This window comes from Myotis daubentonii, chromosome 13, assembly GCF_963259705.1.
Source record: "Myotis daubentonii chromosome 13, mMyoDau2.1, whole genome shotgun sequence".
NCBI lineage: Eukaryota > Metazoa > Chordata > Mammalia > Chiroptera > Vespertilionidae > Myotis > Myotis daubentonii.
In genome coordinates this window covers 22,130,285-22,270,126 of record NC_081852.1, presented here as the reverse complement: position 1 = coordinate 22,270,126, position 139,842 = coordinate 22,130,285, and the positions used below count along the sequence as shown (strand labels likewise).

The 139,842-nt window shown below is 52.5% G+C and overlaps 3 protein-coding genes across 6 annotated transcripts in view; 2 read left to right on the top strand and 1 right to left on the bottom strand.

Annotated features, from left to right (window-relative positions):
- The window catches only part of EIF4EBP2 (eukaryotic translation initiation factor 4E binding protein 2), a 24,844-nt gene extending 763 nt beyond the window's left edge, over positions 1-24,081 (top strand). The window contains exons 2-3 of the mRNA XM_059662489.1: positions 16,469-16,654; positions 17,633-24,081. Of these exons, the coding sequence (XP_059518472.1) occupies positions 16,469-16,654; positions 17,633-17,664 (218 nt within the window). The 3' untranslated portion in view covers positions 17,665-24,081. The remainder of the gene's footprint in view (positions 1-16,468; positions 16,655-17,632) is intronic.
- Positions 24,082-28,183: 4,102 nt separating this feature from the next.
- NODAL (nodal growth differentiation factor) lies at positions 28,184-35,928 on the bottom strand. Its single transcript, XM_059662480.1, has 3 exons — positions 35,736-35,928; positions 30,649-31,346; positions 28,184-28,336 (listed from the first exon to the last, which is right to left on the bottom strand). Exons 1-3 carry the CDS (start codon positions 35,926-35,928, stop codon positions 28,184-28,186), a joined length of 1,044 nt encoding a protein of 347 aa, XP_059518463.1.
- Positions 35,929-62,597: 26,669 nt separating this feature from the next.
- PALD1 (phosphatase domain containing paladin 1) lies at positions 62,598-131,299 on the top strand. Of its 4 annotated transcripts, none has more exons than XM_059662477.1 (20): positions 62,598-63,037; positions 99,742-99,954; positions 102,642-102,744; positions 103,964-104,143; positions 105,558-105,722; positions 106,488-106,648; positions 106,821-106,896; positions 108,130-108,281; positions 108,576-108,675; positions 108,878-108,982; positions 110,919-111,014; positions 111,430-111,558; positions 111,953-112,069; positions 112,156-112,311; positions 112,642-112,824; positions 113,944-114,084; positions 114,317-114,388; positions 118,235-118,375; positions 127,415-127,570; positions 129,512-131,299. In XM_059662477.1, exons 2-20 carry the CDS (start codon positions 99,770-99,772, stop codon positions 129,662-129,664), a joined length of 2,571 nt encoding a protein of 856 aa, XP_059518460.1. In that variant the 5' UTR covers positions 62,598-63,037; positions 99,742-99,769; the 3' UTR covers positions 129,665-131,299. The 4 variants fall into 4 exon arrangements, with proteins under 4 accessions (XP_059518460.1, XP_059518459.1, XP_059518461.1 ...); XM_059662476.1 differs by lacking the exon at positions 62,598-63,037 and adding an exon at positions 63,150-63,435; XM_059662478.1 differs by lacking the exon at positions 62,598-63,037 and adding an exon at positions 82,244-82,307.
- Positions 131,300-139,842: the final 8,543 nt, after the last annotated feature.

Sequence of the window (139,842 nt, the reverse complement as noted above, 5' to 3'; positions counted from 1 at the left end):
AGGCCCCACGGGCGGGGGGAGTCCCGGGCTGGAGGACAGAGTGATGATAAAGTAGTGCTCGAGTGATAGAGGGAAAGGAGGTGGGGGTGGTGGGGCGCTGGCAGCCGTCAGCGGGTAGGGTTTTGGCAGCGACGGGCTTGGAGATAGAATGAAGAGGCCGTGATGAAGGGGGCGCCCAGGTCCGTTTAGAATGAAGAGGCCGTGATTAAGGGGGCGCCCAGGTCCGTGGGATGGCTTGATTTTGAGGAAGGTGTTAGTGCAGAGGGAGGTTCCCGGGCATTGCTTTTCAAAGAGACGACCGGGAACTGTTTACAAGGAAGAACACTGGGGTAGAGGTGAAGCCCTGAATTGGTCAGGGGAAAAGGGAGCTCAAAGGTTGTGCGTCCCCTGAGTGGGCTGCTCTCCAAAGGGAGGAGACTGGAAAGAGATCTTGAGGGACCTCACTGAAGGGGACGGTGCTTCATTTTTATTCATTTTTAACTAAGGAACGTTGCCTTCTTTTGGTGATTGGGTGCCTTGCCGCTAGAGGGTTGGGACAGTGCTGGCAGCCCCCGCGGCCTCCAGGATTGCTGGATGGCCCCCGGAGGCTGGGCTCACCAGTGGTGCTGCACCCAAACCCGCTCAGTTAGGCCTTGGCGATCCTTGAATTCGTTGCACAATGGAAGGGACCTTATAAGAAGACATCCTTGCCAACAAGGGATAAAAATCTGGGAGAGAGTTCTGCAGAGGAATCTAGCCAGGCTCTAGCTAGGGGGAGGGGTGGCTGGCTCGGAAGACTTTAAAATGACCTGGGCCAGAGAAGTTCATGCGTGGAGAGCTGAGTTTAAGGAAGTTTTAACTGCAAAGCAGTGGAGTTTCTTAGCGAGGTGGCCTTAGCTCATTGGAGAAACCTCCCTCCTGGCCTGATCAGTTTAAGGCCAGCCCCTGAACATGTTGAGACCTCGCTTTTTAATTGTGAAAGATTTTGGTGGAGCAGAATCTGCTCCAAACAGTGTCGTCTGAAACTTGAACTGACAGCTTTTAAGGAATAGGATATTGTTTTCTGAGGTGATGGAAAGGAATTTATAACGTAGAGAATTCTGTGGGGTCAGTAAATGCCTCTGCTTCATCTCATGGCACACATAACCTAATTACTAAAATCTGCAGCATACCAAAAAATATTTTTTGTGGATCTGACCAAAAATAGATGTAATTTTGATTCATGCACACCGGATGGCTGTTGTCATTTTTATTTGACAATCTAAGGGAAAAGAGGTGAGCACCCCTGACTAGTCAGGTATTGCATGTTTTTAAAATTCTTGTGGCACACCGGTTGAAAAATCACTGATATATAGTAATCATTATTCCCCTGAGGGAAAGGCACAGAGGGTCGCCCTTTTGGCATATTTCAAAGAGCCAAGCTACCATGCTTTTAAAATAAGGCATGGTCTTTAGGCTTTGCTTTAAAGATAGAATCCAGTCTATTAGTTTGGATTAGTTCCTAAAATGCTTGGGAAGATTCTGCCAAGAATACTGATTCATTTACCCAACATACTTTCTCAAATATCATTGAACCTGTCTCCAGATAGTCTCTACACACACAGTTGTTGTTGTTTGTTTTCCAGATTTAAATACTTGTCATGTTAGCTCATCTATTATATTAAGCCTGTATTCATTGGTAGACACATCCTGATCTTTGGATTTTTAATACAAAGACTTACATAATGTGTTTAGAGGATATGGCACTGTTGTGATTGGATTTAGTCACTATTTTATAGCAGTTAACGCAGTGCAGTTGAGATGTTTAATGCTTATTGATTTAATTTTCCCTTGGGAATTTTTCTGCCCTCATGGTTGTTCATTTCTCTTGTTACGTTCCTCTGGCTCCCCCCCCCCACCCCGCCCCCCATGTAATTTTATTTCTCAGAACCAGGGTAAGACTGTTTGTTGTTTTTTGGTCTCCTCCAGACACCTGAATTAATGTGGTTAGGTATCTTGGAGGTGAATTTTGTGGGCCCAGTGCAGTGCTTTGCACAAAGGAGGACTACAGACAAAAGTAGGAAAGGCAATCCTTGTTCTGAATGGTGTTAAAATATATTTTTTTTAAATCCTCATCCAAGGATATGTTTTTGTTGATTTTAGAGAGGGGAAGGGCAAGAGAGAGAGAGAGACAGACACATCAATGTTTTACATCGATCAGCTGCCTCCCTTATGCCATCCTGGGTATGTGCCCTGACCTGAATGGAACCCGTGACCTTTCAGTGCACAAGACACTGCTCCCACCAACGGAGCCACACTGGCCAGGGCTGAATGGTCTTAAAATCTTGGGGAGTATTGAGGATGGAAATGGTTTTTAGTTCTAGAACTAAATACTTGTACAGAGTTAAGTGCTAACATATATTTCAGACTTGAAAACATTTAGAAAAATTAGCGTCAGTAGGCTTGTCCTGGAAGTCTGTTTCCTGGGAAGGAAGGGGATTAGCATTTCCTGTCTCAGACTTGGAGACAGATACATGTCAGAGCATTCCAGGATAACGGTGTTGATGCCCTAAATGATCAGACTGGGCAGGCACTTTCACCACATAGTGACCTTAAGTATCGTCATCTCTCCCCACTTGAGTTCTTTATGCATTGGTTTCTCAAAATTGCCTTCCTGCGGTTTGAGAAATGAGAGGTGGGTGAAAACGCACTTGCTGTAATCGCTTAGATTTCTCATGTTGCTTTTTCATTATTAGGGAAGAGAACAATTTTTGTTGAATAAATTATAAGAAAAAATGCCCTTGGATTTTATTTTATTGTGGTTCTTTGAGAAGCTACTTCTAGCCTCAGTGGAAGGTAAAGTTATTATTTGGCTTCACTCTCACAACACTGGTTAGCTGAGAGAAACTGAGGCCCTGAGAAATTAAGTAACTTGTTAGTGAGTGCCATACTGCTAATTAATGGCAGTGGGTAGCCTCAAATTTAGTGTCCTATCCCTATCCCAGTTTTCTCCTCCTCCTATCATAAGATGCTTATTTTGCTGAAAAAGGAAGTTTTCAGACATTTAAAGAAACTTTTCTACCTCTGGAATGCTAGCTAATGCGATTTTTTCTGCTACCTTATTCCTTTTATAAATTCTGAACTGTCTCCTTCAGGGAGGCTTGTGCTCTGGGGAATGAGCAGAAATATAGACACTTCTTTTAGCCTTTCTTTCTGCCTTTTTTCCCTGCATAACAGCCTCATCAGCTGTGGAAAAATACGCTGTTGCCATAACAAGAGCACCAGAGGGGAACTAACTATGATGGCCTGAAATCTTGTTCATGCCTTTACTCTTTCTCTCTGCCAGAGTTGTTATTGGTTCACTGCGCCAGAATTACCTGAAGGCCATTGGAAGGGTCAGTAAACCAAGGAGAAGGCGGAAAGAAGGGGAAAGAATCTGTTCAGATTGTTAATAAAATAAGAGTACTTTGGGGGAGTCCTGAGTTTTAATCTGGTTTCTTAGGAGAGAGGAATAGAGCTGTGTGTGTAGATATGGGGAAGGAAGGGCAGTTTCTGCCTGTTGTAAAACTTCTAATTCAGTGACCTTGGGCTGAGTTTATTCTAGGCCAAAAACTTCTGAACAAACAAATGAACTCTGGTTCTCTAGCTTTCGTTAATTTACGAAAGGGCTTTCATTATTACATGTGAGAAGTGCTTGAAAAATATAATGAAAGTTGTCAGTCATTTTGCCTTGTATTCAAGGAAGATGGCATTTACTTATCACAGAGTAACACAATTTGACATGTGTTGCCACTCCATGGGAGAGTCAGCTTTAGTCTCATATTCATGAGCAGTCAAAGGATTTATTAAAGAAGATGTACTTTATTTTTTTATGTTGGGTGCATTTTTGCTGATGAGAAACTGAATTCTGAGCCTGGAGAAAGGAGTAAGCAAGTCCTCATCCTGGAGGTACTCAGCAGTGCTTTAAGCCAGGTGCATTCTGGCAAGAGAAGACAGGGCTCTTACAAGTTGGGGTTGCAGCGTGCAGGACAGACCTGTGCAACGTGGAAGTGTCTAATAGGAAGGATGAAAAGGGACGAATCTGAAAACTAGCTCTCCCATGGGTTATTCAGCAAAGACTTTGAGGACCGGAGTCTTAGGGACAATTTTATAGTAGGGGGTATTGCATGGCTTACAGACACAAGTTAGCTCAGCTGGTTGGAGAAGAAGGGAGCCCAAGCAGGAGAATAGTTGCTTGGTAAAAATGGCAGAATTTTTTCAGGACTTCAGAAGAACAAATTAATATTTAAAAGATTTTTGTTGCTCCATTTATACTAGGACAAAAGTCAGTTGAGACTTTCAGTCATTCACCTGATTGAATAGATGAAGCCTAGGTTATCATTTTCAATTTTTAAAAAAATATGGTTTTGTTGATTTCACAGAGAGAAAGGGAGAGGTAGAGAGAGAATCATCGTTTGGCTGCCTCCAGCATGCCCCCTACTGGGGATTGAGCTTGCATGTGCCAGGCATGTGCCCTGACAGGAATCGAACCCATGACTTCCTGGTTCATAGATTGAGCCACACTGAGCCACACTGGCCGGGCTGGGTTTTTTTATTTTTAATAAGATGTGCCTAAGAGGAGTGAACTAGGGAGGAAAGCACATTGTTGGAGTGAAAGCCAGACTTGAATCTGAGTACTCTCCCCATACCAATAGCAGTGATCCTTCATTAGTTATTAGCATTACAGACAGGCTGAGCCACAACATCTGTGAAATCTAGTCCAAAGAATGGATCCAGATTGCAGTTGGATCCCAACCAGCATTTCCTGCAGTTAGGGTCTGGCATTTTTTGTAGAGAAAATTTATTTCAAGATGAATGTTCAAGCCTAAACAGAAGTGGACATACTTTGATATACTTTATTTTGACCCAGATTTTCTGATGGTCAGGGCTAGATAGACTTAAAATGAGATGACATTTAAGATTAATTTGTGGTTCATACACCGTTTTGGACCTGGTTCTAGCTGAAAAGATCATTTGTTTCTATTCATTTTTTGCAGCCAAGACTCAAGAGAACCAAGCCATACTTGCTTAGAGGACCTCACTTATTTATGTTGATTTCCAAACTCCTCTGTCACTGTGATCTCCACAAGTTCTTTTACCTTCTCTGGATATTAGTTTCTTCACCTGTAAAATAACAGGCTTCCTGCATGCAGATGCTCTCTAAGGCCTCTCCTTAACACTGGGCCTTCTGAATAGGAGCATAGTCACTGTCAACTTCCTTTTCGGCCGAGGTGTGTGTTCTGATATGGCAGTGTCCTCAGTGATTGGGCAGGGAGCCATCCTTCGACCTTAATATCTTCGAAATCTTTTGTCCGGGAAGTTATTGAGACTTGGAGTTAGTCAAAAGACAGTAGGATTGGCTTTACAGAAACCATGGATGTTTTCCATTTGCCACAATAATTTTGATTGTACACTAAGTTAGTAGATCCTGAGTCTCCCATTGTTCTTTTGTTGATGTAAAAATTGTCCCTTTCTTGGTTTTATTAGCACGTTAGGAATTTCATGGTTGCACACACTGAAGTGGGCTGGCCACCATCAGCCTCCCTGGAGGATACTGAATTAGGCAGCTTTTAGTTTCCTCTGCGTTATCTGGCGTAGAGCTTTTAAGAGTCTTTTTCCTCCAGAGCCTCCATGAAGAACAGATGTTTAAAACTGAAGTTTGTTCAGAAATGTGCTTTAATCAGTCAAACACAGGCTTTTATCACCCTCCCAAGTTGAAGGAATGAAAAGCAGAGAAAACAACTTTCTTTGTAAGTCCTTTCTGTATTTTCACTTCTGATTTTCCCATATTGGGGGTTAGGGGAGGCCGAATTCCTTTCGTTAGAAGCACTTTGCTGCTTGTTCATCTTTATTTCTGATCTCTTGGTGGGCCCTCACATGAGGCACACACAGATGGAGAATTGTTGAGAATTCCTAATGGAATACTAGGGTTACTTGACAAGTGCTTTGTTTCTTTTTAATTCAATTTCTAGTTTTGAAGGATACCGTCCTTCCTCATGGCCTTGGCTGCCTTAGCAGTGCCAGTCTGTTGTGTGTATGTTTATATTTACAAGTACTTTGGAGTCACCTTGGTTTGTTTATGTTTTGTTTTTTTTTCAATTCCTTGTAGGGTTTTTGTTGTTGCTGTTTTTTACGCTATCTCTTGATCTTAAAATTTTTTGTGGGGCAGAGGGGTAGGCTTTAAACAGCGGAAATTTATTCTCTCATATTTGGAAACTAGATGTCTGAAATCAAGTTTATTTTTTATAGTCTTGGAATATACATAACATAAAGTTTACCGTTTTAACCATTTTTAAGTGTACAATTCCATGGCATTGAGTATATTCACATTGTTTTGCAATAATCTCCACCATACATCTCCAGGACTTTTTCAGCTTTCCAAACAGAAACTTCATGCCCATTAAATAGTAACTTCCCATTATCCACCCACTCTCAGCCCCTGGCAACCACAATTCTGTTACCTGTTTCTGTGAATTTGACTACTCTTTGTAACTTATATAAATAGTCATTTAATAATTGTCCATTTGTGACTGACTTGTTTGAGTTACCATGTCTTCAAAATTCATGCTTTCCCCCTTTTATTTTCCTTTTACGTTTATTTTTTATACCTATGAAAGTAAGGTTTGTATTATTAGGCTAATAACATAAAGCAGCATCATGCCCCATCCCCTCTAATCTCCGTTCATTTCCACTCCCCAGAGAAACCATTTAAAACTGTTAGCTGTTTCTTCTAGTGTTTACTCTGGATTTCTGAATAACAGGATTTAATGCTATTTCTCAGGATTTTTTTAAATTTTATATTAACAGTTAGTTCCCTACTTTGGGAGAGGAGGATACACCCATCTATATATATATATATATATATATATGTATATATATATATATATATATATATATATATATATATATCCTCCTATCTAATAAAAGAGAAAAATGGTAATTGGCGTACGACCGCTACCCTTCCCATTGGCTAATCAGGGTGATATGCAAATCAACTGCCAGCCAAGATGGCGGCCGGCAGCCAGGCAGCTTGAAACTAACATGAGGCTTGCTTGCTTCAGTGACGGAGGACTCCAACGTTCCCCGCCTGCCTTGCCGGCCTCTGAGCCTGCAGTTTAAGAAACATTGTAACAAATATAGAAGCTAAACAAAACCCCAGAAACCTGCTTTCAGCAAGCCGGGATCTCAGAGCTGGAGTTATACATTGTTTCGATTATAGAACCTAAACAAACCAGATACCTTCTTTCAGCAGCAGAGGCCTCAGAGCTGGAGCCAGAGCTAAAGCTGGCCCAGAATAAAAAAAAAAAGAAAAAAAGGAGCAGTTGGGAGCTACAGTCGGCCTGAAAACAGCCCTCAGCCCCTCACCCAGACTGGCCAGGCACCCCAGTGGGAACCCCCACCCTGAAGGGTGTGTGACCAGCTGCAAACAGCCATCATCCCCTCACCCAGGCTGGCCAGACACCGCAGTGGGGACCCCACCCTGATCCAGGACACCCTTCAGGGCAAACCAGCCAGCCCCACCCATGCACCAGGCCTCTATCCTATATAGTAAAAGGGTAATATGCCTCCCAGCACCGGGATCAGCGGAGCTGAGAGGTCTCCCAGCACCGGGATCAGCGTGACGGGGGGAGCTTCCCAACCCCCTGATCGCCCTGCGGCTCTGTGTGTGACAGGGCGCAGGGCCACAACCTCCCTATCCGCCCTGCTCTGTTCCTGACAGGGGAAGGCGCCCCAACCTCCTGATCAGCCCTGCTCTGTGCCTGATACGGGGGGGGGGCTCCCCAACCCCCTGATTGCCCTGCTCCTCTGTGTGTGACAGGGTGCGGCGCCCCAACCCCCTGATCGGCCCTGCTCTGTGTGTGACAGGGTAGAGCCATAACCTCCCCATCGGCCCTGCCCTGAGTGTGAGAGTGGCGGCGCCCCAACCCCCTGATCGGCCCTGCTCTGTGGGTGATAGAGGGCGGCACCCCAACCCCCCCTCCCCCCACGGGCCCTGCTCTGTGTGTGATGGGGTAGAGCCATAACCTCCCCATCGGCCCTGCCCTGAGTGTGACAGTGGCGGCACCCCAACCCCCTGATCGGCCCTGCTCTGTGGGTGATAGAGGGCACCGCCCCAGCCCCCTGATCCGCCCTGCTCTGTGTGTGACGGGGGGGGGGTGCCCCAACTCCCCTATCAGCCCTACTCTGTGAGTGACAGGGGGGGGCTCCCCAACCCCCTAATGGGCTCTACTCTGTGCGTGACAGGGGTGAGCTCCCCAACCCCCTGTTGGGCCCTGCTCTGTGCCTGACAGGGGGGAGCTCCCCAACCCCCTGATCGACCCTGCTCTGTGCGTGACAGGGTACGGAGCCCCAACCCCCCTGATGGGCCCTGCTCTGTGCGTGACAGGGGGCAGCACCCCAATCCCCTGATTGGCCCTGCTCTGTGCGTGACGGGGTGGCGCTGCAACCTCCCCATCGACCCTGCCTTCAATGTGATAGGGGGAGGTGCCCCAACCCCCCAATCGGCCCTACCCTGAGTGTGACTGAGGTTGGCATCGCAACCTCCCAAGCCACCCTGCTCTGTGCATGACAGGGGGCGGCGCCCCAACTCCCCAATCAGCCCTGCTCTGAGACCGACCAGGGGCTACACCTAGGGATTGGGCCTGCCCTCTGCCACCCGGGAGCAGGCCTAAGCCAGCAGGTCGTTATCTCCCGAGGGGTCCCAGACTGCGAGAGGGCACAGGCCAGGCTGAGGGACCCCTCCCTTCCCCCCGAGTGCACAAATTTTTGTGCACCGGGCCTCCAGTGTGTGTGTGTGAGTGTGTGTGTGTATGTATATGTATATGTGTGTGTGTGTGTGTGTGTGTGTGTGTGTGTGTGTATATATATATATATATATATATATATATATATATATATATATATATATATATATTTCTACCGCCCAGCCTCCTAATTTAAATTTTAACCCATTTTGGTTAAATTAATAGTTATTTAATTTAAGTAAATAGTAAACACAGTTGGTTTCTAGTCTAATAGTATTCCATCTTTTATGCTGTCCCAGGTGTCCTCATTTTTTTAATGGCAGTGTGCAGGCCCCAGGATGTACACCATGACAAATCTATAGCTTCCCCAGTTGTCATTCTAGTGGGCATCCGACCCAGTTCTGGCCAAATGAGATGTAGGGGAAGTTGGCTAGGGCTTTCTGGGGAAGATTTTCCTCTTCAATGGAGACAGTCCCCTGAGGAAGGCCCCGTTTGACTCTACACTCTCCCTTCTGGCCTGGGGCGTTTTGTTTAAGGGGTAGGTCCATCTCAGTCTTCTTGGAGGGTTTTGTCACCATCTTATTTAAGCTATGCAATTTGGGCAACTTATATTTCTGTTCTGAGCTCTCTATTTGCATGAGTGTGTGCTTAATTCTGATTCTGGAAGCAGCCTTAGTTAAACAGAATTTATGATGGGGACACGGTGAAAGTAGAGTTAACTGCTGCCTTGTCAGTTAGCCATGTTACAGTGGACAGTCCCTAGGTGGTTTTATTTCAAGTTACACGATTTCTCAGGTACATAGCTTAATGCTTAGATTATCACTTAAACTAAGCCACTTGGCTTTGGAAGAGGCCCTTAGTCTGGAATGACCTTGTTTCTGTATTAATCATCTTGGCAAGCATAATTTTAGGCCTCACTTATTGGCCTTTTTTTTCTCTGCCACTTGAAAAATCACTAGTGTTTAGATCAACAGGTAGAGAAACTCTTTTTCTACTCTCCATCAAAGGGACTTGGTTTTACTATTGTGTTTGCTTGTAATGTCAGCATCAAGAACATGCTGGCCCAAGATACTAGATTTATCCTCATATTTGGTCACTAAAGGATAAAGAAATTTTATAAATATCTAATGCTAACCCTAGATCTAAAAGTTTCTGTTTGTTCTGAAATCCAGACATGAAAACTAAAGTAATACATGCACATTTTATTTTATTTTAAACACTAGAGGCCCAGTGCACGGATTCATGCACCAACGGGGTCCCTCGGCCTGTCCTGCACCCTCTTGTAATCCAGGACCCCTTGGAGGATGTGGGACTGCTGGTTTCTGCCTGGTCCCTGCCGGCCAGGCTGAGGGACCCTGGCCTCTAGTATGCATTTAAGATCTTTGGTTAATCTCTTTCCACCCTCCCTCTTCCCCACTTCCCTCTGAGATTCATCAGTCTATTCCATGTTTCCATGCCTATGTGTTGAGCATTGGTCCCCTGGTGGTCAGTGCGCATCATAGCTACCAGTCGAACAGTTGCTTAGGCTTTTATATAGATAGATAGATAGATAGATAGATAGATAGATAGATAGATAGATATTTTTAATGATTTCAGAGAGGAGGGGACAGAGAGAGGTAGAAACATCAGTGATGAGAGAGAATCATTGATCCCCTACCCAGGGGATCGAGCCTGCAACCCAGGCATGTGCCTTGACCAGGAATGGAACCATGACCTCCTGGTTCATAAGTCAATGGTCAACCACTGAGCCATGCCAGCGGGCAGCCAGGCAATACATGCACATTTTAAAAACATAATAGAAAAAAGAAAAATCGAACTGAAGAGAAGTACATAAAATGCAAAGTAAAATGTCAGTAGACAACTGCTTTTAATAGTTTCTGTTTATAGTGCTTTTATTGGTTACCACTGTTGCTGTATACCACAATTTCTTGAGTTCTTAACATTAGATAATACCAATGACTTCCAATGAAAGATAAGGAATCTAGGATACTTTCAACCTCATTTCACCTCCCCTCTCAGTTTACCACATTCTGTGTCCACACAAAACTTGTACATGAATGTTTGTAGGAGCATTATTCAAAATGAAAGCAACCCAGATATCCATCAACTGGTTAAATGATAAAATGATGTATACCTACAATAGAATGTTATTTGGCAATAAAAAATAAAGTACTGATAAATGCTAAGCATGGATGAACCCTGATAATATTATACAAGTAAAAGAAGCAGTCATAAAAGACCACATATGATTCCATTGATATGAAATGTCCAGAACAGGCAAATCTATAGAGGCAGAAAACAGTTCCTAGGACTGGGAGAGGTTGGAAGAAAATGGGAAGGGACTGCTAAATGTGTGGGGGTTATCTTCTGAGGATGATGCCAATGTTCGAAAATTGATTGTGGAGATGGCTGCACAATTCTGTGGATGTACTAAAACTTTGAATGAATGAATTATATATATTATATATATTGACAAAGTTGTAAAAAATGTATCTTATCACTGATGCAGTCATAGAAGTTCTTCGAAGTTTCTCTTATACCTCACACATATAGGTAGTATCTCTATTACTTATTTCCTAGTTGATTCAATCATAATTTTTAATGCATATGTTATTGCTATATGTAATTTAGAAATAGAAAGCTTACTTTTATCCCGTGCTTTTTTCTAACACCTCATCTCCAGTTTCTATGCTTGGTGTATTGCAGAAGTGAGAGTAATCTTGTTCTGACTTGCAAATTTAATGTTGGTAAGAACATTTCAAAGTGAAACCTCACTTCTCTGAAACTTAGTAGTGACAACAAAAGTGGGGGTGATGCAACAGATATGCAAAGGCCAACCACTAAATTTCCTTCCCTTTGTTCATTGGAAAGCTTTCAGGCCCCCTCTCTGCCTATTTGCTCTTATTTTACATAACATTCTCTTAAGCACATCACCAATGTTCAAACCCAACAACTTAGAAGCTTCAAGTTTGAATGGGTGAAGGGTGCATTATAGGTAGAATCTTGCCACACATACCCCTTCAGATGTTCAGATGTTGAAGCCCTAACCCAAAATGTGATGATATTTGGAGATGGGGCTTTTGAGAGGTTATTAGAATAGGTCATGAGGGCCCTCACGGTGGGATTCGTGTCTCTGTCATGCTGGCACCTAGATCTTGGATTGCCCAAGAACTGTAAGAGAGAAGTTGCTGTTTAAGCTATGCCTTCTATGGTATTTTGTTATGGCAGCCCACGCTGACTAAGACATGGGGAAAAAGCAAAGTTCTTAGCCTAAGAGTTGGGGAGGAGACAAACTATAGAGGGAGGGACCTAAGTACAACCTTGGCAATCGAAGTGTAAGGAAAATAAAGAGCTTCAATTGAATAAACTCCGAGACTTCCTAGGATGCAACCTAATATAAAAAATGATTTTCATAATAATGACCCTGATTCATCAAGGAAGGGTTGAATTTTCTGTTTAAGGTAGTAAAATGTTTTAAATCCATATGAGAAAAATTTTCATCTAAAATAACTAAAATTATTCACTTTTTGAAAGTTGAACTGTTTTCTGCTATCCAAAATGACTCATAATATCCAGATGCCTTTTTGAGTTGTTACTATAATTTTTATTTTTAATGTCTTTATTGATTTTTAGAGAGAGAAGAAAAGAGAGGGAGAGAGAGAGAAACATCAATTGGCTGCCTCTGGTATGGTCTGGGACCGAACCCTAAACCTGGGCATGTGCCCTGACCAGGAATTGAGCCATGACCTCCAGGTTCATAGGTCAACATTCAAACACTGAGCCACATTGGCCAGGCCCTATTCACATAATTTTAAAAATGGTACATTTCTCTGTCATGTTAGAAGAAGTACAAATATTAGATAATTTATAAAATGTATAAGTAATCAGGCCTTGCCGAACTAGAAAACAAAACAAAAAACTGCCTCCACCACTTCCCCTTATCCTGTCGTGAAAAGCAGTGCTTCAGGGCAAATGATTGGTATAAACTGCTTGCCATACCATGTGCTGTTTACCTGTTATTTATATTAAGTAATATATCCTTCCATCCCTTTCACTTTAGGCAGCTCACTCCCGCTGTTGGAGATCATAGTGACTGTGAGGTATACTGGAAAGAGGGTTGGACTGGGAGTCAGGAGACTACAGGGTCAGTTCAGATTGTGCCTCTGGTTAGCTCTATGGCTTTAAGCAATTTTTCTGAGTCTCAGCATCATCCGTTAGAAATGATCCCTCTTGTCCCTTCCCTCCCTCTCTCACTAATTATTTGATATTTCATTTATTCTTAAAGCACTGTTAGTAGGGTTGTGGAAGAAGGATGATGTTGGGTTCTTAACTTTAATGAATTCATGAATGATTGGGGAACTTGGAAAAAATACTGATTTCCAGGTTCTAATCCCAAGGATTCGAATTCAGTTGGAATGTTTTTTTAACAAGCATCCCAGAAGATTCTGATACAGATATCTTCAAAAATGCTGTCTTAGTAGGTTCCAAGTATGGCACAGTATTTTCCTTAGTAGTTTATTAAGGAGAGGCTGAGAGCCAGATATTTTATTTTCACTTTTTATAAACTATAAATATGATTGTGTGTGCAGTATAGTTGCAACAGAACTAGACAGTAAAAAAGAAAGTTGATATCCTTTGGCGTTGGTTTGAAAGCCATAAAGGTGATTGATTTGTAGTGTTATTGAGAAGATTGTATGTTTAGTACTTAATTTTGATTGTTAAAGCAAGGATGGATGCCCTGACTGTTTGGCTCAGTGGATAGAGCATCGGCCTGCAGACTGAAGGGTCCCAGGTTCGATTCTGGTCAAGGGCATGTACCTTGGTTGCGGGCACATCCCCAGTGGGGAGTGTGCAAGAGGCAGCTGATCGATGTTTCTAACTCGCTATCTCCCTTCCTCTCTGTAAAAAATCACTAAAATATATTTTTAAAAAAAGCAAGGATGGAGGGGGTGGAGGGTAAAGTCTCTATTGGCCACACACTTCCTCACATAGTTTGACTCTTTCTAGTCAAAAGGAAATTATTTACTAGCATTGGCATAACAGTGTCATGGTACTACCGCAGCTATTAATCCCAAGGAAATTATTGAGTTTATAATTCATTTCCCAACTATTTAATGTTGGTATTACTTATTTAGATTAAATATTTATTTCTTTCCTTTTCTGGGAAAACTCCAGAGTTTTTATTCCTCTTGCAGTAAATACCTTACTTTTCCCCCCATCTGCTTCCTTATGTTTCAAGTAGATTGGTTAGCTGTATATTTGTTCTTCCGTTTCCCAGGATATAGCTTGTCATATGTTATTTGAGGAAATCTGCTTGAATCAAACTCTCCTTATTATAATATATTTTATTGATTTTTTTACAGAGAGGAAGAGAGAGGGATAGAGGGATAGAGAGTTAGAGACATCGATGAGAGAGAAACATCGATCAGCTGCCCCCTGCACACTCCCCACTGGGGATGTGCCCACAACCAAGGTACATGCCCTTGACCGGAATCGAACCTGGGACCCTTGAGTCCGCTCTATCCGCTCTATCCGAAGCTCTATCCGCTGAGCCAAACCGGTCAGGGTAAACTCTCCTTATTATAATACTAGAGACCCAGTGCACGGGATTCGTGCACTGGTGGGGGGCGTGGCCTGCGGGGATCGGCCCACTGTGGGAGCACCGCTCATCCTGGTCAGCTGAGTGGCACTCCCACTCTGGGAGCACACTGACCACCAGGGGGAAGCTCCTGTATTGAATGTCTTCCCCCTGCTGGTCAGTGCACATCATAGCAACTGGTCAACCGGTCGTTCTGATCGTTCTGCCGGTTAGTCGCTGGGCTTTTATTATATAGGATAGGATGACAGTATTCTTTCTTTTCACATGGGAATCTAAAAGCATTTGCATTCTGCTTTTTGTAGTATTTACATTCTACCTCTTTAAACTGAGTGACTTTGCACAGTTTTACTTTATATAATATTAGAGGCCTGCACGAAATTCGTGCATGGGTAGGGTCCCTATGCCTGGCCAGCGATCAAGACTGATCTGTGGAGTGACCAGCAGGGTGATTGGGGAGCCCATGCTGGCACCTGCCTTGGCCGGCCTGGCGCCGCCTGCTCGCCGGCCCTGACCCCCACCACTGCAGGTCACCTCCCTCTGTGGGCAACTGGTGGGGCGATTGGGGGCCCCCGCTGGCACCCACCTTGGCTGTCCTGAGGCCTGTGGGCTGGGGGCTGCTCCTGCGTTGAGCGTCTGCCCCCTGGTGATCAGTGCATGTCATAGCGACCTGTCATTCCACCAGTCGTTCCGTGGTTTGGTCAACTTGCATATTAGGCTTTTATTATATAGGATTGCCTTCAACTGGATACCTAAACCTCCAAAGCAGGTTTTTCTTTCCTGGGTTTAAGCCTAGTATGAGCAAGAAACCTCCACATGACTACACCCTTTGTTATTTGGGCAGGGATGGCTGATACGCTGGGCTGCCTCTCCCCTTTCCACCTTATCCATTCAATAGACTTCACTCAAGGTCACCACATCTTTCCTCCTGAGCTTACTGTAGTTTTAGAATCAGCAGCAGAGCTCAGGCATCCACTTCATTAGGTCAACATTAGGCACTTGTAAATGGACAGCAGCAGGTTTTATTTAACTGTTTATCAGGTAAAGTGCACTCTTCAGAACTATCTATATATATAAAAGCCTAAGTGACCATTAGGACCGGAACGACCAGTTGCTATGATGTGCACTGACCACCTGGAAGCGCACATCGGAAGCGCTGCTCAGCCAGAAGCTGGGCTCATGGCTGGAGAGCACAGCTGCAGCGGTGCAAGCCTCTCCTGCCTCCATGGCAGCGCTACCAAGCGGCGCGGTGGCAGCGGGACCGGGATGAACGGGAGTGGCGCCCGGCCCCTGGCTCTGACTCCTTCCTGGCCGCCTGCTGCTTCCTGCACTGCTACATCCCCTGAGGGGTCCCGGATTGTGAGAGGGCGCAGGCCAGGCTGAGGGACCCCACCGGTACACACATCCATGCACCAGGCCTCTAATAATAAAATATTCTGGTAGCACTTAACTGGTAAGCAGACTGGTTTGTCAGTTTCAGCTTCTGTACTATAGTTCTGTCTGGAAAACATGTCTCTCTCAGTGCCTTTAACTTAAAGGTGGCCATCTATCTATTGGTTATTTTTTCACATACTTGTTTATAACTTTATTTAAAACTTTTTTTTGAAGATCTATGTAATGATTAGGTCCGATATAAATAAGTCATGGCCCTGGCATAAGGAATTCACAGTCTTTAGAGGTGCAAATAGATTAAACAAGAGTCCTATAATAGTTCATGTATATTGAGTAAGATGGGGGGGAAGAACATCTTTAAAAAAAGAAAAAGGCCCCGGCTGGGTAGCTCAGTTGGTTAGAGCGCCAATCTGAGTTCAATCTGCAGTGAGGGCACATACAAGAATACAAGAAGCAACCAATGAAATGAATGCATAAATAAATGGACCAGTAAAATTGATGTAAGCTTTGTAAAGGAAGTGATGTTGAAACTGAAGCTTGAAGGGTAAATAGGGAATTTCCCCAGCTGGAGAGAAAGAAAAGGCATTCCTGATAGCAGAGAGACCTGGGAAGTTCAAGCTAACCCCTGTAAAATCCTTAAGGGTTAGAATTAGTTGGGATTTAAAATAAATTCCTGGGTAGTATTATATGTTGATAACCCCTTAATTTGTTTCAAACTCTGTCCAACGATGTTTTCCAGGAACCCGAATCATTTATGATCGAAAGTTTCTGTTGGATCGTCGAAATTCTCCCATGGCTCAGACCCCACCCTGCCATCTGCCCAATATCCCAGGAGTCACCAGCCCCGGCACCTTAATCGAAGACTCCAAAGTAGAAGTAAACAATTTGAACAACCTGAACAATCATGACAGAAAGCATGCAGTTGGTAAGAGAATGCTGGTATTGGGGTCCAAGAGGGTGACCCTAGAAATCTGTATGTCAGCTGTGGGTTGGAAAATGTTGATGCTTCAATTATAACTAATGGTCAATTAATTATATGTCTCTAAGTTCTCCCTCCCCACTACCCTCACCAAAGTTAATTGAAATGTTATGGAAACCCTAAGTTCCAAATAAGCATCAAATTTCATCTAGTGGGTGCGGAGGGAAAAAAAAATCAGGGAACTTGGGCTCTATGCGACTAGGGAAAACACAAAACAAAACTGTTTAACCGTTTGTAGACCATAAGCAGGTATAGACGCAAGCGGCAGATCTTTTTTAATTAAATTCAAAATATTGTGGCAGTTAACTGGTTAAAAGTCCCCATTTCTAGCTTGTGGGGGAAAGCAATAGGTTTTTCCTCCTGTTTTCTAGGACTGCCTATAATATTTAAATAAACAGCCCCTACACACACACAATTAGTAATGAGTCCTTGCTGTCTTTGGAAGCAGAAGAGGGAGGTTGAAACAGCCAGCTCCTGAAATCCACCTCAGGTTGCACTCCGTGACCCCTGTACATGAGCCAGCATTCCGCCTCCTCAAATTCCAAATGAGTTTTTAATGGACAAAGTGTCGATTCAAAGCGGGGCCAAAGTTCAAAACTTCCAGAAGAGTGTGCTGATGTGATAGATGGCAAGAAGCACCCCAGGATTCCTGTGTGGTCAACCTGTAGATAAAGGGACACTGGGAAGGTTTTCATTTCCATCCTTTTCTCAAATGCTCCTTCCCATTGGTGATGTGATTGCCATTCTTTTTTTCTCCCCCAAGATTAAAAAGACCAGCCAAAGCAAAGCCAAATAATTGTTTTAAGGCAGCAGAAAATTGGACAGTTTGAATTAATTTTTTACCCTCGTGCAGAGGGAATGACAATGAAAGCTGTTTTGCTTTTCCTTTTTGTGTAAGACTTTTCATCTTTTCATTCCATCTAGGGGATGATGCTCAGTTTGAGATGGACATCTAACTGTCCTGCAGGGATCAGAAGAATAGCAGCAACGCTGATACCTGTGTGTGTACCTGATTTGGCCAATAGGATCAACAATGAAAACACAGAAGAGGCAGTACCAGCAGTCCCCATTGCAGTGCCCCCTCCTCTTCCTCTGGGTGCCAAATGATGCGAAGATGAGCTTCATCTGACTATTTCCTCTTCCTGCTTCTGTTCCCTTTCCCACTTAGATTAGATTGAAGGCCCATGGCGTATTTCTGTAGAACTAAGCAGCCCACAAAGGAAAACAGTTGAATTCTGGCTTCCTTAGTCATTTTTGTATTGAGACCTCCCCCTCCCCCCCAATTAAAAAAAAAAAATCCAAAATCAGATATCAACCTACCAACAATTGCTGGCTTCCAGGAAAGTCTGGGCAAGTGTTACAGAGGTTTGCTGGGTTCAGCATTGTTCATGCTCTTATCCTGTGTCTCCTGCCTGTCTTCCACCCATGGTTCAGTGCTACAACAGTCTGGTTTGGGGTCTTCAAAACCGGAGGGAAATAAACAAGAAAAGAGCTGCTCTCTCTTGTCCCTTAAGGTGTTTGTCCCTGGGGCCAGCACAGGTTGTACAACTCTGGTAGTACGACCTGTGACACTGTTCTGAGGTCTGCTTCCCCTCCGTCCTCTGGGAGGAATGCCTTCTGTCTTTGGTATAATAGTTTATCTTTCCATTCCTTTACTTAGCACAAGTGTGCAAGCATTTTTAAACTCTACATGAGGGGGTCGTCAGTAACCAGCTGTTCTTTCCTCCTCTCCTATTCCTCCCTTCTTGCATCATGTTGCTTGCAGTCCTATTGTACTCTGAGCATCCACATGATTTCAGAGATAGAGCACTTTGGATAAGGCCTGATCATAGTACTTAGGCATGATTTTGGAAGAACCTTGGCCCATTTGAGTCACTAGTCTTAGTTGTCATTGTTTTTTTTAATCCAATGAGCATTGTAATATTATCGCAGGCTGCAGTTTTTTTATATTTTTAAAGATGACTTCCAGAATGCTCTTAGAAAAACTAAGTGTTTTTCCTTTGTGGACCTGCTTTATTTGGCTGCCGAGATAGATAAGCATGGGCTTCACAATGTGTTCCTCCCCATTTTCTTGCTTTCCCTTTGTACTCTGAATTTCCCCTTTCTTTCCCTTCCTCTCTCTCTTTCCTTTTTCTCTGCCAGGCCATGTTTCAAATATACATCAAAGATACCTCAGGTGTTGGTATCTGATAATATCTGTCACTCTTATTTGAGAAGTGACCTTTTATTTTTTAAGATGACTACAGACCTATTTTTAGATATGTTTTCAGTAAATTCTGAACAGCAACTTTTTAATCACATCTTCCAGTGTTAGGAAGGTGAGAAATGTCTGTAGGCAAGTCTGCTGTTCCATGTCACCATCCTTTGTCTCCTGCAGTCCCTTTCTTTCTCCTCCTAGTTTTGGGTGTGCATGCTTGGCGTTTGTAGTGGGTGGGTGGTAAAGCTGGACCGTTCTGCCTTGTGGGTTGTTCATGAAAGCCTCCTTCTTCTCCCTTACCCTTTGCTCTGTCATTCCCTCTGCTCCCTAGCCACCCCCCTGACTACTGACTGGCACAGTAATCCCAGGAGAGTGACTCAGTCCCTCTTAGAAAGACTAATGCCTCTGTCCCCTCATAGAAAGACAAGTAGCCTCTGATATCCTGGGAATTTCTGGTTGGATTTGGTGCCCTGAATCATCTATTGAGATCACAGCCCAGGGTGAGAGTAACGGGCCAGTTGGCTAAGAAAGAAAGCTGTTTGTTTTTCTTTTGAACTATGAAAAGACCCTGTGTGCAAATACATCTTAGACAAAAGAGGGAGGATGTCCAAGGAACTTTGTTCTGCTTTCTGCTATAAAATGTGAATAGTTCACAAAGTGAAACCTTTTGTGATGGTTGATATCTCAGGAATAAGCTGGACCTCCAAAGTTTTGGAGATGCTTTCAGTCTCAGAAGCTGATGATCAGAGAAGTATTGTTTGTTTGTTTACTGTATCCCTGTTCTGATTTTAATTAAACTCCAGATTTCGCTTTACATTCTCTTGGAAATCTCAAGTTACACTGCCATTTGCTTAAGAAGCTGGCTTAGGACATCTTTGTCCCTGGAGCATGATTCTTTAGGAGTCAAGATTTCGTTCTTCATACCCTGGCCTTGGCGCCTGAGGAATCCGACTCCAACTACAGCTGGCCGGGCTGTCAGTGAGCAGAAGAGTATCCCCTCCCTGACCTTTATTGTTGCTCAGAAACCTCAGCTGCCTCTCCGAGCAGTGGGGAATGGAGCTAAAACATGCCAGCTTGAGTAGTATAAGATACAGTTTTCCCCTTTGTTTGACAACTTGGGGGAGCTCTGCACGGGCCCCCTAATTAGAAGCCGTGTTTCTAGTATTCCTGGGAGTGTCGGCTGTATAGTGCAACCGCAGCCCAGTCCCTTAGCCTCCTCTGCAAGGACTTCCTTACTGCTGGGGGAACTTCTTTCCTGGAGTCCACTGCCACTAGAAATACTTTGACTTCATTCATGGTATCTTAAAGATGATTTCACAAGGCAACATCAAATCCAACAGGGGACACCTTTGTGGCAAGCCTCCGAATCGTTTTCAGGGCAGGCAGAATCCAGCAGGTGGTTTACTTCTGGGTGTTTGAAAGGAAACCCAGAGATAAATCCCTGAATGAACTATCTATCCGGACTTTTCCTTGGGGAGGGAACATCCTTAGGGTACCATTTGAGTGAAACAGTTCTTAAAATCTTAGTGATCATTTGTATTTTTCTTTTTAAGAGGAAACCGTGTTTCTGTACTTCTGGAGACAGTCCATCTTAATGACGATGACCTCTTTCTCCAAATTCCTGCAGGAGATTGGCATCGTCGTGGTTCTCCGTTCTTTTATGGTGTGGTTTCTTTAGCTCACCACTTCCTCATTCTGTGTAAATACTTACCGAATTCTCAGGAGCACAGAGCAGAGAAGCTGGCTTCTGGGCATTAGGCTTCCAAGCCAAGCGTCTGTCCTTCCACTTCTGTTATCTGTTGCTGCGTAACCCCCAAACTCAGACTCTTAAAAAGGCAAACATCATCTGCCAGTTTCTATAGGTTTGGAACTTGGAACAGCTTAGCATCGTGGGTCTGGCACGGGGGTCTTGGGAAGCTGCAGCCCAAGATGTTGGCAGGGTCTGCAGTTGTCTGGGGCTGGAGAACCTACTTCTGAGCTCTCTCTTTGTGCTTGTTAGCAGGATGCCTCAGTTTCTCCACATGTGAGTCTCCGTGTAGAATATACTGAGTGTCCACACACCATGGCCGCTGGCTTCCCCCTGAGAGAGTGATCTGGGGGACGACGGGGCAGGGAGGAATTTGCAGTGCCTTTTATGACAGTCTTTGAAAGCACACACCTTCACTTCTTATTCTGTTCCTTAGGAACAAGCCACTAAGCCCAGCCTGCACTCAAGGGGAGAAATAGACCCCTACCTACTGTATAGGGGAGTATCAAAGGATTTGTGGATATATCTTCAAACCTCACCCCTAACAGGATGAAACCAGGCCAAAAGGAGTGGGGGTTAGGTTTAAACTAGATGATATATTGAGAGAGATGTTGCTACTGAGAACAGTTTTCTGAGATGTGTTATCACCAAACCGGGATAGAAGACAGATTATTTCCTGAAAGCTACCTGCTAGTTTTGAGGGGTGGCAGGAAATGGCAGCTCCCAGGAGAGCATAATGCGTATACACTTGCTGGCTAACAGCAGCCCAAAGATGCTACTTTGCAAGTCCCTAAAAATTCAATACCACTTACTTGCTATCCCCTCTAGCCCGGAATTGACCAAGGGAATTGGGTCTGTGTAGCTGATCCACTAAAGCTGACAATCGGAGTTAGGGTTTCTAGCAAAGAGAGCAAATGTGAAGTAGATGTTGGATTACTGAGCTGAAGGAAAGTAATACAAGAACTCACCGTGTATGGATTTACACTCTGCCTCTTACCAGCATTTTCTTATCTGTAGCCCGGCTTGCTCTAGAGTTCAGATTCAGGGTGAAATAGATGATGGCATCTGAACCAGGCCCACCAGAGTCGATGCTTGACACCTGGTCTTCAGCTGTTCACCCAAGGGGCTACTTGTCAAAGTAGGGAACATCTGGGAATTAGAAATGTTGCTTGATTGTCCTTTCAGTTCAGTATTACAGGTTAACTCGTGTGCCCACTTAGCCCAGGGCCTCTTGATGGAAATGGTTTTTTAAAGAGAACCAGTCTTGCCTTCACTCTTGCGAGAAACTTGGGTGAGGTTTGTCAGTTTGACGCATTCTTAGGGAATGTCTGCTGTGTGTGTGTGGCACCCATGCCCGACCACGTTTATAGAGGTTTCAGACATCGCGAAGATGCAAATTCTCATATGGATTTACACTCTGCCTCTTACCAACGTTTTCTTACCTGTAGCCCTGCTTGCTTTAGTGTAGGCTTGAAGAAAAGCATTGCTACTGAGGCAGCTATAAGAAACGGCTATTTCTTCTTAAAGAAAGGAACTCATCTTTAAGGCACCTTCAAATTAATTATGCTTTTCCTTCTGATTTTAAGGTGGAGTCAACCTAGACGGTATTTTATTTATCAGCTCTTAGGGACTCTCAGAACTTACCTTCCCAGTTCAAACATTTCCGTTAGGATGTACCCGCTGGATTTGTGTGGGTTTCATCCCAGAGCCCATCATTTGCCAGTATGTATTGAGCATATGCTTTGAATCAAGGCCACTGGTGCAAGGGGCTCATCTTGGCAGTAATATCCCAGAAACTGAACCTTTTTCTATTCTCCCATCTTGGCTCCTCAGTGGGGTATCGAGCACCTCGGCTGCTGAGCCAGGGCCCTCAGCCCCTTGTATATCTCTTTAAAGAGGAGGCCCAGTGCCTTTATTTGGGTCAGAACTTTCCCTTCTTGGCATGTTTCTGGTCTACATGCATACCGGCAGCTATTGATAAATCTGCGAAATTCAATCACTCACCTGTGACCTCTGGGAGGGGAGTAGTACTTGTTTTAAAAAGGCATTCTTTGGGAGGGCAGTTTCTGTCTGGACTAGAAGGGGGTGCAGTTATCACACATACTTCCTTCGCCCCAAAGTTCTTTACCTTTCAGCTTCCAATAAAAGTTGAAAACAGATTTGGAGGCAATTCTTTAGAATGCTTGTCACCCAGGGGGATTTCCTGTTCTAGTAATCATTTTCCAGTTGAGTATTGGAGTTTTCTTGAGGCAAGCTCCCAGAAATTTTTTACTGAAGACTAAGGATGATTGATACATACCTATTTTTTTTTTCAAACAATCATTCATGTCACCTTTCTCAGCTTCTGGAATGCACATTTCTTTGTGCTGGTCCTGGAAGTTGATACGTTTTGGGAAAGCTTAGATTTAGGAGGTCTTTCAAGGTCTTGTTCACATGGTCTGTGGTTTCTCTTTGCCTAATCTCTGCCTGAAGCCCTGGCAGACCATACTGTAGATGCTGATGGAAAATATTATGAAGATGAAAATACATTTTCGGGAGTATTTAAACTCTTAACTCTGCCACCTTTCTATGAGTGGGAGGCGGGCTGAGAGATGCTGCAATGCTTGATAATCATTTAGCCATGCTGAAATTTGCAACGGGAACTCTTGTCGGTGCTTAAAACCAGAATTCCTGGACACTTCAAACTTGGAGAATTCCATGAATCTAGCACAGAATAGCCATACTTGCCCATTGCCATCCCTGTCTCTCCATCTTAATCTTTGAAAAGAAAAAAGAAAAAGGCAAAGCCCCAGCCAAGGGTAGTTTTTACTTGAAACCAGGAGAGTGCGGGAGGAACACTGTGGAGATAAGGGGCAAGCTGTCCGCGGCAGCCATCCTGCTCCTGCTGCGTGTCCAGATCACTGACTACTGTGAGCCAGTGCCTTTCCTTCACCTGAAGATGGAGCCCGTCTCCCTCCCTCGGTGAGGAGACCCTGTGCTACCCAGGGTAAACCTTCTAGAAGGTGGCTTAGAGAGCCCGGTGGACACTCACATATTCCGTGTCCATTTTAAGCATCTTTAAAATATTTTAGACATTCAAAAATGCCCTTCCCTGTCTTAGCGACACCAGTGGCCCAATTCCATCCATTCTGAATGGAAAGCAGAGACTGCCAGTTCTTCCTTTCATCTTCCCTTCATCCCCCTTGATGTGGCTGACCCTGTCCCCTCATCCATTTCACTGTCATGGATGGATGGCAGAGGGCACCATGTGGTCCTGAGGCAGTCCCGGGTGACTCTGATCAGTTGTTTTGGGTTTGGGTTTTTTTTTTTTTTTTTTTTTTTTGGTCTAATTGTCCTTTCAAACCAGCAGGTGTTTGGAAATTAGTGAAAAAATAAATTCTCACCAATGGTTGCTGTTACAGTCAAATCAATAAAGATCTTGGATATCAACTTGGTGTTCTATTTAATTTTTTAACTTTTCAGGTGAAATCCTGTTGGTTTCACATTCTGGGAGTCTTGGCTGATGAGGGAGATGGGCAAAGGCAGTTGGCCACTTCATGTGTCTGTTCTCGCACTTAGGGAACGCCGACTTTGTCATCTGGCCCTGTATGTGCAGGGAGTGCCGACTTTGTCCATCTGGCCCTGTATGTGCAAGGCGGTGATGGGTCCCTTCCTGCAGCAGCTTGGAGGCGAAGGGGTACATGCTGGGGCTGGATGTACAAGCAAACTAGGTGCCAACCATGAGGAAGCCCAAACAGCTCTTGCTGAAGCGGGCTGCCTCTGCTTCTCAGCACTTGTTAGGAATCCATCATATCTGATGTCTTAAAATAGACCAGGCTGTGCTGCATAGCAGCAGATTCCTTGCTATTATTAATCCAGTGAGGCTCACACATTAGTATTGAGAACAAGTATTCTTCCATGCTTCAGATGCAGGGAAGTCCACTGAATAAAACTGGACTTGAGATTTGTTCCTGTCAGAACAGCCTAGAGCAGCGGTCGCCAACCAGTGGTCTGCGGACTACTACTGGTGGCCGTGAGGTCCGAAAGGTTGGCGACTGCTGGCCTAGAGAGTTAGCTCAGGCTGTGGAGTAAGAGGCCAGATTCCAGCTGCATTCCTGCCAATAGGAGTCTCAGCCCTGGTTTCCTTCTCTAAAGTAGGGTTAAGATCATCTTTCCTAGGTGCTTTGAGGCTCAGGTAAGATTGGAGTTCAGTAAAGGACTCGCGCACAGCTCAGTTGACTCCCGAGTGAGCAAGTTTGGGAATGATCAGGGCTGAAGACTTTAAGGCAGTGGTTCTCAACCTTCCTAATGCCACGACCCTTTAATACAGTTCTTCATGTTGTGGTGACCCCCAACCATTAAATTATTTTCGTTGCTACTTCATAACTGTAATTTCGCTACTGTTATGAATCATAATGTAAATATCTGCTATGCAGGATGTATTTTCAATGTTACAAATTGAACATAATCAAAGCATAGTGATTAATCACAAAAACAATATGTAATTATATATGTGTTTTCCGATGGTCGTAGGCGACCCCTGTGAAAGGGTCATTCGACCCCCAAAGGGGTCGCGACCCACAGGTTGAGAACCACTGCTTTAAGGGAAGATGGGGACGAATCATTTTGAAGGCACTTTCATACACACTTTACTCTGCCACAAAGGCAAGTAAGATATTAACCTCAAAGGCAACTTAGGGTATAGGAGTAAGGGTTTTGCTGCTAATAAAAGGCTTTACTAGATGGAGATAAACTTGACTCTGGTGCTATGTGAATCACATCCGTGTTTCTGCTTCTCCTCTTACTCTGTCTTTTCTCCACCCCTACCTACTGCCGGGCCCGCCCACTTCCCCAGCCAAGGAGAATAGTGCATCCGATTTTCCCCCCTCACCTGCTGACTTGCACTGCTCTAGAAACAATGGAAGTAGGCCTTTGCCTTCAGAGCAAGTTAAAGCACCCCTGACTGTTGTACAGAAGCCCCTTCCTGCCCCCCAGGTTAGGACAGGACTCGGTTCTCAGGAGGTAGTATGTCCTCCAACTTAGAAAGCATTCACTAGCACACAGGCTCAACCATGGAGCTGTGCTGCTAGGCTCGGCCCTAAACACCTCTGGCCAGACAGCAGGATGTCCCTGGGGCTGACACCGAACCGAGCTTTCGGCAGGGCGTCAGCAACAGGTAGCTTCACTCATTTGTGCCTGCGTCTTCTGCTTGATAGGAGGTAATGCCTTGTCCTCAGTGAGGTTTGTTCTCTGAGTCAGAGCTGCTAAGGAGACACTCCCACAAGCTGTGGCTGCAAATAGCTTGACCTTCTGCTTTCCTGGCCCCAGCCATAGAACTACTGGGCCCCTACTTAGTCAAGATGCTCTGAAGTCCTGGGATGGGATTTTCTCTCCCAAGAAATTCAGTTCTGTAGTGGAAGTAGAATTCTGGTTCCAAAGCGAGGGGAGCAAAGACCTCTGAGTACTATTAAGCATGGTGCCCCTGGGGCTGCAGACCAAAGCGCAGGTCTGGGTCCTGCCACTCCTAAGTGTGTGGTCAGGCCACTAGGCCTCTCTGGGGTCTCATTTAGGAAAGAGAATGGGACAACAGCTGACCTGACGAAGCCCTCCCAGCCAAGTGGAATCAGATGCAGAATCCCATTGTGAGCCTGCAGCGTGGGTAGGGCGGGTCTGTTCCCACTCCAGGAAATGAGCAGCTGGGTCAGCTTTGTGCTGAGTCAGGGCATTGAGGCGTCTCAGGCCCAGGCCTGGCTCTAGCCTCGCCAACCCTGCCTGGGCCAGGATTACTACTTTGACCCAACCAAGGCTGCATGTCTAAACTCAGCAAGGGTCCTCGCATGCTTGGGGTCACTTCCCAAAGGCTGGGCTTCTTGGTGAGGCAGGAACAGACTGACGGTGGACTCATTCCCAACAAAATGGCCCCTTGCCCTGACAAACAAAAAAATATATAGCCCATCCTAGCCAGTTTGGCTCAGTGGATAGAACATCCGCTCTTGGTCTGAAGGGTCGCGGGTTCAATTCCCAGTCAAGTGCACGTACCTCAGTTGCAGGCTGGATCCCGCCCCGGGGTGCGTGCCGGAGGGAACCAATAGATGTGTCTCTCACATTGATGTTTCCCTCTCTGTCTCTCCCCCTCCTTCTCTAAAAAAAAATCAAAGGAAAAATGTCCCAGGTTGAAGATTAACAAATATATATATATATTTCCCCCATTTTGGCAGTGCTGATAAGGAAATGCAGAATTGCTGCCTTTGGGGTCTTTTCATCCAGAAGGCAAAGACTTGCGTTTGGTGGGAGAGCTCCCTATGAGAAAGCTATGTTCCTTTTGCTATGCTGCTGTGAGAAACGTGAAGTTAAGCAGCCATGGGCAAACTACGGCCCGCGGGCTGGATCCGGCCCGTTTGAAATGAATAAAACTAAAGAAAAAAAAAGACCGTACCCTTTTATGTAATGATGTTTACTTTGAATTTATATTAGTTCATACAAACACTCCATCCATGCTTTGGTTCCGGCCCTCCGGTCCAGTTTAAGAACCCGTTGTGGCCCTCGAGTCAAAAAGTTTGCCCACCCCTGAGTTACGGCAATCTTAGAACCCTGGGCAGCAAAAGCTGATAAAGGATAGATAACAGGATGGCAGGGCCTGGCTTAGCAGGCTTTGTAGGGAGATGGGATAAAGCCTTACAGCTCGTGAGCCTTCCAACAGACATTTCACAGGAATGCGTTAGGATCCACCTGCTTTCGTGTCACAGGATGAGGCTGAGTAGTGAATTATTCACTTGAGGGACAAGGGTCACACAGCTGCTCAGTGGCTGAGCTGTGACCACAGCCCAAATCTGCCACCCTGGGCAGGGCCTTCACCCCATGGATAGGAAGCTCAGGGCCACATTAATAGCACACATTAAGAGACGGAAGTGAACTGTCACCAACTTTAATAGACTCGGGGGGGTGGGGGGGAGTGTCTGAGGGCCCCAGCTGCTGTAGTCCAAAGTGGCCAGTTCTCTGGGATGAGTTCCTGCCTCTCCCTCCAGAGGCACCAGCAGGCCCAGAAGGACTGTACAGTGGCTTTATGGCTGTACAACTCATTAGCAGAGATCCACTTCAGGAAGCCTGGACAAAGCCAACAGATTGCTCCTGGCCGGCCGGAAAGACCTGGGCCCCTCGCCCAGCCTGAGGCAACCGGAGCCATTGACTCCGTGATGCTTGATCTTGGGGGTGGGGTGGCAAAGACCACTTTCGAGAATACATAAAAGTTAGAGACAACCTTGTCCCACCTCAAAAACGCGTATGTGCCCCAACTTTCGCATACGATTTCCGGGAGTGCACAGGTTTAAAAAGGCAGGTAAGGTCTCTTCATTAGTGCTTTCACTCGCCACTGTCTGTCCAGTGAAGAGAAAACCCAGCCAGGCTGCTTCACAAGCTCCCCCTCCCTCTCCTGGCCTCTGTTTAGCCAGCCTCGAGGGCCTGTGATTGTAGTGCAGCCTCCCATTTATTTCTTTGCATTGGGTCTGACGGTCATCATGTCTTCCAGGAGCCTCCCAGCCGCCCCTCCAGGACCTCATAGGCACCCGCACTCTTCCACAATCATGTCCTTATGATGGTCTAGAAGGACTCTGCCATTGTCCACATACAGCATGCTCAAGGGCCTGGTCTTCACGGGGGCACAGCAGGTGGAAGGGACGCGGTGGGGCTGGTACCGTTTCAGCAGACTCTGAAAGGGAGGAGAGGGGTCAGTTCAACATCCGGGTCAGAATAGGTCATTTCTGGGTAAAGGGTGAAAAAGATACTGAGAGTCTAGATCGGTGACTGGGTGCAAAAATAGAAGGAAACTGTTTTCATAAAGGAATCAGCATGCCAATACATCACCGACTCTAACTTCTAAAATCACTTCTGCTTTCTTAAAGCATCTTTTAAACAGAAGATTCTAAAAGCTGTATCTGGGTAGAACAGTAGCCAACTTATATGGTCTCCTATTGTTATAGTCTAGAGCAGTGGTTCTCAACCTTCCTAATTCCGAGACCCTCTAATACAGTTCCTCATGTTGTGGTGACCCCCAATTTCATTGTTACAAATTGAACATAATTAAAGCATAGTGATTAATCACAAAACAATATGTAATTATAGATGTGTTTTCCGATGGTCTTAGGCGACCCCTGTGAAAGGGTCATTCGACCCCCAAAGGGGTCGCGACCCACAGGTTGAGAACCACTGGTCTAGAGTGAATACCAGTTTATAAAATATTCCAAGAAACTCCTGGTTTAGTTCCAAAACTATGAGGCAGAAGACAGTCATGTGGAAATTCTTGTGGGATTTGCTTTGTTGCCCAGAGAAGGGCAAACAGAGTCAACGGGAGAAAAGGTAACAACCCCCTGGCATTCTGGAACCGGACCCTGGCCCTGTGGTCCAGGACACCTTCTCAGGTCAGAGCTGGCAACTGGGACTCTCTGGGTCTCTGTGGTTGCCTCTGGTCACGCTGCAGGTGGGTTGGTGGAGTGAAGTGGGGCCTGGGAGAGGCTCGTGAGGGCCTTTGCCAGGGACAGGTCCTCTGGGGCTGGCCCCCACCTGCCTCCCTTGCAGGAGCTCAGCTCACATGCTCCCCAGAGCCTCTGAACCCTGCCTGAGGCTTGGCATGGAGGATGCACTCGAGGGCAGACGTCACCAACCGGTGGTCCATGGACCACTGGTGGTCTGTGAGGCCCGAAAGGTTGGCGACCACTGCTCAGTCTAGGCTTCTTGGAGTAAATAGAAACACATTGTTCCCAGGTGACGGTTGAGAGCAGGGCAGGGCTACCTAAATATCAGGGTCACTATATTAGCCTCTATTTTCTTTTTTTCTTTTTTTTAAATCCTCACCTAATTTATAGAGAGAGGTGAAGCGGCCCTGATGGAGGATGGAACCCGAAACCTGGGTATGTGCCTTGACCGGAAATTGAACCCACAACCTTTTGGTGTAGGGACCCTGCTCTCACCATTGAGCCACCCAGCCAAGAATAGCCTCTATTCTCTGCTTTCTCCATCTCGTTCTCCTGCCATTCGTCTACCTCTACCGCCTTCTAGAACTTGGGCTGATCAATGACACTGGTGGTAGGTAGCCTATGGCCTTATCTAACTTCTGCAGAATGGGTATCCAGCTCCTATTTTAGGCAGCAAAACTACAGTGGCTGGGACATGATTATCTCAACCATGGCCCCGTAAATGTGGCCCCCATTTCATCAGTGAATCACAGACTTCTCGTAATGATGACACAACATCAAACATGCCTATTATCGGCCAACTACTCTACATGCAGTATACATATCACCTCATTTAACACTATAACATCCCTATAAAATATCCCCATTTTTACAGGTGGTGAAACGAGGCTCAGAGAGAGGAAGCCACTTGATCAATATTACACAGCTAATAAGTAGGAATCAAACCCAGGCCTCTCTATCCCAAAACGCCAGATTCTGAACTTCCTTTCCTAGAATGTCAGGGTTGGGGAGGAGTTGAAACCCTCTAGTGCAGGGGGTGGGGCAAACTTTTTGACTCGGGGGCCACAATGGGTTCTTAAACTGGACCGGAGGGCCGGAACAAAAGCATGGATGGAGTGTTTGTGTGAACTAATACATGTTAACACTGCTGCTGGTGAAGGAGCGGAGGGGAGAGCAAGAGAACCCTCCGCTCTTTCGGCTCCGCGGGCCGGATAGAACAGCCGAACGGGCCGCATCCGGCCCGTGGGCCGTAGTTTGCCCACGGCTGCTCTAGTGTGTACCCTCCAACCCTAATTTTATGAAAGACAAGGGAAAAGTCCTAGGGAAAGCAATGACTCCATCCACGTAGGCTTTCTGAGGATGTTGAGGGTGGTCATCTCCATATCCTTAGGACCTGGCACAGGGTAGGTGCTTGAATAACTGTGCAGGGATGAATAAACACAGCGCTATGAAATAATAGCAGCGCTGGAGTCTGGTGCCCCGGATCTGGCAGTGCGGCCACTTCCCCACAGACTGCCTGCCCTCCACCCGCCATGCCCTGGCATCACACCTGGATGTATGCGTGGTTGGTGGGATGGAACTCCTCCCCCACAGGGTTGGGACACTCGCCCTCACAGCGATAGGCATTGTACTGCTTGGGGTAGATGATCCAGGCGCCCCATCCAATCAGGTTGAAGTCCACCTGGAACTTGACCTTCCGACACAGTTGGCTTCTGTCCGGCAAGTGATGTCTCGGGTGCCTCCTGCCCTTTTCCTGGAAGAGCTGTCCCTCCTGGGCCCGCCAGGAGCTCTCAGCTTCCCACAGCAAGGTGGAGCCACCCAGCCTCCTCTGCTCAGGAGGGAGGTTGGAGTAGAGCAGGAGGAGCACATTGGCGGCAGGCGGTGTGGGAGGCCGCGGCCAGCATTCTCTGGCCAAACTGGACATCTGCTCCCCCAGCTTCCCAGGGTGCTTCAGCCACTTGGAGAGTGGCCTGGTCACCTCCAGGACCATGCTGCCAGGAGAAAAGGTAACCTGGGACAGAGAAACAGTCAACAGTTCCAGCCGAAGACGTTCTGGGCAGCGGGCTGGGTCCCGATCGGCCTCCAGCTTTGGCTGGTGAAAAATCTCGATGGAGAGTGGGACGCCAGGGGGAAGGTCCACTGGGCTGGCCAGCTGCAGCCGGAGCTCGGCCCACTCCAGGTCCTCCTTTTGGCTCAGGAAGGAGAAGTCAAAAGCAAAGGTCCAGTTCTGCCCATCCACCTCCACATCTGAGTGGGGAAAAACAGGAAGGAGGCAGCGTCAGTGGGGACCTCCGCAGTGTAACAACCATAGCTCAAGTCTGAGCTCTCACCTCATATGCATCACTTCTCTTAATCCTCACCTTGACCCTGTGAGATGGACATGTTGTTGAACCCATTTTATTTTATTTATTTATTTATTTATTTATTTTAAATATATTTTTTATTGATTTTTTACAGAGAGGAAGGAAGAGAGATAGAGAGTTAGAAACATCGATCAGCTGCCTCCTGCACATCTCCCACTGGGGATGTGCCCGAAACCCAGGTACATGCCCTTGACCGGAATTGAACCTGGGACCTTTCAGTCCGCAGGCCGACGCTCTATCCACTGAGCCAAACCTGTTTCCGCTTGAACCCATTTTAGAGATGAGGAAAATTGAGACTCAGAGAAGTTAAATTATCTGCCCAAGGTGTCATTCGTGGAAAGTGGCAGAGCCAAGAATAAACCTGGGTTTGCCTAACTGAAAAGCCCAAACTCCAAATCACTGTTTTGCCACTCCCCCTGAAGACACTCCAAAGTCAGAGAACAACCGGTAACAATGGGATGTTACCAATGGGTTTCCACCCCCTCTAGAGAGAGAGAGAGAGAGAGAGAGAGAGAGAGAGAGAGAGAGAGAGAGAGAGAGAGAATCTAAGGCTGAGCTTTAGATCTAAACCCTGAGCTTTCTGACCGAAACCCTGTGCTTCCATCTTGCCCAGTGACCCTGGGGCAATTCACTTCCCAGGCCCCGTTTTCTCGCTGGGAGGGGCGGTCTGTCGCACAGGCACCGTGAAGTTGGTAAGCATATCACGGAAAGGCTCGGAGCTCTCAGGGAGGCACAGGCAGCAGAAACCAAAGGCTGGCTGCCCTCTTCCTGGCCAGTTCCTCCAGATGGAGGCAGAGATTTCAGGAGGTTTTGGCAACCTTACAAATAGGCTTCTCAAGGCATTCTAAGCCTGACTTTGCGCTGACCTTGCACTTTCCACCCAGCGGCTTCTCCTCTCTACCTGCAGGGCACTCTCTCTCCTGCCCCAGTTCATCCACAGGCCCAGGGCAGACACGGCAGCACACACAGCCCTGTCCTACCCCCCCAAGACAACTAAGCCCAAAGCGGATGAGAAGGAATGGGAAGCACATTCCATTTATTTTGGTCCTGAACTAATTTGGTCTGATGTCTCGGAATGCATGGGTTTATAAATTTCCAGCCCAGTTGCTTCTTTGTAATAGGAATGCCTTACCCACCTCTGCATCCTCAGACCCAGGAAAATTAAGACATTTGAGGGTTTATTGCTAAATAAGAGTCAAAAGTTATTCATTAGAAGTAAAAACTCTTTTGTGCATAGATCCGGGAGGTAGTGATGATCCCATTTATGTCCTTCTGGGCAGACCACATAACAGTTTATTTATTAATATATTTTTATTGATTTCAGAGAGGAAGGGAGAGGGAGAGAGAGCTAGAAACATCAAGGCTGAGAGAGAATCATTGATCGGCTGCCCCCTGCACACCCCCAACTGGGGATCGGCCCACAACCTAGGCAAGTGCCCTTGACCAGAACTGAACCAGTGACCCTTTAGTCCACAGGCCAACACTCTATCCACTGAGCCAAACCAGCTAGGGCAACAGTTTGTTTTTTTATTGTCTCACAGCGTATGCTGGGCCAGACAGTAAGTGAATTTCTCTGGGAAATCCAGCCTGCATGAGAAGGGACAGTTCCGAGGCTCACCCTCAGGCAGCTCTCCCAGCCCACCCCTAGTCGCTCCGTTTCACTTTATTCCCACTTCCCTCCTCATTAGCACCCGCAGGGGGCAATAACCAGCCCTGGACTAGCAACTCTCCTCAGAGCTGTGGGGAGGAGGCTGACCTTACCCGCTGCCCATTGGAGCACCTCCTGGCCACCTGGGGACTAGGTGGGGCATGTAGCAACTCCAGGCCACAAGCTCCACTATGATCTCAAGTATCTACAAATGGCCTTTTAAGGGAAGGCATTCCAGCTCAGTGGTTAAGAGCAGGGGCCCTGTTTTCTCCAGTGATGGTTCCAATTCTGCCATTTGCTGTTTAACGTTGGGCAGGTTACTATTGGAGGCCTTCTGGGGCCTCAGTTCCCCTCTTCGTAAAAGGGAAGTGGTGACAGTACCCACCGGGATGTGGCGATGACTGAGATCATGTAAAGTCTTTATCTAGCTCAACCACCCAAGTGCAACATAGACACTGGCTGTCATCAGCCGCCTTTGCCCAGGTCCACAGTCACAATGAAGGTAGAGAGGGACCTGGACCGGGGACGAAGTTGTCTGTCACCGGGATGGCCGGTGTGTACGGAGGGAAGGCAGGAAATTACTCCTTCCTGCTGGAGGAGCCTGGGACTCCACAACCCCACAGCCAGCCAAGGGCTCCCTTAGATCTGGCTCTGGTTCATCTTAGAATAGGGGTGTCTAATCCTTTGGGGGTCATGGATGCCTGATGAAAGCTCAGTGGGTAGAGTGCCGGGCTGTGGACTGAAGGGTTTGATGGCAGTCAAGGGCATGTGCCTCGGTTGCAGGCTCAATCCTGGCCTTGATCGGGGCGCATGTGGAGGTAACCAATGGATGTGTCTCTCTCACATTGATTTCCTATCTCTAAAAATCGGGAGGGAAATATCCTGGGGTGACGATTAACAATAAATAAACAAACAAACAAATAAATAAAATGTAAAGAAAAAAAAGTTAAGAATGCTTTTCTCAGAAAAAAAACCTGTATCTCCCACTTATGTAATAAGTGCGATTTGGGCTGCCCGCATGCCAAGTGTTTTCTAAACACTGTCTCCTTTAAATCAGTGACACACAGATGCAAAGCCTATTTGGTAAGACTGCACCGGACACCCATTTCAGCCATCCCGGTGTAGCTGACAAAGAAACCCAGGGAGGAAAAAGGCGGGTTTAGGACAACCTTGTCCTCAGTCTCCCTCCAGACCCGCTGTCCTCACAGCTTTAAAAAATGAAGCGATTCACAGCAATGTGCATGTACTTAACGCCACTGTACACTTAAAAGCGGGTAAGACGGTCCGTTTTTGTTATGTATATTTACCATACACACACAAATGAGGCGGAAAGAAAGCCAGCTCCCCGCTTTACAAAAAAGGAAACTGGAGAAATCAACTAAAGCGCCAGGGACACCTTGGGAATCGGGAAACAGGGTTTGGGGGGCAAAAACTCAGTTCTCCAGACGCCCAGACTAACAAATTTCCAAAATTCGGGGGAAAGGGGACTGGAAAAGTGCAGCCCGCCCCACCCCAAACCCCCCAGTTTCCTGGCGCAGGAGCCGAGCACTCCAGTAACTTTCAAATTGTCCTGCTCCCCGGGTGTCCCTCGTCTGGCTGGTCCCCAGATGACCCCTCCGGAGAGGGTCACCAGCTGTCTGACCCGAGACTGGGCAGGCCAGGGACCGCAAGGGGCCAGCGGGTGGCCAGTCAGATCAGATTGTCGGATGTGGATTTCGCGGCGGCCCCGGGAGGGCCGTCTAGCCCCGGCCGGCGGCGGGAGGGCCAGCGGCGGGAGGCGCGGGCGGCGAGAGTCCCGCACACTCCAGGCGCCAAGATGTGGATTGCGCGGGGTGAGGGGACCCGCGGGAAGGGCTCCCTCTGCTCAACACCCACCTGCCCCCCTCCGCCCCCGCCCCCCCGCGCCCAGTCCCAGTACACGCTGTTCGGTCCTGGAGGGAGAAACTCCCAGGTCACCATGGTCACCGACTCCCCCCAGCCCCCTCCCCCCTCCCAGTCTACGCTCTGAACCCGTGTTACCCGGGATGCTGACACCTCCCCAGCCTGGCCTCGAGTACCCAAACGTGTCTCCCTCCTCGACTTGGGGTGTCCCATCTCTAACCCCAAATCTCTGGGTCCTGACGCCTGTTGCTACATGTTGGAGACCCGCGTCGAAGCCTGCTCCCATCCGGAGACTCTCAGCGCCGGGCCGGTACCTACTCACCCTCGCTCTCGAAAAGAAAAAGTTCGACAAAACGACCACTTACTGCTTTCCCTGGTTCTGTGCTAAGGGTTTCTGCGCGCTGTCAGCCAGCCCTCCCCACGCACTAGGCGGGCAAGTGCTCCAAGCCCCCTCAACAGGTGCGCAAACCGGGGCGCCAGAGACTGTATTTCACAAAACAGATGAGACGTGCACAGTCGGGCTCCCCCTTACGGTGCCGCGCTTGACCCACATAGACCAAGACCCGGAACCCAGAGGTGTCTGTGGGGGACCCACCCGGAGCGCCACAATCCCGTCACCCACCAGCCCTGCGCCCTGGGCAGTGCAGACGTCCAGACACCCCCAGGCCCAGACCCACGCCTCGGGTCGGTCCCCAACCGCGGCAGCCCCACCCTAATCCCCTCCCCGGAGGTGGGGCCGCCTACCTTGCGCCTGCAGGCTGCGGATGATGTCCGCCTGCGGCGGGTCGCGGTAGAGGCTCAGCATATACGCCAGAGGGGACGGCGACGAGGGCTGCCCGCGCGAATGCAGGGGCACCGAGGCTACCGTGGCGGCGCCGGCCAGGAGCAGGGCCCTCCAGACGTGCAGGAGGAGGGAGGGGAGCCGGGGGGCGTGCATGGTGGGCTGGCCGGGCGGGAAGCGGAGCCTGGCCCTTATATCCTGGGTCTTCCTAGCCGCCCAGCCCCGCCCTACCTCCCTGGGCGAAGCTTTAAGATCTTATACACGCCCCCCACACACACCCTGGGGGGTGTCCCCCAGAGAGATCCCCTACTCGGGAGGGCGGGGCCTGAGCCTGGTAGGGAGGAGGCCCACCAAGCCCCCCCCCCTCCCTAGGAACCTAAAGGTCCATGGACCATCTAGTTTGCCAGGTCTGGGCACCCTGGCATTCTAAGTGTTACTTCCTAGACAGAGCAGGCTTGTCGCCTGCAAACTCCCAGGCCAGAATTGTGGTTTCCCTGCTCTACTCACCTGGGATCCCTGCCCTTTCCTGTCGCTCCAGCCTCCAGATGTTATGTCTGGCTCAACAAGGAGCAGGTAGGGAATGGCGGTGGACCCACAGCGGTCTGTGATGTTCAGCCCAGCCTGGCCCACGCAGCCTTCCCGGACGCTGTCCAGATGGCCTCTGGGAGCACCCCTAGCCTTATCTAGCAGCGCCCATCCGGAGGGTCAGCCTGGGATAAACTACTGGGTCCTCAGAGTTGCTGGAACAAAGAAGGTGAGCTCCAGACCAAGACCCACGGGGTCCTGCTTCGAATTTGTAAGTGCTCTCCTGGGAAAGGCAGAGGGCAGGAGCCACCAGCATGAAGACCGACTTCTCCATCGGAAAAAGGGATGTGTTCAGCTGAAGCTGGACCTGAGCCCAGCTGACGGGTGAGCCTGGCCCCTCCGTGCCTGTGGTGGCATCCGGCTCTCCCCTTCACAGGCACGCATCGCCGGGTGACCTCAGGGAACGGTGATGGCCAGGCCTGCCGTCGCTGTCTGCCCTGGCAGATCCCTCAGGAGACCTGGGTTTTAGCTCGGCACCTCTCACTTCTGGCTCTCGAGGGCCCTGCTTTCCTCATCAGCTCAAGCGAGATCCTTGCCTGGCTCCCCTCCAGGTGCTAAATCAGATCCCGGCTGGAACTGCCTTTAAAGAAATGTAAATCCCTACCCCAGGTCAGGTTTGAACTGCCTTCCTCCACCCAGGAGGGGCCCCCTCCCCCAACAAGCACATTAGCAGTTGGTTAGCATTTACTGAAACACTGTGTGCCACACACACCTTGGTGTCTCTCACAGGTTGCCTCCAGCTCCCTAGAACCACAGGCTCAGCCCCGCGCAAGTGTTAGACAGTGGAAGGAGGCCCAGCAGGCTCCAGCCCTGTGTGGGGCGGAAGCCAGTCCCACCCAGCAGGAAGGGACCTGGCCTAGGGCAGACCTGGGTGGCAGACCTGCGCAGACCTGGACCCGGACAATCTGCTCAGCCAGCCGACAGCTAGCTCCTTAAGGCTGGGGACTGGCATGTTCATGTGCTCTCCCCACAGTGCGGACCACAGCTGGTACCCAATAAACCTTTGCTAAGTAAACAAGCCAATGAACCGCACTGTGTCTGGACTTGCCTGAAGACAAGTATCACCGGGAGTGTTTGTCAAACTATCAATTCCTGAGGCTCAGTCCAGAGCTTGAGAATTATAATTGGAAGAGAGGGCTTTTTCTACATTTTAGCAAGCACTCCCGTAATAATTTTATTAAAAAATACATTTTATTGATTTTAGAGAGGAAGAGGGAGGGATAGAGAGATAGAAACATCCATGATGAGAGAGAATCATGGATCGGCTGCCTCCTGCACACCCCCCAAGGCATGTGCCCTCATGGGGAATCAAACCTCCTGTTTCAAAGGTCAACCCTCAACCACTGAGCCACACTGGCCAGGCACCCCTTTGATTCCTATCAGACAACTCTGAGAACCTGGGTGAGCTGGGGTTCTAGTTGTGGTTTGGAAACCACCTCTCCCTGTCCAGTCTCCTCGCGTGTAAAGCACGACTGGGGATACCTCCTTTCATGGAAAAGAAATGAAGCAAGTCCTAAAGTGCTTTGCAGGCTCCAAAACCTGGTGTATTTGTAAAGCTTTATGCATTTGGATATGAGTGTGGTTGTCACCCAACTTCTCCAGCCTGGAGGCTTGCTGGCTGGGTGCTGTCAGCCCCAGTCCTCTACATCAGACCCCTCCTCAGAGGCAGAAGGCAACCTAACCCCGGTTATGAATATACCAATAAAAAAGAATGATGGATTGTGGTTAGTGCTGTGGGAGCCCCGGACAAGGACATGGGAACCAAGAATGACAACACAGGGGAGGGGCGCATAGCAAGACAGAGGTATGCCTCCCCAAAACCCAGATCTCCCAAATCCCCTCATGTCCTAGAATCCAGGTGGTCCCTGTTTAAATAGGGACATCAGCACAGAGCAGTTTACCCACCAAGATTGGGGAAGGAAGGAAAAGGATGATATATCTACTTCCCATGCTCGACCAGAAGATTCTTGAAATTAAGGCTAAAGCTGTATTCATCCTGTGTCCTTTGCACTATGTAGCACATAGTAGATGCTCAATAAATGTTTTGGTTAAAATAAATGCTAATCACAAAAGTTACTACCTTATTGAGAGAAAATATTTTAATATACAAATAAATAAAGCAAACCTATTAGAATATATATAGACTCCCTAAACACACATTGGACTTCCATTTTCAACTCTGTAAGAGCCTGTAAGTTATCACTCTTATCCTCACAAGAAAAAGCTGGACAATCTGAAAATCAACAATTTTTTTTGACCCATCAGAGAACAAGAGTTAATATTTATTGAGCCCCTAATGCAATAGACACTTTACTAATCGTTGCATTGATTTTATCATTGTCCCCACTTCAGAGATGAGTAAACAGAGGTTCAGAGGGAACCAGGGTACCTTGTTCAAGGTCACAAACTTACAACAGGAAACAGAAGGGAAGGACCACTTGTTAACCAAACCTGTGCTTTTAGCCCTATCCCTTCCCCACAGATGGAAGGAAGACATGTGCCTTGTACTAGGGCTTAAAGAAACAACTCTCAAATAACAGTCCCGCCTTCCCCAGGGTCCAGGAGCCTCAGACAGAGCTCACTCTGATGTGTATTGGCCCAGAGCCACGCTGAGGCCTGGAATTACTCTTTGACCAGCAAGAGTAACTCTGTCGAAGCTCATCCGCTTCTGAACTTTCTCCTGGAAGAACCGGAGTCTCTGTCGCCTCCTCAGGACAGAGGCGAACAGTCATCCTTCTAATTTTTTTTAACGCGTTTACTCATCCAGAATGTGTTTCCTACTAGCAGGTCCAGAAGTGCCTTCTTCCCAGGAAGGGAGTGATGCCTTCTCACTTCCCTGCCCCAGACAGACTGACCCACGGACTCCCTGACCTGGGAGATAACCCTGAGGGCCATCCCAGCTGGCTGGAGGGAGGGGGGCAAAGTCCCTCAGACTTCTCAAATGCTTTCTTTCCATCAGGCCATCTTGACAAGAGCAACAATATGTGACCCGTTTAAGTGCTGGGGCTCTGAGGTCAGGCCGCCAGGAGGCAGAACCTGGAGCCTCCTCTATTGCTACCTGGGCATATGAGACCAGTCTCTTAGCATCTTGCAGCCTCTGCTTCCCCCACTGTGAAACGGAGATAAAGAATAGTATCTAGTTGACGGGCATGCTGTAAGTAAAAAGTGTGTGTATTCCTTCATTGAATGAACCTGCTTGTCTATTGCGTCTATGACAGGTTAACTCCAAGAGCTAAATTAACAGAGTCAAGGCAAGAAGCCATTTCAGTCCTGCAAATATTTAATGAGCATTTCCTATTTACCAGTGTGACCCCAGCTGTTTTCACAAATATGTTAGCCACGTGATCCTCTTCACCCTCAATAAAGTTCTGTGAGGCACGTAAAGCATTTCAGAGATGGTGAAACTGAGGTGCGGAGAAATTAAATAGCATAAGCTTTGTGAGGGCAGAGAGTATCTGCTTTATTGCGCCCTCCAGTGCCTAGCACAGCCCCTGGCACACAGAAGCTCAAGTGTTTGTCGAGTGATTGAATGAACTCCATATTCCTGAAGCAGGTTCCCAACACACCTGTGCATTTCACAGGCTTATTCCTCTGCACACAGCCTCCTGCCGGTTCCACTTTATCCCTCTGGGAAACTCCTACTCACCTATCAAGACACAGCTTAACAGTCATCTCTTCCACAAACCTGTCACTAGCTCCCCAGCAATTTGGTAGAGCCCTCTTTTAAATAAAGCCTGGTAGAGTATTTGCCCAAACTGTCTTCAGTGGCCACCATCAGACTGTAGCTCCCCAGAGGCAGGGAGTACTCCTGACTTGTTCCTCTCCAATGTCCAAGCCCCTGGTTCATACCTGACCATCGCTTGCTGTGAGTCACGGAGGCCGACACCCAGAGCTGAGAGGTACTGGCTAGGCTGGGCACACACTCTCTGTGATCTACAACACCCCCTCACAATCCCGTTGTACCCCAAGTGCACTCTAGCCCCATGGGAACACCTACCCTTCCCCAAAGTTCAAAGCTGTTCTTCCTTTGCCCAGAATGATTTTGCCCCCTCTTCATTCACACGATCCAGCTCAAGGTCTCCTCTTCCATGAAGCTTCCTCACGTGGTCTCCCTCCTCCTTCTCCCCTCCCCATTCAGGCTCTGGTCCCAGCCATTCTTTGTTAATCGGTGGAGATCCTTGAGCCCCTAGGAGTTTTCCACCAGCAGGCCTGCTGCTGGGCTCCAGTGCTGGCCTTGGTGAATGGAGGTTGCAAAACCGTGCCCCCAGCAGTAGTTTGAAAAGTTTTTATGTAAGTTGCCAATACTGAAAATGCTTAAGATTTTGCATAAAATCATCCCCCCCCTTATCATTTGAGAAACGGAGAGGTCTAGGCCCTCATTTCAACATGGCCAACGGTCCCTATGGCTGAGCAGTAGCTGCTTCCTTTAGGCAGGGTCTGTTCTCTAAAGTGCGCCTCAGTCCCCACCACTCCTTAACTTGTTGTGCTCCTTTGCCTGGCCCTAAAGACACATGAGTGTGAGACCCTGCTACATGTGAGAGAAAGATACTCTGGACTGTTTGGAATCCCAGACTGGGGAGTGTTTGGGTTGGGTCCCCCCTGTTGTCCTTCCCCACAGGGACTAACCCCATGGCTTGTGGGTACCTGGCCCAGGCTGGATGAGATAGAAATAATCTATTACTTAATAAGTGCTTACCATAATGTGCTTGCTTTAGCTAATGTACCCATCCTACCGATCCTCTGCAGCAGATTGTATATTTACTCCCATTTTACAGGTGAGGAAACTGAGGCTCAGAGGGGTTAACCAGCTTGCCAAGATGGAACACCTAGCAAGTGGCAAAACTGTGCTGGACCCTAAGTCATTCCACCTTTGGAACCCAGACTGATACTCCCATGTCCCAACACAGTCATCTATCACCTCCCTGCACAGAGGTGCCTTTCCCCACGTCCCCAGCTACACTGATCCCTGCACTCGGTCACATCGCCTGCTCGTTTCTCCCACGGCACTTCCACAGTCGGATGTTAACTTGTTTTGTTTAGTATATTTGGGTGTTTTTTTTTTGCCTGTCCCCCTTCCCCAGCACTGGGCTATAAGCCAGATTCTCTGTCTGTTTTTTCACCACTGAACCCCGGGTACTTGGCACGGTTTTTGATACACGTGCGCAGTACATATTTGTTGAATGAATGAATACATTTAACCCTGTTCCTGAACTAGGGGGTCCTGGGGCAGGGGGGCGGGGCCACAGAGGTAAGAAGGCAAGGACAGAGGAAGTGCTTCTTGTTTCAGTGGCCACCAAAGGGATGTAGACCCTGCAAGTCACCAGCTTCCTGCATTTTCAAGTTCTCCACTTCACTCTTCTGAGCCCATGGGTACATAGTAGGCGCTTCATAAATGCTCAGTACACCTGGTTTGGCATGCTGATGGCGTGACATCAACAGAGAATGTTTTTCAAGTGCTCCTGGCTACATACAAACACGATTCATGTTATTGAGTCTCCTATGCACTTTGCTTATGCCACCCTGTCACCTCCCTTCTCTCTCCTGATCCTTGCAGGGGCTGTGTGACCTGCGCAGGGCCGGTACCACCTTGGAGAGAGTGACTGGCCGGAGATGGTACAGCTGGGAGGGCCCCGTCTGACCGAATCTCATGCTCTCTCCCGCTCCTGTGGTCAGACTGCCCTGCTCGGCCCCTCCCGGGTGGAGCTCAGGCCCGACGTACGCTTCCCACAGGGTCAGGAGGTGAAAGCCCAGCCTGGCCTGGGAAACAAACAAAGAGACCACCGGGAGGATGCCCTCTCCTCCCACCCAGAAGCTTCGCAGAGATTCCCACAGCCCAGCCAGCCACCCTGTCCCCCACCTCTTGCCTCCCATGGTTCTCCACCGAGAGTCACCGATGCTGAAATTGAGCTGGAGTTTGATGACCCAACTGAGCCTGGCACAGTTGTTATGTGTCAAGTTGTAAAAACGCATGTAAACAGAATAAACTTATCAAGATGTAAAAATCATTCAAAATTCATAAAACTAATAAGCATTCAAGAAATTTAGATAATTAAACTTTGATGTTCTTTGTAAGTTCTTAGCATTTATTCTTGTGAAATATAAGCAAACTCGATAGAATATACCTCTACTTAAAACGCACTAAGGCCCTGACTGGTTTGGCTCAGTGGATGGAGTGTCGGCCTGCGGACTGAAGGGTCCTGGGTTCGATTCCGGTCAAGGGCATGTACCTTAGTTGCGGGCATGTCCCCAGTAGCGGGTGTGCAGGAGGCAGCTGATCGATGTTTCTCTCTCATCGATGTTTCTAACTCTCTATCCCTCTCCCTTCCTCTCTGTAAAAAATCAATAAAATATATTTTTTAAAAAAGCGCACTAAGACCTTTGGGACACGAAAGTCTTAGAGTCTATAGATTCGGGGGGCTGGGGGGGGACCCAAAAGTCCCTGCCCTTCCAGGGCGTCTTTTCTCTTTTATTCTCCCCCCCCCCCCCTCTCTCTCTCTCTCTGTCTCTCTCCACAAGCCCGTGAGGTAGGTGCTTCTGTTGGCTTCTAGGATGAGATGTATGAGACTCCAAGAGGCTGGTGACTTGCTGAGGGTCATGCAGTCAGTTAACAGCAATGCTGAGATTTGGGCCCAGGGAGTCTGACTCCAAAGCCTGCCCTTGGGGTGACTCAGGCAGGGTGGGTGGGGCTTATACCTCCAAACTCCTCAAGCCCTGTGCCCTGTTAGCCACTGACTGGTAGGGTTGGCAGGAGCCCAGACTGGTTCACCCCCCCCCCCCCACTCACATCAAAGGGCCCCAGGCTTCAAAGGCAGCTTGGGGGGTGGGTGGGGCGGGGATGCACAGACCTGGTGGGCATGCGGGAAGCCCTGCAGAGTTAATATGATTAACCAGAGACCTAGTGGGGCCGGAGGAGTCTTCAGGGAGCAGCTCATTCAATGGGAGCTGCTTGAATACATTCCCACCCAACACCTACCCTCAGAGCCTTTCATTCTATGGCTACTAAGAAAACCTATGGGCACATGGGAAGTAGGGGTGAGGTGGGGGCTGTGCCAAATGTGTGTCCATTTCATAGATGGAGAAACATGCTGGAGGCCAGCTGATACCAATTTTACGCCAGGCATAATGCCGAGTGCTTCAGACACCTGCCTCATGCACAATTCCAAGGAGCTCCTTTCACATCGTGTTCTATACGTATAATTGTTCCCATTTTACTGACGAGAAAACTGAGGCTTGAACTGCATAAATACTTGCCCAGGGTCAAGTCGGCATTAAGCAGCTGAGCTAGAATTGGAGCCCAGGTCTCTTGGGACTCTAACCCTCATTCTCCACCCCATCATTCAGGAAGGGACAAACAGCGAAGAAGACCCCAGGTAATGTGGTCTTCTCTTCAGACTCTGGTATGAGGGCAACCTCCAGGTTCAGGAAGTAGCACTGTACCTGCTTCCCACTTACCATGCTCACATCTTTGGGGAACAGGGACTGGGGAATCCAATGCTGAGATAATGTCCTCATGATTCGAGACGCTATAAAATCACAAGTCGTTCCCCCCCCCCCCCGCCCCCTTATCCTATGGCTTTCACATCCATCCCCCATATACCAATCAATCTTTTTTAAAGTATTTTATTTTGGAAAAGATGTTTTTATTGATTGGGCGGTGGCGGGGGCGGGGGGGGGGAGAGTTAATCCTCACCCAAGGATATTTTTCCCATTGATTTTTTAGGGCGAGTAGAAGAGACAGGAAAAGACAGAGAAACATCGATGTGAGAGAAATACATCAATTGGTTGCCTCCTGCAGGAGCCCTGACCAGGCCTGGGCCGAAAGGAGCCTGCAACCAAGGTACATGCCCTTGACTGGAATCGAACCCAGCGCCCTTTGGTTTGCAGGCTGACTCTCTATCCACTGAGCAAAATTGGCTAGAGCTGTTTTTATTGATTTGAGAGAGAGCGAGAAAAAAACGGCAGATGAAGAAAGAGAGAGAGAGAGAGAGAGAGAGAGAGAGAGAGAGAGAGAGAGAGAAAGAAACATGGATGAGAGAGATATACGGATTGGCTGTCCACATGCTCCCCACTGGGGATGAAGCCAGCAAGTCAAGCCCACAGCCAGCAGGGATATGAGCCCTGACCAAGAATTAAGCCCGAGACCTCTCCATGCAGAGGATTACGCTCAACCAACTGAGCCACACTGGCCAGGGCACACATCAATCATCCTTCCCCCGTCTCTTGCCCCAGTCACTTCCCTGACAACTGACACCCCTCTGACAACCCCGTCTGCTATTTTGGAGCCAGGGGACAAGGGCTATGAGGTCTGAAGGAGGCTCTGCACCTCCAGCTTCAGTCTTTTTTTAAAAAAACATATATTTTATTGATTTTTTACAGAGAGGAAGGGAGAGGGATAGAGTGTTAGAAACATCGATGAGAGAGGAACATCTATCAGCTGCCTCCTGCACACCCCCTAATGGGTATAGGCCCGCAACCAAGGTACATGCCCTTGACTGGAATCGAACCTGGTACCCCTCAGTCCAAAGGCCGACGCTCTATCCACCGAGCCAAACCGGCCAGGCCTCCAGCTTCAGTCTTGACCACATTAACTTCCCTCTCAGGCGAGACCCCAGCCCAGCTCCCTTCCCAGCCTACTTCTGGCTGCCAGCACCCTTGCCTTCCCCACTCCCACCCCCGCCCTCAGCTCCCCTTTTCTGTCCTCCCTGTGGACTGCATCCCTCAGAACCCTGTTCCTATCCCACGGGTAAGATCTGAGATCACATGACCCTTTTCTGCCTGGACCTGCCCTGGGAAGGCCTGGAAGGGACAGATTTAGAGGGGGAGCTCCGTTGGGGAGCCCAGTGGAGGAAACTCCCCCAGGGCAGAGAGGGCAGGGCGTTGGTTTAAGGTAGTACCAGTTAGGCCTGTGGGTGCGGGGTGGGCAGGAAGCCAGCCTGGATTTCTCCAGCCCAATCGGCCGCTCTCACAAGGCTCTTGCATCTTGCCCCGATCACCCACCTCCTCCAGGACCATGAACTTCGGGGGCAGACGTCTCCTCTGGACCTGCGCGCAGGCCCGGGTACAACAGGTGCTAACAATGGGGCCGAAAGGGTGCTTTTCTGATCACAGAGCTGGCTTGCCGCGGGAAGGCTGGCGGTCACCTCGCAGGGGGTCACCTCGCAGGGGGCCGAGGCAAAGGAAGGGAGCACTGGACCCGGAGTCAACGTCGTGCCCTTCAGCCTGCCCCTGGCTTTGCTTTCTCGTCTGCGGAGAAGGATCTTAACTGGATGTGGGGGGAGAGGGGGCCGGGGCCCAGTCCCGCCTGCCACCGGGCGCTTCGCGGCACAGCGTGGGGAGGCTTGCAGAATGGCAGGAGGACGCCGGCTGGGAGGTGAGCTCGCCTGGCAGTTGCGCAGGGCCCTGGCCAGGCCCAGGCTCCCGCCCCCGTGGGAAAGCGCGGCCCGCGACCAGGCGACTCCGCCAGCCGCAGAGCAGAGGCGGCGGGAGGACCGGGGCGGAGCGGACCGGGGCGGAGAGGACGGGCGGCGAGAGGCGGTGAGTGTCTCCGGCGGCCCGCGGGGCGTGGTCCCAGACCCCAGCGCGGCGGGTCGCCCCCTCCCAGGCCCGCTGAGCGCCCCGTGGGGGTGTCCACGTGTCTGCCGCGCACACCCCTGGGCGCAGCCTCGCGGGCAGCTCCCTGGCCCAGCGGTCCAGTCACTGGTCCCGGACGTGAACCCCGGCACAACAAGGGGTGAGCCCCCGACTGGGTCGGGTGGTCAGGGCTCTGGGCTCAGCTGGATGTGCTCCCTCCTTCCTATCCCGGCTCCTCTGGGCCTCTCTCTGTCCAAGAGCCTAATTCTCCTGCTGTCGGTGGGGAGGGGTGGACTGTGTGGACTATGGGGAATGGAGGATGAAGTTCAGGGCCATCTACCCCCCCCCCCCGCCCCCCCGCCCGCGCCCCCCTCCCCTTGGAGCTCGGCTGGCTCTGGGGTGGGCCACACCCCCCACTGCAGCCTTTTTGTCCTCAAAGGTGCTTTGCATACCCAGGGCCCTGGGCTCAGGGAGAGCAGAGTTCCTTTCCCTCCACCCCAGGGGAGCGGGGCCAGTGTGTCAGAGCTCACCCGGGACAGAGGGCCACACACACTTTGCACAGTTATCTCACATACTGAGCGCAACTCTACAGGTGGGTACGGGGGTGATGCCATGACAACCACAGCCGGAGTTACCTGCGGCTAATGAAACATCGGTTCTGTTCAGACACTTCCAAGGCCCCAGCCAAATTCCTATTTATATTTTTGTATTCTTTCCTTTAAAAGCCCTGTCCCGCGCTGGCCAGTTTGGTTCAGTGGATAGAGCGTTGGCCTGCTGACCGACGGGTCCTAGGTTGGATTCCGGTCAAGGGCACACAGCCAAGCTTCAGGCTCACCCCCAGTGGGGAGCGTGCAGGAGGCAGCAGATCAATGATTCTCTCTCATCATTGATGTTTCTCTCTCTCTCTCTCTCTCTCTCTCTCTCTCTCCCTCCCTCCCTCTTCCTTCCTCTCTGAAATCAATGAGATCAATGAAAATACATTTTAAAAAATAAAAGCCCTGTCCCCCACTGAGGCTCCGGTCCCATAATAAGCTATCTCCTGAGGACCTGGCCTGCCTGCGGGGCCCCACCACAGCCTGGGTGGGTGCAGGTGGGGGAACGCAGGGGGCCTGGCCGGGTAGGCCTGGCAGGGAGAGAAGGGCATCCAGACCAGGTCAAGGGGCCCAGTGACCTCAGCAGGATTCTTGGCTTCCGGAGGCTCCAATCAGCCTGGCACACATCCCCGCCCTTCGCCTGCCATGGAAGGAGACAGCTTGGGCAGAGCTCTTGTGTGACCTCCGCTCCGCTCTGGGGCTCAGTTTCCCTCCTGAGGGTGTTGTTACAGGGCTGACGGCAGAAACCAGGGTGAAAGTGGAAGGAACAGAAGAAAGAAGCTCTGGAAAGCTGACAGGTCCTGGAGCCCTGCCTGTGTTTCCCATCCCTCCCCATGTCCCTGTCCCCATCAAGGCTCACCACTGTGCCCTGATACCTGTCCATACAGCCACCCCCACCCCTTCTAGTGCAGCATCTTCTCACAGCCCCATTGCCACGGCGATGCCTCCCCACACTCCCTGACTCCCAGCCACTCTTCCCGCCGTGGACCGGCCCCAGCTTGGGCTGTGGGACACTGCGAGTTGCCAAATTGATTCTGGCCCTAATTGACCTCCCAGCAGCCTTTGACACAGTTTAAACGCTCTCCTACCTCTTGGCTTCTGAGCTACCAAGCTTTCCTCCCACCTCCCTGGCAGCTCCTGCTCTGAGCTCCGTTCTCTCAGCCTCCTCCCCACTCCCCTGTGCCCCACTCCTGCTCCGTCATCTCTCCTTCCCTCCCCGCTCCCTCTGAGAGCTTCTCCTGGAAGGTCTCACCCCGCTGAAGCTTCAAAATGGTGCCTACCTTTCTCTACCCAAGTCCATTCCTCTGAGCCAGGGCCCCCTAATCAACCGCCCCCTGTGCATCTCCCCTGTGCTCCCTCTGGGGCATCTTGAGCTCCTCCCACCCCAGACTGAGCTCTGGATGTGTTCCTTGCCCAGCGCTCCCACTTCACGCAGGCTGCTCCCTCTGCCCAGTTACGCCAACCTGACATCCCGATTTCTTCTTCCCCACAACACCCCAACATCCAGTCCAGTACTCGCCCTGTGGATTCTGCTTCCAAAGTCGTTCTCTGGAACGCAACTGCTCCTCTCCATCTCCTGGGCTCCCAGCCACATTGTTTCACCTGGACAACTTCGTGGCCTCCCTGCTGGTCTTCCTGCCTCCACCCTGCTCCCCTCCCATGTCCGCTCCCACCCATAGGAGCTGCTGCCCTCGATGGGCCTGCAGCACGTCCCCCGGTAAAGCCCTCAGAGCCGCCATTGCCTTTAGGGTTGAGTACAGGCTCCAGGAGCCTGGCCTGGCCTCGGGGCCGCCCAGGTACAGCAGCCTTCTTTCTGTTCCTGAGACGTGGTGAGCTTGTTTCCACTCATGGCCTTTGTCCCCACCATCCCCTCTGTCTGGAATGCCCTTTCTCCCACTCTGCCTGGCACACTCCTGTTCAGCCTTTAATCTTCACTTAAGTCTGACCTCCTTGGAGAGGAGTCTCCCGCACCGCCCCGTCTAAAGATGACTTGTTTTCACACACCCTCAGAGCACCCTGAATTTTCCTTCAGAGCATTTATCCTCAGCCAGTTACATCTTTACCTGTGAGCTATTGGTTCATGCCTGCCTCCTCCACCAGACTGTCAGTGCAACGGGCGTGCCGGGTTTAGCATTTACCTCCCGTGTTGCTCTGCATCCCTGCCCTTAGCACAGAGCGGGCACCCGAGAAATACCTGCTGTGGGACGAGGCTGTCCTCCTACATCTGTCCAGCAGGTGGACCCCGAGGGCAGAACTTCATCAATCCTCAGATACCAGGACAGCTCCCACCTCCATCCCAGAGCCCCAGCTGGAGGTCCAAAGGGCAGGGCGGGGCCAGGCTGGCCTCTTTGCCTCCCTGTCCCACAGGGCCGACGTACTTCTCTCCGTTGAAACATGTGGTTCCGCATCATGGTCATTTTTACCAGCATTGCCTGCAGGGGCTTGTGGCCACTTGAAACCATTCCTGTGTGAAATGGGATCTAATCCATTTCTTTTTCCTTGGTGCCCGTTCAGAGTTCAGAACCAAATCACTCGTGGGAAGATGAAGTGACTCCCTTCTGGTGGTTGGTGTTGAGGCTCTGGAGCCCGATCGCTCAGGTTCTAATCCTGGCTCTATTGCTTACTAGTTGTGAGGCTTTGGGCAAGTGACTTAACCACCTGTGCCTCCTTTATCTCCTCTGTAAAGGCGAGAGCAGGGCCTGCCTACTAGGGTTATGAGACTGGAATGAGGAAATACATGAAAAGTATTTAGAATGGTACCTGGCATGTAGTAAAGGGTCAGTGAATGACAGCTTTTATTATTGAACAATTCTTAACCCTCTGGAACCCTGAGCCCCAGATGTGGGAGAGACACCCACTGTTGCCCTGGCTTGAGCCTGGTGTGCACATGCACACCCAGAGAAAAACGGCAGGAACAACACACAACTCACTCAGCTGCAGCTCAGGCAGGCAAGGTGCCTCCCTCACCAGGACAGGAGAGTCTGGCACAGACCCTGTCACCTTCCTGGCGCTGCGTTTCCTGCACTCGGTGCCACTGGCTTGGCAGGACAGGTTTCCATGGCAGCAGGTGTCCAGGCCTGCAGGCAGGAACAGTGGTTGCTCTTGGCTGAGCTCTCTGGCTTTTTAGAAGGGGTGGCTTCCTGCCCAGGCCCAGGGCCTTCTGCTGCCCAGACATTCAGCTGGCTTGGGGTTATGGCCACACCCAGAGCCAAATGCAGTCTCCCTGCCCTAGGAACTGGGAGGCTGAGCCAGCCGCTCACTTCTGGGTGTTCCCCTGGCTCTGGGCACATGCCCTTTTGCCTATTCCTCACATTCTACTAGAAAAATCTGGCGTGAGCCTTTCTCCTCTGCCCACAGTGAACCTCTCAAGGTTGTGCTTAGCACATAGTAGGCCTTGCATGTTTATAAGGTGAATGAATAAATAAAAGGGATTTCCCTCTCACCACCTTTAAGAGAGTAAAGTTTCCTGACATAATCTCATCTGCTCTGCTCTAGAGATGGCTTATTCATCCACAAACATTTTATTTGCTACCTACTGTATGTCAGCCATAGCTCTACGTGCAGCCAAGATTTCAACCCAGATAGACACATTCCTGCTTTCACGAGCTGACATCCAAGTAGGGGAGGAAGACAAGAAACAGACAAGCAAACAGAGCAAGGACAACATCAGATAATGATGAGTACTGTGCTGAGAATTATAACAGGGTGATGCAATAGCGAGAGAAGGGCTGGCTGTGTCATATGGGGGTGGCCAGGAAGGCCTCTCTAAAGAGGTGACATTTGAGCAAAAACCTCAAAGGAAGGAAGATGTGGAGGAAGAGCATTTTAGGAAGAGGGACCAGCAAGAGCAAGGACACTGAGGAGGGACCCCAGTTGGCCAGTTTGAAGAACTGAAAGGAGTTAGGCTGGAACATAGTGGGTGAAGGGGATGCTGATACATAAAGTGCACTAATCTTAAGGTCACAACTTGATGAATTCTCACAGGTATCTATGTCCGAGTAACTCTACCCAGATCGAGATAGACCATCCCCAGCACCCCAGAAGGTTCCCTCACCCAGGGGTGACCACTCCTGTGACCTTGATCATCACAGGCCTAGGACTTCATCCAAATGATGGAATCTTATCCTATGTTCTGACTTGTATCTGGCTTTTCCCACTGATCAGTCTGTGATATTTATCCATGGCCTTGCCTATATGGGTAGTTCACTCATTTTAGTTGCTGGGATATGTTCCGTTGTGGCACCAAACCACAGTTTCTTTGTCCACTCTTCTCTTGGTGGACATTTGAGTTATCTCCAAGTTTTTGGCTGTTCTGAATCATGCAGCTAAGAACATCCTTGCCCATGGCCTCTATCCTGCCTCACGAAGTACATATGCACTTCTATGTTATATGTGCTGGTGGAGGGTCAGCTAGCTCTATCCTTTCATCTATCCGGTGGGGAAACAGGCCCAGAGAAGGGAATGGACTTACCCCCCGGTTACCCAGGCCATCAGGGACTGAGGGGGCACACTGTGTGAGGCAGAAGGAAAAGAAGAGAGAATACTTTTTGAGCACCTACTGCATTTCAGGCCCTCCATGGATACTATGTCATTTGCTATAATCCTCAAAAGAATCCCACAAATTAGCTATTATTATGGCCCTTTTACAGGTGAGAGGCCTCGTCTAAGAAACATATTTATGGAGGTGGAGTCAGGACTCAGACAGGCCTGTCTGATTCTAAAGCCCGACCCCACCATGCCATGCTGCCCCGGGGACGGGTGAAGCCTCCACGTGCCAGGGCTGCAAAGGGCAGAACCTGTGGGGAATGAGACATTTGAGGGGCCCCCGGCAGGATAGGAGGCAGCAGGGAGGAACAGTAGTTTTGAACCCCTGCCACCACCCCCCCCCCTCAACTGGCCTATTTCTCCTCTGGGGCAGTTCAGGGTTGGGCCAGTTCTCTGTGCCTGAAGCCCCAGCTTCGTGTTTAACTGGCTCTGTGACCTTGGGCCAGACGCTGCCTCTCTGTGCCTCTGGTACCTTCTAGCTCTGAAGGGGTTGGAACTGGGGGTCTCCTGGCCTCTTTTGGGGTCTCTGCCTCCCACACACTGGTCTTGTACTCAGAACTGGACCTTGGCCCACCTGGGGCTTCTTGGGGCGGCTTGTCGTGTGTGTGTGTGTGTGTGTGTGTGTGTGTGTGTGTGTGTGCGCGCGCGGGGGGGGGGGCAATTATTTTCTCCATTCTGTGGGTTGTCTTATTTTTTTAATTGTGGTAAAATACACATAACATAAAACTGACCATTTTAACCACTTTTCAATTTACAGTCAGCGGCATTGAGCACATTCACATTGTTGTGCAACCCTTACCACCATCCATCTCCAATTCTTCATCTTTCCCAGACGAAACTCAGAAAACACTCACTGTGGAGGCTTTTTGAATAGTGGTGTGGGGAGGGGCATGTGGGGCAGCCTCCCTGAGGGACCTGGGGGAGCTGTGGGAGGAGGCGAGAGCATGTGGAACAGCGTGAGAAAAGGAGAAGCTGCTCCCGGTGAGGGGACCTGGCCCTGGGCCGGCCGGCTGTGTGTGGGTTCTTGACTTGGTGCAGGAGAACTTCCACAACACGAGTCCAGGTGACTACGAGGGATCGGGAACGTTGATTAAAGCTGGGGACAGTGGGACAAGAGGGCTTAGCGTAGAAGAAGCCACAGGAGAGCCTAGGCTGGGCTGCCCTAGCTCTCGGGGAAGACAGACAAAAGGGGGCCTTGGGGACGCTGCCCATTGCTCCCCTGGTTGCAAGTCTCCTGAGGTCCTTTAGGGTTTAGGAGACGCAGGCCTGTGGGGGAAGAAGAGAGGAAAGGGAATGGCAGGGGCTGCTCCCCAGAGAGAAGGCACTGGCTGGCCGCTTGTCTCGAGGCTTTATCTCTTTCTCACAGGCAGGCATCTTAGGGGAGGCCCAGGGGAGGGTTTCAGCAGAACATTCATCCGTGTCCAGGTGTGCTCCTCCGGGGCTGTGGTCTCCCCGATTGGCTGGTGCCTGGGCCGGGCTTCCTTAGTCGCTGCAGCTGGTCCTGGCGTCGCCCACCTGGTTTGGCGGCTGTTCTGGGCCTGGAGCTGAAATGCCACTGAGGCCTAGATGTTATCTAGGAAGGCGACCTTCTGTGTCTGCTGTAAATTGCTCTGTCAGTTTGGTCAGCTGCCTGCCTCGGTTTCCCTGTTCCACTTGTCCTGGCCTGTCTCAAAACCAGGGCCCCTGAGCAGGAGAATTAGCATGCTCACCTCCAAGACCCTTCGGGCCTTTCTGATCCCCTGCACAGGGGTATGCTTCCTTCCTGACACCCCCACCCTGGCCTCTCCCTGTCTCCCTGCAAAACAGTGGGCATCTTCAACGCTTCACTGTCTCCTGTCAGCACCAGCTTGCTGCACCCCCTTCAGAGATTTGAAGTAGAGGAGGTGACAGGTTTGGAGGTGAGTGGGGGGGGGGGGCGGTGGGCAGTGGGAGGCCAGGTCCTAGGAGACTTGTCTACAGCTTTCTAACTGTCAAATGTCAGCTAGGTGTGAAGTCAGAGCCAAGGGACCAGCTTCCTGCGGGGTAGGCGGGGTGCTGAGTGAGGAGAGAAAAAAGGCCTTCATTCTCTTCTTGACCCCCTTGGGAAAAGGACCCCCGGGGTGTCTGCTGGCAGAATAATAGTGAAGGCCTCTGTTGGTCCTGGAGGTTCCCACAGGCCTTTGAAAGCCCTGGGGATATTGAGTTGGAGAGGCCTGGGGGTGGGGTATGAGATGGCACTTCCCAAATATTTGAAAGGGAGCGCACATGCATACATGTGCCCTGGTGGTCCCATGGCTGGGGGAGCAGGGCCAGCTGGGGACTGAGGAGAGTGACTGGGAAGTGGGTGTCAGGGCCACGTCAGGAGGAGCAGGGACATCCTAACACCCAGCAGTTCTGCAGGGAAGTCTCCCTGGGCGGATTGGAATATGCCATCAATGCCAGGGTAACAAATCCCACTGTGCAGAGGATAGTGAGTGGGGAGCAAGCCGGCTTCCCTCCCCCCCATCCCCTTCCCAGTGTCTTCCGTGGCCTTCTAGAGATTGGCCATGTGCACACAAGTTAATTACTAAAAAAAATAGATAACACATCCACCGGGAACAAATTCCATGCCCAAGCAGGGACACAGTGAAAAGTTTCCCTCTGCCTGAGCCCAGCCACCCGCTCCCTGGAGACAACTAAGGTTCCTGGTTTCTTACCTGTCCTTTAGAGACAGTCACTGTGCTGTGTGTGTAAAATACATAGATACTCCCTTCTCACAGCTCCTAAAGCGCTAGAAGTTTAGAGACTCTGTCCTGCCATCTCCTCTCCTGGCTCCTCCCTGCTTTCCTCAGCTGCAGAGCTGAGTAAATAATGTTCCTTAGTCCATAGCACATCCTCCTCCTCATTATCATCGATACATGAGAGGCCTTTCTCTAGGGTTTTTCTCTTTGTTTTATTTTGCTTCATCTCATTTTTTTTCTTATAGACACCATGGCGTGTGTTTGATAAATGCTTGTACATATTGTACATATCCTCATTTTAAAAAGCGATGCCACTTTTTTGTGTATAGTGTTGCTGCTGGACACCGGTGCTATTATATGGCTAATCTACCTCTATGGGTGACTTTTATCCCAGGACACTGTGTCTCCATGCTCCCTCCGTTTCTCTGTGCACCTCTCGATTGTTGGGTGTCACTGGACAAGGGTCCATCACTAATCCATTTCCCTAGAGACCAGTGGATGGCGCTGCCCTGACAGTCCTTGTCCCTGCCCAGCTCTCCAGTTCATTTTCCATCAGCCCACTCACCTCTGCCTGGTGTTGTAAGATAGCCGCATGGTATTTCCAGTGTCTGGGTGTTTCATAGCTTATCTGGCCAACCATCTCTCCACTGACAGATCTTCCAGTTGTTTCCAATTGAAAATGGTTCCCGCCCTCATGCACTGCTGGTGGGAATGCAGATTGGTGCAGCTACTAAGGAAAACAGTATGGAGGTTCCTCAAAAAACTAAAAATGGAACTGCCTTATGACCCAGCGATGCCACTTCTGGATATTTACCCAAAGAAACCCTAAACACTAATTCAAAAGGATATATTCACCCCTATGTCCATTGCAGCATTATTTACAACAGCCGAAATATGGAAGCAACCCAACTGCCCATCAGTAGACAAATGGATAAAAAGAGCTGCCATATATATAAAATGGAACATTATTTGGCCATAAAAAGAATGAAACCTTACCATTTGTGACAGCATGGATGGGCCAAGGGGGTATTAAGCTCATTGAAATAAGTCAGTCAGAGAAAGACAAATACCGTATGATTTCACTTATATGTGGAATCTAAAGAACAAAATAAACGAACAAACAAAATTGAAACAGACTCATAGACCCACAGATCCGACTGGTGATTGCCAGAGGGAAGGGAGATTGGAGATTGGGTAAAAGAGGGGAAGGGATTAGAAGTACAAATTGGAGGCTACACAATAGTCATGGGGACGTAAAGTACAGTGTAGGGAACAGAGCCAGTAATATTGTAGTAACCACGTGTGGCAGCAGGTGGTACTGGGAATATCCGGGAACACTTTTTAAAGTATATGATTGTCTAGCCACTATTCTGTACACCTGAAACCAGTACAAAATAATATTGAATATAAACTGTAATTGAAAAAAAAAAAAGGAAAAAGAAAACAAGTTCCCAGCCCCAGTTCCAGCCTGTGTGTGGAGACTTCCTCACACCAATGAACAAGTCTCAATACCAGGAGGGTGTCCGAAAACTCAACTCCATGTAGACGCACCACTACCACCTCCCAGAGACAGTCAGATTCCACAGGCACAGGGCTCAGTCCCTCAAGACCACCCCCCACTTTCCATGCCAGTCGCAAGCCCGGCTTGTTGCCTGTGCTTCTGACTGGCCGGCCAGCTACAAATCAGAGGTTCGGTGAATTTGCTAGAACAGAAGTCAGGAAAACACATTTGCTCTGGATTACAGAGATTTATCCAGGAACCCACAGCCAGACGGAGAGACCCGCAGGGCGAGGTCCAGCCTGCAGGAGCTCATCTTCTTGGAGCTTGGGGCCGGCTTGGTGGAAGCTTTCTGCTTCCCCGACACAGAAGCTCTGAAATCTGCTGTTGTTTTTGGGCTTATGGAAGCTTCATTACCTACTCATGATTAAGTCAATCATTGGCTATTGATTCAACCTCCAGCCCCGCCCCCCTCCCTGGAAATCAGGGGGTGGGACTGAACATTCCAATCCTCTAACCACTGGGCGGGCTCCTCTCAGCAAGGATCCCCACTCAAAAGTCACTTCATTAACATAGCAAAAGGCACCACTTGAAATTCTTGTTGCTCTCAGCACCTTGAAATTCCTAGGGGTTTGGGAGCCCTGAGCCTGGAACTGTGGATCTGATCAATCGCACTATCGAGCCAATCTCTCGCCATTGGAAACCAGGAATAAGCTGGTGCATTTGTCCATTTGTGCCTGGGCAAGTATGTGTCTAGGCTTCTTTCCTAGAGACGGGATTGCTGAGGCCAACAGTCTGTGCGTGTGTCACTTGGGTGGAAACTGTCAGAGTGCCCGGGTGTCCCTCTCCTCACCGAGGCTATCTGCTAGCACCGACGTTCTTTGAAGTTCAGGGAGGGTGGGTGACTTGGCTGGGACAGAACGACCCCTGGGCCAGTGAGTCTGGCTGAGCCTGGGCCAGCAATCTTTCCAAGTCACTTGGCTGGCTCCTGTGTGTTCCAAGCTTCATGAAGTCTGGGACTTCTCTGTAAGCCTAGCTCCGCCCCCACCTCTCTTGGAATGTTTCTGGCAATAAAGCACCGACCCCTGCCCACCGGTCCGGTGCAGGGTCGGCCTCGAGCGCTGTTCCCGGGGACCAGGAGCTTGCCACAGGAAGGCCTCTGCAGCTCCCCCGACCCCTGCCCCGCCCCCACCTCCCCTGCAGCATCTGCATAAAAGGCTCTGTCACAGTGAGACATCCTTGGGAGCCTGAGTGGTGTTGCTTGGAGACAACTGGGCAACAGATCTAGGTTATTTAAAGGAGACAGGGTGGGAGGGAGAGGGGTGACAGCCTGTTTATTCAGCGATGGATGGTCTCCCTGCTGCAGGGTTTGGCAGACCCCCTCTCACCTCCCCCCTCCCTCCGCCTCATTATTCCCAATGTCCAGGCCTGGGATTCTGCAGTGAGACCCAGCGGAAGGCCACTTGAGCTCCTTTCTGATAGCAGTGGGGGCAGGGGATTCTCTGCTGTTCTCAGGAGGCGCCGTGCAAGTGCTGGCCAGGGGCGGGAGGGGCGAGAGGAGGGGAAGGCCAGGGACAAAGCCTCAGAGGGCTCTTCCCATGAGGACAGTAGCCACACTACTATTATGTATTGAGCTAACTGTCCAACAGCTATTGGTTAAGGGTTCATTTAATCTCAAAAGTCTGTCAAGGTAGGTATGACTATCCCCACTTTATAGACAGTGGAAACAGGCTCAGAGACTTGCCCGAGGTCACACAGATACAAGTGGCAGAACTGAATTAAAACTCAGGTCTGTCTGGTGCCAAAGCTGGAACGTGTCACTGTGATTGCTAGAGTCGGCGGGTCCCCCACAGGACATCCACTTGCCCCCTGAGCCCACCTGGAAGGTCAGGCTGAGTGCGCCCCTGCCCCCCCCCCCCAACCCCAGCGAACTCCCCTAGTACCCTGGTCTCACTTCCTACCGCCCTCCTCCCCCAGGAAACACATCACTCTAAAACAGTTCACTTATCTGCCTCTCCCACAGGACTGTGAGCACCTAGGGCAGGTGGGTTCTTGCTCATCTTGGCCCTGAGCCCAGGGTCAGGCACATAGTCGGTGCTTAAAGAATGTCCCTCAGAGCTCGGACACTTAAGCAGCTCTCCCTGAAACCGGGGTACTCACTCTCTCCCCGACAGCCCTGTGGGACCGGAAGACAGTGTCCTGCCCTGGAGACTTCTGGGGGACGTCTCAGCCTTTCCCTGGGGCTGGGCTCCAGAGCTCTAGCCTCTTGCTGTCTGGCCGGAATTCAGCACCCGTGTTCCTGGGAGGCACGGCCTCATCAACTGGGGGGTGGGGGGTGTTCACCATGGCCTGGCTGGGGTGCTGAAGGCTGCTGGGTGTGGAGGCATCTGTCTCTGGGTGGTCTAGGACACCCCACTAGAAGGAGGACAGCCCTTCAGTGCCCTGGCTTTTAAAGAAAGGACAGCTCAAATGGCTGGGCGAATTGTAGGGTGGAGTGGGAGTAGGGAGTTGGGGCCGGACTGGGAGGGACAAGCCAGGAGAATGGGCACGGGGACAAGTCATACGTGTGTGGGTCCTGGGTTCGTCATGTCGGCAGCGTTGTCCCCTCACCCTCTTCCGAGCCCCAATGCAATCTTATGCTTTGTGGGACTTATCTCGGCCTATCTCCAAAGGTACTTATTTATCTAATAACGATGACAATAAAGGGTGGTGCCGCGTTTTGAACCCATTGCCCCATGTAAGCCCCATAGCCACATGCTCCAGTCAATGTCATTGTTGCCCTTTTATAGATGGGGTAGCTGCGGCTCAGCGACCTCCATCATTTCTAAAGTAGCCCCACCAGTACAGGATTCTAGATCATCCTGTTGTATTACTTTCTTCATAGCATGAATCGCTCAGAAATTACGTTTTTGTTTACCTGTTTATTATATCCCTCACCCACACCCAATTAAATGGCAGCTCTAAGAAAGCCGGACCTCATCTGCCGGCTCACCACGCAGGGCCTAGAACAGGGCTTGAAATATGTAAGGGGCTCTGTTAATGTTTGTTGACTGACTGACTGATGAATGAATGAACTATCTGTTGAATGAAGAATGAGTCAGGATTCCTTCTCCCTTTAAAAAAAATATTTTTTATTTTTATTGATTCCAGAGAGGAAGGGAGAGGGAGAGAGAGGTAGACACATCAATGATGAGAGAGCATCATTGATTTGCTGCCTCCTGCACGCCTCACACTGTTGTGCCAGCGAGCTCACACTGGGGATCGAGTCTGAAACCCAGGTATGTGTCCCGACCGGCAATTGAACTGTGATCTCCTGGTTCATAGGTCGATGCTCAACCACTGAGCCATGCCAGCCAGGCCCTTCTCCCTTTTTTCTCTTCTTCTGATGAAGCGTTCTCCTGGGCACTCTTGAGTCAGGGACCGAGTGGTGCTGGGGATGGGAGGGCGGTCCCCCTGCTCTCGGGCACCTCATCATTCGTGGAGCATTTTCAAACTGCAGGTCACAGGTGAAATCAGTTTTGTGCAACGCAATCAGCAAGAACAAAAAGAAATAGGATAGGACAGGATCAGGACGCATCACACAGTAAGGCTAAGCGTGCGTGTGTGTGTGTGTGTGTGTGTGTGTGTGTGTGTGTGTGTAAGACACACACACATTTTTTTCTCTGTGGACCTGGTGGTCCAATGTAAAATGTATTGTTTACTTTGACTCTTGGTCAAAAATATTTGAAAGCAATGTGTGACTTTGGGAGGTGGCAGATGTCATCCTTGGGCCTGAGGGCACAACCGATGATAAAAGGAATAATCTTGCTTTTAATTATAATACCAATTACTGAACAGACACTGTGCCTGGCAGGGGTGCTCAGGTCCAAGACCCCTGCTCAGAGGTATGGGGGAAGGAGTACGAGCACAGACAGACCCTGTGAGCCAGGAAAACTACCCGGAGGAGGTGGAACCTGAACTCAGCCTCAAAGAAGCCCTCTGCCCTGGCAGGTTCAGGGCTGGGTCAGAGTGTGAGTTCAGGTGGCAACAACAGTACCAATGACAAGAGCTTTGTGCCAGTGAGCTCTGGCTGAGTGCCAGGCCCCTTTAGTCCCCCAGACATTCCCAGGAGGTAGGATCTGCTCGTCACACAATTTTACAAATGAAAATAACGAGACTTGGAGAAATGTAATGTTTTTAGGGGTGGGGGTCACATAGTGGTTAAGTTGCTGAGGCGAGATCACGGGCAGCCCTGCCCTCCTCCAAGCCCGTGTCTTCAAGCAGCTGGACTGCACACAGAAGGGGCCTGAATAAACGAGGGGTGCTGGGTCCCGGGGACTGGGCAGCGGGCCTGGGAGGACCCCTGGAAGGACAGCCACAGCAGGACCCGAGGCAGCCAGGGCAGGTGGAGGTGGGTCTCGGTGGGGACTTGGGCAGCAGGCTTGCACACCTGAGGCTCAGAGATCATCTGCCTCAGGGGAAGCCTGCAGGCTCCAAGACACCCACCTGGAGGGCCTATGTGGGCCCCAGTTCTTGGCAATACCGTGGCTGTGGGCAGCAAGGCTAGGTTGGCTCCCTGCCCTGACACTGTCCATTCCTCGGACCCAGTGTCCCCAGCTGGGGCGGGCTTGGTGGGGAACAAGGAGCGGAAGAGAGCAGTAGGGTCCGTTTCTCGTCTTTTGTCAAGTCTCATCTTTGCTGGTTTGAACCCAGCTCCTCTGCCTTCCAGCGAGTCATTTGTGCCTGTCAGGAAACACTTCTTGGCGTGAGCATTGCCACGAGGGAACCGGGGTTCCCTACAGCTTATTTTTCTGTGCAGGGACCAAACTTGGGAGCTCTCCCCCAGGAGCACCAGCACCTTGCTTGCTGGGGCAGAGGGGGCTGTGGATGGCCACAGCAGTTCTTCTGGAAGATTGAGTAATGGGGTTATTCACTCTTCCTTGCAGCAGCAGTCTGGCTTTGGACTGTAGTAGGTTGGTTTGTGTGTGTGAGGCACATCATCACATATACACACATGCTCATTTGTACATCCACTTTCACACCTATTGGACACTTGCACAAACATGCACTCCCTTATTCACATCTTTGCAAACGTGAGTTCACACATGAGCAACGCAAGCACATATGTGTGCACACAGAAGCACGCTTTTATACACAGGACCCTGGCATTCATTGGACAATAAGGTGGTCTCTTAGGTGCTTGTGCATGTGGGGTGTGGGGTGGTGGTTAAGCTGGTAGGGTGCTGGCTGAGTGGATGGAGGTCCTGTTCTGGGACCATGGCTCCTCTCTCAGGGACTTTGGGCTTCTGCTCTGAGCGTCCGGGCCTCAGGGAGCTTCTGTGACAGTTTGGGTGAGAGAATTGGCCCAGCTGTTCTTCCCTCTGCCTGGGGCTGGGGAGAAGGCCTTCTCTTGGGTGTACCTAGGGCTGCTCTGTGACCCTCTTTCTTCTCTCCCTCAATATGCAGCTCCCTCTCCCTCCCAGGACGTGGTGGGGCAAATCTGGTCCTGAAGGCTTTCTTATTGTTGGGGGCACCCCCAGCTCCATGGCCAGCCGGCAGCCAGGGACACAGGACTTGGCAGAGCCTCAGGACTGGGGGTGAGCTGATGAGGCTGGACACTGTGGTCTGGATGCAGTCGGTGGTTTGTCTCTGAGACATCTCAAAGACCCCAGGCCTCTACTTTTCCCTTCCCTCCCTCCCTCCCTCCCTCCCTCCCTCCCTCCCTCCCTCCCTCCCTCCCTTCTTCCCTTCCTTAATCCTCCCTCCTCCGCCTCCATCTCCCCCCTCCTCCTCCTGATTCAGAAGAAGAGTTTTACTAAAAACAAGGTGGAGGGAACAGAGAGAGGGAGGGAGCTTGATACGTCACGGAGCACACGCTAATGAAGAGTATGGCTCCCTGAACTGCTGCTGAGGTGCTGCTTATTACAGAGTTCTGCACACAGGCACAGAGCTGATTGCTTTCCAGGTTCCACCGTGGCCCAGCCCTCTACTTCTGAGGCCTACCAGCTGAGCCCAAAGGTTGTCTGTTGGAGCCAGAAGGGCTGTGATTGTTGGCTCTCCTGGGGACATCTCTGCCCTGGGCTTTTCTGCCTGATTCAACAAGAACGCCTGCTGTTGCATGGTGGATACAAATGAGTGAGTGATGATGTGCTAGGCACTGTTTTGGGGACCAGAGATGGAGTTTTGTCCTCCAGGAGCTCAGTCTAGAGAGATAGCCAGCCGTGTACTCCAGCATCTGCTAGACAGTGGGCTGGGGGGAGCTGTGAGTGTGTGTATGTATATGTGTGCATGTGCATGCATGTATGTGCATGCACATGCTAGTGCGTATGTGCAGCCCTATCTCAGTCCTGGCTGAGTTATGCAGAACACAGCATCCTCGTGATGGCGGGTCATCAGCTGGGGAGTCGGATGGCGGGAGGGGTGGGTTATGGGTTGTGGCCTGAGGAAGAAGGGAGGGGACCGTGTCCAAGGATGGAGCCTACAGTGTGACACACACTGGGCCAGGGCATCCCCCCCTGCTTCCTGGCTCGTCAACCTCTCTTTGAGGGAGGACAGGCCATCTTTTGGATGAGGAACTTGGAGATCAAAGAGCTTATGCCACTTTTTCCAGACCACACGGCCGGTAAACCATGAGCCAGTTTGAGCCTAGATCTGAAGGTCAGATCTCCTTCCCAAGAGCGCTCCTGGGCGCTCTCTGCTCTTCTCCTCCTGGCACACCTTAGGTAGGGAAGTAGGCCTGGAGCCAGGGTAAGTCTTCCCGGCCGTGTCCTCATCCACTAAAACAGGGGTAGTAAAAGCACTTCACTCCTAAAATCACCCGGGTGGAGCACGTGAGACCGAGCTGCTGGGGACCGGGTACTCACCTCAAATGACAGCCACTTCTCTCGTCTATGTATTCCCAGGGCTCAGGGGGACTGCGGGCCTGAGGGCCCCTCTCCCAGCCCGGCGCTTTCTGGCCCGCCTTGGACAGAGGTGAGGCCCGAGCTGCCTTCATTATGGGGAACCTGGGCTCCATCCGCTCCTGCTCTAGTCCAGACTGGGAGCGAGGCAGGTAGTGACAGGTGAGGAATAAGGATTTCCCCGAGCACGGAGCGGAAAGAGGAAGTGACTCACCAACCACAACAAAGCCGACTCTGGAGAGGAAGCCGCGGTGGAGAGTGAACGCACGTGGATGCCCACGGGAGCGCGTGCGAGGGGAGGGCGAGCGTGGCTGCTGGGCCCGGGTGGGCCTGGCGCGCAGTGACAACCCCGCTCCCCTGGGGGCGGGGATTGCGCGTGCCACGCACGGGAGCCCAGGGGTGGGGACAGGGGGACCCCCTTCCCTTCCAAGTTTCTTGCCAGATCTCCCCTTTTCGCCTCCGGGGGCTGAGGGGCGTTTCGCTGGGTTTCCTGGGCTAGGAGGGCTCGCCCCTAGATGCACGGAGTGGCCGAGGCCCAGAGAAGGCAACCGCCTCGATCGGGCTGCACAGCGCAGTAAGCCCTCCTGGCTTTACAGGGCTGAGAGGGGCGAGGGAAGCCAGGCCGGGGGGCTGGGTCCGGGAGGGAGTGTGGCGCCCACCGCACTGGCCTCTTTCTCCAGCCCGGAGGCGGAGGTCGGGTTTGGGTATCTTCCAGAACGAACCGAATTCACGACCAGGGAAGAGGAACTGGCTTCCCAGGCAGTCTCCCCCGCCCCAAACTTTTCCTCCCGAGCTGGGTGGGAGGGCGGAAGGAGGAAGCGGGGCCGGGAAGGTGGGGCCAGCCGTCCCCTCCCGGCCTGGAGCCGCGCTCTGGGCGCCGATCCGGACGCGGCTCGGGTGAGTGTGTCTTTAAATCCGCGCCCCCCGCCCCCTGTCGGCCGGGGCCGGGGCTCGGGCTGGTCGGGGGTGGGGAGGTGGGGTGGCGGGAGCGGTGATTGGCGGCCTAGTCAGGCCGCCCCTCTGCGTTGTGGCGCGGGGCGCGGGGACCCCAGCGAAGCGCAGGGTTGGGTCGCGCTGCTGCCACCGCGGCGAGCGCGGGCTCCAGCTCTGGTGACCGCCCCGGGTCGCGCCCGGCCCGCCCGCCTCCGGAGCCGCCGCTGCCCGCGGATGGGCTGGGGAGGAGCGAGTCGGAGCCGGAGCCGGAGCCGGAGCCGGAGTCCGCGCCGGGCTCGCCCCGCCGCTGCCCGACTCGGCGCCCGCAGTCCCGGCGCAGCGCGCCCACCGCAGGCTGGCAGGTACCCACGCGGGCGAGGGTAGGGCAGATCCGGGGTCCCCTTCCCCCTCCGTGCCCCCAGGCTGCTCCGACCACCCACTCGGCATCCCCGGGAGCTCGGCCTCTCTGGGCTCCCGGGAAGGAGGGGAGAGGAGATGGGCCCCCACCCAGACTCGCACGGGATTGGTGCCCGGGAGGGAGCGGACGGCACGCACTAAACTGTGAGCGGGTCCCGGGTCGTTTTGTTTGTCGCGCTCTGGGCTAACCTCTTTCCCGGGGTTTTCCTTGCTCCCGGTTAGACGTGGGCTGGCAGCACCTCCACCTTCACCGCCAGAGCTGGGGGTGGCCTCTGCGCTGGGCTTCCCGCGTCGTCGCGGGGAGGGAGGGAAGCTGCCTCCCGATCCACACTTGGGGTTCCCCGGGCTCATACGTTGGGGGCTTGAGGCCTGTGGAAGGGGGAGAGCCCAGAGGTACCAGTGGGCACAAGCTTTGATTCGGAGCCACTCTGGCCCTCGCCCTCTGCCCCGGGCTCCCAGGAGAGCCAGCCCCACCTGCCAGGAAGCAGAGGATGGTGTGGGGCCGACCTGCTGCCTCACGGAAAGTGGCCGGGGTGGCTGGAACGTGGTCTCTCTCACGGGGAGTCAGAGGTGGAAGAAGGAAGACATCTCCCTGCTTTCATCAAGCTTCTGGGGTTCTTTACCTTCCCAACCAGCGGCCCAGCGACGAACCCCCTGGCTTTTCTGCAGAGCAACCTGACCCAGCGACCAAGTGCCTCTTACATGCCAGGCACGGGGCTCTGCCTGGGAGGATGGCAGTGTGGGAGGAGGTGGAGGGTTGTGTCCTCTGGTGGCTCAGCCCCATTGGGGAAGATAGGGCAGAAACCAGTTTGCTGCCGAAACAGGTTTGGCTCAGTGGATAGAGCATCGGCCTGCGGACTGAGGGGTCCCAGGTTCGATTCCGGTCAGGGGCATGTGCCTGGGTTGCGGGCACGGCCCCAGTGGGAGATGTGCAGGAGGCGGCTGATCGATGTTTCTCTCCCATCGATGTTTCTAACTCTCTATCTCTCTCTCCCTTCCTCTCTGTAAAAAATCAATAAAATATATTAAAAAAAAGAAAAAAAAGAAAAGAAACCAGTTTGCTGATATGGGGCTTCCATACCAGCCCCGGACTAGTAATGATAGTGTAAATGCCAAGAGGCCACACACGATTCATTGCTAAATGAGTGACAGGCTGCTTTAGGGGGAGATGGGGGCTGGGATCCAGTTCTCTTGCAATCATGCAAGTTATGCTTAAAACATTCTGGCCCCATTCCCATCCTTCCTACTTACCTGCTAGTAATGAGGCCCTCCCGGCCCCTCAGGGACAGGGGCAGCAGGAGGGCTCAGGCGTCCCCTTCATATGCGTATGTTCCAACATCCCCCTCCCACGTGTTTTTTTCCTGCTGGTAGATTTCTGAAGAAACTCTTCGGACTTCTGGGGTCAGGCTGAGCACCGGACTCTCCCAGCTGCCCTGGGACCTTTGAGGTTTGGGGTCTAGATCCAGCCTTATTGGAGGTTCAGAGGCCAGCCGGGAGGAAGTCCTCACTTCCTTTCTTAAGAGCCTCTATTGCTGGGGGCTGGGGATGAGGTTGGAGGAGGCCCTGAACCAGACACTGTTTCCTGTGAGTGCAGACAGGCACTGTCCACTCACTGGCCATGGGTGTTGGGGTTGGGGTGTTGGAGGTGGGTGGGCTGGGCAGGGCTGGCTTGAGGTGGGAAGTACCCGGGGCAGCGCTGACCTCACGTCTGAGGTTCTGTTGTGTCTGGGGCTCTGCCCTCCCCCAACATCCCTGGCACGTTTCTGCTTTTCTGGAAGACTTTGCGGAGGTGGCAGTGTTTGTGCCCGCAGCCTTGGGTGCTGTTGTAGGAGTGGGAGTTGCTGAGCTCACCCCGCAGCCTTGGCCAGCACTGTGAGCACTGGGGTGGACATGCCCACCCACTCTGAACAGGTGGCACATGCAGGGTCACCCGGGCACAGGTGGGGAATGCTGTGTGAGCAGAGACGTATGTGTACGCAGGTTTGTAGTGCGTGGGCAGACAGACACTGGATAGAGACATGACGACAGACAGGAAGACGATGGAGGTGGGCAAGACTGTGTATAGGGGCAGACAGTGTGAACACAGAAACATGGGCCACAGATACTACGTAGACAGATCTGCTCCTTCACTGGGATTTGCCCTCCCCCCCCCCCCCCCGCCCCATACACACACATGGGAGGCACATGTGTAAGTGTGCAGACATTTGGGCTGCCAACATGGGTGTGAGCTGACATTCATGGCCACAAGACATGGCTGAAGCCACATAGAAGTGTCTTGAGTACCTGGGCAGACATGGAGGTGGCTATGGGCTCCCCGGGGAGACAGACACCTGTACCCGCTGAGTCACCTGACAGCAGAGGCCAGGACCCCACAGAGGTGGGTACTGAGATGCAGTCTGAGGTGATTACCGCTCAGTTGTCCCATGACCCCATGTGGTAGCAATGCCCGGAACTGGTCCTGCTTGGGGTGATGGTGCAGGTGCTTTGTGGGGTGGCTTCATCTCTAGATCCCCACTCGGGTTTGAAGACCCCAGAGGGCTCAGTATTCCCTCTGGCTCTGAGAATCATTTGACCTCCTCACTCCCTAGTAACAGGGCTGGGTGCATACCTTAAGCATGAGCAGGGCTCCCTGAACCTTTGAGTCTCATCTTTCCTGAGTCTCCAGAAGAGAGGCTGTGTCCGGGGTGGGGTGGGAGGAGAATCTGGCTGGGGACTCTCCTTCTGAGCCCAAGCTGAGGGTGCCTGGCATGGAAGGGACCATCCTGGTAGGGAGAGAGTGTAGCCATGCTGTGGGGTCCTTGATGAAACCGTTGTTCTCCCGTGTGGACTGCACCTCCCTGGGCTTGGGCAGGGAAGGGGGCCTCCTACCTCTGGCTACGACCTGCCCACCCTGGAGACTGGGAGCCAGCCCAGAGTCTAGATACAGCTTGACATGAACTCGCTGTATGACCCTGGGCAAATTATTTAATGTCTTAAATAACTCACCTAAAATGAAATTCCTCATTTAAAAAGTGGGTCCAGTGACCCAGCCCTTGGGGGTGCTGTGAGGGTTAAATGGCAGACAACCTGGGGAACGCATGTGGTCCAGGGTCTGGCACCGAGTCTCGGTCAGTGGAGCTTTGATGGTGAGCCTGGGCCAGGACTGCAGAGCTGCCCCAGCAGCCAGGTGCCCGGCCCTGGGAAGGCTGGGCATGCAGGCACTGCTTGTTGGAAAGCTGGAGGGCTTTGTCCTCACCCCGGCCCACCAGCCACTCCTGAGCTCTGCGGGACCTCCACGCAGGGTCGGGAAATGGCAGACAGGGCCTGCTGCCTTCTGGGCCTCTGGGAGGGGAGCCAGTGGTTTGCTAAGAATATCCCCAAATCATGGCTCTGCCTCCCAGTGGGCAGCCGCGCACCTCCCTGGTCCCGGGCCGAGGAACTTGCAGATGGGCCTTTTACGTTTCCTGTAACTGGCACTCAGAATGGGGATGGGCCTGGAAGCGGCAGGCTCGGTTCGGAGGGAGGCGGGTGGCACTGCTGCTCTTCCCAGGGCTTTGGCTGGAACCGAGGAGAGAAGGTTCCTCCTCCACTCCGAACTTGTCCTGACAGCGGCCCCCCGCCCCCTGAGCATCTTGCTGTCTCCCCAATGGGTCTGGAACAACACCAAATGTCTCCTCTTTCCCTCACTAGCTGTGTGCCCCTGGGCAGCTCACGTAACCTCTCTGTGCCTGATTCTCTTGTGTAACAGGATTAATGATAATAACGGTTATAAAGGTCTCAAGGATGAAAGGAGGTGGTGCATGGAGAACACAGGTGCTAGCATGTGACTCGGAGTAAACTTTAGGTGTTTCTGTTGTCACTCAGCGGAGGGAGAGAACTGTGAGGCCAGAGAGGCCAGGGTGCTTGCATGTGCCTCCTGGTGGGAAGGCACCAGGATGCCTCTTGGTTTGGGTTTCTGGCTCGGGGTTCAGTATGAGGTGAGGGGAGCAGAGGTGAGCGAGAGCCGGCCCCTGCCCGGTAAGAGAGGCACGTGTGTACATTATACTGTACCCGCCGGGTACCGTCACAGGGTCTGTGCTGGCTGTGCGTGGAGCTGGAGGCAGGGAATGGCTTGCGTGGGGCCAGGGTGACGCTTCAGGTGGGCTTTGAAGGATGGCCAAAAGCTTGCAAGTGTGAGGGAAGGCTTCCCAAGCAGAGAGAGCAGCCCCTGCAAAGGTGTGACAAGCTTGGTGTGTATGGGGGACCTGGACAGATCCAGGGAGGGTTCCACCCCCAGCACTCCTGGCCTGGGAGGAAAGACCCTGCATGTTGGGCCTTCTGTCCCTCCCACTCTGGGCTCCGAAGCAGCCCTGGTTTCCCTGTTAGGACAAGGGCTGGAGGTCCATCAGAATTCTTCTCCCTTCCCTTTTAGGAATCGCATTCTCGGTCTCCCCTTCTCCAGAGACTCCCCTAACTCCTTATAAATGCTGCCAGCCCTCCCGGGGGCCCCTCATTTTTGAGCTGGGGCCTCAGACTGCTCCTGCCCCAATGTCAACATGCCTATTTTTGCTCTTAGTCCAGACACCCGTGGGTTAATAAGTCCTCCTCCCCTACCTTTCAATAAACTGAAGCCTTTGAAAACTCCTTAGCCTTTCCTAAGGAGCTTCTGGACTTCAGAAATGGCTTTTATGTATTTCCCGTAGCCAGTGTAGCCACGAGGGGCTACCCCTGTTTGGTCTGGGGTACTCGATGAGAGAGACATGGGTCATCTGGGGTTACCTACATGCGCATGGCAGGCAGTGGGGAGCATCTGGGAATTGGGTGTGTCGCTGATGACCCTGCGGGTTCCCAGGGAGCTAGGGCTTTCCGAATTCCGGGAGGAGGGAGGGTGTGGTGCTGGGAGGGCTGTGGACCCACTGCTGGGCTTCCTGCCCTCGCCCACGAGAAGCCCATGAGGCTGGGCCAGCGTGAGGGGAGAGAGGTGGGTGCCCTCAGATGACCTTGGACCGTGCCAGCCTCTGCGGCCGCTGAGCCCAGGGCCTGCCTATCTGCAGGTGGTTTTGAAGATTCCGTTTAGAAAGCACAGAGGGAATTTCTCCTCCCCTTTTCCTCTTCCTGGAATTGTAGACCCCATGAAAGAGTTAACCCCTCTCCTGCTGGTCACAGAGGGGCCGGTGGCTGTGCCCCCTTCCACTGCTGCCCGGTGGTTACTGGGGCCTTCCTCCTGGGTCCTGGGGTTGTACTGACCTCTTCACTCTCCGGGAGCAGCTCCGTTAGCACCCAGGGCCCTGTTGGCAGGGCCTCGAAGACCGCGCTCCGCCTAGATCTGATGGGGCCCCCTCCACACACGCGTCCTTGCCCTGTGGTGCTTTAGCCTTAGTTTGACCACCTTCTTAGGGATGTTCTCTCCCTGCCCTCCCTGCAGCCTGTCTGTTGATGGAGCTCATGAACGTGGGAGCCTCCTGCAGGTGCTGCTCTGCTGGTGCCCTCCAGGACCTGTGGGGAATGCCCCTGAGAGAGGGGCCCTCCCTGGAGATGGGCCCTGGGGTTGAGAGCCCTTGGGGAGGTGCCCGGCAGGACTCTACTGAGCTCTAAAGCCCTGGGCTGGCAGTGGACTGCTTCCTCTGAGCCCAATGTTCTCATCTGCAAAATGGGTGTAGTAAGTTTTTACTTGTTTACCTTTAAAAATATCTCAAATTGAAGTGACATTCACATGTTATAAAAATAACCATTTTCCAGTGTGCAATTCATTGGCATCGAGTACCTTTTACAATGCCATGTGACTGCTGCTCTATCAATTTCTGAAACAGCTTCCTTACTCGAAGGAAAACCCATACCTGTTAAGCAGTTAGTCCCCACTCCCTCCTCTACCTTACTTAACATTTTTTATTGATGTAAATATACCATAACGTTTTCCCATTCTAAGCACCCAGCCGGGTGAGTGTTGGTGAATGTCATGGGCGTGTAGCCACCACCTCAGTCAGGTCTGAGGACACTTCCATCACCCAGAAGGTTCCTCGTCGTCCGTTGCAGTCAGTCACCACCCCCACCCCTGATCTCAGGCCCAATTACCTCCGTTCTGTCACTGTGGCTTTGTTTTTCCCGGGATTTTCACACCAGTGGACTCATATAATAGGTAGTCTTTTATGTCTGGCTTCTTTTTAAAAATTTTTTTTATTGATTTCAGAGAGGAAGGGAGAGGGAGAGAGAGAGAAACATCAACGATGAGAGAGAATCATTGATCAGCTGCCTCCTGCAAGTGTGAGGGGACCGAGGTCACAACCCTGGCATGTGCCCTTGACCGGAATCGAACCTGGGACCCTTCAGTCCGCAGGCTGATGCTCTATCCACTGAGCCAAACCGGCCAGGGCATGTCTGGCCTCTTTACTCAACGTGATTTCTTGAGATGTGTTCACTGTGCTGCATGTTTTGGGAGTGAGTTCCTTTTTCACGGCTGAGCAGTGTTCCTGAGGATGGAGGCAGCTTGCTGATCAAGTTTCCAGTTGATGGACGCCCACCCTGCTCTTGAATATGTTTTCAATTAAAAAAAAAATAATATAAAGCAATGATCTTTATGAAAGATTCAAGGAGCAGCTTCATGGAGAGTACAATGTAAAAAGCCCCCTCCCCCTTCCCTTCTCTCTTCACCAGAGGTTAACACTGTCAGCACTCGCTGACTGTCCCGCAGTCTGTTTCCTGTGCCTCTATGTGACTGTATAGTTTTTGATGGGGGCATATGAACGGGATCACACTTGGTCCATGGCCCTGGGACCCACCTATTTGCGTAGCCGTCAGTCCCCGGAACCTGAGCACATTTCCTGGGAACCTTCCCCCTGAGCTGAGGGCTGGGAGATGGGGGTGTCCACCTCCCCCCGGGCTCTGAGCTGGGGCTCAGTGAGACAGAATGAAAGCTTCCTGGGGTGGTCATTCAGAGCAGGTTTCTGGAGGAGGGAGGTGTTGGAATAAAAGGGGCCATTCTGTCGTGGGTGCAGACAAGTTGGTGTCTGGGGGGACGTGCCTTCCACCCCTGCCTCCCACCCAGCAGCCGCAGCAGGGGCCTCTGCCAAGTGTCTCTGGAAGGAGTAGGCTCAAGGAGAGAGCGATCTGTTGAGTCGCCAGAGGACAGACCCTGAGGCCTCCCTCCTTGCTGCAGTGGGGCTGCCCCTTGGGGAGGCAGACTCTTCTAGGAAACTGCTTGGGGTCCCACTGATGCGATGCTCTCTTGAGTGGCAGGCTTTGCCCCGTGTGTGTGCGTGTGTGGAGGGTGGGGATGTCTCCAGCCTCTTGAGGAAGGGGGTGCCTGTGCTCAGATTTGAAGGCTCCTGGTTCAGCCCTGGCCCCAGCCGGCTGGGTCACGGAGGCTCTGCATCTGTATTGTCCTGCTCCTTTCCTTGACACTGCCATCGTGTGACGACGACCCACATTCCTGCATACTTCCTAACACCGGTGGTTTTCATCATTTTAAGATTTTCCTAGTTTAATAATTCAAAGTCGTGTCTTCTACTGTTGTGTGAAGTGAGTTCCAGGAGGCAGGCATCCTGTGTGGTGTGCAGGGCAGCCCGCTGCTCACCCAGGATGGCCTTGGCTGGTGACTCAGGGTTTCACCTTCACCTCCTTCTCCGGGCCCTGGAGGATGGTCCATGGGGAGGGAGAGACAGGTGGGCCTGGGAGAGAAGCTATCAGTAGGTGGGCTGGTTTTCGGTGATTTCTCCAGCTTAGTGCTGCTCATTCCTGGGTAGTAGGTCGACCTTCTCCCTTTCAAAAATAGCTTTATTGAGATCTAATTCGCATGCCATACAATCCACCCATTTAAAGCATACAATTCAGTGGCTTTTAGTATATTTGGAGTTGTGCACCTGACACTGTGGCCTAATTTTACAGCGTTGTCACCAGCCCAGAAGACACCCTGTACCTTTAGCTGTCACTCCCCACCCCCAGCCCAGAATCTACTTTCTGTCTCCATAGATTTGCTTCTTCTGGACATTTCACATAAATGGAATCATACAGTATGTTGTGTGTGTGTGTGTGTGTGTGTGTGTGTGTGTGTGTGTATTCCCTTTTAAAGGAAAAAAGCGCCTTACTTATTTAACTTTTCTTCTTGGAATACTAGAGGCCCCATGCACGCAATTCGTGCACTTGTGGTGGGGGTGGAGGGTGGGGGGAGGTCCCTCAGCCCATCCTGCACCCTCTCACAGTCCAGGAGCCCTTGGGGGATGTCCGACTGCTGGAAGTCGGACACCCTTAGTGCTGCCAGGGAGGTGGGAGCACACTGACCACCAGGGGGCGGCTCCTGCATTGAGCATCTGCCCCCTGGTGGTCAGTGTGCATCATAGCGACCGGTCGTTCTGCCATTTGGTTGATTTGCATATTAGCCTTTTATTATATAGGATAAGTTAAATGTGTACAAATATAAAACCAGATAAAGTGCCTTATATTTACATAGTTTTTACATAACTATAAAGTAAACATGAAATACTAATAAAACCAGAAAGCCAACCCATTTCAAATGAAAAGATGTAAATAGCAACTCCATTTCCAGTGTTGGGTTGATAGTAGGGAGCTGTGCTCCAGACTTCTTCTGTCTCCCTGTCCCTGTCACCTGAGCCTGCTAGACAGAGCGACATTAATAGTGTTGGGCTGGTTGTATAGTTTGGGGTAATTCTGGTTATCTACATTTGAGCCCGAGTGTTTCTTTCCATAGTGCATTGCTTGGTACCGGGAAAGCTGGCTTGTGTGATTGAAGATGCGGGCGGAATAGAGGCGTTATTGAATCTGTACATAGTCGACCTTAAACCCACTTCTTGTGGGAATCAGGAATTTGGCACAGGCAGAGATGGGCTTTCCCAGTTCACACAGATGGTCTCAACGTGAACATGGTCCCGACTGCTAAGAGGCTGGGCCTTTGAATTGGGGACATCCAGGCTGCAGGGGCTATAGGTGGCTCAGTTCCCCACCCCACCCCCTCTTCTGCTGAACCACAACCTTTGTTTGTGCTGTGCGCGACGATGTCATTTGGCCTTCACGGAGAGGAACTGGATTGTAAACGGACTGGAGCCCAAGTTGCATGGCAGGGCGGTATGCAGATGCCCAGGGGTGGCTCTCGTTACCGTTTTCTTAAAATTGAGGTGAGATCCCATAGTGTAAACGTTAACTATTTTAAAATGTGCAATTCATAGGTACTTAGTACATTCACAATACTGGGCAACCAACCATCACCTCTATCTAATTCCCAAACATTTAACATTTTTTATTTTATTGAGATCTACCTCCCTAACACATTTTTGAAGTGTGTAATCCGGGACTGTTGCCTGCATGGACATTGTTGCTCAGCGGATCTCTAGAACTTACTCTTCTTGTTTAACTGGAACTTTATGTCTGGTGATTAGTAACTCCTCATAGCCCAGCCCCTGGCAACCACCACTCCATTCTTGGAGTCTATATGGATTTGACTACTTTAGATTCCTCATCTACGTGGAATCTTGCAGCCTTTGTCGTTCTGTGACTGGTGGCTTATTTCACTTAGTATAATGTGCTTAAGGTTCATCCATGTTGTATCATATTGCAGAATCTCCTTTCTTAAGACTGAATAATATTCCAGTGTGTGTGTGTGTGTGTGTGTAAAGAAAATGTTGTGTGTATATATACATGGGATGGTCAAAAGTAGGCTTACAGTTGTAATACAAATAATACAACTGTGAACCTATATTTGCATATATATACACATATGTGTGTGTATATATAAACACACACACCTATATATAAACATATGTATATATACACACAGACACACATACATTAGGGTTGCCTCCATCTCTTGGCCATTGTGAGCAGTGCTGCCTGGGTGACCAGTATCTCTTTGAGATCCTGATTTCAAAGTGGGGTGAATACCCAGAAGTGGAATGATTGCTGGATCATAGGGTAGCTCTACTATAAATTTTTGAGGACCCCTCATACTACTTCCCATGTGGCTGCACCATTTTACATTCTTGCCAACAGTGCATAACTGTTCCAGTTGCTCTACATCCTTGCCAACACTTATCTTTTTTTAAATAATAGCCGTGACAGGCATGAGGTAATGTCACTTTGTAGTTTTGATGTGCATTTCCTTGTTAGTGGTGTTGAACATCCAAAACATTCTCATCACCTCAAAAGGAAACTATGTCGATTAAGCGGTCACTCCAGATCCCCCACCCCCACCCCCACCCCCACCCCGCTTCCCAGCTCTGGTAACCACTAATCTCTATTCTGGTCTCCATGGATTTAACTGTTCTGGACATTTCATATGAATGAAGTTACACAATATGTGACCTTTTGTATCTGGCTTCTTTCACTTAGAATAATGTTATCAAGGTTCATCCACACTGTAGCATGTAGCTGTGCTTCCTTTCTTTTTATAGCTGAAGAGTGAATATGTGTGTGTGTGTGTGTGTGTGTGTGTGTATTCACACACCAAATTTTGTTTATCCGTTTATCAGTTGGTGGACATTTGGATTGTTTCTGTCTGTGGCTATTGGGACTGGTACTGCTGTGAACTTGGTTTGTTTGGGTACCTGGTTTTCATTCTCTTGGAATTGTTGGGCCATATGGTAATTCTGTGCTTAACTTTTTGGGTTTGATATTCTGGAATTAGAGGTGATGGTCGCACAGCATTGTGGATGTACAAAATACCACTGAGTTGTGTACTTTAAAAGTGTAATTTTATGATATTTGAATTAAATCCCAACTTAAAAAAAGTTCTCACCGATACCAAAGCCGACATCCATGGAGTCTAGACTGAGTCATGTTCTTGGCTCCGGAAAACCCAGGGCCCTGCATCGCCTCTTGGGGTCCTGCAGACGTCCTGGGTGTTGGGGACACTGGGCCCCAGCTTCATGGTCCTTGTTTGGAGTGGTAGGTGGGAGCTGTAGGAACTAAATGGGCTGGCTGGGTGCCTTGCCACCCACCCCCTTAGCTCATCCTGGCCCTTTCTGGCTTCTAAACGGTACTCACTGTAGGACTCAGTTTCCCCACCTGTGATGCAGGCCGTGAGCAGCAGCCTTGACCATGACCTGGGCCCTGTGGACAGCAAAGCTTGTAGCAAGACAAGTGTCCCACGCTGACTTCCCTCTGATCCACTCTTCCCTTCCTGTGTTTCGTATTGTCTTCCCCAGTGGCCCCCGCGGGCCCAGGAGCAGTTCCTCGTTTGTGGTAGGTCTCGAGGGCCTGCTGCTTCCTTCCGAGATTGCAGCCAGGGTGAGGCCGTGGCTGTCTGTCTGTCTGTCTGTCTGTTCAGCCCTCTCCTCACACTTCCCCCTCAGTCTGTCCTATCTCCGTTAGCGGCAACCTCATTCCTCCAGTTAGTTGCTCGGGCCCAATACCTAAGACGCCCCTGGTTCCTCTGTGCCTCCCAATCTTCAGAAATGACGGGACAGCACGTCCCGTTGGCTTCGGCTTCACGGCGGATGGATCCAGATGAGCCCGTCTTCCTTGTCTTCCCCGCTTTGCCGGCCCAGGCCCGCCGCACTTGCAGGTCTGTCAGCGTCCCCCCTGTTCCCACCCGGCCTCTTCGCAGCAGCAGCCTAGGGCGACCTTGTTAGAATGTAAAAGTCTGATCCAGGCACTTCTCTGCCTCCCCATTAACTCACGGTGACACCCCTGTGGCCTCCAGGACACCCCCATCTAATACCAACCCCCACGAGTTCCTTGCTCCACCCAAACTGGCTACCTCATGGTTCCAGTTGGCTGGGTGCCTTCTCTGCCCCACCCCCTTAGGACACACTGGGAACATCCCACCCCAGGGCCTTTGCACAGGCTGTTCCCTCAACCTGGATGCTTTCCCTCCAGAGGCCACGTAGCTCACATCCTTGTCACATCCTTCAGGCCTTTACTCAAATGTGAAGCCTCCCTGGGAATCCTAGCATTTCATGCCTCATCTCCATAACTCTCTTCTTTCTTATCATGTATCATGTCCTGACATCCTTGACTAATTTATATAGTTTATTTCTGTTTCTCCAGCTAGCATGTACGAGGCAGGAATTTTTGTTCTCTTTGTCAGCTCCTAAAATGAGACCTCGCACATAGTAGGTGCCCCAGAATTGTCTGTAGAACGGCTGCTTGAGGAGGGAATGAATTAGCCCATGTTATAGACGAGGAAACCGAATCTCAGAAAGTTTGACTCGAATCTGATCTCTTGACTCCCAGCAACTGTGCTCTCATGCTGAGCCAGTTCCCCACCCTCCTCCCCGTTATCCGGTCCATGGACAGCCACGCTGCTCCTGTGAGGGTGAGCCTTTAGCGCTCCCCTTGGGGAGTTCCCCTGGTTAGCCTAGTAATGATGGAACTCGTTACCTAGCAATGAGGGAACTAGTTAACCTCCTGGCACCCGTTCAAAAATGGCGGTAAAGCCTGCTCCCATTTGCTGAGCCTTCACCGTGTGCTGGGCGCAGGGCTCAGCACGTTGGGTGGACTTAGTCCTTACGCGAGCCTCACAGCGTCCCGAGGAGGAGGGCCTGCGGTTTACTCCACTCTACAGACAGGCGGTGGGGAGACTGCACACGGGCGAGATGAAAAAGATTGATAACTTCTCGGTCCCACGAGGCTGTTGGGAAACGGGCCTCTGAAGCAATTCTGGTTTCTGTGTGAAATGCTAAAACCTTTGGAAGAGTAATGTGGCCGTATCTACCAGAGTGTCTAAAAGGCGCATGCCTTCTTATCCACGCAGCCCACATGTTGGTGGCCCATCCTACAAACCTAGGCTGTCGGGCTGTGCGCGCAAGGATTGCAGGGTTGTGCAACGGCGACCGCACGTCTCCTCTCGGTTCCGCGTTCCTCCCCACCTCGGCATGTGCACGTGTCCCCCTCTGCCCGGCCTGCTGTTTCACGCGGCCGAAACCTTCCTGTCCTTTGATGTCAGCACAGGGCTTCTGTGATTGTCATACCTAAAATATGCCCTTTCAACTGCCTTGCTCACTTTTTATCTCAGCATCGCAGCCTCTTGCAGCCCACATCACAATGCAGAAAATGTGTCTCTGTTGTATTTCTTATTGACCCCACCCCCCCTCCGCCTTCTCTGCCTTGTTGGAATGTCTTTTCCTTCCATGAAAGGCTAGGGCTGTGCCTGTCTGGTGTACACAATGGATCCTTGGTATTTATTTGTTGAACGAGTAGCGATACAATGAAATGGCATGCCTCCATTAAACAGACAGGGCTGGAGTTATATGTATCAATTGGGAGGGGGCTTGGAGGGTAGGGCATAAACTTTTTCTTTATTCATCTTTGACTTGTGAAGGTCAGTACAAATTACTTTTGTAATAAAAAAATCTTAATCAGCAACCACAAAAAGTCAAAACTGAAAAAAATGTGTCCAGTCAGAGGGAGAGCATCAGGATTTGAACCCTGGTCCTTCTGACTCCCAGCCCACGTACCAGACCCTTTTTGTGGCGTTTCTGCACACTCCTGTCGGTATCACCTCACTGCATTCCTCAGAGGAAGGCAGAGTTATTAGCTGTTAGTATTTTGTTTTGTAAATTGAGAAATAATTTACACAGTAAATCAGAACAGAGTTTGATGAACTGTTACAGATGAATTACCTGTGTGACCCCGACCCAGATAGAGATATAGGACATCCCAGTGGCCTGGAGTGCTCCCTGGGGCCCCTTCCCTGCCAGTCACCTGATCTTCCCACACTTTGAAGTGGCTGCGGAGTGACTTCCCGAGGATGAGTCTTGCTTATTCCTGAACTCTATGTGAATGGAACCACACAGTATAAGCTGTCTTTAATCGGGCTTCCTCTGGCTTCTATCTCCCAACCTAAACTCTGTAAGATTCACCAGCAGGTTCCCCCTTTTCATTGCTGCGTAGTATTCCATTGTGTGGGAGTACCACAATGTGCCCCCCCCCCCCGCCCCGTAGGTGGGCTTTTGCCTCATTACGGGTCTTGATGATTATGAAAGAGCTGCTGAACGCTTTGAACACTTGCTTGCCCTTTGTTGAGCGCACTTACTTCTCCAGGCTGTATACCCAGGAGTGCTTGGTGGGCGAGGGGAGAGAACCCTCGTTTTACCAAGAAGGAAACTAAGGAGGCTTCAGAAGATCCAGAAAGGGAGGGGACTTGCCCAAGGTCAGACCGTGAGGCCTGGTGGAATCTACGCCATCCCCCAGGCATTCTCACCTCTGATTTCACCCACCTCCCACCCCCAAGCTTCGGCCCGCTGCCCCCGACCCCAGCCTGTAGGGAGGTGGTCGGGCTGGGCTCAGGGGGCCTCTGGGTTCTTTCTTTCTGTCTCCTCTTGGCCGCCCCCTTCTTCCCCATCCCTGGCCCCAGAGAAGTGGGCCCGTCAGTTTCCTTCGTTGGCTGTGGGGATGAGGAGAGATGAGGAGGCGTTGTTATTTATTGGACGTTGGCTTCTGGGCTGGCCAGGCAGGGGCCAGGGTTGGCACGTGGGGGCTGCACCGGCGTCTTTGGCCTGGGACAGTGTGTGGGGTGTGCGAGGTGTGAGCGGGGCCCTGCACACCGCACACTCTGTGCTGGTGGGGTTGTCTGACTCAGCCCCGCCTGGTGCTGGCAGGAGCCTGCGGAACGGCTCCGGCTGGGGCTGGGGCAGCCTGGCTCGGGGCCACCTCCTCGCGCAGCCCCGCCAGGCCCCAGACGCAGCAGGTGTCTCTTTCCCCAGCTCCCACCGCTGGGTTCTCTGATGGGACCAGCTCCCTGGGAGGTGCAGCCTTGAGCTCTTCCCGTGCCAGCCTCGCCTCTCCACTCGGACCTCTCCACGCGGAGGAAGAGAAACGAAGTCGGGCATCTAAAGACTCTTTTGTGAATCGGCCCTTAATTTTGTTTATTGAGGTAAATATACCTACCATTGAATTTACCATTTTAACCATTTTTAATTGCACAGTCAGTGGCATTAAGTACATTCCCATGGCTGTGCGACTGCCACCCCCTCCCGAGCTTTTTAATCTCCTGAAACTGAAGCTCTGTGCCCATTAAACACTTACTCCCCATCTCCCTCCCCCACCCCACCCCACCCCCTGCCCCTGGCAGCCCCCCTGCTACGTTGGGTCTCTGAAGTTGGTAACGCACCTCCTAGAAGTGGAATCGTACAGTGTTTGACCTTTTGTGTCTGGCTTATTTAAACACTTAGCATGACGTCTTCAAGGCTCATCCATGTTGTGGCATGTGTCAGATTTCATTCCTCTTTAAGGCTGTAATTGTTCTTTGGAGCACATTTTAAAGGCACCTCAGACCTTCAGGACTTAGTAAGGGGGTCGGTCAGCTTGATGGTGGGAGTGGGAATAAATGATGTTTATTTACACGTACTAGGTGCCAGCCCGTCCGTCCCCTCTGTGGTCTGTTGTGAGCCTCACCCCATCCTTATGGGTAAGTTCCACTGTTATCCTCCTTTTACAGATAAGGGAACTAGGCTCAGAGAATTTCAGTCACTTGGCCAAGGTCACACAGCAAGTCATCAGTCAGCCGGGATTGGATGCCACGTCTGCCTCACGGCACAGCCCATGCTCTGCGTTCCCACGCCCGGCACAGTGCCCTGGCCAGGCTCAGAGTCATTTCCTCAAGTCCTTCTGGTTACCTCTGCAGCTGATCAGCCCTGAGAGCGGAGCTGACCGGTGCCACCTGGCACTGAGGCGACGCTGGCAGCAGCGCCACCTCCCTGGCTCGGGTCCTCCTTCCTGGGCCCCGGCTTCTGCTGAAAGCTCCTTTATGAAGCAGCTTTCCCGGGCCAGGCAGGGGTCTGTGGGGGCGGTGGGCCCCGTGCCCCTGGCACGAGGCTGGTAGGGGCTTCCTGGCCCATGGCAGGATGTCACTCTTGGCAGAACTCTCCCTGAACAAACAGGAGCTTGGGATCGAGAGCATAGATAAACAGGAAGAGGGGAAAACATGAAAATATTTTCCTTCCCCTCCTGGGCCCTGGTGTTTTCTTGCTGCCCGTCCCTCTGCCCCTGGAGGTTTGAGGTGGCGGAGCTCTGCCCCCGCCAGAAACCACCGGAGGCCTGAGAGCTCCCCGGCCGGGTTTTAGGCGTTAGGTTTTAGGTTTTGTTTTGCCTGATGGGCTGGGATAAGCCTGGACATTGGGGCCAGGTAGGCCCGAGTTTGAATCTTGGTTCTTCGCTTTCTTTGCCAGAATGCCTTTCTTGTCGGTCCAAGGTTGCTCATCCTCAGGCACAGAGAGTTGGCCTCCTCTTCCAGGAAGCCTTTCCTGAGTTCCCCTGAGTTCCCGAGTCTTCCTCTGTGCACCTTGGCGTAGTGGGAAAGTCCTGGGTCCCTTCCCCGTGGCCAGCCTCTCCGAGCCTCCGTTTCCTTATCTGTGGGTCAGGAAGGAGTGGGGAGAGGAGCGAGCCTGATTCTCGAGCTCTGGCCTGGTGGCCTTCTCAGGGTTAACTCCCTCCCATGCCAGGGACGGAAGCCAGGAGGACAGAGTGTGAAATGAAGTCACTTCCCCGCCCGGGGGTCTGCCATGTGCCTGGCCTTCCTCAGTAAATCCGGTTTCCTGCTTGGCCTCTGCATGCCTACCTACTCCTGGCTCCCATGACCCCGAAGGTCACCAGCAGGTGGGGCTCCTGATGGAATGCTGGCCTGTCACTCATCCTGTGAGGTCACTTCCTGTCAGGACCAGCCGTCCACCTTTCCTGCCACAGCCTTCACAGGGCGGTTTCATGGGAATGATGGGCGTGGGGCTTGAGGGAGGCTACCAGAGGTCAAGTTCAGTGCCTCGCCTGCTCTTTACCCTGGGGCACTGAGGCCAGGGAGGGCAGGGCACTTCCTGAGGTCAGGACCAGCAGGCAGGCCTCTGGACCACACTCAGTTGTGGGGGCCCTGTGGGTGTCCCCCGGAGTCGCAGGCTGGTGGTTGGGGGATGTTGCCCATCCTCCCTGGGCCCCCATTTCTTCTGTGGAACCTGGGGGAGCCTGGGTGCGAGAACTCCCTGAGCAGTCAGACTTGGGCTTCCATGTTCTGGGTTGACCCTCTGTCCACTTAGGGAACAGACGGAGAGAGCTCAGGACCAGCCTGGGCCCCTGACGGGGGACAGCGCTGTGGGTGCCCAGGTCCTTCTGGCTCCAGTATCCTGGCTCCTTCCTGGGAAGGTGTTCGCTCCCCATCAGCGGCCCCCGGGGAGCATCCTGGGCCCTCTGACCGTTCCCTGTGGGCCAGCGGCGCTTTGGGCTGGAAGGCTGACACAGAGCCTTACAGGTATCAGAGGCCACACTGTGTAGGCCTTTCTTCTGCTTTTCTGTACGTACTATCGCTTCATTTTAGAAAATCAGAGAAAATGCAGGAAGATTAGAAAAGTCATATGTTCCCACTTCCCAGCAATAACCAAAGTTCACCATCAATGTTTAGAGATTTAGCCTTCCAGACATTTTCCCCGTGTGTGTGTGTGTGTGTGTGTGTGTGTGTGTGTGTGTGTGACAAAGAGAGAGAGAGAGAGAGAGAGAGAGAGAGAGAGAGAGAGAGAGAGATCCCTCTCTCCTTCTTAATTGGTCAAAACTCTGAAGTAGTGTTTGGTGTCTTTTTTAAAAAACTACATACAGGCCCTGGCTGGCGTGGCTCAGTTGATTCAGCATTGTCCCATGCACGGAGAGGTCATGGGTTCGATTCCCAGTCAGGGCACATTTGGGAGCAACTAATCAATGTTTCTCTCATATCAGTCTTTCTCTCTCTCTTTCTCTGTTCCTCTATCTAAAAGAAATAATAATAAAGAAAACTGCACACAGTTCGTATTTTTCTGTCAGTAAATACACTGCTACTTCTTTCTTTTGAAACTTTTGAATTGAGGTTCCACATGCACAAAAGGGATCCACCTTACAAGTACCCCGCTTACTGACTTCACAGAGTGAGCACAGCCTCTACAGCCTCCCGGCCAAGGAACAGCCTTCCCCCAGAACCTGGCTCCTGTACCCTCCCCATCCCCCCCCCCCCCCCCCCGCCCTCCTGCTCCAGACATGACTTCTTGTCTGACTTTTAACACCATAAACTATTTGGCCTGTTTTTCAGTTTTAGGCCAATGAACTCACAGCGTTTGTTTATGTTGACTTCTTTCCCTGCACATTCTATTAGTGATGCTCATGTGACGTCCCATGCGCTTCAATGACCACATGGTGACACCGATGGCACATTCGGCTAGACCACTGTTGAGTGAAAGATGTTTCCAGTCTTTCACAATATAAACAAAGCTGAAACGAACACCTTTTTGGCCAGATCTTTGATTATTTCCTTTGAAATCAATTGATAGAAGAATTTAAAGGTATTTTATAATTATTGCCCGATTGGTCTCCAGGGAGCTGTGCCGGTTCACATGGCAACAGGTGCATGGGAAGGAGCCGACCCTTGGCGCCCACATCAACACGGCTTTTTGTCCTGCTGTTCGTGTGACACCACGATAGGCAATACTCGACATCCCATCATGCCCAGTGTTTAACTTACAAATCAGGGGGACCATTTTTCTCATGTTTATTGGCCATTTGTATTTCTTCTCTGCTTTTTTTTTTTTTTTTTGGTCCGTTTTACTCCCAAGATGTGCTTATTTTCTCATTTGTTTGAACAAAAGACTATTTTGAATATGATAAATAAAAACAGGCTGACTCTATTTTTACCCAGTTTGCCTTTGTGGTTCTTCTGTGTTGGTTAGAAGCCGACCATTTTGTGTAGTCTGATCTATTGATAGCTAACTGTATATCTTTAGTATTTTGCATAGAAGTTTCTTTTATGCCCCAAGATTATGCCAATATTTCCTTGCATTCTCTTCTTCCACTTGCATGGTTTCCTTTGTAACGTTATCGTCCCTCTTTCTGTACTTCCTTTAGGACCCTAATAGGATGGATTGCTTGTAGGATCTGAGCATGTGCTCAGAAGCTCCCAGCCGCCTGGGTAAGCTACCCAGACGCTCTGTGCTGACTCAGTGTTGGTGCCTGTAAAATGGGAATAGTGCTGGCACACAAAACCAAGGGGCTACTGTGGAGATTAAATCACAGCTATGTGCAAACTTTTAGTCTCAGGGTTCCTTCCTTTACACTCTTAAATATTGGAGGCCCTGAAGAGCTTTTGTTTATGTGGGTTATATCCATAAACTGATATTTACCATATTAAAAATGAAAACTGAGTATATTTAAAAACATATAATTTATACTTTCCTTTAAAAAATGACAATAGCAAACTCATTATATGTTAATATAAATAAAATATTTTTCTGAAAAAATAACTATTTTTCCAAAACACAAAACATTGTTTTGCAGTTTTGCCAATCTTTTTTATATCTTGTTTAATAGAAGACATATACTCACATCTGGTCCAGCTTTCAATCTGCTCTGATATGTTGTTTTTGATTAAAGTATATGAAGAGCCCTAGCTGGTTTAGCTTAATGGATAGAGCGTCAGCCTGTGGACTGAAGGGTCCCAGGTTTGATTCTGGTCAAGGGCACATGCCCGGGTTGCGGGCTTGATCCCCAGTAGGGGGCGTGCAGAAGGCAGCCAATCAGTGGTTCTCTCTCATCATTGATGTTTCTCTCTCTCTCTCTCCCTCTCCTTTCCTCTCTGAAATCAATAAAAATATACTAAAAAAAAAAAAATCTATGAAGAAAATCCAGCTTCACACAGATAAGTGTTTGAAAAAGGGAGAAGTTGCTCTGCAGGCATGGCTCAGTGGTTGAGCGTCGACCTATGAATCAGGAGGTCACGGTTCAATTCCTGGTCAGGGCACATGCCTGGGTTGCAGGTTCAATCCCCTGTGTGGGGCGTGCGGGAGGCAGCCAATCAATGACTCTCATCATTGATGTTCCTATCTCTCCCTCTCCCTTCCTTTCTGAAATCAACAAAAATATAGTTTAAAAAAAAAAGCAAAAGAGAGAAGTAGTTTATTAGCCTATAGATATTTCCTGTGATACTACATACACACTTGGCAGGTGATAATTTCTTAAAGTTTAGTTGAAATATAGAATCTGAAAAACACATTGATGAACTTTGCATATTTTGTTACATTGAAATCCATTGGACTGTCTTGCGCTATGAATGGATCTTTGACCCAGGCATGATTTTGAAACATCAAATATTTGGTCATTGGGGAAATATTGCCTCACTGAGTTATACAGATGTTCCAAATGTGGGCACATTTCATTTCATCATCTCCGAAATTACGCACAAGGAGGGGCAAAAGTAGGTTTACAGTTGTTCTTATGGAAAATAATACAACAATCTATGTATATAAAAGCCCAGTGACTGGAATGGCGGAACGACCAGAATGACCGGAACAACCGGTGGCTATGATGCGCACTGTAGCAGCCAACCGGCCTGATCCGGGCCCCAATCGGCCCGCCCCCAGCTGGCCCGGCCCCCGATTAGCCCCCAACATCCCGAGCGGGGGGAAGGCTGGCTGGCCAACTGCCTGTGGCCCCTCCCCCCTGCCAGCCCGGCCATATGGGCCCCCATCAGGTGGGCCGGCTGGGCCCCACCCGTGCACGAATTCGTGCACCGGGCCTCTAGTTAATCCTATATAATAAAAGAAACATGTAAATTGACCATCCCTTTGCTATGCTCACCAGCCAATCAGGGTGAATATGCAAATCAACCTGACAACAATGGTGGGTTAATTTGCATACACAGGTGCCGGGCAGAGATCAGAGTAGGAGAGCTGGAGGCTTGGGGGCGGTGGCTCCCTTGGTCGCTCCCAGCACGGGGAGCACCAGGAATTCTGGGAATCGTAGTTCTGGAGGCAGACGGATCTCCTAGACCAGGGGTGGGCAAACTTTTTGACTCGAGGGCCACAATGGGTTCTTAAACTGGACTGGAGGGCCGGAACAAAAGCATGGATGGAGTGTTTGTGTGAACTAATATAAATTCAAAGTAAACATCATTACATAAAAGGGTACGGTCTTTTTTTTTAAGTTTTATTCATTTCAAACAGGCCGGATCTGGCCTGCAGGCCGTAGTTTGCCCACAGCTGCCCTAGACACTAGAGCAAAGTGAGCCTGGAGCAAGTTACTGTTGCAGTGGGGGATGGAGGGAAAGCAAAGGTGAGAGACATAAGTAAAATCAGAGTGTCTAGGAAAAATTAAAGGGAAGATATCCTAAAACTTCCAGGAAATCTCCACCAATGAAGCAAAGAAAAAAAAAAGCCTCTATTATTCTGTGAGCAACAAACCAAAGTGGGCTGGGGTCTCAGACAATCCGTTCATATGATTGCAAAGACAGACAGAAGCTCCTGGATTGGAGAGGGCTCCCAGATTGGAGAAGATGAAGCTTGGGCTGAAGGACCGCCCCCCTCCCCCCCTCCGCCCCATGCACGAATCTTCGTGCACTGGGCCCCTAGTAAATAATAATACAAGAATCAATTCTGTGTTTCCAGCTGTAAACCTACAGGGTGTTGGGAACCCTATATGTTAACATCACTCACCTGGCAAAATCTTTATGTGTTGGGAAGCCATCAAACTCACAGTGGCTGGTGCAAGCTTTCCAGAATTCTGATTTTCCTCTTGAAAGCTTACAGTTTGCCACTGGCAACCAATGCTGTCAGCTGTTTCTGTGAGGCGGCAGGCTCACCTTGCTCAGCTTTGAGGCAGTGCTTCCCGGTCCCCAGTTCTGAACAACCACCTTTTGTCTGTCGGCGTTCTTCCCAGTACAGCGGTGCTCCGTGGACAGAGGGCTAGCTCGGCCTCCACTCAGACCCCTGCCGTACTCCAGCGACCAGCCCAAGTGCACGTCCGTGTCATCACACAGAATGTTAAAAAGACATGCGCTCAGGCTGAGATTTGGTGAAATGAATCAGTTTTACTGCTTCCTCAGGGACATTCTAAGTGACGCTGGCACACTCTGTCGCTGTGAGTGATGGCCAGCCCCGTTCAGGGTCAGCGCCTGCTGAGCCTCTAGCAGTTCACCCTCGTGGATTTTGCTCCACCAGCTGCTCTCACGGTGAGAGAGGCAGGGGGTTTATTACTGACCTGAGGATAGTTTTGACCCTGTAGAGCCCTGGAAGGTATGGGGGCCCCTGGGGTCCCGAGGAGCGCGCTGTCGGAACTTTGGGTTGGACGACAGGTAGATGGACTTTGTGCAGTGCTGGGCCCTCTCCGGGTCCGGGGCAGTGTGCCTGCTGCCATTCTTTTCCTCTCCCCCTAACCTGAGGGACAACGTGGGAATGGAGAGGTAAGCCATTTGGGGTGAAACATTCATCCTCTGTGATTGCAAATCCTACTCTAGGCGAATGTGCTTGGTCCTCAGGAGTAAGTGAAGCGTCCAGGGGACTTCATAGGCACCCCATTTTTCTTGCCTCCCCTGGGAGACAGGGGCCTCAGCCAGGCAACTCTCCTGAATGGGTGGGGTCTACTTCCCAGATAGGGACCCCCTCAGAGTCACCCTCCCCCCTTCCTGGCCCAAAAGGGTCGTCCCTGTCCCTTATTCATTAACCTTCTCCGCTGTGTGGGACCCGGCGGTCAGCATCCCCCCCCCCCCACCCCCGTCATTTTTCTAAGCAATTGAACGGGCTGCGTTTATGGGTTGCCTGTTGCATTCTGGGCCCTGGGCTACAACCCCATCTGCATTGTCTCATTTATGCTCAGAACACAGGCACCCGTAGAGTTGATCTTTTTGTTGTTGTTTAAAAATCTTTCCAGTTTTGTTCATTCAAGTGGCTCCTTTGTGCCAAGCACCGGGATGCCATTGCAGGCCAGCCTCAGCCCCGGCCTGGGGGGCCTCATGGGGCCACCTCGATGGTGGGATGTGGCTGGGGAGGCTAAGGAAGGCTTCCTGTGCAGGGAGGGAGTGAGCTAGGCCGAGGGAGCGGGGCAGGAAGGGGTGGAACGAAGGCACGTTTGGCTGGGGTGTGGGCCTCAAACTGTGTCTGCTGCTCGGCAGACGAGGCAGTGGCATCTGTCCCGTCGCTGCAGGAAGGCTGGCTCGGTCGGACCAGCAGAGCGATGGCACGGCCTTGTCCTTTATGGGCTATTTAAGGGATTTCCAAAGGCTCACTTTCTGCCCTACAGAGACTGGAACACCTGCCCCCAGGCCCCTGGCCTGGTAAGGTGCACCTCTGCTTTATTACCCATTTTGTTACTGCTAGTTATTTGCAAAGGCGTGTGGAGATGTTGTCTGCTGCAGGGATGTAGGAAGTTCACTTTGGCTGGAGCTCAGAGCACAAAGGTGGGAGTTGGGGAGCAATAGGCCGGAGAGGGAGGCTGGGCCTGAAGGTCATGGTTGCCATGCGGTTCCTCTTTGAGTCTAAGTGAAGCCTCTTATGAGATCTGTCTCCTCTGCTCAGCGTGCTTCATTCTCTGGAGCAGGAGAGCGCTTCTTGGTCAGGGTCTCCCTGGCCCTGGGTGGACACGCCTAGCGAAGCAGATAAGCGGGCCGTGCAGGGGAGAGGGGAGGAGACCCTGTCCTCCCGTGTCCGTGTCTCCGTGACGGTGGGCAGGTCTCTGTTTCCTCGTCTGTAAAACGAGAGGAACGGACTAGCGCAGTGATGGCGAACTCATTTTTTTGGTTGATTTTTCTTTGTTAAATGGCATTTAAATATATAAAATAAATATCAAAAATATAAGTCTTTGTTTTACTATGGTTGCAAATATTAAAAAAATTTCTATATGTGACACGGCACCAGAGTTAAGTTAGGGTTTTTCAAAATGCTGACACGCCGAGCTCAAAAGGTTCGCCCTCACTGGACTAGGGTCTGGAAGGGGCCTCTGATTCTAAGATACACATTGGTGCCCAAGGGGGATTTAGACTCTGTACTCTGTGTGTGTGTGTGTGTGTGTGTGTGTGTGTGTGTGTGCGTGCGCGCGCGCGCTGGGAGTTGGGGGACAAGGCCCAGGGCAGATGGTGGGCTGGTCCGAGCCCCTGCCCAGGGGACAGACCTGAAAGCGTTATGACACCTCACCCTCCAGCCCTCTGCTGACCCTCAGTAGGGGAGCCCTGCAGCAGTGACTTCCTCCGTGTTTGTTCTGCAGCTGAGGCAGATGTTTCCTGCAGCTGGTCACTCAGCCTCCTGCCCTATTTTTAGCTCCATTGTTACCCACCCTGGGCATCTGGCTGCCAGGGGTGTGTGAGAGGCTGTGGTCCTGGGAGGGGCCCTCTTCTCTTGGTCCAGCTTGTTCTGTTCCTGCTACGAGGCCCCTGCTTGGAGCTTCCCAGTGTCGTTTGGGAAAGTGAGGGTGTCTTCAGGAGAAATGGGAGAGGGATGGCCAGATGATGCAGTAGAAAGAGCCCCGGCGGTGAAACCAGAGGCCTGGTTCTCTCGCTGTGTCCTCCAGTGAACTCTCTGAGCCTCAGGTTTTTTGTGTTTTTTTGTTATTATTATTTTTAATATGTTTTTATTAATTTTTTTTAGAGAAGGAAGAAAGGAGAGAGAAAAAGATTGATTGGTTGCCTCCTGTATGCCCCCTGACTGAGGACCGAATCTCCAACCTGGTATGTACCCTGACTGGGAATCGAACCTGCAACCTTTTGGTGCATGGGATGACACTCAACCAACTGAGCCACACAGGTCCGCGCCGAGCCTGTTTTTTCACCTGCTAAATGGCACAACAGCCTGTGCTTTTGCCCGTCTGAAGCTGAAATGAGATAGTGAATGTGGAATTCATTTCACAAAAGGAGCCTACAACTCTTGTGGGTTCAGCCTTTGGGGGCCCTGGGGGAGCATCGGATTCAGAGTCGGGCGATGAGGCATGTACTTACCAACACCAGGCGTGGACTCGCGGCCGGGGTGTGTGGGGTACGGGCTGTGTGCTGGGCCACTTGGGAGGGGAGGGGGCATTTCCACTGGACGTTAACGGCTGGGGTGAAAGGGCGAGGGCGGGAGTGGCATCTCTGGCTGTGGGACCAGGGCGGCAGAGGCATGGAGGCAGGGAAGGGCTGGATTGCCCTGGGACCTCCAAGCAGGAAGGGCCTTGAACATTCTGCACAGCGTCTCTGGATGGAGCACTTCCTCCCTAAGCCTCAGGGTGGGTTTGGGGGCGGGAGGCTCTGCAACCCCCTTTTTCTGACCCATGAGTCAGCACAGCAGCTCTGCTTCTGGCTCTTTGACACATGGAACTTTCATAAAAGATTGAGGGGCATGGGGGTGGGAAAGGGGGTCTTGAATGCCAGGTAAGGGAGCCTAGACTGGAGGCCATTGGGGTGGAGGCGGTGGGAACAGACCCCCATCATAGTTCTTCTCAGCTCCTTGAAATGATGCTTCAGGTCCCTGCGACATTGCTGGAGGTAGGAAGTGGGGTTCAAGCATAAGTTCCCACCGGCCCTTTGGGGTACAGTCCCTGGAAGCAGCCAGGAGTGTGTGGGCGGGGCCAGAGCCCTAAATGGGGTCTCAGGAGACTCTAGGTTTCTCCTGACCTTGAAGTGTCCAAATGCACAACTTCCTGGAGTGGAGCAGGTGAGCATGTCAGGTACTCTTACCCCGTCCTCCCCAGAGTCCTCCCCACAGCGTTCCGCCCTCCCCCACCCAACCCGGCTGCCTGGAGCCTGGCGATGGGCAGGAGCGTCAGGCTTTCTCAGGAGCAGAATGGCTGCCTTTCCCTGGGATTTTTCCCTCCCCTCCCCCTGCTCCTCCGAGAAAGAGCCGAGCTGGCAGGGTCCCTCCCATCCAATGCTCTTTTCTGGTTTTGCAGGGAGTTCCCCGGCTCAGAAAGGCTCTGAGAGGGACAAGGAGAGTGGGGAGACTCTCGTAGTCTCTGCCTGCCTTTTTGGAGCAATGGAGGCCAAGCCTCTAGTCTACAACGTGAAGCAAACATTTAGCTGCTTAGAGCTTTCTAAGTTTCTGCATGTGACTCAGGGAGAGCTGCTGCGCCCCACGGTCCAGCCATCAATGGTCACTAACCCGTGTGCATCCCCATGGGCCCTGGTGGCCGGGGACGCTGTCTTCTGTATTCTGTGACCCCCGCAGGCCCCAGCATGGAGCCGCCAGCCCGCGGTGCAGCCTGACCTTCGCAGCGGGGAAGCGTGACATTCTCCTGCAGGCGGGGAAAGAAGCCGGTCCCGTCCTGTTGCATGTGGCGAGTGGTCACCGAGGGTCAGACCTAAAAATAACGAGTGCGTTAGTCAGGGTTAGATTTGGCTACGAGGTAGGAAAATCCAGATGACAGTGGTTTACACAAGATGGAAGTTTGTTTCTGGGTCATTTCCAAGCCCAGAGCTCTGTGGTCCCTGGATGCCTCAGGGAACTTGATCTTCGCCATTCCCCGCGCCTGGCCTCACGTGCTCAGTCACCACATCTGGGCTCCAGGCAGCAGGATGGAGGAAGGGAGGAAAGGGAAGAAAGGATTCTGGAACTTGCCTCGTGGCACGCCCCGTCTGTTTCATTAGCTAGATCAGTCACAAGGCCCCAGGTGGCTGCAAGGGAGATGGAGCGTAGTCTTGGCTTTGGGCAGCTAGCTGCCCCTCACTGGGGTAGTACAGACGGCAGGGAGGGAGGGGGGATGAAGGCATGAAGGGATTTTATTTTTGAAATCTGTATCATTATGTACAGTATTGATCTAATTTGTTTCTTTTCATTGCTGTATAGTATTCTAGCGCTTAAATATATACCCGTTTACTTTAGTCATCCTTCTTTTGATGGACATTTAAGGTTTGTGGGCTTTTGGATCAAACCTGAGAGCGGGGTCAGCCCTTCAGGGGCTGCAGGGCCTCACCCAGGGAGGCCGCCCAGGTGGGAGGTCAGTCTTGGCCTTGGGACCAGAAAGCCACATGCCCCAGGCCAGCAACGGGAGCAGAAGGCTTCTGAGGGGTTAGGCGTCAGCCCAGTGGCCGTGGTCAGAATAAAGGGAGGCGGGTGCAGAGCAGGTGGCCTGTGTCTGGGCTGCTGGGGTCTGAGGGAGAAAACAAGCTCACTCACAGGACAGTGGCCAGGAGGCCGGGGGGCTCGAAGGCTTGGTAAATGAAGAGCTGTGGGTGCTGTGACACAGAAGGACAGGACGCCTCAGGACAAGGGTTGGACCCCCAGAGGCCGGGGGAGGGCCCAGGAGGACTATGGGGGCCCTCCAGGAGCTCGGACACTTGATTTTTAAGTCCTGGCGGCTAACTAGGGTGGAAAAGAACGAAACCGCAAGGCTCAAGCCACTTGCACACGTGACCTTTTTGGCCCGTGGATTATGGACTTCTTCCCGCCCGATGAGATGCGTTCTCCGTCTCCAAGGGGGAGAGCCGGGGGATGTGTAGGAAACTAGCTGCTCATAAGACAGCTTAGATTAAAAAAAATTTTTTTGTTATTGAAAACTATTTTTGGCCCCAGCACTTTATTTAGAAAACGTTCAGGCCTACAGAGAAGTTGAAAGAAGGGCACAGTGAACGCATGTCCGTCCTCACCAGTTGCTAAATTTACTCCGTTTGTGTTTCTCTCTCAACCATCTGAAGATTACAGACGTCAAGGTGTTTCACCTCTAAACACTTCAGCCTTTGTCTCCTACCAGCAAGAACATTCTCCCGTGTCCACAGTTATCATCACATCCAAGGAAGTTAACTTGTTTATCCAACGCACAGTTCATATTCAGATGGTCCCCCTTGTCCTCAGAGTGTTCACTGTAGCCCCCTCCCCAACCCAAGAGCCCATCTGGACAGAGCTTTCTGCCAGGCAGGCCACCCCCATGGGGAGCTGCAGAGGCAGGGGGCTCCCCAGGCCAGGAGGCAGCAATAAGCTGCTAGAAAGGGCCCTTTTCCTTCCCGAGGGCCCCAAACTCCATGAGCCTCCAGGCCCGTGTGTGACGGGTCTTTGCTGGCCTTGGAGCAGGCAGGAGCCCCTGCTCTGCCTCCACCTGTCAGGGGAACGAAGAGGGAGGCTTGTCACCCCGACCGACTGAAGGCAGGGCTGGCCGCTCCTGCAGCTCCTCCCAGCTCAGGGGTCCATCTGCCCTATGCCCTCCCCCACTGTTGCCCTGTACCTGCTCCCAGTTGCCGTGGCTCCTCAGCTGGCCATCAGTCACTCTGCTCTCTGCTCGTCTTCGTCCATTCCGGGCTCCAAGCCCACCTTGGGGTGTCATTTCAACGTGTGACAATGATGACACATTCCTGCCAGGACCCAGACCTTCAAAGGCCGCGGCCCAAGCTCAAGGCCACCCCACCCCCATCGTGGCAGCCCCCCTGCTGAACACTTGGCAGTATTTCCAAACATTCCTCCACCTTCTGTTTTTAACTCTTAGACTTTTTCTTTCAGTTTAGAAAAAATAAAACATTTCAGAAACATTGAATTTTAGTAGGTGAAGGTCTCCTGCAATCCCAGACCCCAGATGGCTCTACTTTGCTTCTTATATATTTATTTATTATTTTTTAAAATGTATTTTATTTTATTGTTGTTGACAGTATTACAGATGTCCCTCATTTTCCTCCTTTTTGCCACCCTCCACCCAAGCTCTGCCCCACCTCAGGCCTTCTCCACACGATTGTCTGTGTCCATGGGTTATGTGTATATGGATATATGTTCTCTGGTTAATCTCTTCCTGTCCCTTTCAACCTCCTCCCCACTGAGATCTGTTATTCCTTGTATATATCCACACCTCTGGACCTGTTCTGTTCGTCAGTTTAATTATTCATTAGATTCCACATGTGAGATCATGTGATATTTGTCCTTCTCTGACTGGTTTATTTGCTTAGCACAATAGTCTCCAGGTCCATCCATGCTGTCTCAAAGGGTAAGAGATCCTTCTTTTTCACAGCCACATAGTATTCCATGTACCACAGCTTTTTAATCCACTCTCCTACTGGTGGCCACTTGGGTTGTTTCCAGATCTTAGCTATTGTAAATAATGCTGCTATGAACATAGGGGTGCATATATTCTTGTTGATTGGGGTTTTTAGGATATATTCCCAGAAGTGGGATCACTGGGTCAAATGGCAGTTCCATTTTTAACGTTTTGAGGACATTCCATACTGTTCTCCACAGTGCCTGCACCAGTCTGCCTTCTCACCAGCAGTGCACGAGGGTTCCCTTTTCTCTACATCCTCGCCAGCACTTGTCATTTGTTAATTTGTTGATGGTAGCCATTCTGGAAGGTGTAAGGTGATGCCTCATTGTTGTTTTAATTTGCATCTCACTGATGATTAGTGAAGTTGAGTATTTTTTTCATATGTCTCTTGGCCATCTGTATGCCCACTTTGGAGAATTATCTATTCAGGTCCTTTGCCCATTTTTTAATTGGATTGTTTGTCTTCCTGGTGTTGAATTGTATGAGTTCTTTGTATGTTTTGGAAATTAACCCCTTATCGGATGTTCTCCTATACTGTAGGTTCCCTTTTCATTTTGTTGGTGGTTTCTTTAGCTGCGCAGAAGCTTTTTATTTTGATGTAGCCCCATTTGTTTATTTTTTCCTTTGTTTCCCTGGCCCTAGGAGAGGCACTGCTGAAAATACTGCTATGTGAGATGTCTGAGATTTTACTGCCTGTTTTCTTCTAAGATTTTTATGGTTTTGGGACTTACATTTAAGTCTTTTGTCCATTTTGAGTTTATTCTTGTGCATGGTGTAAGTTGGTGGTCTAGTTTCATTTTTGTGCATGTACCTGTCCAATTTTCCCAGCACCATTTAGAGGACTGTGGGAGTGGGGTGGGCAGACCACATTGCCAGTGTCTCAAAGAGGCCTCTCTGAAGAGGGACATTTGAGCAAAGGTGCCAGGCAGGGGCAGCCATGTGAACAAGAGGGTGGTGATGTGAAGCCTTCGTGAGGAGTGGCCGGGGTGTTGGAAGGAGGAGGAGGACAGTGGCTGGAGCACCATGGCAAGGGGAGGGCATGGGGCAGAGCATGAGGGCCTGTGTGCCAGTGTGAGGGGGAGATGGCATGCCCTCTGCCCGAGTCCCCTCTGCCGCCTGCTGCCCGTGTTCCCATGGCAATCATTCCATTTATACAGCGGGTGGATTTTGGGTGTCTTTGTGGTTTTTCTGTCTTTGCTACTGACAGCAGCCCTCAAGGAAGGCAAGGCAGGGCTGTGACCCCCACTTTTCAGAAGAGGAAACAGCCAAGCAGGGCCAACGGTGTGGTGTAGGGTTTTAAAAGGTCCTTCTGGCTGCGCCATGGAGGCAGGTGGTGCGGGCACAGGAAGGAAGGAGAGAGACCTCCGGAGGCTGGTGCCGTCCGTCCAGTCAGGGGCCAGTGACTGGTGGACAGAGTGTTGGACCGATAGGGGTGCAGACTCATTCTTCCCTGTTGGCTTGTGGACAGAGGACTTGCCCATTCCTGGCTCTTGATGAAGGCCAGGAGCAGACAGAAACCTCCCAAAGTGCTCACTGGACAGAGCAAAGCAGGGAGAGTCCTCATGGCGTGTGACCGCAGCGGGGCAGCTGCTGTGGCTCAGCCCCACTCTGCCCTGCCATTTGCCTCTGATGGCAGCCAAGGGACAGCCCCCCGGTCCCTCCCCAGACCATTCCTTTTGTAGGCGGTGCCTGGGCGAGGCCCTGGCCTGGCCATGGAGGTTCAGATCTGGTACCAGCCCACCGATGGGGGAAGGGGCTGTGGGCAGGGGCAGGAGAGAAGTGAAGGAAGGCTTTGGCCGGGGCTGATCGGAAGGGCAGGGATGGGTTGGGCCCTCGCTGTGTGTCGGATCGGGGAGGGGGTGGGGTGTTGCTTTCCACACACATTCCCTTATTTCATTCTCATACAGTCCTATTAGGGAGGTACACTCATGGTCCCAGTTAATAGTTGGGGACACTGGGGCTCAGGGAGGTTAAGCCACATGCCCACAGTCACACACTGCTGTGTGGGGGACATGGGACCCAGCCAGTGTGCAGCCCAGGTCCCTGCCCACAGAGTCGAAGTGACAGCGATCCCAGTCAGGTGCAAGTGGTTGGAGAGCCGCTGTGCCCACTTTCCTGTCTGTTAGGTGGGGATGCTAGCCCTGCCCTCAGGGTTTCCTCCTGCCGTGAACAGATAGTTCAGTGTTTTGTGTTTAAATACATTCCTACTCATTTCAGAGAGGAAGGGAGCGGGAGAGATAGAAACATCAATGATGAGAGAGAATCATTGATTGGCGGCCTCCTGCCTCCTACACGCCCCACATTGGAAATCGAGCCTGCAACCCGGGCATGTGCCCTGGCTGGGAATCGAACTGTGACTTTCTGGTTCATAGGTTGACACTCAACTGCTGAGCTACTCCAGCCGGGCAAGATAGTTAAATTCTTACCTGCAGCAGGTGGTGGGCTCAATGCTGAGGACCACAAGCTGACGGAAGGGTGTCCTTGGGGACCGTGGAGGACTTGAGACTCAGCAATGCTGTTTAGTAGAAATGTAATGTGAGCCATAGGTGTCATTTTACTTTTTAAAATGTATTTTTGTTGATTTCAGAGAGGAAAGGAGAGGGAAAGAGAGATAGACATGAATGATGAGAGAAAATCATTGACCGGTTGCCTCCTGCACACCCCCTACTGGGGATCGAGTCTGCAACCCAGGCATGTGCCCTTGATGGGAATCAAACCTGAGACCCTCCAGTCCACAGGCCAAAGCTCTATCCACTGAGCCACACCGGCTAGGGCTGAGCACCTTTAAATATGCTCATTTGGCATTCAGATGTTACCGTCACATCTTTGCCCATCTGAAAATTACTTTTCTTTCTTAACTTGCTATTGAGTTGTAAGAGTTGGCACCCCCTTTTTTGGTCAGGACTAAATGAGAGTGATTCTTCTTGGGGAAACAAGGTCACCGACCTGCCACGGATTCCATCGGGCCGTTTCTTTCTCCTGGGACTGACTGCTCTGTGTTTTCCCAGAGGCAGGAGGGTAGTGTGGTTGTGGGTGGGACTTGCTTAAATGCCATTGTAGCTACAGCCCTGATGAGTCTGTGGCTTCTTAGCTGGTCACCAAGGGTGAAACGGAGTCTGGAGTTCCTGATCCCTCCACGGGAACCTTATGTCTCTCTGCTTTGCTAGGTCTGGGGTGTTCCGGCAGGGGGTGGAGTGGTGAGGGTCCCCACGGACCCTGAGTGGGGGCTGTACCGATCCCCGGGGGAAGGGAGAGTGTGGGGGTGCTCTTGCTGCCAAGATCAGCGTGAAGAGGCAAGAAGGCAAACTGATGAGGAGTGGTTATCATCCGAAAATGGACACAGTAAGGCCTCAACCTGACCATAGGATGGAGAGCTCCCTGTGTGGTTCCTGGTGCTCAGTAGGCGCTTTGAAATGTTGATAAGTAGAAGCCAAGAGCCTAACAATCTGATAGAAGTTCATGGACCTCTTCTCAGAATATTTTTATTTATTGATTTTATTAATTTTTAAATAAATTTTCATTGATTTCAGAGAGGAAGGGAGAGGGAGAGAGAGATAGAAACATCAATGATGAGAGAGAATCTTTGATCACCTGCCTCTTGCACGCCCCACACTGTGGATCAAGCCCACAGCCCTGGCATGTGCTCTGGCCGGGAATGGAACCGAGACCTCCTGGTTCATAGGTTGATGCTCAACCACTGAGCCATGCCGGCTGGGCTTCTCAGAATATTTTGAAATGCACAAAATAAAATACATGGGATTATAAATTTTATTGAGAGAGCTACCAAAATATTACAAAACAAATTGGTGAGCTAGCAGGACGTCCTTGGTTATTACTGCATTAATAAGACAATCTATTAGGTGAATTAAGGTTTATTTTTGTTTTTTGAAGACACATCAGTGGCAAGGCTCTTGTTGCTCAGCTTCGAGGGGGACATTAAGCTGGGGCATGGCTTTGATGAGGCGATTATGATTGTTTTTTAAAAAAATATATTTTATTGATTTTTTTTTTACAGAGAGGAAGGGAGAGGAAGAGGGATAGAGAGTTAAAAACATCGAAGAGAGAGAAACATCAATCAGCTGCCTCCTGCACACCCCCTACTGGGGATGTGCCCGCAAGCAAGGTACATGCCCTTGAGCGGAATTGAACCTGGGACCCTTCAGTCCATAGGCCGACGCTGTATCCACTGAGCCAAACCGGTTAGGGTGATTGTGATTGTTTTGACGGTCCCCAAGTGCTGAGAACCCCTCTTTGCAAGTGGAACAGCAGCTTCTTTGTGGCTGGCTTTGTAAGGTGAGGAGGCTTCTCTCCAGGGTCATCAGAATTCTCCACGCTTTTTGGGTTAAACTCAACTGTGGGAACCTGGGATCCCACCGTGGGGGGCCAAGACTATTCGGTGCAATTACCCCAAGTTGGTCTGTGGGCAGGGGACCCGGATCTGATGATTACTGTGGTTTGAAAGGCATGATGAGCACAAGCCACTCTCCAGACACTCGCACAGCTGAGGTGGGATGTGAACCGCCTGTGAGCGCTATGGTGATCACGTCCCGGATCTGAGATGCGAAGGGGCTGCTTTCACTGTGCTGGAAGGAAATGCTTGCTTTCAGTTAAAAGTTAGGCGAATAAAGGCATACTTGCTTGGAAACTATCCAGACCCATGCGACTCATTAGCCTGGTCTCGTCCAAATCCACCCTCCCCATTCTCCCCCCAGGAGAGGTTTGAGCACGAGGGACCCCAACACCCCCTTGCTGACCACTGCCCCGGGAGTGGACGGCAGTGCTGGGACCACTAGGACTGCCCATCTCAGGAGCCAGACCCATTTGAAACTGGAAAGGGCTTTCAGACCATCCCGCCCCTCATCGTCTCTTTATGGCTGCGGACACTAAGGCCCAGAGAGTGGAAGGACGTTGCCCAGGGCCCTACAGCCTTTGGCCAGCGGGTGGAGGCCGGATGGAGGCCCCCCGTGCAGGCCAGGCTGACTCAGGGCAGGGTCGAGGGAGGTTTCAAGGGAGAGTTGCAGAGCGGGAAGGCTGGAGGTCCCAGGGTTTCACCCTCCTCTGGACATTTTGGAGGCAGGTCAATACTGCTCTTCCCCCACCCTGCGGACGGCAGCTGTGCACATCTGTGTCGTCTCCTGGCTGCCTTCATGGGCACTGGCTGGGGCCTGTCATTGCCTGTGGAGCTGGTGAGAGAGGAGGGTGGCTGGCGCTGGAGTTGGCAGGAGGCGAGGGGGAGGAGGGATGGAGGTGTCAGGCCCAGCACAGACCAATGGGAGCGGGGCCTGCCTTGGCCTGGCAGCCGTAGCCAGCTGTTGCCAGCTGTTGCCGCTGTTCGTCATGCCCTCCTTGGTGACAGCCACCCGTGTTCTTGGAGGAGGCTGTTCCCATCCGTGCCTCCTTGGCCCAGACTGCTAGGGGGGTCTGGGAAAGTTTGGTGAACGGTGATGGGAGCTGCCTTGGCAGGCAAAGTGGGGAGAAATGGAGAGAGGTTCCCGGTTCCACTCTCTGCTGTCGGCCTGCTGGGGGTCCACTGTGGAGCTCCTCACTCTCTCTGAGCCGCCTGTGTTTCTGTTTAGAAACAGAGCCTCATTCCCTCCGAGAGAGAGAGAGAGAGAGAGAGAGAGAGAGAGAGAGAGAGAGGGAGGGATTGAAATTGGACTGGGTGTGGAGAGTTACGATGGGCTCATATAAACAGCAGGTGTGCGTGTTAACAAAGCTGTCAGGCAGCTGCTGGGAGTTGTCAAGTGTGACAGGCTGGTGGGCAGGGACCCCTTTCCAAGCTGCAGAGGGAGAGAACCAGGTGGTGGTTTGGGAAGGTTCTGGGAGGGGCAGCATGAGGCTGGTCATTCTGTCCAGGTGGCTCTGGGGAGGGAGCATGCGTACAGCCCCGGGGGAGGCTTGGGGAGCACGCGCCTTGGGACCAGGAACTTTGACGCAGGGTCTGGGAGAGAGGGCAGTGAGTACAGCCTTCAGACCGAGCTGCTGAGCCCCTATTCCATCCGCTTCCTGGGGTGCTGCGCTGGTGTTGAGGGCTGGGGCTGGGGCTGTGGCGGCCTGGGGAGTGGGTGGCTGGAGCAGATTGTCGCCACTGACTTGGAGCAGCTCATGCCCAGCTGAAGGTAGAGGGGAGGGGTTGTGTTCTAAGGACTGTCTTGTCCCTGTGCTTCTGCAGGGTGGACCCATGTCAGGGTGCAGGTGGGGCTGGGTGGGCAAGGCAGGTAGGTCCCTTCTTCTCCTGATCCTGCGCCATTAATGCCAGGAGGGGCCAGCAGCTGCTGGGCTCTCAGTAAGTTCTGTCTCCCATGTCTGCACCCTGGAATAAATCCTCCCACACCATTTTGCAGCTCTTAACAGGTCTCCCAGCCGATCCCCAGCCATTGTCTTATTTATTAAATAAACGTTAACTTTATTACCCAATGTTTAGAGGAGAACAATCAGAAAATGCAGAAAAGCAAAAAGGAGAAAGTAAAAAATCACCTATAACCTCATCACTTGGTGATAACTCACGCCAGCGTCTTGGTGTGTGTCCTTCCAGACTTTCCTCCTGATATACTTTCATGCTTTAAGTTAGGATCGCAGCTTGAACTTGCAACCTGCTCCTTCCCTTCCTGTCTGTGAGATGTCTTTCCGTATCAGGCAACATGAAATGGCCATTTAACATTCAACCTGAGAGATGTCCCATAATTTATTCAACAAATCCCTGTTGTTGGCCGGAGGGTGTTTCCAGGGTTTTGTTATATAAGCAACACCACCCTCGTAGCCTATGGGTTGCATGCATCCTTTAGGGCTTCCCTGGGAGAGAGCTGTCCACGCAGATGCCTCACGGGGTCAGAAGCTCTGCCTGTTGGTGATGTTGAGGTTGGGGGTGGTGATACTGAGGTTGAGGTTGGTGATGTTGGTGATATTGAGGTTGGGGTTGATGGTGTTGATGATGTTGAGGTTGGGGGTGGTGATACTGAGGTTGAAGTTGGTGATGTTGGTGATACTGAGGTTGAAGTTGGTGATGTTGGTGATACTGAGATTGGGGTTGATGGTGTTGATGATGAGGTTGATGATGTTGATGTGGGTGATGTTGACATTGAGTTCAGGGGTGTGGTGCCTTCATTGGACCCTTGATCTACTGAGAGCTCACCTCGTCTGGACTTCCCTGGTCTTGTTTTGTGACACTCATGGCTGGAATGCCTTTCTGCATCCTGTTCCCATCCAGATCCTTTACATCCAAGCCTGATGTGCCTCAGCATGTGCCCCTGCTTCTCCCTCAGGCCTCCTACTTCCCCTAGTCTGGAAGGCCTGGCTTCCATGGGGCCTGGTCCAGTCACCTAGAGTCCTCAGTCCCCATCTGGTGCGGAAGATTAACCCCTTCCTCTCTTATTTTCCCCAGAGGAGTTAAACTCTAATGGGTCAGGGGCTTCATCCTTATATCTCTCTATGTCCACAACCCCCAAAGCCCAGCAGTGGGCTGGGCACATGGTGGACACTCAGTGGCAGGTGGTAGGCAGCACACCTGCCCTCCATCTCCAGCTACAGGGGGAGCTGGCCCTCTCTGGGCCTCAGTGTGATCTGTGCTTATGGTGGAGGTGAGGGTGGGCTAGGTCTCTGCCTGCCCTGGCTTTCCCCACTCTTCCTTGACAGCACACCCTCTCACCCCACAGGCCTTGGGTCTGAGATTGCCGGCTGACTATGGGTACAACGGCCAGCACAGCCCAGCAGACGGTCTCAGCCAGTGCCCCCTTCGAGGGCCTCCAGGGCAGCAGCACGATGGACGGGCGGCACTCGCTCAGCGCCCACTCCTTCCAGACCACGAGCTTGCACAACAGCAAGGCCAAGTCCATCATCCCCAACAAGGTGGCCCCCGTCGTAATCACGTGAGTGGCAGGGGGGATGTGATCATGTCCCTGGAAGACATGGCTCTGGAAGCTGCTGGGGGGGGGGTGTTTGGTGGTGGTGGCATATCATACATAATATCTAGATGAAGACACAGGCCCAGAGAGGTTAGGCCGTTTACCTGGAGTCACACAGTAAGCAGGTGGCAGAGTCTCAGTCGTGGGTCTCTAGCTTATGTGACTTACAGTGTCCACAGGACTAGGGAATGTGGAGAGGGAGGACTGGTTGGGGCATACTCTTTTTTTTTTTTTTTTTTGAGAGTAGGGAATCGGGGAAGGGGAGAAGGGCGAGGGGGAGGTGGGGGGAGAGGTAGAGGGTGCTGGGAGGGGCGTAGAGGTGGAGGAGAGGATAAGGTGGAGGGGAGGGGAGGAATGGGAGGAAAGGGGAGGGGATTGGGGGCACACTCTTGAAAATAATTTTTGGCTGAACACTTTCAAAAGAAGTTTATATACTTAGATGCATAAAACTTAGATTCCCCCCCCCCCCCCCCCGCCACAACCAGTAATTATGGTTGGAAACTGAGGTTAACACCAGACCATTAAAGGGCCTTGGGCTGGAAAAGCTGGAAGCTGTTGGTCCACTGTCCTCATTAGGTCCTTCAGGGACATTCCTGGAAGCGGCTGAGGGTCTGTTCAGTTGCCATATTTTGAGAGAGACTTGGGTATCCAGAGGAAGGGGATCAGAAAGGGGCCCTGAAACCCTACCGCCCCACGGGCACATGAAGGAGCGGGTGCGGGAGCCCCGAGACCAGGTAGACGGAAGGGGCATCGGATCCGTCTCCTGGGGAGTCGGAACGCCTTGTCTCGCATTGAATCTGCCCACGGTGCTCCCCGGCCTCTGGGCCCCTCCAGGACGCAGGAAGTAGGACGGGATGACCTAGGAATGAAATATATTCCACACATAGCAGTTTGTCAGGGACCTAGCAGATGGGCCTTCCGTGTAAGGAAACCTGAGGGTGGGAATGATACATCTGGCCTGCTGGCTTTGGGGCCTGACGGAAAAATTGTAATCATAATACATTACTGTGTCCATGATGAGGGGAGGAAAGGAGATGTTACATAAGAGGGACTTGACATATAGCCTCCCTACTGGAGATGACAAAACTAGGTCTGGGCCCTGAGGGCAGTGTTGGAGACTTGTCCAGTCTTGCTCCGTGACCGTGGGCCTCTGTTTCCTTATCAGGATCTGTGGGGATGACGTTCAAAATACTTAACCCAGGGTGTGGCCCAGAACAGTCACCTGCCTGCTATGAAAATCTGTGTGTGCCTCCTGGCGCAGCCGTGAGCCCAGTGCTCCTCGGATTGACAGTGTTTGAGGTGGGAGGGACCTTAGAGGTCATCTAACACAGGGGTCAGCAAACTGTATCTTTTGGGCTAACTCTAGCCCAGCACCTGTTTTTGTCAATAACGTTTTATTGAAGCACTGCCATTCTCGCTCATGCACATATTATCTGTGGATGCTTAACACTTCAACTGCAGAGGTGAGTAGTTGTAACAGAGACGTTGTATGGCCCATTAAGTCTACAATACTTACTATCTGGTCCTTGATAGAAAAGGTTTGCTGACTCCTGCTCTAATAATACCCTTTAGAGCAGATGTGAAAACTGACTTAGATGCACAACCTGAGTTTCGAGGAGGTAGAGCGACTGGCCCACCCCGGGCCCTGCGGTGAGATGGAGGCAGAGCGAGCAGCCGGAACCGCGTCTCTTGCGTCCTCTTCTGGTGCTCCCTCCCACGCACCCCACCGCCTGCCTTTCCTAGAGGCATTTCCTTTGTAAAGAGGATCAGACACCAGGTCACCAGCTTTGGGAGGCTGTGTCTTCTTCGCTGTTAGAATCAGCACACCAGCTTTTTGCGTCTTGGGTTTTGTTTGGAATGGCCCTGTGTGGAGATAGAACTACCACTAGTAATAATAATTTTATTAATAAGCGCTTACTGTGCCCGAGGCACCGGGCTAAGTACTTACATTCTTTAATGCATTGATTTCTCACAGCAGCCCTAGGAGGTGGGAATCACTGGGAATGTAGCTACAGAGAGTGGGTGACTCTGGAGTCACGGAGTTACAAAGCAGTGGAGGTGGATTCGTGCCCCCAGCCTGTGTCCTGAACCACCTCACTGTGCTGTGGGATCACCAGTGTGGAGGTTGTTTCCAGAGACACTTTGATGGAGGGGGCCATCCAGGACCAAAGTAACTCTGAAATAGAAGGCCGAAGCTTATTCAAGACAGAAGCTTCCCTCGCACAAAAGTCCAGGAGATGCCCCAGGTTGTATGATCAGCCAGGCTCCTCCTCTCTTGATGCCCTGCCATCATCAATACCTGAGTCCTGCTACCGCTTCTGGATGCGAGCCAGGGAGGGGGAGAGAAATGTGGAAGGTTCACACCTTCCCTTAAAGAATCCCATTGGACAGAACATAATCAATCACATGACCATGCTAGCTGCAAGGGAGGCTGGGAATGTAGTCTTTACATGGATGGCCCAGTTCCCATTCCAGGGTTGTATTGCTCGCAAAAGGGAGCGTGGATATTGTGGTACAATGGGCTGTCTCTGCCACGAATGGGTAACCACTTCAGTGGGAGTGGGGTGGTCCTGCCGTGGGGTCAGGTGAGGATGGAGTGGACTCTGGCTGCGGAGGTTGCCTGACTTGGTCTCCATCTGTAACCCTGGCAGGTACAACTGCAAGGAGGAGTTCCAGATCCATGATGAGTTGCTCAAGGCCCATTACACGCTGGGCCGGCTCTCGGATGCTACCCCTGAGCACTACCTGGTGCAGGTGAGGTCAGGCCCTACCCTTTCCTCCCTCTTCTGGCTTCTCTCCGCCCCTCCTGTCCTTTAGGTTCTCTCCCTAACCTCTTCTGCCTCCCCACTGCCCCCTTCTCTGTTTCACTGCCTCATTCCACCTTCCAGGGTCCCAATCCACTTCCTCGGACCCATTTGTTTTCTGGGGCCCATTCGTCCTGCCCTGTGGAGCCCCTGCTCTTCTCTCTCCATCCATCCCCTGCCTGGCCCCAGCATGCCCACACCCCCTCCGTTGGAGCACCAGGGAGAGTATAGACGAGGACAGAGGTCCCTAGGCCAGGACTGCTGCCCCTAGGGTGGCCATCTCCCTCCCCTTCTCTTTCGAAGTTTCCGACCTTCTCTGGCGTAGCTGTTTTTGTTTTTTTTGCCTTAAATATCCCCTAGAAAGTAAAGCCCACAAGGACAGATGACTGTTCGTCTCCTTGTTCACTGCTGTAGCCCCAGCCTCAGAACAACGGAGGTTCTCAGGGAAGGGTCAATGAATGGAGGACGGAATGAAAAATCGTGACAACTGTTGGCTGACAGAGTAGCTGAGGGTTTCTGGACCTGGAAGAACTGGTCCCACCTGTCAGCAGTGCAGCTGTGGGGCACGGGGGTAGATGTGGTGACCTCAGGGTTCCCTTTTGCCCAGGAATGAGCTCTTCTAGTTCCCGCTGCTCTCCCCGCTGTCCAGTACCCTTTTCCTCTTTTCTCTGTAGTCATGGCGTTCATTCATTCACTCCAGGTGGGGAGGGGAGAGACCTGCCCTCCCTCAGAACTGCAGGGCCCTAGGAAAGGGCCAGGACAGCCTTCCTCTAGGTGTTTCCTGTGGTCCCGGCTGTGACTCCCCACTCTGGCCTCCCAGGGAGTTGTGGGTCTACCCTAGAGCCAGCTCTAGTTTCCTGCTCCTGTAGTGCCTCTTCATGCTCTCCTTCTCCAAGGCCGGCTCAGATGCCAACACCTGCACCAAACCTTTTCAGATTCCCACTTAAGAGGAGCTGTATTTTCTTTCCTCTGACCCTGTGACCCCCTTCCTGGGATCACAGATGGTCACGTATCTCGTCTTTTTTTTCTGTGAGCCTGCAGACAGCTTGAGGACCATGTCCCCTCCCCATCTCCCTGATCCCCACCTCCTGGGGCCTGGGACAGAGCCCTGCCCGTAGAAGATGCCCCTGGGTCATCTCAGTGTCCCCCTCTGGCTCTTCCACTGCCAGGGACGCTACTTCCTGGTGCGGGATGTTGCTGAGAAGATGGACCTGCTGGGCACCCTGCGGAGCTGTGGGGCCCCCAACTTCCGGCAAGTGCGGGGCGGGCTCCCCGTGTTTGGCATGGGACAGCCCAGCCTCTCGGGGTTCAGGCAGGTCCTCCAGAAACTCCAGAAGGACGGACACAAGGTAAGCATGGTCCTTTTTCAGGCAGGGGCTAGCCCCCCAAATCTGGGGAAAGGGGCTCCTGGGAGAGGCAACTTCAGAGGCTTTGGAGGGTCCTGGCCACATGATGGGGAGGGCGCTGGCGACCTGGACCAGGCCCTACCAGGCCTTGAGCACCGTGACGGTCTTTGTGGTCAGCGTGGCTGGAAATTCTGAGCAAATGTTTACTGCATGGTCCTGGGTGGACATTGGAGCCTCGAGGTCAGAAGCCCCTGTACACCCCACTCTGAGAGCCTCAGAGGAAGTGAGGAGGGTGACGGGATGACGAGAGAGCCACAGGATGATAATCACGGCTAACACTTCTAGCCTCATGTCAACCCAAAAGGGCCGGGAAGTTATTCTTCCATTTATAGAGGGGGAGACTGAGATCCAGAGAGGATAAGTGACACAGCTCCTGAATGGTGTCTCAGGACCCACACCCAGACATAGCTGGAATTCTAAGAGCCTCCTTTTTTATTTTTTGTTAATCCTCACCCAAGGATTCCATTGATATTTTAGAGAGAGTGGAAGGAGGGAGGGAGGGAGGGAAGGAGAGAGAGAAGAACATGCCATGAGAGAGACACATCAATTGGTTGCTTCTGAACTCGCCCCGACCAGGGCCAGGAATCGAACCTGCAACCCGGGTATGTGCCCTTGACCAGGAATCAAACCGCAACCCTTTGGTGTGTGGGCTGATGCTCTAACCGCCGGCCAGGGCTCTAAGTGCCTGCTTTTAATGACTCTTCTCTCCTGCCTGCAGTTGAGGTGGGGTTTTGTCTCCAGAACAGAGGCTGAGGGTCCACATTGATTTCAGGCTCTTCGACATGGGGTGTCTGATTTGACATGGGGTGTTGATGGAGAGTTTTTGAGTGAACCAGAGTGGGATGGGGTGTTAGTGGTGGTCAGATCCCATCTTCCCATCTTGACCGCCGGTTCCTCGGGGTGGGGTCTCCCCACTCTCTCCCTCCGTCTGTACGAGGCACAGGGAATGAATGATTGCATTGTGGGTGAGGGCATTCATTTCTTCAACTGATGCTATCAAGCCCTGGATTGATCCGGGGCTCTGTGCTAGGAGTTGCAGAGACCAGGATGTGATTCTGCCTGTGAGGAACCTGTAATCCACTAAAGGAGAAAAGATGTGTTCGTTGATAATGTTACTACAAAGGGGGTTAACGTTACGAAGTTCAGAGGGAGGACTACTGGCCCTGAGAGGAGGGAGGGTCGGGAGCGGGTGGCATTTGGTCTGAGCTTTGCTTCCTGGGCAGGATTCAGGTCTCAGGGACACAGTGGGGTGAAGAGCCCTTGAGGAGGGGAGCGGCCTGCTCAAAGGCCTGGCGGGGGGCAGTGGATCGGAGTCCCTGCCGGACTGGGGTGACCTCCTTCCTCGGGCTCCCGGCAGGACTGCATCGTCTTCTGTGTGCGGGAGGAGCCGGTGCTGTTCCTGCGAGCGGAGGAGGACTTTGTGCCCTACACACCTCGCGACAAGCGGAACCTCCACGAGAACCTCCAGGGCCTGGGGCCCGGCGTCCAGGCGGAGAGCTTGGAGCTGGCCATCCGGAAAGAGGTGAGGGCCTCTGGTGTGGGCGGGGCCCCTCCTGCTAGGCCTTGGGCAGCTGAGATGACCCCAGACCACAGCTCAGCGCTGCTCTCACTGGCTCGTCCTTGCCCATCTTCCTGCCCTGCTTGGGCCAGTGGCTGGCTACAGGGACCGCTCACGGGCAGCCAGAGGAAGGACCTATTCCCAGCGCGGTTTGCCCTGCCTCTTTCCCACACTGCTTTGCTCCCCCACACTCGGCATCCTTATTAGAAAAAGGTCTGGCGGGGCGACAGCACTCGGCCAGGAGCCTGAGGCAGAGTTCAGCCCGTGAGCTCTGAGCCCTGGGGTGGGTCACTTCTCTTGTGGAACTGTTGGTTTCTGAGGTTCCGCTGTCCACCCTCTACAGGTTTGTCAAGGCCTCAGAGGCTGTTGACAGACCACAGGGGTGTGCCAATAGAGTATGGGGGTCACAGTTCCCCCCAAGACTTCCACAGGCAGAAACCTAGTCGGGAGAGGCCACTTGTGGCCTCCCATCTCCCTTTCAGGCCTCCTCTCCAGTCCCAGCTGACCAAGCCTGGCCCTGTCCTTCAGTCTGGTGGCTTAGCTAACTCCTGCTGCCTGCTGGGCAGAGCCCTTCCCCTGACCCCAGGGCCTGGGCAGCTGCCCGTAGGACACGCCGGTCACAGAGAGCACCCTCGCATGGAGTCCCCTCTGGGGGACAGGCAGCCTGTCGAGGCCTCTGGGTGGCCTGAAGGTCCGTCATGGCCCTCTGGCCCCCGCTCCTCCATGCAGATTCACGACTTTGCCCAGCTGAGCGAGAACACGTACCACGTGTACCACAACGTCGAGGACCTGCGGGGGGAGCCCCACGCTGTGGCCATCCGGGGTGAGGATGATGTGCACGTGACCGAGGGGGTGTACAAGCGGCCCTTATTCCTGCAGCCCACCTACAGGTACCGAGGGCCAGCCCTGCAGGGCCCTGGGGTGCTGGGCACGCTGATCTGGGGCTGCTCTCCAGCTGGGCCTCAGCCCCACCAGCTGCAGGTGGGGCTGAATGGAATGCAGGGGTGGGGGATGCCCGGGGTGTGTGGTCTGCCTGATGGGCTCCTCCCCCTCCCCTGGCAGGTACCACCGCCTGCCCCTGCCAGAGCAAGGGGCTCCCCTGGAAACCCAGTTTGATGCCTTTGTCAGTATCATCCGGGTAAGTGGGGTGGAGGGGTGTGGGGAGCACGGAGTTGGGGGGCAAGGGCCTGGAGAGTGGGTCTGTGTAGAGGCCCTGTCTCCATGGAGATGCTCAGGGTAGGTGTGGCCTCTGAGTTGTGGGTGGTGTCGAGTATGATGGGTATGTGTGCATGCGTGTGGGGGTTGTGTGTGTACACGTCTGTGTGTGGGGGCTGTGTGCATCCGTGTGTCTGTGTGGGTGTGTATAGGTACATGCTCGGGTGGCAGGGCCCAGCTGGGTGTCTGGAGGACCGGCTTTGCTGTGACGAGGCTGCTGACTTGCTGTGTGACCTTGGGCAAATCTGCTAACCTCTCTAGACCTCAAGTTCCTCATTTCTTTACTGGAGCTAAACAGTCTCACCCGCTAGACCAGAGGTTTTCAACCTTCTGGCCCTTTAAATACAGTTCCTCATGTTGTGACCCAACCATAAAATTATTTTCGTTGCTACTTCATACCTGAAATGTTGCTACTGTTATGAATCGTAATGTAAATATCTGATATTCTGCCCTGATCGGTTTGGCTCAGTGGATTGAGCGTCGGCCTGCGGACTCAAGGGTCCCAGGTTCGATTCCAGTCAAGGGCATGTGCCTTGGTTGCAGGCACATCCCCAGTAGGGAGTGTGCAGAAGGCAGCTGATCGATGTTTCTCTCTCATCGATGTTTCTAACTAACTCTCTATTCCTCTCCCTTCCTCTCTGTAAAAAAATCAGTGGAATATATTTTAAAAATAAATAAATAAATAAATAAATATCTGATATGCAGGATGGTCTTAGGCGACCCCTGTGAAAGAGTCGTTCGACCGCCAAAGGGGTCGCGACCCACAGGTTGAGAACCTCTGCACTAGACTCTTCTGGTACTTCCTGAGTCCTGGTGGTTCTCTCTCAACGCCTTCAGGGGTCCCCTTACTTAATCTGCATCTCACAGGGGTGTGAGGTGCGGCTCTGTCCCCCCCCCCCCCGAGTGGGGCTCAGTTCCAGAGCCAGGCCTTGGTCTCCCCCCGGGTCTGGGGAGGAGCAGAGCCTGGGCTCCCGGGGCAGGTGGAGCAGATTGGGCCTTGGGGTTTGGCTAAACGGGCTGAGCTTCCTGTCTGCCCGCCACTTGCTGCAGACTGGGGTGGGGGTGGGCCTGTGTCACGACCCCTTACCCCCACCAGCTCCTCAGCCGAGGGGTGTCTGGGTCGTGCTGTGACATGCTCTCCACGGTCCTTCCCCAGGAGACCCCCAGCCTGCTGCTGCTCCGAGATGCCCACGGGCCTCCCCCTGCCCTCCTCTTCAGCTGCCAGACAGGTGTGGGCAGGACCAACCTGGGCATGGTCCTGGGGACCCTCGTGCTGTTTCACCAGAGTGGGACTGCCTCCGGGCCTGAGTGAGTGGGGAGGGCAGGGCCCCAGGGACGCTTCGGGGGCTTGGAGCCAGAGCTGGAAATGGGTAGCTAGGGTTCATGTCCGGGTTTGCTGCAGACTTGCAGGGTGGCCTGGAGAAAGTCACTTGACTTTTCTGGGCCTCAGTTTCCCCAGTGGGAAAATGCCCCTTGCTCCCCCCTCCCTGCCTCCCCAACTTGAAAGGAGGACTTGGAGCCTGGAGCCTCTCAGCGGGATACAAATGGGAGGTCACAGCAGGGCCACCCTGTGGCTGAGGATCTCCCGCCCCTTCCTGTCAGGGCTGTCCCTGCGAAGACCAAGCCTCTGCCCATGGAGCAGCTGCAGGTGATCCAGAGCTTCCTCCACGCCGTGCCCCAGGGCAGGAAGATGGTGGAGGAGGTGAGCAAGGGGGCTGGGCACGGGCAGTGCGGGGAGCATTCACACCCTCACGGTGGGGTCCCTCCCTCCCCTGGGACCCCCTGCTCTCATTCACGGCTAATCATTCTCTTTACCTCCTTCTCTTCTGTCTGCCACCCTCTTCCCTTGGCCCTGTGCCCTCCCTGCCGCTGTCCCCTTGCCCCTGCCCTGGTCCTGGCACCAGGTGGACAGAGCCATCACTGCCTGTGCTGAGCTGCACGACCTGAAGGAAGTAGTGTTAAAACACCAGAGGAAGCTGGACCGTGTCCGGCCCGAGAGCCCGGCCCAGGTGAGGCGTGGAGGACGGAGAGCAGCCGCGTTTGCGTGAACCCGCAGCCTCATGTGTCAGGCCTGTGCGCTGGCTTCTTTCATCCTGACGGGTCCCAGTGCTGCCTCTCCCAGGAGGAAGGGGCGAGGGGGGCGAGATGCAGGAAGGACGGAAGGAAGAGGGAAGTTTACTTTCCCTGACCAGGTCCCCTCGCTGCAGAATAAACAGGATGGAGGAAGGGGCTGCCGGTGGGGTGCTGGGCCTCTGGACCCAGATACTCCCAGAATGCTCGTGGCTCTCCCCCAGATAAAACCTTGGCCCTTCTCCAGGACGTCCGGGGCTGGGTCCAGCCCGCCGCCTCCGGGAGCGGCATGGCTCTGTGCTGTCTCAGCAGGCCTGTCCCCGCTCTCTGGGGAGAGGACGCTGGGCAGTGTTTGCAAACGGTGCTTGGAAAGATTCTGAAGCGGCAGAGCCTTTTTCTTCTTTCACACTTTAAAAGCATCTTGAAAAAGCAGCGTTAGATTATGGAAAATGGAGGAATCAGAGAAGGAAACGCTAATAATCCCAGCAGAGCCGCCGCGAGCACTCTGGGCCGGGCTCTTTCATCTTTCCTGTTCTTGTGTAGGTTGCCCCAGCGCGCGTTGTGCATCCTGCGTGTTTTGTTGGTCTTTCCCCTGCTCACGCCTGCCCGTGGTCACTGAGAATGTTCTGGGCTGTGTAGCGTAAGCTCATGGCGTGGTTCAGCATCATTGGGCCGACAGGTTCAGAGCATGCTGGCCCGGGCGGTCCTGGCTCTGCCACACACAGGCGTCGACCCACAGGGCTGTTGGGAAGAGCAGGTCAGATCAGACCCATCGAGCACTTAGCCGGGGACCTGACACCGGCAGTGTTCCCACAGGTCATGGCCATGGTTTATGACAGGCCCCTTCTCGTTGCACAGTCGAGTCACTTCTCATTCCCTGTCCTTGTCCACACTGTTGTGTCTGTGACAGCGGGCTTTCACGCAGGGGGGATTTTTCTCCCTTAGTCTGGAGTAGGTGCTGGGACACGGCGGCCCCGGGCCCGACACAGCCCACCGCCTGCTTTGGTGAATGCGTTTGCCTGGGGCTGGTCTCGCCCCCTCGCTCTGCGCTGTCTCTGGCTCTTCCGCTGCAGCGGCGGCGCTGAACAGAGACCGGCAGCCTGCAAACCTGGAGTCCTTACTGCTCGGCCTTTTATAGACGTAGTTGTTTGTTGACCTCTGTCCTGGTTCCCAGAGATGGAATTAAACTTCACCCAAGGGTCTGGCCTTTCTCTCGGGCCTGTAGCTCTCTCCCTTGCCCTCCTGAGGCCAGTGCTGACCCAGCAGGGGAACCTGATGGCTGAAGGCGAGAGAAGGACCCTGGGGAGTCATGCCCCGCTGACAGCCCCACCCAGAGTGCTGGGCCGGGGTTAGGACTCTGGTTTGGGGACCCAGCTCTGTGACTTCGAGCAAGACCCTCATTTCTCTGACCCTCAGTTTCCCCTTTCTAAGTAGGGGTAGTGCTGTCATGAGGGCCTTTTTGTTTTCTTGTAGGGAGGGTCCCAGGCAAAGGGAGGTGAGGGCCTCTGGCTCAGGGGAGATGCTGATACACGTGCTGCTTCAGCACAGAGGGGGTGCTGCCCTCGTGGAGGCGCTGGAGCCATCGGGGAGCCCCAGCCTGTCTCTGGGCTCAGAGCCTGTGTGGGAGGCAGACCCCGCATGGGGAACTGTAGTACCTGCCGAAGCCCCCGCAGCTCTCCCTGGACCTGGGTTACCTGCTGCAGGGGGCAGGTGAGATGCTTGGAAGGACTCCCAGCTGGCAGAACTGTGTGAAGGGAGAGGTAGACTGTCTTCTGGGATTTCTGAGGCTTAACTCCTGCCCTTCCTGGGTGGGTTGTGGGGCCAGAGCAGCCCCATCTTCACCTGCCCAACCTCCCTCCTGTCCCCTCCTCTCAGGGAAGCAGCAGCCAGCAGGGTGTCCGGCAGAGGGCCCTGCAGAGCCTGGAGCGATACTTCTACCTGATCCTGTTTAACTACTATCTGCATGAGCAGGTGGGCCGGGGTGAGAGGCCCCTGCCCTTCTCCGGGCCCCTCCAGCCGCCCACAGTGACAGGCATGGGTCAGCGAGGGCCCCTGTGGGATTAGGGAGCAGAGGTGGGGACACGTATGTTGGTTTCAGAGGAAGGCAGGTGTGGGGGATGCAAGGGGAGACCCAGGTAGGGGGTGGTCCCTGAGCAAAGGGAGGACCCACCTCTCGCCCCTGGGCCCCGTCTTGGTACCCTTAGCCAGGGCTTTGGGACCCAGAAAGATCTTCTTTGGACGGCCTGGTCCTTGCTCCCCACCCTCTCCTCCATGCCCTGGGCCATCATGGGTGTTTCCTGGGACTCCCCCACCCTGGGGCAGGTAGGGAGAGCTCAGGGTGGCCCTGCGCCCCTGAACTCCCATCTCTCTTTGCCTTGGGCTGCAGTACCTGCTGGCTTTTGCCCTCAGTTTCAGCCGCTGGCTGTGTGCCCACCCTGAGCTGTACCGCCTGCCTGTGACACTGAGCTCAGCGGGGCCCATGGCCCCTGGGGACCTCATCGTCAAGGGCTCCCTGGTGAGTGTGGCTGTCTGCCTGGGGAAGTGGGAATGTGTGGGGGCTGGCCTTTGATTCCTGCGGGGTTCAGGGAAGCATCACCCTCATAGAGGCAAAGGGGTGACAGCCAGGGGGTGTGGAATCTTCTTGTGAGTGTCATGGGGTCATTCTCCTCCGTCTCACACCGAGGGGTCTGGGCAGGGCGTCAGGAGACCTAGTTCTAGAGTCTTTGCCACCAGCCTCTCCCCTGTGCGCCTCGGCGTCCTCATCTGGAGAGCGGGCCCTGCCGGTCTCCTTGCCGGGGCAGCGACGAAGCTCTGAGTGTGAAGTGCTGTCCCCCCTTCTGCTGCCCCTGGGGCTGGTTCCGAGCCTCTCAGTGCTGCTGTGAGTACCAGGCTTGCTGCTCTCCCTACAGAGGGCGGACGATCTCGTCTCCCCAGACGCACTCAGCACCATCAAAGAGATGGACGTGGCCAACTTCCGGCGGGTGTCCCGAATGCCCATCTACGGCACAGCCCAGCCCAGCGCCAAGGTGACCCCCCCAGCCGGCCTGGGCCCATTTGTGGGGTGGGGAGGGGAGGGGGAGCCCTTCTGCTGACCTCCCTCCTGTCCCTGCAGGCCCTGGGGAGTATCCTGGCCTACCTGACCGATGCCAAGAGGAAGCTGCGGCAGGTCGTTTGGGTCAACCTGAGGGAGGAGGCTGTGCTGGAGTGTGACGGGCACACCCACAGCCTGCGGTGGCCTGGGCCCCCCATGGCCACTGAGCAATTGGAGGTGAGGCCCTTCTGCCTTCTACACACCTCTAGCTTGGAGGCCTTCTGGGGAGTTGGCCTGGGAGGGTCCGTAGAAGGTCCTATTGTACAGGTGGAGAAACTGAGGCCCCCAAGGGTCAGGGAGTGGCTGATTCAGGATTCCTGCCACGGCCACCTGCCTGGCTCCGGGTCTGGTTTATGATCCCTGAGGCTCAGGAAGGGCAGGCATGTGTCCGGGCAGCCATGGGTCCGGAAGCCAGGCCTGGTCCTGGCCCTAGCAGACTCTGGTCTTTCAGGTCTGGCCTGGAGGCTGCCTCAGTGGCGTGTGTGCCCTCTGTCCCACCCTCCCTAGAGCCTGGAGACCCAGCTGAAGGCCCACCTGAGCGTGCCTCCCGCAGGCGCGGAGGGCCCGCGGGCCCACAGGTTCCAGACGTGCCTCACCACGCAGGAGGTCTTCAGCCAGCACCGCGGGGCCTGCCCCGGCCTCACCTACCACCGCATCCCCGTGCCAGACTTCTGTGCCCCCCGCGAGGAGGTGAGGGGCCAGGCAGGCAAGGCCGCTTCCCCTCGGCCTGGGCCTTGGCTGTGGCCAGGCTCTGCTGAGGGACTGGGAGCTTGTGCCACAAGGGTTTAGATTTGGCTCAGGTGGTTTATTCACATCCCTTCCCAGCTTGGCATTTGCATGCCCGTGTGTGTGTACATGTGTGTTTATTATCTGTTGTAGGTGTGTATGAGGGTGAGCATGTCCATGGTGTTGGTGGTATATGTGTGTTGGGGGACTGGAGTGGGTGTCATGTGGAGTGGGTATGTGTGTGTGGTGTGTGTATCTTAATGGTGTCTGTGATGGATGTCTTACCTTTCCTGGGGGACAGGTGTGGAGAGTGTGTCTTTTGGGGAAATATGTGGCGTGGTGTGTGTCTGGGCTTTGCGGAGGAGGGTGTTGTGGGGTGCTGTGTGTCACTGAAGGGGTTTGTGTGCATGTGGCTTCTGTAGGTTTGTGACGTATGTGTCTTTGTGTGTAGTGTGTGTTTAAGGTGCGTGGGTACGTCTGTGTGGTGTGTGCGTCCAGCGTGTATTGTGTGAGGCTCGCTGTGTGCCTGTGATGCCTCGGTTGTCTGGGTGCCGTGTCTGTGTGGGTCTCTGCAGTGTGCGGAGGGGGGGCCTGATAGGAGGCCATGGGGCTTGGGTTTCCTGTCTCACTTTGTTCTGTGGGTCTGGTTGTCTGTAGTTTGTCGCCCCCTGGTGGCCGTGCGCTGCAATGATCAGCTGCGGTTGGGAGCTGGGTTGTTAGGGGCACCTCAGATGTGGGCAGCAGAGCAGGGGGCCATGCGTGGCCTGGGGCGCAGCACATCGGAGTGCGTGCACATGTGCGTGTTCTGCCTGGTGGACGGCGGGCAACAGAAGCCCAGATCTGTGCATGTGTCTGTCTGCTCAAATGTCCGTCCCGGTCCTGGGGTGGGGATTATGCTGCACACGGGGCGTTGACGTGCACGTGGTCTGTGTGTCCTGCAGTGAGTTGAGTGTGTGTACACAGGTTGTGAGCCTGACACAGAGCCTGGCATCGGGTGAGCACTCCCTTTTGGGGGGGGTGCCACCCCGGGAGTCTGTGCAGCCAGGAGCACCCACTGACGCAGACCTTGGTCTCCCCACACAGGATTTTGACCGGCTGTTTGAGGTCCTGCGGGGCGCCCTCACCAAGGACTCGGGCTCCGGCTTCGTGTTCAGCTGCCTCAGCGGCCAGGGCCGGACCACGACGGCCATGGTGGTGGCTGTGCTCGCCTTCTGGCACGTCCGAGTATGTGAGGCCAGCGTTTGGGCAGCGGTCCGCCCAGGCAGCATGGGCACTGAGTGCCTGGGGACGCTGGCGGTGCCAGGAGGGTGTAGGGGTAGAGCTGATGCCTGGCGTGTCCACCCATCCTGGGCAGAGGGCAGTGGGGCTGGCAGACCCCTGGCAAGGGGCTCGTGGCATGAGGGAGAAGGGCAGCCTGGGAAGGAGTGCGCCCATCCCAGCAGCTGTCCTCCCTCAGGGCTTCCCCGAGGTGGTGGAGGAGGAACTCGTGAGTGTGCCTGATGCCAAATTCACCAAGGGGGAGTTTGAGGTGAGCACACCCGATACGGTCCCCGGGGGTCACCTGGGCGAGGGAGAGGGCACGTCTTGCTGGCAGGTCGGGAGGAATTTTCAGAGCTCTTAACGCTGTTTCCTTCTTCCGCCTCATCACATCAGTGCTTCTCTGTTCCCATTTCACAGATGAGCAAACCAAGGCATGGGGCAGCTTGGCTCTGGGGCCCTGGCAGATGACCATTGGGGATGAGGGGCCTGGACCCCCCTCATCCTGCCTAACTAACCCTATTGCTGGGCGACTGTATGCCTTGAGGGAGTCCACTGGCCACCTTCTTGTCTGGGTAGCATTGGCAACCCCCTCATAGGCACCTGGGGCCCAGGTGTGGTTGGCGACTTTGGTGCGGGGCTCTAGCCTGCCCAACCCCAACCCCATTTCAGTTCAGGACACTGGATGGACGGCCACTGACATTCCCCATGTATTGTATACCTACCGCAAACATGTCGTCTTCCTAGACACCTGGCAAGTAGGTGGCCATGTCTCCCTCTTACAGGTGGGGAATGTGGAGTTCAGAGTTGGCACGTGGCTGCCTGGTGTCAGCGCTGTGGTTGGCTCCTGCCTACCTGGTCAGCCTAGCCACGCGCCCTCCCTGCTGGCCTGCCACCCTGGCTTCCATGCGGGTCCTCACACTCCAAGCTCTCTCAGCTTCCGGGCCTTTGCATATGCTGTTCCCGCACCCTGGCCCTCTCTTCTCTTTATTTTCACGGATGCTCTTCTTTTTATGTTTTTTACTGTGGTAAAATATACATAGCATAAAATTTACCATTTTAACCATTTTTAAGTGCACAATTCCGTGGCATTAAGTATGTTCTCCTTGTTGCACTACTATCACCACCATCGAGAACTTTTTCGTCATCCCAAACTGACTAACCATTCAACAGTCACTCCCCATTCCTCCCTCCCCCCAGTCCCTGGTAACCACTGTTCTATTTTCTATCTCTGAATTTGATTATCCCACGTGCTGCATATGAGTAGAATCATTTATAAGACAGCACTTAATAGTAAGTATTTGCCATTTTGTGTCGGTGTAACCCACCTAGGACAATGTCTTCAAGTTCATTTATGTTGCGCATGTCTTAGAATTTCCTTCCTTGGAAAGGCTGACAAATACTCCATCGGATGCATATGCCACATTTTGTTTATCCATCCACGTTTGGCTGTTGTGGCTAATGCTTCCGTGAGCATGGGTGTACCAATATCTGCTTGAGTCTGCTGTCAATTCCACAGGTGGAATTGCTGGGCCATGTGGTAGCTGTACGTTTAACTTTTGAGCACCTGCCATACTGTTTTCCACAGTAGCTACACCATTTTACGTTCCCACCTGCAGGACGCAAGGGTTCCAGTTTCTCCACACCCTTGCTAACACTCCGTTTTCTATTTTTATTTTTTTTTATGACATCCATCCTAGCGAGCCTGGAATGGTATTGCATTGTGGTTTTGATTAGCATTTCTCTAAGAATTATGATGTTGAGGGCTTTCATGGGCTGTTTGGCCATTTGTATATCTCCGTGGGGAAACGTCTGTCATGTGCTTTGCCTGTTTTTGATTTGAGCTGTTTCGTGGTTGAGATGTAGGAATTCTTTTTATGTTCTGGATATCAATCCCTCATCAGCTAGGTGACTTGTGTTTTCTTCCATTCTGTGGGTTGCCTTTTTACACTGTTGATAGTGTCCCTTTTTTTTGCAAAAGTTTTAAAATTTAATGTTCAGTTTGTCTGTCTTTTCTTTTGTTGCCTCATGTTTATGTTGTCACGTTCAGGGGGTCACTGTCAAATGCAGTGTCATGAAGATTTTCCTCTGATGTCTTCTAAGAGTTTTATAGTTTTAGCTCTTTGATCCATTCTGAGTTAATTTTTGTATGTGGTGAAGGTGGGGGTTCAAGTTCATTCCTTGGCATGTGGACACTCAGTTTTCCCAGCACCATTTGTTGAAAAGAATGCCCTTTCCCCACTGAATGGCCTTGCCTCCTGGTCAAAAGTCACTTGATTGTATTTGTGAGAGTTTATTTCTAAGTCGAATCCTTCGTCTTCATGTCAGTCAAATGTGATCTCTTTTTACTCACTCCCAGCGTTTTGCTGGGAGCTGTGTGCACTCTCTTCTTCACCCTTTACAGCCCCCAGAGTTAGTGCCCTTGCTGCTCTCAGTTGACAGGTGAGAGAACTGAGGCACGGGGAGCTAAGCTCAGCACCCTGGACCAGTGGTCGGCAAACTCATTGGTCAACAGAGCCAAATAGCAACAGTACGACGATTGAAATTTCTTTTGAGAGCCAAATTTTTTAAACTTAAACTATATAGGTAGGTACATTGTTATTAACTTAATTAGGGTACTCCTAAGGCTTAGGAAGAGCCACACTCAAGGGACCAAAGAGCCGCATGTGGCTCGCGAGCCGCAGGTTGCCGACCACGGCCTTAGACCCTATCGGAGAGGTGATGGGGCTGGGGCACAAGCCAGGGAGTGGACCGCAGAGCCTGTGTTCCAAAGTTATTTGACCTGAAGATGCCCCTAATCCCCGTCCTCACCCATCCCAAGACATTCCCCTGTCTAGACCAGCTTTCTTTGCAATTAGTTTGGGCCTGTCGAGCCCACAGTCTGGCAGGGAGCATCAAATATAACGTGAAGAGGGCTGGAATAGGCATTGGTTCTGAGGGCCGAGGGCGCAACCTGGGGAGTCCAGGAGGGCTTCGTGGAGGAGGTGACATTAGAGTACATTTTAGAAAGATGAGTGAGTTTGTGGGTGAGGAGGATTAGTATGCAGAGGAGACCAAGCATGCAAAAGAGGGAGTCTGGAAAGGACAGGAGCTGTTTAAGGCTGTGATTGGCAAGAATGAAGGAACTGGGGCTGAGGTGGGAGGACCTAGATTGTGAGGACTCTGAAGGGCTACACTCAGTGCTTGACCTTGACCTTGAGGCTAGCAGGGAGGCAGAGGAGGTCGTGATCATTGGGTGTGGGTGGGGTTAGTCGTGTGGAGGAGGGAGTGGAGAGGAGAGGCGGGGCTGAGTGAGGAAGGGCTGTGGGACCAGCAGGAGAAGCTCAGTCTCATTGGTAGGTCTTGGCAAGGGAGGCACCCAGGATGAGCTTGGGTTTCTGGCTGGTGGTGGTGACAGCCAAGGAGATGAAGGGTCCCTGGGGAGGAGCGATTTAGGGAAGAGGCCAGGAGTCCCTTCATTGAAAAAAAACTGCAGCTTTCTCCCACCTATGTTCTCACAGGCCCTCTCTGGCTCCCAGAGAGGAGGCGGGCTGCCACCGTGGGATGAGAGGTGATGGAGACCTGGGTTGGTGCTGGCGGTGGGGTTGCCTGATCGACAGAGTTGCCGGGGGGCGGACGGGGGGGGATGACCTGGCGGAAGAGCCCTGCCCTACAGAGGGGCCCTCACAGGCCTCAGTTTCCCAGGAGTGAAGGGGGGCTTACATCAGATGAGTGGGATCCAGGCTGGGTTCCCCGTAGCTGGGTGTCCCCGAAATGCCTGTGGCCCCTGCAGGGTGAGAGCAGAGCCAGCTGGGCCCCAACACAGGCTCATCGCATGCACCGCCTGCTCCACCCACCCCACCAGCCTGCGCACACAGCTTTCTGTTTTGTAGCTAAGAGTCCGGAGAAGGTTTTTTTGAAGCAAGGTTTCTACCGCTTAGGAAAGCAAGCACCTTCGGAGCCCTGGCCTCAGAGGTGTCCAGGAGCCCTTGTCCCCAGCCCCAGTGGAGAACTGGGGTCAGGGCCTGGGCCTCGAGCCCGGTGGCCCTGGTGTGGGGTGAGCCCGTTGTTGAGGGTGAGCCCCCCCCCCCCCCGCACCTTGGTCTTCTCTCTGCTCAGCCCCCCTCCTCTGGCGCAGGTGGTGATGAAGGTGGTGCAGCTGCTGCCGGACGGGCACCGTGTGAAGAAGGAGGTGGACGCAGCGCTGGACACAGTCAGCGAGACCATGACGCCCATGCACTACCACCTGCGGGAAATCATCATCTGCACCTACCGCCAGGTGAGCCCACCTTCGCCGGTGCGCGGCCCCGGATGTGGCCGCTGTGGGCATGAGGCGTCCCTGGGGACCCTCGTGGGCTCTCTCGGTCACACGACCACCGGCTGGAAGCAGAGGCGACCCCTGAAATGGAAGCACGCCCGGCCCCAACAACCCCCAGCTTGATCTGGAACAGCTGGCGGAGTGTGTGCAGGGCAGCGGGTCCGAGGCCCCACAGCTGCCCCTCCCTGGCCCAGCAGCCAACCAAACTGACGGGACCGAGGAGCACAGAATGAGGCCGCTCCCGGCCCCAGCGAGATTGCGTCTCTTGTTTCTTTTGGGTTTCATAGTGGGATGGTATGTTGCCACTGGGTGGCAGCCATGTGCTAAGAGACAGCTCCTCTGGCTTTCAAAGGATACGGAGAGGGCAGAGCACGGAAGCTTCCAGTTCCCTCTGTAGCTGGAAGCTCAAGGGGTTGAAAGGGATGCCTGGCCCTGCTTCAAGCATCACCCCCACACACCCACTTCCTTAGGCATTCTGGGTATCTCACCCCCCCTCACCTCCAAAGCTGACCACCCTTCCTTCCTCTGAGCTCCGCAGCCATGGGTGCCCATTGCGAGGCGCAGAGGGTGGAGCAGGGAGCACTGAGGGGAGAGAGGAGAGGTCCCACAGAGCTGACCTGGTACCATCCCAGCGTAATGAGGGCTGGGGGAGGCACTTCTGGCCGGAGGGGCTGCGTGGGCAGAAGCCAGGAGGCTGAACGGCGAGAAGTACACGCAGAGGCAGTGGAAGTGCCGCGGTGCCGATGAACACGGTTGTGTTGGAAGCTCTCAGAGACGATGCTGGACGGGTAAGGTGGCTCTCACGCTGCTGGCCATAGAGAGGGAAGGGTGCCGTGGTTGGGGCTCTGTTCAGCAGCGGATGCCCCTGCCGCCTTTGGACTGTGGAGTGTTTCAGCCTGGAGGCAGGAGGAGGAGCCGGTGGAGGGCCCTCCCCCCTCCCACCACGCCCACCAGCCCCCTATTCCAAAGGCCGGGATGGTGCTGACCTTCGCCGGTGGTGGTAGTGGCTGCGGGTGGTGGTACCAAAGCAAGATATAGAGTGATGGCTCAGTGTGGCCACCAGGTGGCCCCGGCGAGCTGAATGTGGACCAAACTCTCAAGGGGCTGACGAAGGCAGGGGCCTCGGACACCTAACGCAGTCCTTCTCACCTGGCTGCGTAATGATGCACCTGGGAGCTCTAAGAACTACCCATCGCTGAACTCCATCCCCAGCGAGTCTGATTCAGTTGGTCTGCTTGGGGCCAGAGGATGGATCTTTTACACAAACTTTCCCTTGGTGAGTCCAGTGTACCGGCAAGGCTGAGGACACCAGACCCTCTAAGCAGGGGTCCGCTGCCCCAGTGTTCGCCAGGGTCCCCTGGAGGCGCGTTAAGATGCGTGTTGCTGTACCCCACCTGGTCTCTGGCTCTGTGGGGCTGGGTGTCCAGCAGGCTCCCAGAGGACGCTGGTGCTCCCGGTCAGGCACGGTCCTTGTCCATCTCGGGGGGAAGCAGCTGGGATTTTTGCTGTGTTGAATGTGTAAATCAGTTCGGGGAATGTTGCCATCTGAACAACAGTCACTTTTCTGATTCACGAGTGGAGATTTCGTCCATTTATTTAGGTCTTCTCTAATGGCCTACATGTTTTATAGCTCCCAGAGTGTAAATTTTACACTTCTTTTGTTAAATTTATTCCTGCTTTATTGTACTTATGCTTGTGGGGAGCCGGCACAGCCATGGCATACTCAGCCCCAGGCCAGCTCAGCCTGGTTCAGTGACCCTGAGTGGGGGGGTGAAAGGATTGAGAAAAGACAGACAAGAGAATGAAAGCTGGGTCTCGGTGGGACGCTGCTCCCTGATGAGGAGACAGCGCCAGCGCCCACAAGCCATGTCTTTATTTTATCGCAGATGCCACGAGGCAAAGTAGGGGCATGATCACGTTGTTTACAGCATTCTCGTGAGTTTCAACCCCACTCAACTACATGCACCTGAACTCTAGCACAAGGCAGGTGGGGCCACGTGTTCAGACCATAGGTTCAAGCTCACAACCATAGCTGTTGGCTATAATTGTGCTGGGAGGTCCCTGCCCTCCAGCTGGGACTTGCATATGGCAATGAGAGGACCCTGTCCTTTCATTAGTCCGAGGCTTGAACCTGGCCAAAACACTGTAGCCACGCCCCACATATGCTATTGTAAATAGAATTGGTTTCCTTATTTCATGTGTTAGTATGTTCATTGCTATGGTATAGAAATAGAATTGATAAATTTGTATATTGATCAATCTTGCAACCTTGCTAAACGTGTTTATTAGTTCTAATACTTGTTTGTCTTAGTGAATTTCTTAGAATTTTCTATATACAAGATCATGTCATCTACAAATGTAGTTTTACTACTTTCTTTCCAATATGGGTGCCATTTGTTTGTTTATTTATAAATATGTTTTTCTTGATGTTAGAGAGGAAGGGAGAGGGAGAGAGAGAGGGGGAAACATCAATGTGAGAGAAAAACATCTGTTGACTGCCTCCTATACAACCCCTACTGGGGATCAAGCCCACCACCCAGGCACGTGCCCTGACTGGGAATCCAACCTGTGACCTGTTGGTGCATGGGATGATGCTCAATTAACCGAGCCACAGTGGCCAGGCTGGGTGCCTTTTACTTAATTTTCTTGTCTAACTGCCCTGGCGAGATCTCCCGGTACGGTGTTGAGCAGAAGTGGCGACAGCAGACATCCTCGTTTTGTTCCTGGTCTTTGGGAGAAAGCTTTTAGGCTCCCACGATTAAGTAGGATGCTAACTGTGGGTTTCTCTTAGACGCCCGTTCTTAGTTTGAGTGTTTTTGTCTTTTTAATCCTCACCAGAGGATATGTTTCATTGCTTTTTAGAGAGAGAGGGGGAGAGGGAAACATCGATGTGAGAGAAACATCAGTTGACTGCCTTTTGTATGCTCCCTGACCTGGAGTTGAACCCACAACCTTTTGGTGCGTGGATGGTGCTCCAACCAACTGAGCCACCTGGCCAGGCCTTGAGTGTTTTTTCACGAGTAGATGTAAAATATTTTTAAAATACTTTTCTATGTCTCTTGAGATGATTATATGGTTTTTGCCCTTTATTCTATTGCTATAGTGTATTATGTTAGTTGATTTTTGGATTTTAAACCAACTTAGCATTCCTGGGATAAATCCTACCTGGTCATGGCAAGTGATCTTTATATATTTTCTGCATTTGGTTTGTTGCGGAGTTTTTGCGTTGGACTCATAAGAGATATTGACCTGTAGTTTTTTTTTTCTTATGATGTCTTTGTTTGGTTGGTATTAGGATGGTACTGGCCTCATAGCTTGTTACCCTCTCACTTTCCCAGGACGGGGGACTGAAGCATAGAGAGGGTGTGAGGTCATCACAAGCATATAGTTAGCTTGGGCTGGCATAACAAAGTACCACAGACGGCATGGCCGAAACAACAGAATTCTACTTTCTCACAGTTCAGGAGGCTGGAAAGTCCAAGATCAAGGTCCTGGCTGACTCAGTTTCTAGTGGGGACTCCTCCTGGCTTGAGTACCGCTGCCTTCTCTGTGTCCTCATGTGGCCTTTCCTAGGTGCGTGCGTGTGGACAGAGAGAGGCGAAGGGGAGAGGGTGGGGCTCTCTGGGATCTCTTCCTTTATGTTTTAAAATATATTTTTATTGATTTCAGAGAGGAAGGGAGAGGGAGAGAGAGAGAGAAACATCATTGAGAGAGAACCTTTGATCGGCTGCCTCCTGTACACACACAACTGGGGATGGAGCCTAAAACCCGGGAATCAAACCCGTGATCTCTGTGTTCATGGGTTGACGCTCAACCATTGAGCCACACTGGCCAGGCCTGTTCTCTCCATTTTTGCATTTGAGGAAGGGAGACCCTTGGGCATGCCAAGAACACACAGCTAGTGGGATACAGGAGGAGAGTGAGCCGCCAGACCCCGACTCCCAGACGAGGCCCTCTTCACCTGCCACACTGCCCCTCAGAGAGCGGATCAGAATCTGATGATCAGATCTAGATGGAACGTGCTCACCCAGCGCGCAGTATGTAGTGGGCCCTGGACGCGTCGGGCCCACGTGGGTGCTGGGCAGACTGCAGGTTGGAGAGGCCGGAATGCCAGTGCCCTGGCCACCATTCCCGGGCCCCTTCTATTTCAGGGCTCAATCCCAGTGGACAAGGAGGTCTTGCCCGCTGCACCACAGCTAATGACAGCCTGGCCTGCCAGGCCATTTAAAAACAGCTCCACTATTTTTACCGGCAGGAGGTGGCTGGCCTGTCCTCCTCCCCGGGCAGTGCCAACACGGGTGATTGTCAGGAAACCAGGGCCTCGATGGGAAGACGGGTCATTCCTCAAATCACAGACTTCGATGGGGCAGGATGTGCCCACGGAACCTTCCGGGGAGTGTCAGGCGCCACCTACAGCCCGGGGTCTGAATTTAGAGATAATTCTACCCTGCCTTGCCAGTGGGCTCAGCAGGAATCGCTCGGCCTCTCCACCATGACTACCGTGCAGACCCGACCCTCCGTGGGGTCTCGGCCGCAGGCGCGTCCCCGTGGGAGTGGGGGCGCCGAGAGGACGGCTGCTGTGGCCTGTCCGGGAGCCAGGCTGGAGCTGAGGACATTTCTTCTCAGCTGTTGCATTGGAAGGAGTTTACAGTGGCTTTCCTGGTGGGACCACTGGTGATTTCCTTTCCTTCTAAGGAAATGGTTTAAAGGGACCCCAGGCCTCTGGATGGAGTTTGGGAAGCAGCATAGGGGATGGGTGAAGCCCCGTGCGTGCAGCCTGTGTACCCGTCCATAGCTGAGCAGAGCTGCACTGTGCTGCCGCAGCTTGTATTTAGGTCAAATCCTTTTATTTTCTGTCCACTGCCTAATTCTAAACAAAGTTGGTGGAGTGTTTAAAGCAGCGGTTCTCAACCTGTGGGTCGCGACCCCTTTGGGGGTCAAACGACCCTTTCACAGGGGTCGCCTAAATACATCCTGCACATCAGATATTTACATTACGATTCATAACAGTAGCAAAGTTACAGTTATGAAGTAGCAACGGAAATAATTTTATGGTTGGGTCACAACATGAGGAACTATATTAAAGGGTCGCGGCTTTAGGAAGGTTGAGAACCACTGGTTTAAAGCAATAAGCATCCTGATCTGTCTCCCAACCCCACCCAGCAGCAACCCTGTGGCCATTCCCAACCTCAGATTCGCCAGAAGCCTTCACTACCCCTTTGTCTGAGGGTCCGGCTCAGCCTGGCCCCTGGGTGCGGCCCCCATCCTCCCCCTCCCCCGCTGCTATGAGCTCCTCCCTCTGTCTGCCTGGAGAGACCTCCCTCTTTAACACCTTTCCTCCCCCTCACGGGGCACCTTTCTGCCCCCTTTCTCCTAACCCACCTCAAGCATCACTTCCTCTTCGATACCCTCCCCAGTCTAGCTGCCTGCCCTGCCTTGATCCCATGATCTGGCCTTCTGGGTGCTTTGTATCTGTCTCCTGGTCCCCCTCCCCCTCCCCCCAACCACCACCACCCGCGTCTCTGTGGGCAGGGCCTGCGCCTGTGTGCCATCGCCCTGCCTCCTGTCCCATGAACGAGTGGGCCTGTGGGGTTCTCCATGGTTCCAGGTGCTTCCTCGTACCTTACTTGCCTGAGCAACCCCACCTCCTGGGGGCGCTGAGAGTTTAAAGGGCAGAACCAGGCCCAGAACCAGCTCATGTCTCCTAGGGAGTCAGAGCCCTGGCTGTCCTGGGCCCTGTCCCTGCCCACCTTCCACCCTTGGCCCATCCCCGAGGCCTGTGGATAGGGGGTCAGTCACCGTCCACTCCTGCAGCCCGGGAGCTAAGACGGCAGAGGCACGAAGGCTGAGTTCTCTAAGGCAGAAGTGGGAGGTGGGGGCCACAGGCCCCCAAAGCAGGCCCCCTGTAGCTCCTGGTTTGTAGGACTGTGGCTGACTCATGTCTGGGGGCCGGGGGCACCTGGGAACCTTCCTGCAGCAGCTGGAGGCTGACCCGGAGGCTGCAGTGTGTGTGTGTGTGTGTGTGTGTGTGTGTGTGTGCAAGGAAAGGCTCCTGGCTGTGGCCCAGTGGGTGGGGGACCGTCTTTCCTGGTCCCGGAGGTCTGGGCTGGCTGTGCCCTCCCACCGATGTGCCAGGAGCCCGAGGGAACGGCCCCTGTGCCTCATCCTCTTCCTGGAGTGGAGACAGCTGCTGTGGGCCCTGGGCGGAGACTGGGGGCCGGTGCGGAGAGGTCTGGTGGTGTCTTCAGGGTGGGCAGCAGCCTGTGGTGGGGGAGGACACCGGCAGGAGGGGGCAGAGACCTGCAGGGAGAGCGGGGCTGGCCCTGGCCTGCCGCTGACCCCTGCACAGAGAGGAACCTTGAGGGGCCCCTGCCTCCTGCTTTCACCCCCAGGCGTCTTCTGTTAACAGGTCCCAGCCCGAAACCTTCATGCACCCAGAGCTAGGGCCACGGTGCTCCCTCTGAGCAGCTGAGGGGGGGGGGAGGGGTCCAGGCTGTGTCCACAGTCAGGAGTGCGAGAGCTTCACATTGCTGACCACTGTCCGGGCCACTGATCAGAGACCTGATGAGGGAAGGGCCTGAGCGGAGCGTTCCCATGGCAGCTTGTCCTTGTCTGGTTGCCCTCAGAACAGTGGTTATACTTTCAGTGAGGAAGTGGGGGTGCAGGGAGGCCAGGTGACCTGTTCTCACCTCCCCGGTAGGAAGTGGGTTTCGGACGCCCTGGGCCTTGCTGTCTGAATCCCTTCCTCCCAGCTCCACCCGGTGCTGCGGGCAGTTGAGGATGTGAATGTGTGTGCACGCTCAGGGGGTTTGGGTAGTATGTGAGTATCTGTCCGTATGGTGTGAGTGTATATGGGGTGTGTGAGAGGGCATGAGTGGCTGCGTGGGGGGTGTATGTGGTATGTGTGTATATGTGTATCTGCGTGGTGTGTGTTTGTGGTATGGTATGGTATGTGTGGGGTGTGAGTGAGTGTGTTGGTGCATGTGAGATGTGTATGTGATATTAGTGAGTGTGTGTGGTATGTGTATGTGTGTGGGGGTGTGTGGTGTGTGTGTGGTGTGAGTGAGTGTGTGATGTGAGTGGTGAGTGTGGTGTGAGTGTGTGGTGTGAGTGTGGTGTGAGTGTGTGTGGTGTGTGTGTGGGGGGTGTGAGTGGTGTGAATGTGGTGTGAGTGTGTGGTGTGAGTGAGTGTGTGGGGTGTGTGTAGGGTGTGGGGTGTGAGTGGTGTGAGGGTGGTGTGAGGGTGTGATGTGAGTGGTGTGATGTGAGTGGTGTGAGTGAGTGGTGTGTGTGTGGTGTGTGTGGTGTGAGTGTGGTGTGAGTGTGTGGTATGAGTGAGTGTGTGGTATGTGAGTGTGGGGTGTGAGTGTGTGGGGTGTGTGGGGTGTTAGTGTGTGGTGTGAGTGAGTGTGTGGTGTGTGTGAGTGTGTGGTGTGAGTGGTGTGTGGTGTATGTGTGTGGTGTGGGGTGTCAGTGTGTGGGGTGTGTGTGGGGTGAGTGTGTGGTGTGTGTGGTGTGAGTGGTGTGAGTGTGTGTGGGGTGTGAGTGTGTGGGGTGTGTGGTGTGAGTGTGTGGTGTGTGTGGTGTGAGTGGTGTGAGTGTGTGTGGGGTGTGAGTGTGTGGGGTGTGTGTGGTGTGAGTGTGTGGGGTGTGTGTGGTGTGAGTGTGTGGGGGGTGTGTGATGTGAGTGTGTGGTGTGAGTGTGTGGTGTGAGTATGTGGTGTGTGTGAGTGTGTGGTGTGAGTGTGTGGTGTGAGTGGTGTGAGTGTGTGGTGTGAGTGTGTGGTGTGTGTGGTGTGAGTGGTGTGAGTGTGTGTGGGGTGTGAGTGTGTGGGGTGTGTGTGGTGTGAGTGTGTGGGGTGTGTGTGGTGTGAGTGTGTGGGGTGTGTGTGATGTGAGTGTGTGGTGTGAGTGTGTGGTGTGAGTATGTGGTGTGTGTGTGGTGTGTGTGGTGTGAGTGTGGTGTGAGTGTGTGGTATGAGTGAGTGTGTGGTATGTGAGTGTGGGGTGTGAGTGTGTGGGGTGTGTGGGGTGTTAGTGTGTGGTGTGAGTGTGTGGTGTGTGTGAGTGTGTGGTGTGAGTGGTGTGTGGTGTATGTGTGTGGTGTGGGGTGTCAGTGTGTGGGGTGTGTGTGGGGTGAGTGTGTGGTGTGTGTGGTGTGAGTGGTGTGAGTGTGTGTGGGGTGTGAGTGTGTGGGGTGTGTGGTGTGAGTGTGTGGTGTGTGGGGTGTGTGTGGTGTGAGTGTGTGGGGTGTGTGTGGTGTGAGTGTGTGGGGTGTGTGTGATGTGAGTGTGTGGTGTGAGTGTGTGGTGTGAGTATGTGGTGTGTGTGAGTGTGTGGTGTGAGTGTGTGGTGTGAGTGGTGTGAGTGTGTGGTGTGAGTGTGTGGTGTGTGTGGTGTGAGTGGTGTGAGTGTGTGTGGGGTGTGAGTGTGTGGGGTGTGTGTGGTGTGAGTGTGTGGGGTGTGTGTGGTGTGAGTGTGTGGGGTGTGTGTGATGTGAGTGTGTGGTGTGAGTGTGTGGTGTGAGTATGTGGTGTGTGTGAGTGTGTGGTGTGTGTGGTGTGAGTGGTGTGAGTGTGTGGTGTGAGTATGTGGTGTGTGTGTGGTGTGAGTGTGTGGTGTGTGGGGTGTGAGTGGTGTGAGTGAGTGGTGTGAGAGTGGTGTGAGTGTGTGGTGTGAGTATGTGGTGTGTGTGGTGTGAGTGTGTGGGGTGTGTGTGGTGTGAGTGTGTGGGGTGTGTGTGGTGTGAGTGGTGTGAGTGGTGTGAGTGTGTGGTGTGAGTGGTGTGAGTGTGGTGTGAGTGTGTGGTGTGAGTGGTGTGAGTGTGTGGTGTGAGTATGTGGTGTGTGTGGTGTGAGTGTGTGGTGTGTGTGGGGTGTGTGTGGTGTGTGTGGTGTGAGTGGTGTGAGTGTGGTGTGAGTGTGTGGTGTGAGTGAGTGTGGGGGCACGTATGTTGGGTGGGGAGGCCCCCTGCTGACTCCCGCCCGGCGCCTTCTGCAGGTGAAGGCAGCCAAATCGGAGCAGGAGGCCCGGAGGCTGCAGCTGCGGAGCCTGCAGTACCTGGAGCGCTACGTCTACCTGGTGCTCTTCAACGCTTACCTCCACCTGGAGAAGGCGGACTCCTGGCCGAGGCCGTTCAGCACCTGGATGCGGGAGGTAAGAGAGGCGGGAGGCGAGGCTGCCTGGAGAGTTCCCTGTGGACGGGAAGCCTTCTCACCTCTCACTCTTCTCTTTGGCTGAGATTTTGTCTCATTTGACCTGGGGTCGCCAGCATGGTGTCTGCGCTTGGCAGGCAGTCAGTAAGTTTGACGAGTGAATGAATGGATGGCTGAATGCATGAGGCGGCGGGAGGGGACCAGGCGTGTGGGTCAGGCAGGCCCCTGCTCTGTGTGTCCCCAAGGCCAGCCTTGCCCGGCCTCTTCATGCCCATTAGATGCTCAGCCCTCACCCACTCTGCAAAGGGCAAGATGCATGGTGGCCCAGCCCCTGCCACCTTCCAGTGTGACCCTGGGCAAGTTAATTAGCTGTTAATTTGCTGCCTTCAACATGAACATGGACAGACATTGCTACTGTTGGCACCACCTCAGAAGGGGGTGGTGAGGGCTCCGTGAGATACCCAGTTCCCTCTGCCAGGCGCTGTGCGAGCAGGCGACTTACAAGGTGACTGTTGCCCTCCCGTCTGCAAGGAGGGGCTGAGCACAGACAGGTTAGGACCTGGGTCACAGTCAGCATTGGAGCCAGCCTTTGGCCCAGGACACCGCCCTCAAGGCCCACTCTCCGCTTGCCCTCCAGCCCTCCTGGTTCCTCCTCTGGCTCAGCTGTGCTGGAGGCAGAGCTGCCACCTCGTTACCTCTAGGTCAGGGGGTGGCCTCCTCCCTCCTCGGCAGTGCGGCCTGTAATTGCCCCTCCACCGGGGCTCTGGCCCTCCTGACCTCCCCGCCTGTCCTGGCGGTTCTGATCTGGATCGAGTCTGCACTAGCCCCGGAGGGCAGGCAGGTGGGACAGCAGGAGGCTGGGACGCCAGTCAGAGTGGACATCGGCAGGGCACGGGCTGGGGTCAGAGCTGTGAGGGATCGGGGGCAGGGCGGCCACGCAGTGCCCGTGGCAGGAATGGTGGTTGCTGGGCCGTGTGCTGAAGGAAAAGCCTTGGGTGTGGCCCTCGTGTGTTGAGTCAGGAGACCTGATGGGTGTGCGTCACTCCAAGGCCATGTTGGGCCCCCCCTGAGCGGGCCCGGGCTCAGCTTCCTCTCTCAGCCCCTGGGTAGGGTGGAGGCGGTGGGGGACCCAGGACACTTCCGCTTGGGTTTTGCTTGGAGATTGAGGGGAGTTGGGGGCTGGGAGGAGCTTCACCCCCCCTGCTGAGCCTGGGTGTTGGGTGATGGGGGAGGTCAGGGAAGGAGAGAACTGTGGGTCCAGTTAGGAGTGTGGGGTTCTAGCCTCAGGGTCCCTGTCTCCTGGGGATGAAGGGCAGGTGGGGGTTACTTGGGGACCTTCGTTCTGAGTGGACCTTGCTCTTCCCCACCCCCAGGACGATGGGGTGAGACGGAGGCTCCTTGTGAGAGGGTTTGGGTCTAGTGTCAGGGCCTGGGCCACTGGGCAGCAGAGGGTGGAGCGTGTCCAGGGAGGCCCACAGCCGGAACTCACAGCCAGAGGCTCTTGCTGGCTCCGGGGTTCACGCCACCTTCCTCAGCGCCCCCTGCAGGCCCACCCGAGTGCTCGCTGCCTCGCTCCTGCGGGTCCCTGTGGGAGCAGCAGGCGTGGCCTCCTGTGCTGCTCTCCGCCTGCCTGGCTGCCTGCCGAGCGCTTGCGGTGCTTGTGGTGCTGACCTAGTCCTCCGCGGCGCTCCCGGCAGGTAGAGCCTGCTCTCCCCACTGTGAGGAAAGGGAAGCTCAGAGCGATTAATGGTCACAACGCAAACTTGTGCAGTTCGCTGGGGCCCCCGCCAGAGTGCTGAGCTGGTAGGAGGCAGCCCTGGGCCACAGGCTCGGCCGTGTGCTCCGGAGCCCAGAGCGGGAAGGAAGTCACGAAGGGGGCAGGGGACCCGAATGACACCCTCCCTCCCCTGGGATGCAGCCCCATCTCTTCTGTCCTCTCCAGGTGGCGTCGAAGGCTGGGGTCTACGAGATCCTCAATCAGCTGGGCTTCCCCGAGCTCCAGGGCACGGAGGACCAGCCCTTCTCCAGGCTGCGCTGCCGGTGGCAGGAGCAGAGCCACAGCCTGGAGCCCTTCGCCGCCGGCGACTTCCTGTAGGACGGTTCCCCTGCCCCGTCCCCCCGCAGGGCCCCACGAAGGCTGGAGGGGCCCTCACTGAAGTGGCCCTGAGCTGACAGTTCCCCAGCTTCCCAGAGAGCCTGGGGCTGGGTTGGGACCCCTTTTTTGAAAGGGCTTTTTATAGGACAGTGAGCACGCAGTCAGACCTGTGAATGACAGCGTGAGAGCTGCCCTCAGGAGGGCCCAGTGCGGGCCTTGCAGCCCTCCAAGCAGCTCACTCCCCAGTTGCCAAACAAAGCTACTGGCCACGGCCACTGCCATCCTCTCCCCTCCCCTCCCAGCAGGTCTGGCGGCCCCTGTGCAGAGCAGCCGGCCAGTGCGGGTTTCCTCTCTTTCCTTCCCTGCTCTCCCTCTTGGCTTCTCCCCTTTAGCCTCCTGGCACTGCCCTCGGGGCCCCTGGCTCCCTGGGAGGTGGACAGCACTCTGGGTGGCTTTGTGACTTTAAAGTCAGCTTTAGTTTTCTTGCCTCTCGTGCCCGTCTCCAACCTGGAGACTTCAAGAAGTACAACCCCATGGTGTGGTGGGTGCCGCAGAGGCTTGGCCTCTCCTGCCCTCCCGCCCCCCGCCCCCGGGGGTGCTGGCAGGACTGTGGAGTTTTCTAAGGAGCCGGAAACACCAGGGAGTCCCTCTCAGGGGAAGAGAGAGCTTCCAGGAGGTGGAGCAGCCCCATGGCAGAAGCCACCTCCATTTGCCTGGGAGCCCGGGTGGGCGGTGCTGAGTAAGCCAAGCACCCAGCCTGGGTCCCTCTGCACCTCCTCCCGCCCCGCCAGCCCCAAAGGCCCGTGCCCCGCCTGCTGCAGCAGGGACCCTCGGGTGCGGCCACTTGAGCGAGCAGTGGAGCGTGAGCGTGGGCTAAGGGTGGCCTGAGGGGTCCCCTGGATTGCAGACCATTCTTGCCGAGGACCCCTGAGCTGCCTTCCGGTGGGAGCAGACGGGGCCAGGCACTGCTGACGTAGAGGGTCTGCTGTGTGCAGACAGCGGGAAGCTGCTCGGAAGAGGAGGGGAGGCAGGGGTGCTGAGCTGAGCCTTGCAGCTCTTCCTCTGGGGCCGGGGCCTGTTTATACCCAGGGGCTGCCCAGTGGGGAGGCTGGGCACCTGGCCTGCTCGTTGTGGCCAGCGGGGCCTCTCTGTGGTTGCGTGCATGCACTTCTATGGGAGAACAGGTGGTCGTGTCCCTGGTCGAGGTATTTGAAAAGGGGAGAAGAGGCTGAAGTGGCTCATATCTACCTAGTATTGGAAACTATTTGACCATCTTGGCTGATTTCTTTTTGCAGAACTACTGTATGTCTGTTCACTACCTTTCCAGATGGGTTGTTTTTGTCTTTATTCTTTTTGCATGTATTAAAAAGTTTTAGTTTCTTTGCAGACAAGGTCTAGGTGAGGGGTCAGAGATCAGGACTGAACTGGGCAGGAGCCTCTGTGTCCTCATGGCTGGCCCTGACTTTCAGCGTTGCTGGGACCACTTGCCGGTCACGTCACCGCTCTGCCTCAGTCTCCCCATCTGCAAATGGGAGAAGAATACTTGCCTACCTACCTCACAGGGGTGTTGTGAGGATTCATTTGTGACTTTTTTTTGTACAGAGCTTTTGAGCATTAAAAACAGCTAAATGTGAAGTGCGCCTGGCTGCTGGTTTGTGTTAGTGTGGAGCAGGGGTTAGAGAACTGATGCCCGCTGGGGTCCCCGCTCCTCCAGAGCAAGGGCCAGTGGGTGGGGTGAGGGAGAGCATCTACCCTGAGGGGTCCCCAATCTCAGAAAAGGTGGCTTTCTTCCTAGACATCCCTTTCCTTCTTTCACATTTCCAGTTGTGCCTTCCCATGTCACCCAGGGTGCCCAGAGTTGTCATGCTGAGCCCTTCCTTGAAGAAAGCATCATCACAGGCGAATTCACACTAAAGTGTGAAGGACTGCTCTATCCAGGGAAATGAGACAAGGTGGACTTTCAGGGGCTATGAAGGAGGGTGGACCTCAGCCTCCATTTCCTCCCCCTACCAGGTTCTGCTGGGCCCCTTCAGGGGCCTGGGTGTGTGAACATTTGCATTGGAAATGGGTGTGTAAAGAGGCAGCGGGGGGAGTGAGGCAGAGAGCTCTGACCCTGGCCTCTACCCAGACTCTTCCAGGATCAGGGGAACGAGGCCCTGTGGGATGTGGTTCTGAGGTCAGCTGGGGAGGTCAGAATGGAACTCAGAGCCCCCATGGAGCTGGAGTTGGTCATCTTTCCAGGCTGGGGGGTGGCCTCCGGGGCTTATTTCATAGCACGTCGTTATTTCCTATGATGCTTCGTGTGGTTTCTGAATGCGAGTGTAGAGGGTGAGCACCAGTGTGTGTGTGTGTGCGTGTGTGTATGTGTGCGTGTGTGTGTGTGGCAGTTCTCCCTTCTCTGCCCGGAATCAGGGGGTCTTGGTGGGGATGCACAGGAGTGGGTGGTGTGTCCCCCAAGCTGCCAGCCTGCGGAGGACATGTAGCAGTGACAGGGACAGCACTGGCTCCCATTTCAGTGGCTTCTCTGGTCAGTGGCATCCACAGCCTCTGACACAGGAGTGACTTAGGACAGCGCCTGACCCACCGCGAGCACCTAGTCGGTCTCTCTGCCCTTGCTCAGCGGTCGTCCCCCACAGCTCACCCACACGTCTTGTCTATAAACCACACACATCCTAACAAATGTTTGTACTTGTGTAACCCAAACCCCTCTCAAGATCTGCAGCCTTGCCGGAACCGGTTTGGCTCAGTGGATAGAGCGTCGGCCTGCAGACTGAAGGGTCCCAGGTTCGATTCCGGTCAGGGGCATGTGCCTGGGTTGCGGGCACATCCCCAGTGGAAGATGTGCAGGAGGCAGCTGATCGATGTTTCTCTCTCATCGATGTTTCTAACTCTCTATCCCTCTCCATTCCTCTCTGTAAAAAATCAATAAAATATATTTAAAAAAGAAGATCTGCAGCCTTACCTGTGGGTCATGTTTCATGTCAAGATTTACAAAGAACACCTCAAAGGACATCGTCCAGCACACATCTTTGTGTAGGTCTGGTTAGAACTCCTGGGACTGCATGTCACTGAAAGTGGCCCCAGCCACCTTACGCAAATAAAGGGTTTTAAAAATGGTCAGTGGGAGGATCTCACAGGAGCCCTTGGGAGGGAGGCCACAGAGGATGGGGCGACCAGAATCGGGAACTGGCCTGGAAACCTCGGTGGCATCCACGAGCATGCACCACTCTGACCCCGCATGCACCACTCTGACCCCGTGTGCACCGCCCTGACCCCGCGTGCACCGCCCTGACCCCGCGCGCGCAACCCGCTACAGAGAACGATTGACACAACCACCAGCTAGTGCACCTTGGGATCTCAGACCGTGCTCCCCTCCAGCGCTCTCTCCCCTCAGTCACCCCTTCAGACAGGGACTGAGCTCAGTGACTTCTGCCCATCCCTGTGCTCCTCCATCCGGCAGCTCCTGCGGGGCCTCCCGTCGGTCTGCCTCGAGGTCCCGAGAGCCACGGGCAGTGTGGGGCTCTTCCGAAGGCCCTTCTGCCACCGTCTGCTCCCTCCTTTACCCTCCCCAGAAGGCTCCCCAAATGCATCTCCTGCACATCGAATCCCACCTTGGTGTCTGCTGCTCTGAGGACCTGAACAACACACCCTCACTCTTGCCTGGCCCTCCCTGGGCGGCTGCTGGGCCCTTGCTGAGGAAGGGCAGCTGCCTCTCACTGCTTGGGGAAAATGACCGCCCTGGCTTCCAGTTTCATACGTTACCGCCCTCCCCAGATGAAGTCATCTTTCCCCCTCTCGCCCTGTCCCCCATCTCAAGTGTGGGGCGGCCCATCCTGTGGACTGTGACCCTGTGGTGGAGGTGGGGAGGAGAGGACGGAGGGGGTTGTAGTGAGCTGAGTCGATACCCCCACATCTGCCTATGGCGGTGCCAGCCTGGTTAATTCCTGTAAAGGGCTTGCCCCTTGAAAGGTTTTTGAGATGCACCTTTATTTGTCCTGAAATGCCTGTTCGAATAGCAGTTACTGAGCGCGCTGCTTTCCAACGCCTGCCCGTACTGCCTCTTACATTTTAAAAAAGTTCTTGCCAATTTTGTGCTTCAGAATAGAATCTCATACTTCTTTAATTTTATATTTCTTTTCAATGAGTAGTGGTGCTGAACTTTTTCCGTGTTTATTGGCCATTGATGTTTTTCTCTTCTAGGCTGTCTGTGTCCTTTGCTGACTTTTTTTTTATTGACTTGTAAAGATGGGGACACTTTATTTCTCATCTACATTGAATTATCAGCTTTAAAATATCACCAGACACGTGCTCAGCCTGTGTCCCCCGCCCCCCCCCCCCGAGCCTCCGTGCCTCAGTGTGTCCTGCAGTGGCCCCGCTGCCAGACCAGTAATAACCTTCGCTTGTTTTCCTACGTTCTCTAGGAGAGCACTAGCCTTGTCAGACACTCATCCTCCCATTCAGCATGCCCGCAACAGCACAGGTAAGCACCATGATCCCCGTTTGCAGGCGGGGATACTGAGGCCCAGCGCGTGTCTGATTGCAAGCTGTGGCTCATTCCAGAGGTGGATGTTGGAGCCAGCTCTGGGAGCTGGAATCCTCTCCAACAGTTCCCATGACGGGGGACAGAAATGTCTGTTTTGGGAAGAGTGTCCTTGCTGTGACGGGCTGGAGGGGGGGGGGGGCGAGGGGAAAGCATGACAGCTTTGAAAACCCTCTCTCAAGGTCTTGTGGTTCTCGGACTCGATGCTGTTCAAACCCCTGTGTGCTTTCAAGAGGTTGCCCTCAACACCCACAAGAAATGCCGTTTCCTCTGAGTCACACGGGTAGATTATCTATGACATCGGCCTTTTAAGTTTCACTTTGTACTTCTTCTTGGCTTATTCTTTCCTTTTCCTACCATCCACCCACCTCACCCATCAACAAACCCTGCGTGACAGTGTGTCTATGCAGCCCCAAAGCGATTTTCATTCTTCCTTTGAACTAAATGAGGCCATCTTCTGGGCTGAACGAAACAGCAATAGTTTATGAAAATACCCATTTCCCCATTCCCACCCTGATGTTTGAGGTCACCAGTCTTTTTAATTTTTGCCAATCTGATAAAAAAAAATCATCTTTTTTTTTTTTTAACTTAATATGACTTTCCCAATTACTAATGAAATGGGACAGCTTTTCGTATTTTTATTGGCCACTTGGATCTTATCTCTATGTACTTGCTTGTTTTTCTACTGGGTTGCCTTTTTAAATTAATAGGCATACATTTTTAGTACAGTTTGTTTCATCTGTAGGTATACAGCCAAGTCTTTCTACCAGTTTGGCTTGTAACTTTTTTGTTGTTAATCCTCACGCAAGGATATTTTTCCATTGATTTTTAGAGAATGGAAGGGAGAGAGAGAGACACACACACACACACACACACACACACACACACAGAGAAACATTGATGTGAGAGAGACACATCATTTGGTTGATTCCCATATGTGCCCCAACCAGGACCTGGGATCAAGCCAGCTAAGGCTGTCTTGTAACGTTTTTAGAGTGCACTTTGTCAGAGAGAGGTTAAGTTATTTTGCAGTCAAATTAATGCATTTTGTGTCTTATGTCCTGTGTAAGCAGACTTTCCCTCCCCGAGGTTAGATATCCATTTCCTGTTTTCTTTGACTACTTGCATAGTGCTGTCTTGTATGTGTAGCGCTTTAATTCATCTGGGATAAATTTTTATGTGTGAATGACATGAGGCGGAGAATACAACTTTTTCCAAATGTGTATCCAGTTCGCCCACATTATGTATTGAACTCCTTGAACTACAGCCTCATCATTAGATCCCCATGCACACGTGGGTCCGTAGAGTAGACATGTGGTTGTCATTGCCCCAGTGTCAACTCAATTCCGGTGACCATATCTGACTTTCCATCACCAGGAAGCACAGGGCTCCCCGAAAGGCACCTCCTGCATGGCCCTGTGTGGTTCTGGGGGACCCCTGGGTGGCGGTTTCCACCCGGGCAGGTGCCAGAGGATGTTTCATGGGCTTTCGAGATGGGGATGAACACAGGTGTGTTGATGTGTCTCACGAGGGGAGGTTCCGTCCTTGTCAGGTGGGCTAAGTGTCTCCCAAGGGTTTTGGGAGAGAATCTAAAGAATGCAGGCTCTGAGCAGTCAAAGCCGCCTGCTGCCTCCTCCTCCCTCGGCAGGGAAGCCCTGGGTGGCCATGCGAGATGACCCACTCCCTCAGGTTGCCTGGGTCTCTCCACCTCTCCCTTCTGTGCTCGGCTGGTCCATTCTGACGGGCCCTTGTCCCACCTGTCGCCGATCCCCATCAGTGCACTCAGCACCATCTCTGTGGGTGTTTCTTGAATGAACAGATACTACTAAACATTAATATGTGCCTGACGGATTGCTTCCTTCCTCCAGCCTCCGTTTCTTCGTAAAGTGGAGTGTAAATGCTCTCCCGCCCTGGACACCGTGGAGCATGCGCAGGCCTCCCCAGCTGTCTCTGGGATCAGAGGCAGGGCAGGTGTCCCAATCATGAACAGGCCCCTTTTATTTTTTAAAAAATATATTTTATTGATTATTTTATTTTATTTTTTAAAAAAATATATAATTTTATTGATTTTTCACAGAGAGGAAGGGAGAGGGATAGAGAGTTAGAAACATCGATGAGAGAAACATTGATCAGCTGCCTCCTGCACACCCCCTACTGGGGATGTGCCCGCAACCAAGGTACATGCCCTTGACCGGAATCAAACCCGGGACCCTTCAGTCCGCAGGCCGACGCTCTATCCACTGAGCCAAACCGGTTAGGGCAGGGCCCCTTTTCAATGCTGCTGTGCCTTCCTGTTTGTGGCATTTCCACATTAGATCCTCTCCCACACCTGGGCGCACGTGTGATCCGAACCCCTGACTTAGCTGTTAGTGCGTCTAGGCGACACTTGAGGAATTGGGGACTCACGGGAAGCCTTAGCCAGGAAGGTCACTTAGCAAGCGAGGGTGTGGCCCACCGCACACATCTGGTCTGGGAAGGCCTTGGAAGTGTGTGCACTCCACATGGTACCAATCAGGGCTCTTTTGCCCAGTGTCGTTGATGCAACAAAGACAAGAAACAAACAAATGCTTTTTGGGAGACATAATTAGGGAAGAAATGACCAGAACTTCTAAGTCATTGAACCTTCTAAAGGAAAACCCTAGTATTATTTTCATACACACTACAGATGATGGCCAAGAATAAGCTACCGTACCACCCCGCTGGGGTCCCTGCGGCACCTGCTGAAAGCAGCAGATAAGAATCACGAGGGATCGCGTACGGTTTATAAGCTAATTTGCACGGTTTGCTTAACAAGCGCATCTGCACGGTTTAATGGTTTCTGAAGGACTTGCGAGCAGACTGGGTTCTTCACAGAGTTATAGGGTCCCCGCCATCTCATTTGCCCTGTGAGTTGGTGCAGCAAACCATGGTTTAGTTTTGCTTCTGAAATCACAAACAGATGTTTATGTTTAGACTGTGGCTCCAGCTTAAACACAGGCCTTTCTATTTGTCTTCTGCCCAGCTCGCTGTTCAAGGGGCCGGAGGGCCCCGCCCCTGAGCTGCCTCCAGCATCGGCTGCTCCCTCAGTCTGGGCTTCCAGGGAGGGGGGGCCCTGGGAACCGAAGGGAGGGGGGCCCTTGATAAGGAGGGCCTTCTGGGCCGGTCTGCGTGGCCTTGAGAAAGCCCCTCTCCTGTCCTGCCTGTGGGGGTCGTCCCTGCCAGCTGAGGTGTTGGAGAGGCAGAGAGGAGGGTCAGCACGCCAGCTCGGTGCTCACACCGCGTGCTGCTCTGTGAACTCATGCTCCTACTTTCCCCTCAGGCTCCCCACCCTCTGTTGGCCCACTGGCCGCAGAGCCCTGGAGTGAATCTCAGCTTCCTAGCAACATTATTGGCAATAGCCCACATGTGGAAACCACCCAAGTGTCCATCAATAGGTGAGCGGACAGGCAAAATGATCTATCCATACAACGGAATATTACACACCCAGGAAAAGGAAGGAAGGCCTGACACATGCTCCCCCACGGATGGACTTGGAAACATTGTGCTAAGTGAATGAAACCAGACTCAGAAGACAGATGCAGGGTGGGGCAAAAGGAGGTTTACAGTTGTTCTAAATTGTCTGGAAAACAATACAGCAATAAGCAGCAATACAAGAATAAACTCTGTGTTGAGCATACGCATAACTGTACCCTACTTTTGCCCCCTCTTGTCCTGTCTGATTCCACCTATAGGAGGTGCCTGTAATAGGCAAATCCATAGGATGAGAAGCAGAATAGAGCTCAGCAGAGGCTGGTGCTGGTGGTGGTGGTGGTGGGGCGGGGGGGGGGGGGGCTGTCAGTACTTGTTCAACGGCTGGAGATGATGAGAAAGTGTGAGGGGTACACAGGAGTGACACTGACACAGCACTGTGAGTGTCTTTATGAACTCACGCTTACACATGAGTGCAATGACAAATCCTGCGCTATGTATATTTTATCACGTTTTTAAAAAGCGAGTGGCAGGGTGGCACAGGGAGACTGCATCTCTTGAGAGCATCCCCTAAAACAGGTCCCTGTCAGCCAGGCGAAGGCCTTGTGCTGACGGTGGTGGTGAGGACGATGGAGGAGAGATGGGGCGCAGTACACTCCCCACGTTCAGGAGCCAGCACGGTCTGGTGGAGAAGGTGCAGACGAAGGGTGGAGGAAGGTGCTCAGCCCTCTGTACATCTCAGGTCCACGACGGCCCGAGTCCCTCCGCGCACAGGCTCGTTGGGAGGATTAAATGACCGGATACACATACAGTCCCTAAAACACTACATTAACCGCTCAACAAATGTTATTTCTTTTTTTCTTCTTTTGTAAAAGTGTTTTTATTGATTTTTAGAGAGAGAGGAGGGGGGAGGGAGAAGAAAGAGAGAGAAACATCGATTGGTTGCCTTCTGCATGCCCCCTCTCCCCCACAGGGGTTGGGGCCAGCACCCTGGGCATGTGCCCTGACTGGGAATCGAACCGGGGACCTCTTGGTGCATAGGACGATGCTCAACCACTGAGCATCACCGCTGGGCAAGAGACCTGATTGCTTAGTATTTCATTTGTGGTGTCAGTGAGAGAGAAATAATGGAAGTGAAGAGGCAGGCAAGGGTGTGAGGTCCCTCTCAATGACTCCCACCTGGGAAAACGCTTAACAAAATAAAAACCCTCGAAGTGCCACGTTACCACGGAGAGGGAGCGGCCTGGGTGGTACCGACGCCCTCCCTTAATGACCACCTCCGGTGGTGGAGGGCCTCGGTGGAGGTCCCAGTGCGAACGGTGATGCTGCCGGTGAGTGGAGAGGACCGGAGACCCAGACGTTTGCCTGGAGGCCACTTCCCTGCAGGCGGGTGAGTGCTGAAGGGAATTCGGGCCTCCCAGGGGAAAAGCCATTGTCCTGCGGGGAACTGACGTCACTGCCTTTTAAAGATGAAACCAGGAACCAGCTGTTGTGGAGATTAACTGTGAGCCCAGATGTGCACTTGGAGCCCCACAGTAAACAAATTCTGCTGATACCTGCCAAACAACAGCAGCTGTGCTGGCTCTGGCCCAGGGCTGTGTATCGGGGCCTCTGAGAGAAGAGCGGGGCTTCTTCAAGCATCAGGACAGCGGTGCCCCGGGGCCTGCCTGCTGAGCAGATTCACGGAGACAGGCCAGGCGCTGTGGCTCCATTCAGCCACGGCTGCTAAGGGCCAGGATTAGATGCATGTAGAATCAGGGCCTCGCCCCTCCGAGCAGGACAGCGGTGCAGAAGTCTCTGTTCTAGCCCCTTGTTTTACAGCCGGGGTCTGAAGGGGATGTTTTATGTGATTGCAATGTGCTAAGAGAATGGATGGTGTTAGGGCTCAGTCTCCGTCTCCGGTCAAAATCCAGGCTCGCGTAAAGCTCTCTATGGCCAGTGTGGGGTGCGTGTGTGACCGGGACCATGTCATCTGTGGGCTGGGTTTCAGTCTGGCTGCTCATGAGGGTCCTGTCTGTGACGGGGGTGGATCTCTCTGTGTGACACTAACCCTGACCACCTGTGAGAATCTCACCTGTGCCCCTGGTCTCAGCTGCACCAGACCTACCCCCATCCCGAGCAGTGGAAAGCCAGGCAGTCTGCCCCGGCCGGTGTGTGTGGCCACGTGGGCCGTGGAGGTCTTGGCTGGAAA

What these genes read in the sequence shown, in the direction of transcription:
- NODAL (XM_059662480.1), bottom strand. Translation starts at nt 35,928, where the DNA reads ATGCACGCCCCCCGGCTCCCCTCCCTCCTCCTGCACGTCTGGAGGGCC. An exon ending in CCGCAGCCTGCAGGCGCAAG is followed by an intron (nt 31,347 to 35,735) that starts GTAGGCGGCCCC and finishes TTCCCCACTCAG; the next exon opens with ATGTGGAGGTGGATGGGCAG. An exon ending in CCAACCACGCATACATCCAG is followed by an intron (nt 28,337 to 30,648) that starts GTGTGATGCCAG and finishes CCTCCCTTTCAG; the next exon opens with AGTCTGCTGAAACGGTACCA.
- PALD1 (XM_059662477.1), top strand. Translation starts at nt 99,770, where the DNA reads ATGGGTACAACGGCCAGCACAGCCCAGCAGACGGTCTCAGCCAGTGCC. An exon ending in CAGCCCAGCCCAGCGCCAAG is followed by an intron (nt 112,070 to 112,155) that starts GTGACCCCCCCA and finishes CTGTCCCTGCAG; the next exon opens with GCCCTGGGGAGTATCCTGGC. An exon ending in TCAGCACCTGGATGCGGGAG is followed by an intron (nt 127,571 to 129,511) that starts GTAAGAGAGGCG and finishes TGTCCTCTCCAG; the next exon opens with GTGGCGTCGAAGGCTGGGGT.